Source organism: Mya arenaria, chromosome 3 (genome assembly GCF_026914265.1).
Source record: "Mya arenaria isolate MELC-2E11 chromosome 3, ASM2691426v1".
NCBI lineage: Eukaryota > Metazoa > Mollusca > Bivalvia > Myida > Myidae > Mya > Mya arenaria.
The window spans coordinates 24,495,989-24,618,983 of NC_069124.1; the positions used below are offsets into that span (position 1 = coordinate 24,495,989).

At 34.5% G+C, this 122,995-nt stretch overlaps 6 protein-coding genes and 3 long non-coding RNA genes across 10 annotated transcripts in view; all 9 read left to right on the forward strand.

The window, feature by feature from the left end:
• LOC128227524 (receptor-type tyrosine-protein phosphatase alpha-like) overlaps positions 1-7,461 on the forward strand; it is a 7,599-nt gene extending 138 nt beyond the window's left edge. Inside the window, exons 2-16 of the mRNA XM_052938156.1 lie at positions 868-955; positions 1,158-1,231; positions 1,360-1,396; positions 1,559-1,656; positions 1,984-2,118; positions 2,567-2,718; positions 2,901-3,036; positions 3,276-3,425; positions 3,583-3,664; positions 3,786-3,859; positions 4,280-4,417; positions 4,801-4,926; positions 5,237-5,397; positions 5,758-5,896; positions 6,561-7,461. Of these exons, the coding sequence (XP_052794116.1) occupies positions 868-955; positions 1,158-1,231; positions 1,360-1,396; positions 1,559-1,656; positions 1,984-2,118; positions 2,567-2,718; positions 2,901-3,036; positions 3,276-3,425; positions 3,583-3,664; positions 3,786-3,859; positions 4,280-4,417; positions 4,801-4,926; positions 5,237-5,397; positions 5,758-5,896; positions 6,561-6,632 (1,662 nt within the window). The 3' untranslated portion in view covers positions 6,633-7,461. The remainder of the gene's footprint in view (positions 1-867; positions 956-1,157; positions 1,232-1,359; positions 1,397-1,558; positions 1,657-1,983; positions 2,119-2,566; positions 2,719-2,900; positions 3,037-3,275; positions 3,426-3,582; positions 3,665-3,785; positions 3,860-4,279; positions 4,418-4,800; positions 4,927-5,236; positions 5,398-5,757; positions 5,897-6,560) is intronic.
• Positions 7,462-12,651: 5,190 nt separating this feature from the next.
• Positions 12,652-24,415, forward strand: LOC128225876 (uncharacterized). The gene is made up of 8 exons (XM_052935773.1): positions 12,652-12,683; positions 16,092-16,244; positions 17,195-17,355; positions 17,734-17,923; positions 19,542-19,711; positions 21,391-21,420; positions 23,581-23,709; positions 24,231-24,415. The coding sequence occupies exons 2-8, from the start codon at positions 16,099-16,101 to the stop codon at positions 24,413-24,415; spliced, it is 1,011 nt and encodes a 336-aa protein (XP_052791733.1). The 5' UTR covers positions 12,652-12,683; positions 16,092-16,098.
• Positions 24,416-31,738: 7,323 nt separating this feature from the next.
• Positions 31,739-34,362, forward strand: LOC128227527 (uncharacterized). Its single transcript, XR_008259824.1, has 4 exons — positions 31,739-31,868; positions 32,381-32,470; positions 33,545-33,744; positions 34,074-34,362. It is a non-coding gene; the product is annotated as an uncharacterized LOC128227527 (long non-coding RNA).
• A 6,396-nt stretch (positions 34,363-40,758) lies between these two features.
• LOC128227521 (mucosa-associated lymphoid tissue lymphoma translocation protein 1-like) lies at positions 40,759-57,242 on the forward strand. 2 transcript variants are annotated; one of them, XM_052938153.1, is made up of 14 exons: positions 40,759-41,274; positions 43,364-43,524; positions 43,740-43,929; positions 44,584-44,759; positions 45,502-45,531; positions 48,304-48,432; positions 48,674-48,853; positions 49,090-49,471; positions 49,889-49,969; positions 52,019-52,140; positions 53,560-53,712; positions 54,289-54,446; positions 55,388-55,477; positions 56,152-57,242. In XM_052938153.1, the coding sequence occupies exons 1-14, from the start codon at positions 41,105-41,107 to the stop codon at positions 56,335-56,337; spliced, it is 2,208 nt and encodes a 735-aa protein (XP_052794113.1). In that variant the 5' UTR covers positions 40,759-41,104; the 3' UTR covers positions 56,338-57,242. The 2 variants fall into 2 exon arrangements, with proteins under 2 accessions (XP_052794113.1, XP_052794114.1); XM_052938154.1 differs by lacking the exon at positions 40,759-41,274 and adding an exon at positions 42,379-42,452.
• Positions 57,243-62,826: 5,584 nt separating this feature from the next.
• On the forward strand, positions 62,827-64,184 carry LOC128227526 (uncharacterized). Its single transcript, XR_008259823.1, has 3 exons — positions 62,827-62,895; positions 63,654-63,887; positions 64,079-64,184. It is a non-coding gene; the product is annotated as an uncharacterized LOC128227526 (long non-coding RNA).
• Positions 64,185-65,207: 1,023 nt separating this feature from the next.
• Positions 65,208-79,830, forward strand: LOC128225877 (platelet endothelial aggregation receptor 1-like). Its single transcript, XM_052935774.1, has 8 exons — positions 65,208-65,320; positions 65,672-65,809; positions 66,008-66,145; positions 67,147-67,284; positions 71,004-71,141; positions 71,434-71,623; positions 72,060-72,088; positions 79,709-79,830. The coding sequence occupies exons 3-8, from the start codon at positions 66,106-66,108 to the stop codon at positions 79,828-79,830; spliced, it is 657 nt and encodes a 218-aa protein (XP_052791734.1). The 5' UTR covers positions 65,208-65,320; positions 65,672-65,809; positions 66,008-66,105.
• A 14,681-nt stretch (positions 79,831-94,511) lies between these two features.
• On the forward strand, positions 94,512-95,845 carry LOC128227528 (uncharacterized). The gene is made up of 3 exons (XR_008259825.1): positions 94,512-94,579; positions 94,808-94,871; positions 95,727-95,845. It is a non-coding gene; the product is annotated as an uncharacterized LOC128227528 (long non-coding RNA).
• Positions 95,846-96,256: 411 nt separating this feature from the next.
• LOC128225878 (multiple epidermal growth factor-like domains protein 10) lies at positions 96,257-103,547 on the forward strand. Its single transcript, XM_052935775.1, has 11 exons — positions 96,257-96,377; positions 97,281-97,418; positions 98,410-98,547; positions 98,728-98,865; positions 99,880-100,017; positions 100,578-100,715; positions 100,926-101,063; positions 101,639-101,776; positions 102,064-102,274; positions 102,695-102,723; positions 103,507-103,547. The coding sequence occupies exons 1-11, from the start codon at positions 96,278-96,280 to the stop codon at positions 103,545-103,547; spliced, it is 1,347 nt and encodes a 448-aa protein (XP_052791735.1). The 5' UTR covers positions 96,257-96,277.
• Positions 103,548-116,935: 13,388 nt separating this feature from the next.
• On the forward strand, positions 116,936-120,711 carry LOC128225880 (uncharacterized). Its single transcript, XM_052935779.1, has 5 exons — positions 116,936-117,034; positions 118,275-118,338; positions 118,872-119,105; positions 119,280-119,504; positions 120,530-120,711. Exons 1-5 carry the CDS (start codon positions 117,020-117,022, stop codon positions 120,709-120,711), a joined length of 720 nt encoding a protein of 239 aa, XP_052791739.1. The 5' UTR covers positions 116,936-117,019.
• The last annotated feature ends 2,284 nt before the right edge of the window (positions 120,712-122,995 follow it).

Here is a 122,995-nt window from a genome sequence, read left to right on the forward strand (position 1 = left end):
CATTTATTCATATAACTTCGCATTATTAACCATGTTTTCACAAAGTGAAACCTGGTAATAAGAATGACGAGCGTCTTTGTTTGGGCGGGCGGGCGGCCGGGTGGCGTAAAACTCACGTATGAAACTGAATAATTTCCGTAAGGGTTAACATAACTTGACCAAACTTGGTTTATAAGAAGAGTATATAGATACCTTTCATGAGATTGCGTTTGGGGTCCCTAGGGTCAAGGTCAAGGTCACTGTGACTTAAAATAGAAAAACGGTTGAAACTGAATAACTTTAGTTAGGGTTGAAATATTTTGACCAAACCTGGTCTATAGGAAGAGTATATGGATACCTTTCTTGGATTGCGTTTCGGGTCCCTAGAGTCAAGGCCAAGGTCACTTTACTAAAAATAGAAAAACGGTTGAACCTGAATAACTTTAGTTAGGGTTGACATAACTTGACCAAACTTGGTATACAGGAAGAGTTTATGGATACTTACATGTGATTGCGTTAAGGGTCCCTATGGTCAAGGTCACTGTTACTAAAATAGAATTACAGACACATGCTGAAGTTCTTCTGTCAATCATTGAAAACTTGGTTTCCTCGCATTGCGGCGTTTCTTGTTAATGAGTACACTTACACCAGTCACCAGTTGTCAACCACACAATCAGTTGACAAATGAGAGGATTCTATTTTGCCAGTACATAAAAGCACATGGTCGCACCACCAGATGTATAAACTGAACAACCTCGCCAAAGTATATCGATAAGTTGCAGAAATTTCTTTGATTTATCTACTTGTCCACCTCACGAATCTTGTGTATGATTGTGTTGTGATTGTGTTGTGCTGTGCAATAAATTATCGTGTTCCTAAATATGACAGACATTAGCGACAGGGCTGATCCATAAGCATGACGTGGCAGCTCAAGAGAGAAACAAGGGCAAGAACAGATACAAGGAAATGTATGCATGTAAGTCCTGCCATTATACCATTATAAACCTCTATTGGAAAATAAAAACAGTTGAGCAACAAGCCCAATGTTGTTGGGGTTTTATTTCTTTTAGCCACATTTTGCTACGAGCCGTACGTTTGAAAAAAAGCATATGCCAAGTATTATTTTACAATATGATTATGCTAATCAAATAGCTATAACTTAACATATAACATTGCAGACGACCATTCACGGGTGCCACTCAAAACAGATAAGCCAGACGATTCTGACTATATCAATGCTTGTTTCATCAATGTAAGTTATATAATCTTCTTTTGCTTTTGTTTTTATTCATTACAATATAGAACTTAACTAATTGCCTGTTCACGCCTTTAACTTTAATTAAGTTCGACTGACTCACCATAGTTTGTTCTTTTTTTTAGGGTTACGAAAAAGTAAACAAATTCATCGCATCACAAGGTTGGTATAAACTACTTGAAACTTGGATTTTCCTTTTACGTCTGAATCAAGATTCATACTTTATCATTTATATTGTTTAAACTCTTTAATATAATACTTCCTATTTCTTAGTCTATCATTTTCATCAACCACACATATGAGTTCCCAGTATTTCTGCTTAAGGTCCTACGAAGAACATGATTGATGACTTCTGGACAATGATTTGGCAGCAGAAAGCTGACAAAATTGTGATGCTGACAAACCTCATAGAAATGGCTTCGGTATGTGATCCGATTTGAAGTATTAAGATTACAATTATTCATATCATACCATTTGTAGCGTTTGGTTTCAACGTTTCTTAAAATACAAGAATTTGTTATGAACATTGGTGAATAAAGAGCAATGCACAACCCAAAAAGGAGTTAAATATATATATCCATTCTACTTGTACAATTGTATTGTTTCAATCATGTAAACTTCAGTTTAAGTGTAATTCTAAAATGGCTATTATATGAAATGTGAACATTGTTTTGAACGGTGAATTTTGAACAATAAATATAATGCATTGTTACTGTATAATCATGCATATTAAAATTTGTTATATTTAGATAAAGTGCAAACAGTACTGGCCAGAGAAAGGTGACACTTGTTCATATGGTGGCATAGATGTATCATACATCGACACAAGAGAATTCCAAGACTACAATGTACGGACATGGGAAGTTATAAAGGTGGCTATGACTGTTTAATTCATGTGCATTACACTTTGATATCTCATTGGCTGTTGTAATATAAAAAAAAGTCATACTAAATAGAGGTCATTGGGTTTTTTTGATTGTTCGAATTCAGTACTACATGATACACACTACTTACTGTGTAAAAGAACGATTCTTTTCGTTTTGAATGTATCAACTCAATTATTGTGTTCTTAACAAATGTATTAATTCCTTATGTCTACATATTTGAACCAGGGTTATAGGAAAAAGTGTTGCATCGTTTGAAAACGCTGTTTCAGACAATCGAAATGACTAAGAGGGGTTATTCTGGTGTATGTTTATTCCGTTTAAAATGTCTCTGGTTTTGAAATTTGTAAAATGTCTACACAGTTGATCATTTAAAAGCTTCCAATTAGTTTCACGTTGAATATCAATCATCAATGTTTCAAAACTGTGTCCAAATTTATTTTTAAAGACTGGCAGTAAACCACGTCGAATACGCCAGTTCCATTTCAAAACCTGGCCTGACAAGGACGTCCCAGACAGTGCTTGGTGCCTCGTCGACTTCTGGAAAGCTGTTGACACTAATAGCGCAACAAATGAATCACCGATTGTTGTACACTGCAGGTAAGATCGATTTGAATGTCTGCAATACAAGTTGCCAAACATATATATGATGGCCAAACAGTTGTTTGTGGTTAAGTTATATTCATAAGAAAGAAGTGATAATCATGCATGTGAAATATATCTGAACTATTTGTTTCTTTTACTGGGGAAAATGCTATTAAAAATGGTGTCAAACATTACAGTGCTGGAGTTGGTCGTACGGGAACATTCATCGCACTTGATAACCTTATATACCAGGCTAAAGCAGAAAAGTGCGTTCGGCTTCTACAAATGGTGCAGACACTGCGCAGACAGAGGGTGAATATGGTACAGACGAAGGTAAACGTCTTTTAAGGTTTACGTTTTGTCTTCAATTTCGATATTAAATGGCTCATAAGAAAACATAAAAACAATTTGTTAATTATTTAGATGTTGTAAGCACGGGACAACACCAACTCATTCACCAACATTAATTAGTTATACCTGTTATGTCCTTGAACCATTGGAAAAACAAAGTCATGTCTTGAATCATTTGAAATTCCTCAGCACACGTATTCGACAAACGTCATATGTTTTAGGAACAGTACGTGTATCTCCACGAAGCTGTAGCAGAGGCCTTGCTGATCGGGACACATCACGTGTACTCCAAGCAGTTTGATAGTTTTTACAAGCACATGGTCAACAAAGAGCTACGATCGCCGAGGACGAGGATTGAGGAACAGTTCGATGTAAGATACCAAACCTTTAGATTTACAATTTAGATGGAGATGGCATTTAAATTCTTAATGATAGGGAATCTTAATAGAATTTACCTCAATTTCGATTTTTGATTTGTCATGAATATGAGAATGATACCACACATGTTTCCAAAATATCGTTTAATAGTTGATTGGAAAGGGAGTCACAGAGGAGGCGGTGCAGGAGGTTGGTCCTGAATATGGAAACATAGAATCCATGCGATCGGAAAGTAAGAAATTTTCCTATTGATTATGTAAATACACGTGTATATGATAAAATTATTTTTGATATTTGAAATGTAACATCTGATAAAATGGGAAAAGTAATGATTTGTTTGTTTCTTCATTCAGTAGATGCATATCGCCCTACCCTGCACAAAAGAGGATCTAAATTTGTTCAAAATCTCGGAACTATTTTCTTACCGGTGTGTAACATACAATATCAAAATTAAGTTGGCATAACACTATAAAGTAGAACATGTCTTTGATTCCTATTTAATCAAATGCTAACTCGTTAATTAAATTGTAGTAAAATAGTTCATGATTCATGGCAACTGATGTTTTGAAATAATATCAAAATATAGTTACAAAGAGAGCACCATGTTTACACATCCGTGTATACAATTAATTGATAAACCACTAACTTGAAAAAAGACAAAAAGACATAATTATTCGTTATAAACTATTTAAGGACTTTTCACATTACTTCCATTTGTAGTAACTGAGATGAACCATTATAACATGTTTGCATTGGTAAAGTGACTTTATCTTGTTTTCTTTTCCACTATGCTACGCATAGGATTAGTTACCTTTGAAATGCAAGGTTATTGTCGTTTCCTCCATAGAACTACGCCAACAAGAACACTTTCCTGGTAGGAACGTCGCCGACAGAACAAACGCTGGAAGAATTCTGGTCCTTGATTGAGGAACAACACATCACCACCGTAATCATGCTGACGTCACAATCACATACCGCTTACAAGGTTGAGAAGGTTTTTCAGTAATCATCAGTTATTATTGGTACAGCACTTTGATCTATTGGATTGATTATTTAAGCGGATGAGTTCACGAAAATCTAAATACGACTATGAATATCGATTATGACTTCTCAGGTGAAAACTATTCTACATTGGACCCCATTTTTATGTTCTGGAACATGTTCATAATAATTTACGACTTTCTATACGATCATCGTAGCATTGTATATCAGTATGACTTATAGCAAAACGTCTATTGCGAGTTTTCCGTGATGATGTAACAGAACGTAATTCAAATTCAAACTGTAAACACACTAACATTTGTCATTTTTAGTTCGTTAGCAAACGTAGACAATATAAAACATGTAAAATACATTATTTTATTACAGGCATGCCTGTACTTAGGAAGCATGGACGGAAAACAGATCGGCAATTTTGTTGTCAACTGTATCCATGAAAAGAAGAACAAAGACTTCCAAGAAAAGTGTTTCTCATTCAAAGACGTAAACAACGAGGTACATTTGATGGAAGTTAAACGAAAAGTTTTAATATATATGTATATTACTTGTTCCAAAGTTATTCATACTTAACTATAGACTGGTATTCAAACCATAACTAAAAACTATTTGAAGAACAATAACTATTGTTATTAAGCTATTATTTCTATTTTAGCATTTCTTTAGATCACAATAAGAGGATTTAACACTAATTACCAGTTATTTTGATAGACTTAATAATGCAAAGAACAAGCACGTTCACATTGAAGCCTCGTAAAGTATGGACTCTAAGACTTTGTTACTATCTAAACCATTTTGAATATTTAAGGACGAGGATTACCTGACCACAATACGTCAGTTTGAGTTTTCGGCTTGGCGGGAAGGCGAGGACACACCAACATCGGTACAGCCCATGTTAGATATGATTGAGGCAGTCAACAAGTGGCAGCCTCATCTCCTCGAGAAAAGACCTATTCTCATACATTGCGAGTAAGATCAGCGAAATATGTGTTTTAAACAATTTCCACTGGTTTTTACAGTTTCACTTCGATGCATTTGGTTGTATTCGGACAAGCGTATAGTCCTTTTCTTTTAGTTTATTAATAGCGAACCAATTAAATATGGTCATTATTAAGGAAGATAAAACACACCTTTCTTGCACTTGTGTCGTAGTTCTTCGCTTGTCGATTAATGTTGGCCAAAGCTGACATGTTGACGGTTTAAATTAGATCTTAGTTTAAATCATTAAAATGTTTTTCACAAGCCTTGAATCCTATTTAGTCAGTACAGTTGGAAACCCTGCACATTGGAAGCCTTCCGTATTACGAATAAATTATTAACACTTTGCAGATCCGGATTTCATCGCAGTGGAGTGGTAGCTGTACTTCTAAATGAATTTCATCGGATTCAAGCAAACAAAGGTCAGATCAATATTGTTGAAAGGGTGAAAACAATGAAACAACGGAACAAAGATCTTGTACAGAGTCCGGTGAGTGTAACATTCGAAGTGTTCATTTCAATATAAATACACTCCCGAGCAATGGTGTCTAAAAGCTTTATTCAAATAGAATCAACAACACACTGACAACTATAACAACAAGTCAAGCAGTAATAAAAGGAAGTTTTATCCACCTATAAGAGGCAAAATGTAAGGGTTCAAAAGACACTGAACGATAGAAGAAAACGTACAAACAACACATATTTGACACACATTTATCAAAAAAGGCCTTATTAATACACGGTGAAATTGCCGCCTTGGTGTGGTCAGTGAAACACGAGTAAAAGGGAACACGAGTAAACAGGGGGAGGGGATTTAACGTAATAATATATGCATAGCCACACACTTGCCCAAACGTGTTTCCAAATACAACCTTTCTTATGCCGAGCGCCACTTGTTCGACCGCCTTCCTAACCACCATTATGTCCCAAATGAAAACGATAAGTAACAATTCTTTTTCGGAGTGACGTCATTTGGTTCATCATATAGTTATACCTTTCTATTAACCTGTATATTTATACAACGCATAAACTTAAGATGTAATTATTTTGTGTACTTATTTTATCTTAACTTTGACATGTATAGACACTCTTGAATCAGGTTTGCATACACTATTTTCAAAAATGAGAATTTATATCACTTTCTTGTTTTGCAGACCCAACTTCGATACATCTACGACGTCATACAAGAACATGTAAAACAGATGGATGTTTATCAAAATATGTAGGTCATGACAGAATAGTGAATTCCCATGTGTACAGACTTTTCACAATATAGTATCACATGACAATTTACTTTTGTATGGCATATTTTGAATGGCACATGAGAAACCAATGTTGTTATACGTTAACTATTATTACTCCTATTATACGGATGCTATTAGTATGATTAGCTTAGGGTTTTGAATGAGTTTTATGCAAGCACAGTGCTTATGATTCAATTCTGGACATAAGATGATCAAATGAAATGAGGAAGTTGTCTTCTGTAGATAAGCATTATACGTTTAATAAATGAATTTCACAACATATACTCATTGATCAAGGTTTAGTTACGTTCTTTCCTGCATAATTGACTATTACTATCAATAGTTTATCCGCATAGTCATTGATCTTAGATGCTTACAAATTATGCCTTATTTTGCATTTTTTTATGTTCGGACAAATTTATGTTCGTCTGATATTAATACTATTGTGTATTGTCATGTAATGGATACTGTAATAGTTATAGTAATCAAGTGCTTTGTTAAATTGTTTATTTTTGCATGTGTTATGGGAACATGCCACTTGTTACGATGTTAAGTCGTAGCTACAATAGCAGGTGAGAGTTATGTTGTATATGCATTTAAAAATACGACAGAAAAAAGGAGGTAGACAAAAAACGAAGAAAAGCTACTGAAAATTGGATAATTTGAGATTTGAATGTTTAGTTCAATTAAGAATCTATTCGTAACTGTTTCGTGATCATATTGATTTATAAAAACAAAATTTTAGTACAACTTGTAAACAATTGTCGCCAGCATGAGCTCTTTAATACATTCCCTAATAGAAGAAATATAATTTGAGACACGTTCTTCTTGAACCTATTTGTTCTGTTAATATTTTCTATAATAAAACTATTTGCTAGAACTTTCGTTATTCATAACTTCCTTTTTCCGAGGAGTCGGTTTTCTAAGTGGTCAAACATCATGAATATATCCATTTAGATATAAGGGTACTCAGTTTTATTTCGGTAGTAAGCTATATCCGAATGTCAAGAAATTTCAGAGCATCCGAGAGATTGAAGAGGATCTGGAATAGATAACCTCAAACCTGTATGGGCAAACATTACTGCATATAATCACCATTATCAATACTTTATTAGGTAAGACCTGACTTAAACATATTTCAATGTACCGTACATTGTTTCTACTACTATTTATATTCGATTAAATGGTGGTAAATTCTCCGTCTGTCCATCAGTTCATCTGACCATAAAGATACGTCCAAGTGATTGTTCTTGCTGTAATGCAAACCGAAAATGAAACTCTTTTAAAAGTGAAAGTAGACAAATATTTTCATAAAAAAACATTATACTTTTAAAGAAACCTGGCCAAACAAACTTTAGCATATGTCTTCAGAATCAAACGACATATTACGAATCCAAAAGTAATATAGAAAGAAACTAAAATACTATAATGAAAGAAACCTTTTAATCACTATAGAATCGTCGGCCTATTTCTAATAGTATGATAAACCTTCTCTCTAATGTATTTTTGGTTTACCATTCAGCACAATAACATTTAAGAGTCAATGAAGCTTTCCTGGATTTGATTCCCGACAAACCTATTGTCTGTGTAATTTAGCGCGACAGTCAATTGGAACATATTTGCTTCAAAATACATTCGTATACAGCTTTCAACAAATCCAATATCAATTCTTCATTAATGACAGTTTTACGATATATTTACAGTGTGTCTGATAAACAAACTTAAAGGGGCTGTACTCCGTATGATAAAATAGCGAAAAAAAGAAAACTGTCGAAAACTGACATAAACTTCGATGTGTACAATGCATTGAAACTTACTAACTAAGGTACCACATAGTTTACAATTAAATTATTTTTCTCAGTTTGTTTTCGTATTTTTCCATTAAAAAAGATTACTAGGTATGTCTACCTAGTAGAAGTCATTCCTTATGCGTGATTGGCTAGTCGATGTAATCACGTGATATTACTATGTTTAGTTTATTGCTTAAATATTCCAACAATTTCAATTTCGGGTAAGCCTTCGTAGCACAGTGAATACAACTTTGGACTGCAATTTTGGCGGCACCGGTTTGAACTCGGTCTCCGACTCGATTTTTTTATATTTTGGTATTTTCTTTACAATTATGATATTAAAGAGAAAAACATTGTTTTAAATAATTGTCCTGAGATACGTTACAGAAAAAAAAAACACTTTTTGGTGCCAATCTAGTGTACAGTCCCTTTAAATTCGAAGGAATAAAATTGGAAGAAAACTCTTTTTCCTCAAGAAAAAAATTAATTGGATGCCATCCTATATTGTTTTATATAAGGAATGTAACGGTGAACGTGTGTAAGATAAGACAACAAAATTGTTAAAAACACGCATTGTCTTTACCATGGTCACTAATGTCACATGATACTATCGTTGAAAATACAATAAACGTAGACATAGTGTTGTATACAGCACAAACAGATGCAGTTTATATTGTCCAATAGTTTATTCATGAACTACAAAAGGACATATAAGAAAGAAATGGTAGGACAGCATCTCAGCTGCGTAGCTTATTGTTCGAGTTCATTCAGTCCATGTCTACATTCAAATATAGACAGATATATGTATTATTTCCTATTTTGTCATCTTTTTTTATCTACAAGAGGTTTGTTTTGAAATTTGAGTATTGGTTTAGGGTTGATTTTGGCATTAATGGATACGCTTGATTTCACAATGTTCGTCTAGGTAATTGGAATAGCTTTTTTACCATTTTATTACTACAATCCAATTGTTTTTATTTTGAATATCAAGTATAAGTATTAAGCTAAAAGATTATTTGGTCTTATTAGTTCATAAGGGGCATCACATTGCTCCCAATATTTCGCTTCAATTATGATATGGTGTAACAAGTTTTTATCTTAGCTAAACAATGACAACATGACAACGCTGCATAATGCTTTACTATTTAAGTCTACTTTGCAATGTATAATTGTATTCAAACACGGTAATGGATCTACAAAATTTTACTTGAAGGGCTTTGAGAATGAGATTAATTACATTAGTTTAAACAATATTTATTTCCATATAACATTAACAATTAATTCAGTTCGACAAATTTCGAGGAAAATCAAAATTAAAAAAGACGAAATATGTTATGCATTAAAATAAAAACATGTACATTTTGCACAAAACAATAGTGTAGATATAATTGAGAAGACAGCCTAAAGGGTTATGCTATATCTCCCTTCTGTAAGACACTCATGCGACTAATGCTTTTGCGATGGTTTCAGTGATTCGAATGAATATAATCTTGTAGTTATAGGGTGTATACACTGGTATGTTAAATCAAGTTGTTTTATTCTGTTTTTATTTTTATCAATGTGTTAGAATGATAAAAGGATAGAGGAGGAAGATAAGGAGGGCAGAATGCGGGGAAGTATTATACAAGAATAATTTCCTACTTCAAAAAAAGGTATAATTCCCTTAACATATTGTTTTAACATGTATGAGTTATATCTGAAAGGCAGAATAAATTATTTCTTCAGCTCCTATTCTCTTATTTATTATAAATTACAGTATGCATATATTAGTACGTTATATAAAAATCAGTCAATAATTTCATTTGTTATGTTCAAGCTTGTATATATACCGGCGCAGTTTTCTAACAATTACCTTAAAAAATTCGTAACTTAAAAAACCGAGGAAATGGTAAAACGCAACAATTGCCGTGTCTGTTAAACAAATATTACTCAAGTATAAATTCAATAAAATCATTACCATCCATCTGCATCGCATCCGTATCCCTACCGTGTCCACCGGGTTAGCTCAATCGGTAGAGCGTTGGACTGTGAATCGGACAACACGGGCTCGATTCACGGGTGGACCAGGTCACTTCTGTTGTGATTGGTTATAAAATTCTTTCTACCAACATTCGCACTGTATCACTACCCCTGGCATGTACAGAAGTTGTCAGTTCCTTGCAGAGGTGAAAGCACCTAGTACTGATTAACCGCAAGCTACTCCAGGATAGGTGTGCGGTGGTTGAACTGTCACTCTAGGACTCTTCAATGTTCTCACGCCTGGACCCGTCTATGTGTTTGCAAATAAGAGATTCAACCTTGACTCATTTTCGTAGCCAATGATGGCTAGCGTTGTTATGATTACCTGAATCACAATAACATTTATTTGCCTGAACATATACCAAGCGCATTCATGTTTTAGAGTATCAAACCCATATATAATAGTTACAGTAATAGTTTAACTGCTATTATAAATGTTAGAATCTACCAATGTTTAGCCCGCAGCCTGGGAATATAAATACGGGTATTTTGACGGATACAACAATTACCTTGCCGATTAGTTTTATTTGATTGCTGGCACATTCCCAGTGTCATAGATTAAGGAAAACCTCCTGCCGCTCCTGGGACAAAGTTCAAACTGTTGAACTTGTTGAGAAAAATCAAATTGGCGTGATCGTTATGTGCTTCTTGAAATGCGGGCAAAACATTGATGATTGTGTAAACAAGCCTAATACCAATCATTTACAGCTAGTTGGGCTTGAAGATTCCATATATTGACTTGCTTACAGGCTGTATAAATAATAAGTTAACGGAATGTGTTTCTGTGTCTTATGTCTCCGAAATTTGTTTAATACACACTGTGTGCATTATTTATTAATCGATTGGAATACTTGTAATTTACAGTCATAATTTCATATTGTATTATGGTAAATCTTTAACGCTGGCATTCAACTTGTTGCAATGAAGATTGATTGTTTTATAGGGTCAGCCTTTGGAGATGTTTTTTTTAAAAAATCCTTTAAAAAGTGAATGATATGTGTGAACATCCCTTTATGAAGAATTAAATCACAAAAAAACCACAATTAAATCAATATTAATACAATATGAGATAAAACAAGCAATAAGAGTCCTTGAATTAATGTTTATTTCGTTTTTCTTTCCATACGGAAGCTGTGATCAAATTGATGTTAAAAGGCACCTATATAATGTGCATTTTTTGCTTCAAAAACCTTAATTATAAGGGAGTTAACTCTACTACCTCTAATACCTTTCATTCCTTTTCGGTTATTCTACGCTTGATAACCTGTATTTGGCGCTCATATTCATTGTTAGAATTTAAGTCGCGGGAACGGTCGTCTAATATTTTCATTCCCGACATATTTAGTTGTAGTCAAACGAATAGCATGTTAGCAAACAGTAGTGTATTGACTAATTCATTAAAATTTAATCAAGTGTCAACTGGAATACCGACATTGAAAAACGGAATTTATCATTCATGTTTTGTTCTGTTAACTGATATAAAACTATCATGTTATAGTACCGATTCAATGTGTGTGTAAATATTCATGATTTAGCCGTCTTGTGTATGTTATAATGAAGACTTACGCATTTGTGTACCCTATATAAAGGTTATCGTATTATGTCTACTTATCAATTTATGAAACAACACCTGTCTATTTTCTACAAAATAGACATTTTATAGAAATAATATTCCTTTAACATAACCGTCTCCGTTTCGACTATACACAAACAGCCCCATTGGTATAAATACAGCCTGTATTTTAGTTAAGCATCTGAGAACAACCGGCTGTGAAATACATGTTACACACATATAATAATCTTACGATTAAAGTGCATACTTTGTTGCATATAGAAAACATTGCAAACCTTGAACCAAAATGAAAGTTTGGAAATTAATGAACTTTCCTCATCGAGGTCCCAACCTTGAATCACTTTCGCGCGGAATTTACCGCCAAAATTCTACTACACGCACGAGTTACCCCGACACCTGTCGGTGACTCAACTACAAGGAAAATTAATTTTCCTCTAATCCGCTGACTTAAACTAGGAGAATGCTATCACGTTGAAAAGTACAAAAACCTATATGAATGTCAATTGAACAATGGATGGCGTCACAGGCAAGTTTACCGTGAGATAATAGTAAAATAATGTTAGTCATAAAGTGGTTACTTTAATTGATTAACCACGCACTTGTTTGTGAGGATATATTAATTGAATCCTAAATCATTGGATTAATACGCTGGTAAGCGATAAGATATCTTAGGTAAATATTTTGAAGATAAAAAGTTATCGTACACTTTACACATGTAGGGAACCTCAGTATGATAAATATATAATTCTTGTACATAAAGCAGCAAGATATTTCTTAATCATTGTAAGTACTCGAAAATACAAACTTTTAGCAGAAATATTATAATACTTCCTGGTTTATTTTCCTTAATTTTCAGTTATCTTAATCGCTATTCGAACATTTTGAAAATGATTTTAAGTAAGTTTATTTCAATTAAGCTAAACTTTCTTTTAAATAAACCCTTCTTTTGGTGAAAGAGCAGAAAGCGTTATAATGGCTCAATTAATATATTCAGAATAACGGGTACTTATGAGGAAATGCCGTTGATATCGATATTTGCATCGGTCACATTTTGCAATGGATATTACACTGGAAAAATATTGATTAAAGATTCTATAAATAGCATTGAAAAATATCATTTTTATGTCACTGATAAATCGTTATAAACCATCGGAAAGCATATAAAACTGAATGTTAATGTTACGAAAACTAACACCGAAATGACATCCTCGTCGGTCTACGGGACATACACTGCATGTACTGCATGTACTGCTACCTGAGGGAGTTTCACTAGGCATGACCTGAATGGCTCAAGCAACATCATTTATTTTTTGTTCCTTTGAATTTTTGACAAACAAAAATATCGCAAGCGAATATAAAAAAAATAAATAAAAAATACACATTTCGCAAACACCAGACATCGATTTTTCTTTAAATCAATATAAAGCAGAGAGATTGTCAAACATAATCGACTTAACCCCTTTTGATACAATCTTAAACTTATTCTCCATTGGAAGATGGAAAAATGTTCCAATTTGTAGTATTTTTCTTAAAGATTTGAATCAGTACATTAATAGATAAACAAATTTATAAGATAATAATAACATATTTTAAGTACGATTTCCGTTGTTTGTATCGGTAACTACCCTTTTCAAAACAATGCTATGAAATTGGCTCGAAGACTTAAAATAAAAAACGGGAAGCTTGCTAAAAACACTTATAAGCACAACAATGCAAGTTCCCTGTGAACAAATACGCTTGTAGCATCCAGGAAAAGAAACATCAATTTGATTTGGCTTCATAAGTGTTCATATGAAAGTAATAGTGAGTTACTGGTGTTTAACAGTTACTTGTGGGCATGTTGTGTTTTGTCGCTATATCCAGTGCTGTGTTTTTACTTATCTATTTGCCCTATATAGTTTAAAATTAAGTTTTGATTTGGAGTACAAGGGACTGTACACCAGATTGGCACAAAAAAAAAATATTTTCTGTAACGAATCTCAGGACAATTATCTAATAGAATGTGTTGCGCTTTGATATCATAATTGTAAAGAAAAAGTACGAAAATGTAAAAACAAAATTGGGTCGGAGACCGGGTTCGAACTCGTTTTGCCAATATTGCAGTCCAGCGTCGTATCCACTGAGCTACGACGGCTTACTCTAATTGGGTGACATAGTTAAGCTATATACCTACCTCGGTAATATCATGTGATAACACCGACTAGCCAATCACGCATAAGGAATGAATTCTACCTGGTAGACATACCCAGAAATATTTTTTAAAAATACGAAATAACTGCTGAACTTAAATAAATTGTAAACTATGTGGTACATCAGTTAGTAAGTTTCAATGCATTGTACACATCGATGCCAAGTTAATGTCAGTTTTCGACAATTTTCTTTTTTTTTTTTCGCTATTTTATCATACGGAGTACAGCCCCTTTAAACATGGAATGAGGATTTTGGTCTGACTTCATAAATTAAACCAAATTAAAGATATGACAATAGAGTTTACGATTTAAAAATACGTATGATATCATCCATACTAGTCGCTCCCATATTGAATCGGCAGTGCGACTGAATGATAAATATTGAATAATATCTTTTTCATTATGACAACTAGTTGAAATGCTCTTACTCTGTGAAGAAACAGAACGTGCAACGAAAACACAAATGCGAACGTTTTGTGCTAATTAACAAGGTCAATTTCTTTGCTATATGATTAGTGATTTCTGTTAACCTACTTTATTATTTTTAAATGCGTGATTGCCTGGCCATTCGAAAGGCTGTATCATATTTAAAAAATAAATGTTGTTAGAATAAAACACTTATAAATGCCTGAAATAGTACCATTTTACCTCGACACCAAGATGCAAACTACGCGAGCCGATATCTATTTACATTTTGAAATACTCATATATGACTCAAAACGGTTAAAATCCTGAATGTCATATAAATTGATCGAGAGCGTTCATTGTGGTACTTTCGGGGATTTAAAGTTAAAGGTAAACCGGGTTTTTAAGATACCTTCAATGCTGCTTACTTAAACATTTATTTTGGAATTTGATATAAATTAAAGAAGAATACACTCGAATGTATTTTCTCTAACACGTGTTCATGTAAACTATCTATACTATTCAATATTATAAAGCGTTAAATCAATACATGCGGTTTAAAAACAACCAACTATTGTTAGCTATAAGGATACTCCATTCAAATGACATTTACTTTTCTGATTCGTGTTCGTACCTTTTTCCTTTGTTTATTATCAAAACTCCTTTCAAAACCTGCTGGAAACACATTTTAATTAAATTCAGTTCAAACACATAATACATATTTTTATTATTTTATAAGGCTCACTACCTTCGCTAATTCTGTCCTTCTAAAACATCAAGATGTTTGATTAAGTGTTAAAATATTTATACATTTGAACTTTTGCTCAAGCCATATATTTTTTAGAAAAGATCTGAAACAAACGATATTTTTAAGACAGCATTATATTGACTACTTCTTGTTAATAAAACCTTAAGTAAGATCTCTTTTTGCATTTGATTTGACTCTGTGTACGTATGTTCCTTTAAGACATTATTTTGCCCAAAGATATGCCCAACATTCAGTTATTGATCAAAGTAAGCATTTTAGATTGAAATTCTATAGAAATAAAATTATTGTGATAATTGTGATGGATTATACGAGGTGAAAAACAAGGGTTTATTGAAACATGATAGGGAAATATTCATTGTAAATATTATACGGGCTATCCTTTTAAGCAACTTGGAATGAATTTATTATTGTGTTTTTTTCTTATATTAAGTAAGGTTTATAACACATTCATAAACATAAGGGATACCTTTTACCACCTAATATAGTCATTTTTTGAAAAATAAATGATATTTTGATTTAAAGAACTGAAACCAATATTTGCCATTGAATACTAAATGGAGTTCCCATGAACAAAAAAAAAACTGATGAATCAATAAACAAACTACATTAGAGTGACGATCAACATATATCTTATTATGCCATTTCAACCTTTGTTAGTTTATTTCATAGTTTAGCAATCATACTAGTGAATCACAGATTAAACATGGATGCGAATGCCATTGATCTTCCGGGAAGTGTTTGGATTAAAGTCAGAGAAGTGTTGGACACGAATCCTGCACCAAGGAACTGGAGAGCCTTAATTGGAACTTTGGAAACATCCAACATGATACATCAGAGATACAAAATCACGTAAGTTGATGCTATGGAATAATATATGATTAAACAACATGTTTCAGTGTTTCATTTTATTACTATTTTAATACATATATTTCTCACAATCTATAGTGTTGCCATTGCTTATACATTTCAAAAAGACACACACAAAACGCACGAAGAACTAACTGTAGTGCATGCTGTTCTGCCAGTAGTGGGAACTTCATTTTTAGTTACATGAATATCATCAATACAAGAGTTAAATAAAAAGTCAATCAAAGTTCAAACAGCTGATCTTGAGTATTATAATCAACTGATGCGATTGATTTATGATGAGCAATATTTACGAGGATCATTAAAGAAATATACGTAAGAATTTCTTATCATGATTTTGACGTATAATGTTTGGTTATTGTTTTAAAGAACAAATAGACGAAGTGTATTGAATCTTTAGTGTTTGGATAATAATGTTTAATAGTACAGTGTTAAGATGTTGAACACGGAATAAAATGACGATGTTCAAGTGATTAAACATATAAATGTATGCGTAGCAAGTTACCAAACTTGTATTATTGATAAAATGTAAGAACAATACACAAATCCGAACTAGACTGTAAAAACAAGCTGTACTATTGATATACCTTTGCTATATTGCGGTTACATTGTTAATAATACAATAATTATCCTGTTTAGAGGTACGAGGAAAAGACCCAAACGACAATGAAATACTGTTGCTCAATAGTCATGATTTTCACACCCGTTCAAACATATAACTACATCAAGCACAGTCAACGTGTCTAATAGAACCGACGCATTAAGAGAAGATTCAAGTGATATGAATGAAAATAATTATCACCTCTATTAAAAAGAGTATATACAGTGTCCAGGTAACTTTTAAATGACCTTCGTATATACATATACATGCGTGTTTATTTGACAGTTATACATAACCATAATTTATCAATCATATTACTTTAAAATTCTAGCCCTCAGCAAGTCGAGCTCTGGGCTCAAGGGATCGGAAAAGAGAGTGCAGCAGGGAATCTGATTACAGAGTTGGGCTCACAAGGCATGACCGTCGGGGATCTGACAGCTCTGCTGGAAGAGACAGGCATCGATACGTATCTGCTGGGCCTCTCTAGTTATGGTTACTGGTCAACATTATATTTTAACCAATGAGACAGCAATTTTCTGATACATGTATTTCAGTAAATCGTCGTCCGCATAAGTATCGTTCAAAATATTTAATCTTGGCCATAACTAAACATATTTTCAAGATATTCATGACTCTAATGATACATGTCTCTTTATATACCGAAGAAATATTCCAAAGTTGGAATCCGCTTTCGACACCCCTTGTTAAGTTCGTCCATGCAGTTTAAATGCTAAGTTTATAGGTCAATAAAGTCATATTTATTTATAGATTTTTCCTGTTTATATGTGCGCTTTTTAATGAACAGATATGGACCAGAATGTATGAAGAAGTCACCACACTGTTGATATTTTACATTATAACACGTTTCAGAGGAAATAAAAATCACACATAGCCCAGGGAGAAAAATGAATATCAATGAGGGAGATACCCTGGTGTTGGAGATAACGGCCACGGGAAAACCACACCCACGTTTTCAGTGGTTCTTTTGTCCAGATGGGCAAAAGGAGTTTAATAAATTGAAGGGATGTACCGATAAAACGCTCAAAATAATCAATCTCACGTAAGAATATGCACCATTCCTTTCATGTCAGTAAATTATAGCATGTTCAAATAGAAATTAAGGTAACTGGATACATAAACAAGTTGTTCTAAGGAGGAGAGGAAAATAAATGTTCATATAACGGTTTTGTAAAATAGATTTCGAGGATTTATTAACAAATCGCTTAATTAATCTTTAAGATTATTGCGTTTTGGGTGATACACAACCCATTAAAATGTCCGTTTTTTGTCGAGCCTGTGTGCGAAGTGCAAGACCTATTTATCACAATGGCGGTCCATGTTAATGCATGCGTACGTCCGTCTGTCCGTCCGGACTATACCTTGTCTTTGTAGCTTTTTGGCCATGCATTATAGGATTTTCAAGAACTTTCACCATGATGAGATGGTGTGTTGCGCATATGTCCCAGGTCTGTACCTCAAAGTTCAAGGTCACGCCAAGAGGTCAAAGGCTGAAATGATCCTTAATGTTTCTTTACCATACAGTATTGGATTTTCAAAGCATGGCCATGAATGTTCACACCTATGAGGGGTGTGTAGCTCAAAAGACACAGATCTGCATCAATGCTCCTTGTCCTGGCTGTATTTTGACAATGCATTAAAAAATCAAAACACTTTGCATAAAGGTTCTTAATGATTTAATGGTGTGTTACCCATATGTCACTATGAAGCTTAGGGGTAAAAGGTTGAAATTATCATTGTCCGGGCTGTATCTTGACTATACACTATAGGGTTTTCAAAACACTTGCCGTAAAGGTTTAACATGATATTGCGGTGTATGTATATCAACGATCAAGGTCACGATTAGAGGTAAAAGGTTAAAATTATTTCTGTTGACATGACTGTACACTCTCCTGGCCTGAACTTAACCGAACGTTGTAGTGTTTCCTATGAATCTAACATGGATGTTCATCAAGATAGTGTGGTGTGACGCACATATTACCCACATCTGTATCTCAACGTTTATGGTCACGCTTAGATGGCAAAGGTTGAAGTATTTTGCCGGTCTGTATATGGACCATACATTATAAGATTTGCAAAAACTTCCCACCGAGTTTCAACATGAGGAAGAGTGTCGCAGGTTCCAGGTATGTGCGTCAATGTGTCCTTCTGTTTGTTCGGACTGAACATTTCCGGGCCGTATCTTTACTACGCAATAATAATTATCTGTACATTGTTCAACTCTATGTCATTCTGTGTTGCAATTGCATTTAAGGGAATAGTGTCTGTGTCCAAGGCTTTTTCAACCGGCTCGACATCTTGATTGATTACTAAGTATCCAGATACCTTAATGTTTTAACATACACTCAATACAAGTATGCATGATAAATTGCCTTGAAGCAATGGTTTTATTCGGATATAAGTTTAACATTTATTTTTGCTAAACATAAATGTTAAGTACTACCTTGACTCTTACTAAACGAACTTTGGTTTGTACAATAAAAGTAGTTATAACTGGTACGAATGTAGCATTAATCCATTTTCATAAAAGATGGAAGAGGAAAGAACGTGTAGAATGCCTGTTAGTTCGGTATACCAGAATTAACTGATTAAGTGTAACTTTAAATTTGAGAAACCCCCATAAACATAACATTATTTGCTTCACTATTCCTGTTTAACAGTTCTGCTAATGCTGGTAGTTATTCATGCCAGATCCACAACTGTTCCGATCCCCAGGAGACAAAGATTACTGAAATATCCCACGTGTCTATCACGTCAAAACAGAACTCCGTCTCTGATCGGCTTAACCCGCCAGTTACTGAGAAACTTGCAAAAATGCCTCTAACACCAAGTAAGTCTTGTTTTATGTTTTGCCTTGTTTTATAATGATTCACGAAAGAAGTAGTATATGGGGTAGACCTTTATGTGGTATTTTAATCCGAGGGAATGCATCAATGTTTGTAATCATTTTGATAATAAAGTTCGTCAGTGGTAAATTGTTATCAATTAAAACGTGTTAACAAAGTAAATGCATTGTACATATGTACTGCCCTTCTTCACAAATGAATTTTGTTACTAGAATAATAGATAGCTGATAATCAAAGCAAGGTTCAGGTGTTCAGTTCTTTCTAATATTTAGCATTTTAAGCATTTTTAACTTTTATGCAATACAGTACTTATGTGAAAAACTACAGAACAAGCTCAGTAGCCAAACGATTAAACATAAACCCCGTTTAATTACACAGGGGTAACGCCAAAGACATAGAACATAAACAAAAAAAATCACAAACAAGAAACATGGAAAAACAGCACAAAACTCCCAAAACAACTCACTACATATGCAAAAATATGGTCTTTAAAGTGTAAATTTAATAGAGGTTTATATTGTTTGTGTGCACAACCTTACTCTTATCCAAACAATCCCGAATAAGTAAAATCGTAAATTGTTATTCTTATCAAGGGATGTATTAACTTGAGTAAACGTAAGAATAAAACGAATTGTAATAAGTCTTATAGATAAACCACAAATTCTTCTAAATTATACCAACACGATTAAACGGCCGCTGACTCGGCCTTAGTAAACTCAAAGTTATGCCCTATTTAACTAGTTAACAAAACACACAGCAATACTTAGTTAAATATATTTTGTAGACACTTACAGATGTAGTTATGAAACAAACATCAAGACTCTTCTTCATAGTGTATGCATTCTATCACGGTGTTTGATCGTGAAATAGTTCATCTAAGTAAAACTAGACAAATGCCCCTTTTGCCTTAAAGTACAGTTGACCAACATACTGTTAGGGTGAACTTAAATACAGTTGGCCCATATACTCTTAAGGTATAAAAATTAGACTGAGTTCTCGAATTCATACAACGTTTGACATTACGAAGAGTTGTGTCATATTCGGTATAACTTTAACGGGAGTTTAAATCAGGGCACACACCCAACTCTATGGAATTCTAGTAAATATTATTAGACATTACCCATAAAGTTATATATAGTGCTGTGTGTCATACGATCTGTAAACAACGATCCGTTAAATAATTATGTCCGCTCAGACCTATTCTAAATTATTTTGTTGAACTTTGAGGTTACAAAACTGGTGAGTGCGTCTTTGTGATTTACATAACGGGTCAAAGTTGTCGGAAGTAAACATTATTTACGTTGTTAAATAAAATACATCAAAAGTGCTTGTAAAATTGAATTGTAATATAAAATGGTTGGTATATTATATGAAATATAATGCATCACTTCGGGCTATATGACATTATAAGGATCAGTTAGCTAGCCATTGGAGGTGAATGGACCTCGACACATACCCGGTCCTAATTATGTCCCTCAGTGATGTGTACTATTCCCCTGTTAAAACTTATATAACCTTTAATTATAAAGAACTTAGCGAGGCTACCAGCTCACTTAGGTAAACGTTTTTCATCAGGATGGAGGTATATTATGAACATGTTTCTGTTAAATGCTACGTTAAATGCCTTTTTGATGTCAGGTCAACGCACGCGTTTTTGTTTTAGCGACTATTCGTCACACTGGGCAAGATCATGGTAAGATTATTTTTATGATTATTCTTAATGTTTTAAATGAAAAGAACTCCCGATTATGGGAACTTTTTTTCCTTGGTCACATAACATTCCAGTATAAAGCCACTATAGTCTTTGAATTATTGATAAACATTAAGGAAAACGCTTTCGCACTGGTTATTGGATTGCTTTGATAAATTATCTATTAACAAGTAATATGGGCATAGAAAAAACTATTTTTACGTAGATGTTTAACACCTAATATGATGATCTAGTAATGTTAAAATTACATATATGCTATATTTATATGAACTCCTACATAGATGCCATATTATCAAGCATTGGTCCAAGATTCTATAATTAACACTCATATGTAATATGTGATCAGGCAATACTCATAGATGATAAATTATCATGCAACAGTCCAAGATTCTAAAATTAACACTCATATGTGATATTTGATCATGCAATGCTCATAGATAATATATTCACATACAACGGTCCTAGATTATATAATCAACATTCATATGTGATATCTGATCTTGCAATACTTATAGATGATATACTAACATACAGCGGCCCTAGATTCTAAAATCAACATTCATGTGTGATATCTGATCTTGTAATACTCATAGATGATATATTAACATACAGCGGTCCTAGATTTTATAATCAATATTCATGTGTGACATCTGATCATGCAATACTTATAGATGATATACTATCGTGCAACGGTCCTAGAATCTATAATTTACACTCATATATGATAGCGGATCATGCAATACTCATAGATGATATATTACCATGCAACATTCCTAGAATCTATAATTTACACTCATATACGATAGCTGATCATGCAATACTCATAGATTATATATTACCATGCAACGGTCCTAGATTCTATAATTTACACTCATTTACGATAACTGATCATGCAATACTCATAGATGATATATAACCATGCAACGGTCCTAGATTCTATAATTTACACTCATATACGACAGCTGATCATGCAATACTCATAGATGATATATTACCATGCAACGGTCCTAGATTCTATAGTTTACACTGATATACGATAGATGATCATGCAATACTCATAGATGATATATTACCATGCAACGGTCCTAGATTCTGTAATTTACACTCATATACGATAGCTGATCATGCAATACTCATAGATGATGTATTACCATGCAACGGTCCTAGATTCTTTAGTTTACACTCATATACGATAGCTGATCATGCAATACTCATAGATGATATATTATCATGCAACGGTCCTAGATTATATAGTTTACACTCATATACGATAGCTGATCATGCAATACTCATAGATGATATATTATCATGCAACGGTCCTAGATCTATAATTTACACTCATATACGATAGCTGATCATGCAATACTCATAGATGATACATTACTATGCAACGGTCCTAGATTCTATAATTTACACTCATATACGATAGCTGATCATGCAATACTCATAGATGATACATTACTATGCAACGGTCCTAGATTTTATAATTTACACTCATATACGACAGCTGATCATGCAATACTCATAGATGATACATTACTATGCAACGGTCATAGATTCTATAATTTACACTCATATACGATAGCTGATCATGCAATACTCATAGATGATATATTACCATGCAACGGTCCTACATTCTATAATTTATACTCATATATAATAGCTGATTATGCAATACTCATAGATGATATACTAACATGCAACTGGTTTACTTGTTATGTTGTGTTTGGTAGTCTTAACAAATCATTAACACCACGTAGATGATGTTTTTAACATACATTTAATGTTATATTAACATGTAAAACTTACATTGTTGATCTATAAACATGTCAAACCTTAGCATATGATGTTTTGTTAGGTTCTTTGGATTTTAACCTTACTCCGTTATCAATCGGGTTTCAATTTCGCTGATCATATAGTTAAAATTAGAACGGAAATATTTTGATATTCCTAGCAAACTTCGTTCAATAACAAATGTCTTTAATTTCATTTAATTCTTTGCCTTTCATTCTGAATATTTAAATACTTATACCAATGTGTGTCCTTGTATGTTTCTTTTATGACTATGATGCTGTTTTTCTATAAATGTTTACACAAATTATGGTATAATGTTATTTGTAAATACGGATGTGCATGTTTCAGAAATAACGATAATTTCTCATCCAACATCAAAGGAGCTTGAGTTGGGTGACCGTGCCTTGTTTATGGTGGAGGCTCAATGTGGTTTGCCCCTCCGATACCAGTGGATCAAGGACGGGAAAGAAATTATAGGTCAAGCATAAATATATATAATATATAATTGTAATAAATTTCATATTTGTAATATATTTATACTGATAAACTGTCAAAGCTTGACATATCAGGGCTAGGCCCAAATTTCTCAAATCATCTTTAGCATGCAAGGATTTTAGCCAAAGTTCTTGCTCATATTTGATTTAACATACAAAAATAAATTTAACGTTCTTGTTCTTTTAGTATTTAAAGAGTCTCAAAATTCTTTCAAAAGAGAAATTTTGTGTAAGGTACATCGGTTTTATTGAATAATTTGCACTTAGTGAGCATTTGATGCCCATGCCTATTTGCTTTTTAAAAATATAGATATACAAAGATTATCGTAATGTTATAATGGTGCAGTGTTTAAAATAGAGAGTTAAAGGAAGGATATATAAATCATACATAAACATTAAAAATAATATTTCTCGAAAGGAACTGTAAGGAAAATCACAAAGTAAGACGTGTAAATAAATATTTATTATTGATATAACACTGTGTATTTGTATTCTTTACTACAGGTGCAAATGGCTTTAAGTACAAGATCGACAACATACAAGACGCGAGCTACAAAGGCGTTTACCAGTGTGAGGTCAAGGCCATGAGCATGACGGTAGACGGGCGGGAAATTCAGAGCAGTCGCGTGTTAACAAACCCAGCCTTGTTGGATCTTCATATACACTCTGCCAATCTATATAAACGTTAGTAGTTTGTGAATCTCCGCTGTATCTAAAATAAAACTAAATTCACTTATTGACCAATATTGACCGCATTCGGAACTCGTGGCTATTTTTATCAAAATCAACCTCGGATTCACTTGAACGGCTTACATACTCAGAAATCGGTATGTTTAAGTCCGCTTCAAGAAGATCGCGTAGTAATTTAATTTAGCAGTTAGGCTTAATGACTTAATGACTTAAACCTTAGGAATCTTAATAATGTTTGCAATAATACACTTCACTGGCAATCAATTTAAAACACTGCATTTAATTAATTGTATTATTAAAACATTTACGAACTACTTCAACTGAAGTACCGGCATAAATCTGAGGTTGTTTTCGATTCAAATGGCCGAGGAGCTCCGAATGTATTGACCATAAAGGGATATGTAACTTAACAAAGTTTATTATTCAATTAGATCATTGGTATGCATGTAAAGAAAGCTTTTGGAAACTTATTAAATAAATAGATGATATTCAAAGCTTGAAGGCAAACCGAACCTCAATTACTTTTGTATGATTTTTTCATTTTATTTTTTCCAGCACATGACAAAGTGGCTCTACTGATCGGAAACTCTGATTACCTTTCCGAAAATTCTTTAAAAGCCCCTCCGAACGACATTCGGGAAATGGCTGACAGCCTCGTTTCAATTAACTTCAAAGTCGTTATGTTACTGAACTTAACCAAGCCAGAGTTTGAAAATGCTGTCATAGAGTTTTGTAAATTGATCGACAAAAACGTGTATGTAGTCTTCTATTTTTGTGGACATGGTTTCGAGGAAAGAGGAGTTTCTTATTTAATACCAACCGATGCGCCGTCAATGTCATCGCCAGGGGAGTGTGTGAATACAAGTCTTATCTTACACAACTTCCAGAAAAAGAACCCGGCTCTGGTGTTTTTGGTGCTTGATACTTGCAGAATATCGTAAGTTTACACACGCTTGTAATTGTAATTGTAATTAGCTCAATTGTAATGAAAGCCACTTGTTTTTATATGAAAAAAATACAGAAACAAGCTTACTGCCCAAACGATCAAACATAAACCCCGTTTAATGGCACAGGGCACAGGGTAAACGCCAAAGACATAGAACAAAAAAACAAAAAGTCACAAACAAGAAACATGTAACAACAGCATAAAACTCCATAAACAACACAGTGCATATATACTATATCAAAAAATCTAGGTAAATTTATCAAATTTTGTTATGTAACGCCTTGGAACGGAAACCATAGTGATCTATGCAGTTACAACGTTAACACGGAACTAACTAGAGACACAAACGAACACACACGGCATACACAAAAACAAACACCACAAGCAGTCCACAGACACATGTAAATAGCTTTACCGATAAATGCTAGGATTTCCGCTTCAAAACAGTCAATAAAGCTCGAGTTGATTGGAACACGATACTACTGGAGGCTTAAACTAATTTATGTAGCTATAACCTAACACTTGCCATAATTCAAATTAGGGCCTGGTATATCTCATAAAAACTTGGCTTACAGCAAAATGTATTTAGATTTTCTTAATTATTTCTTTTCTATAGATATATATTGTTACTTTTATACTAAGGTGATGATTATCTTATGCGTATGTTTATCATTTTGTCATTTAGGGGCAAAGGCAAATCCTCAGAGCCACCAAGGAAGTTGTTATCATCGGCACAAAATGCAAACGTTTGCTACTGCTATGCAACGTAAGACATTTTAATTATGATTTGTTTCTTTTTGTTGTGTAAACATTTAATTCCTAGGTGCAAAAGATTGCAAAAGTGACAGAGCAGAATAGAATACGTTTTAACCAGAATATGCAAATGGCAAAAATTCTTACAAAATGGCGACAAGTACAAACTTTCAAACACGTATAACCATCATTTTTAAAATCAAATTTACAAACAAAATATGCAAAACTAATTAACATGTTTGTTACATGTAAGTGATGCTAATAGCTGTAAATAACTGACGTCATTTCCGATTTAACAGGTAAACCGATGTACAAATGATATTGTCATTTCAAGCTTGTCAATAACGCAATAACGTTAAATGTTGACGCCAAGTTACCATATGTTCATTTGACTTCATTTAAGGGGATTGCATACGGATAACTGATATGTAAAATAAGTTGCCGACAATACATAACAGATTAAAGTGCGGTTCTTTGCATTTTATTTCCTTATTTCAACTGCATACATATGTGAACTGTCAGATTGTTTAATCTTTGAAGATCAAAACAGCGTTATTGCAATATTGTCATCGGTATGACATTACTTAGTCTTCATCTAAACTTAAACCCTTGCTAGCATCATCACACGGCATGGAATCGCCAGTCATTAACAGTTCACGGTTGATACGTATTTTTTATATGTTTGCATTATACCAAAATCTATAACATATTATACTGAATTCTTCACCTTTTTCTAATGTAAACAACTTGACTGTGTCAAATATGCATTGTATAGGGTTTGTACGTTGTAAAATATATGGTTTATCAAGCTAAAATTATCATATAAGCACAATATAACAAACAATGGTGCATGTTTTATTAATATCGGATAAGAGAGATTACATTCTCTCAATCTGTACTTTATGCTTTTAGTCTGATGCTGTCTGATGTTTTTTCATTATGAACCTCTATGCGCGTTTTTAAACTTTTTATTTGCTAAGGCAGGCTGTGTTGGATGTTTCAAACGATAACTGCAACATATCTTTGAGAGGTTTTTGCATTAGGAACTCTGAATTGTATCCCTTCGTCTGCAGATAGAATCGCGATCTCTTATAATAGAAGTCCTTTGGTTTTACCTATCAGTTTATTATTATTAGTTTTATTTTAAAGTTTCCTTAAATTAAATAAATTATACTTTGATGAGATTTACCATTTACGAGTTTACTTTATTCGGAATTGTTGGGGTAAGAGTGGCGTTCTGCACACAAACTGGTTAAAACCCCCGGTAAATTTATATTTTGATGACCGCTCGATAGCGGTATTTAACAATCTTTCATAAACACATTTTTATGTAGTATTTTTATACAGTGTTAATTGTGGAGTTTTGTGCTGTTGTTCCATGTTTCTGGTTTTTGCTTGTTTGTTTTTTGTTCTATGTCTTTGGCGTTTACCCTGTGCGGGGTTTATGTTTAAACTTTCGGCTACTGGGCTTCTTTCTTTTTTTCAAATAATTAAGTATTTACATATAAGTACATGATTTTGTATATACGTAATTGCACTACTATCTGTATGCACACGAGAAGTATTTTCAATCGCTTAAATTGCAGAAAAAGCATTTATCTATGATTGATAAATAATTTAATCTTATAGAAATCAGTATCGGTTTTGTAAATAAAAGGATTGATATGTATTTGATATATTATATGAAACTATGCATGAATTGTTATGAAGTTAAATAACTAGTGAGGAAACGTTTATCGAGTACAATCGATAAATTGTGCATGACAATGATGCTATGTCGGCGGCAATCGATAGTGGTTCTATAAAATCGATGTCGCTAATAATATCTTCGGTAACTATATATTTTTTCTTATATAAAGTATATACACTCTTGCGCACAGTGGTCAGAAATTGGCTCAGTGTGAGCATTATTTGATAAGCATATAGAGAGCTGAATTTTCTACCTTCTGTACTCTGTGCGTAGGAGTGTATAGAGTAAATGTCATTTTTGCTTTCCGGTAAATTTTCGTTGAGTTCATTGTAACAAGGAAGGTCACTCTCTTAGACAAATGCGAAGAACATTTTTTCTTAAAAACTTACCAGCTCTCCCAAAATTACAAATTTTTGGTATCGTTTGTTATTAACAAATTTACTTTTTTGTGAAAGTCTTATGAAATTAAGATATTTTAATGAAATCTTCAATATGACAGGTTATTAAATGTTAAGCTGGTTTACAAATATTTTATGCGCTTTTACATGGATAAATGCTAAGATAACTTACTTGATGGGGTGTGTATCATATTGCAATTGATGTGCAATTATTTAGTATGTGTTTTATTCGCATGTGTTTTCGTTAAGTTATTAAAGTCAGAAAAAGTTTATGGATATTTACTTACTGTGTTGAAAAAAGCATGAATATATCATCACACGTACTTATTACAGGTTAAACCATTTAAATGAGCATGATTATATTATGTTTAAATAATGTATTCCTAAATGATATCATTAACTTTCGATTATTTCCCGATAGCTAATCGAAATACTTGGTCCGATTCTATTCGAGTATCAACAGCAAATGGAGTCCGATTTTAAAACACTATAAATAACATCATATGGTTTTTCACACATACGCATTGACAGGCATGTCGGACAAAGTGTCTTTTACGCTAAGAATTGATCTCTACATATTAGCTGGCCCCCCTCATCCCTCTTAACGGCGTTTTATCATGGAAAATTGATTACCGCTTAGCTGGTTGTAAAGGTCATTGACCTTGATGCTCTTATCTTCGGTCGAAATAAACAGTTTGACTCATTTTTTAAATCAAACTTAAACCTCATATTTCAACTGTTCTTCCGAAGCAAAATGAGAAGACTCTATATCAGCAGAAAGTAATGACATTTTGGTTTTCCTACATCAAGCATACTTGCTCCGTGAAACGTATATCACGAGCAGTTGGTTGTGGACACCTTGTAGTCAGAGGTCATATTAGTTGTTGAGTTTCTAACATAATTTTATTTTAGCTCTTGTAATTCATGAGGAAAGGTTCATGGTATTTTATAGCCCTGGCGTGGCAAAAACGTTTGGGAGCGAAAGCATTTTGTAGAATGCTTTAAACACGACCACCAATCAAAATCTGCGTGATATATTTTCACATGAAACGTAGTGCATACTCGCATGTGGGTGGGGAGTGGATGTGTTGGCGAGCCCGTGTGTATAAAAGTGTGTTCGTGCGTGTTTTCGTGCGTGCGTACGTGTGGTTTTTATAATTAAAGGATGGAAATATAACAATCATATAACGTTTGACATTACAGGAGTTTGGGATTGAGCGCGTTTGAACGCAATAGAGAACAGAGAGGTCTCCTGGTATGCTTTCTTGCACCTTTGTTAAAGAGACCCATCGGGATTGACAACCTTGTCATTGAACTTAAAGAAGGTAGTTGTATGATATGTATTGAAACCGTTTATATACATGTTTGAGGGTATTTAAAGATTGTTGCCCTTGGTAAATGTTTAAGGCTATGTTGCATGCTTCTTCATTTGACATCTGGGGACTATGCAACATGTTAGAGTTACAAGGATCGAAAACTAGAAAATTGACAGGACGTATAAGCATATTTCTCTTTCCATTTTGTCTTATCAAAATAGCATATATACTCAGTTTTAAAATACCGAATCTAGAGGCAATATATCAAACTATGTATCATCCATCTACATTACAGCAGGAATCAGATTTTCGAATATAATTATTGGAACTGATGGAAATCAACATTGTTATATAACTCTCATATATAAACGGTGGAGCCGTTAAGCTCGTCCAAGTATTTCCATATCTTTTAGTGTCGGTGGCATTTTCGGCAGCAGAGTCGTTGGCATCGTTGTGAAAAATTCCTTGGCCAAACTCTAAATCCGTTCCTGATTATTAGTGGATATTGATATAACGTGATGTGTAGGAACCATATTTAAAGACATACCTTTGGATTTATTTTGCCTCTTTTGGGTCAATGTCGCTATGACTTAAAACTGAAAATAATTTCTGCTCAATTCATTTTAATAGAAATGATAGCGATGCAACTTATGGCAGACGATTTGGGATTGTTTACTTGGTAGGTAGGTTGAAGGTCATGGTCGCTGGGGTTTTAAGATGGAAACATGCTTGCCCAGTTCAACAAATTGTATTCATGATTTTTGTTGCTTTCGAATAATGTAAATTAACTCAATTTCAATCTTATAAGCCACAGCCAAGTCTAACAGTAACTTACTTATGTGCTATTTACTTATATTATACATTTATAGATTCATTTGTTGTTAAAGTATACTCACTTCATAGTTAAATGTGTTGCTAAACAGATAGTTGTGTTTTGTTGTATATTTTAACTGACAGGTAAAACAATCAGACCTTGTTGCCTCAGATTTCTCAAGCATGTAACGTTGTGGAAACCTCAGATTCCTTTTACTGCTAAAAATATCTCAAGGTTTTAAATGTTAAATTTGAGAATGAGATTTTTTGGATGAAAATAAAACACAATTTAAATAAGAAAAGACACATAGTAGTAACAAAAAGAAGTTTTTACATGTTTCTGTCCATGTCATTAGCGTTTTTAGATGTATTTACATTGCCTTATTTGATTTTTAATGTAAATTACTTCCCTTGAAATCATTCGCTTTGTAATATATATGTTTAAAGTTGCTTGAATCAATATCGTTGTTGTAATCACACATTTGGTAATTTCAGTTATTTTATAACAACAAGATATATGGCTATTTAGTATTTTGTAGTTATATGCGCCCTATTAAGATTGCAAGTTATATTGGGACATTACTTTGAAAAAGCTCACAAACATTAATCATTTCAACATTTTATTTTATCATACAGAGTTCAGCCGTAGTCCTGAGTACCGTGATAAACAAATCCCGGAGATAAGGTCGAATGTTTGTGAAACGCGAAGGTCACTGACGGACAAAATCATTTACCTCGAACAGAAACAAGCAGACGATACTAAGAAAAAGTTGTGGAGTACCTATAGCAGTAAGTCCATGTTAACACGGTCGTCCGACGGTAAGTCAGACTTACGAAGTAACTATAACGGTAACTTAATCTAAATAGATGTCCCGTCAAATCTGTGTTATAGAGGGCAGTAACATTGAATAAAAACGTCAATGTTTGGGATTGATGCTTTAGTAAGTCAATGTTAAATAGTAGCTATATTGTGTAATGATTATGGTTATTGATATAGCTTTGTTGGTAAGTTAATTTATCAAATTACTGCATTATATTTTATATCAACGATATGGGGAAGCTATCACGTTTAGTCAATTTATTAGGAAGCTACAATGTTTAATGGACATAGTCAATGTTATCAAGTGCTAATGTTGGTAAGTCAATTTTTGAAGTAACTTCATGTATAACTTCTATAATGCAATGTTATACAACGCAGCTTTAATAATGTTGTGAAAGTAGCTGTACTGGTTAGTCATTGTTATTGACTGTACCTGCATCTATACCGATAGCAAATTGTATGGAACAGCTACCATATCTATTCAATGTTACAAACATTGGAGACTGTTAACTGGAAAACACATGAAATGAAACAGAACTTATTTCTATGTTTCCATAGACAAGCCGAACAATCGTGACCTGGCTTTCCCATTGCTAGGTATTGTTGTACAGATTGACTTCCAGTCATACTATAACAACCTACTAGATATCTTTTTGTTGGTTAAGGAACAAGGCGAGACCAACCAATGTGCTGCTTTCATCTCCAAAATCTCTCCGGTAGGAATACACATGCTGACTGTATCTGTACTTCATATAATTAGTGACTTTCCTTATCCTTATCTCTAGCATGTGCTATTATGCATGAAAATTGATAAATACCGAACGTCACTCTCGTCTACAACTACTTTCAAATGTATTAACTTACAGCTGAAACAGAATTTATCAAGATTTTATTTAGCCTTTATATATTTTATCCACTCTTTGTGCGACGGCGTTCTGTCTTCGAAGAAAGAAAGGAAGCATATTTACCTTAGCACTAAAGACATCATTGCATTGCAACGTTTTGAGCTTGTTTTTTTTACGAGGAACAAAAGTTTAATCTTCTAATGCCGTGTAACTTGCCTATATGCAACGACGCTTTTGAAATATTATAGAAGTAAAAAACTAAACACAATAAAAAAAAATTCTAAATAGGCAGTCAATTTAAAACAAATATATGTATTTCATATTATTGTTCATGTAAACTGTGATTGTTCGACAGTAAACTTTGCATTGAATGCCTTCCATAGATCATCTCCAAGCGCGGCAAGATTGATTCGTTTGAGAGGAACGGAAAAATTGGAACGAAGACAACCCTTCAAGATATTCAGAAACTGAAGGTATTGTCGCTGTGATGCCCAATTCGAAAAAGATTGGGTATATAAGTTTGTAAAAAAGGCCTGTCAGATGGTTAATCTGTTGGTTAGTCTTTGTGCCGGTAGGTAGACTATGTTTTGCACGTACAATAACTCCAGAACAGTTTCATATTGGACCATGAAACCCTTAACTATGAATCATATTGATGTTGTGGTCAGTAAATCAAAGGTCAAGATCACTATAAGTTCTTGTATAACATTATTTTTGAACAAAATCTGGAAAATTATTTTACTACTGTAGTACCAAGACACTTATCCAATATATTCCCCAAAAAAATCTAGGGCTCAGAAGGTAAAAGGTTAAGGTCAAAGCAAATGTCGTTTTAAAAAAAGTATTGGGTTATATGTCCCCTTCTTGGTGTCAAGTACGCCTCAACGGTTAAGGTAATATTCAACACGGTAACGCTGTTTTCACAGCATTTTAAGACCAGTTGCACCTAGGAGCAAGAAAAACTCGATGGTAGATTATACTTAACGAATAGATTTATCAATGTCAGTAGTTCAAAGGTGAAGGTCACAGTTAATATTGTCCGGACATGGACATCATTGTCTGAACAATCCTTGAAAACAATTTGACTTAGGACCATGCAATATATGTACTGGGTGGTCCTTGCAGGGAGCTCAAACTGGGGTTAATTTCTGTCTGCACACTTCGCCTAGTGCTATACATGACTCAGCAAGTATTTATCAATCTACATAGTACTGATGCACATGTATTACTGTTTTCTTGTTAGCACAGTCGCTTTTCACCAAATTGTCTTTTGTTTAGTTTCCAACCTGGAGCTTGGTAGTGTTGTCAATAGCATGGGCTCTGGTGTGATCGTCGGTAGATTTATCATCATAGTTAAATCACTTGTTGTACATATATTACTTTACACGCACATGTGTATCAATGCTCATAACTCTAATTTTGATAATCGTCGAGTACCGTCCCTTCATCAAATAAAAATATAAACAAACGAGCATTTGCATCTGCTTGAGACGCCCTTGTATCATTATTAGGTTAAAACTAAGCATCTTTCTTAAATCATCTTACAGGACAATCTGATAGTTGACATCAGTGTTGTTTTTGTGCACCAACGCGATGGACGACGGTACAGCAGCACTCAGAGAGTTGACCTGGGACTTCCGCTCGTGTCAAATCTGAAACTGTGGAAGCCCGCAATAGGCTTTGAGCCCACGTATCGGGAGCCCCTTGAACAAGACCAATAAGACAGTATCTGATTTTTTTACTCAACGTAAACACATTTAGTTTTTATTTTCTTTGCTACCGCTTTTAAATGCTTTAAAAAACTGATCTTGTGTTTTCAAAGACTTGAAAAGAAAACTTTGAATACAGTAAAATACAAACACCACGTATGTGCTATTTTTCAATATAAAAGAGTTTGTCTAACGTACTTTCTCTGAGGCCTGGTTGAAGACTTGAGTTTACAAATTTATCTCAATATGATGCATATTTGTTTTCTTGGTATAATTCTTAATGAAATATTACACAAGTATGTTACGTCGTTTACAAGTCATAGTTATTTACTTCATTTTAAAAATAATCAAGCTTTTTATTATTTAGTTCATGTGCTTTTTGGAAAAAGGAAAACATTCCGGATACTGCCAGAGCCTTAGTGACGTTTTTGTGCGCACCCTCGGCGGCCTGTCATGCAAACACATCAACCTTTATCGTACCTTAAAACAGTTCAAGATCATCCAAGTCCTAGATCGCATGTTGCTGGAGGTAATATGAACATGCATCGCAAAGCCAAAAATATATTGCTTAAATAAATGAATTGTTTAGAGCCTAGTTTATCATCACGGACAGTGTATTTCTATGTTGATTATTTGTTCAATTAACTCTTAATTCTTGCATGATGTTTGATATATGTTTGTTTTGAACCATCAAATGTTTTATTTGAATAAAAGTGCAGGCCACAAGTTAACACATTGTACTGATATTTCTTAATTATTATTAGAGAATTGCATTTTTCAATTTTCTCATTGTGTGGCCTTTGTAAATGCTACATTTAATAATGATGAAGTAGTGACTGAATTTATCTATTTTTTGTCAATTTGTTTTGTGTGTTATGCTCTCTAATTCACCAAATAAAGTGGTCATGGAGTTTGTATGTTTCAAATCTTCTTTGAAGGACCATGTATGGTTCAGGTACAAGATATCAATAGAACACGGCCAGATTCATAAAGGTTCTTGTTTCTGAAGAACATTGTCATAATAGAGACGAAGCTGCTGAACGAAGCCTTGTTATAAGAGACAGGCATGCTACTGAACGAATTTTTGTCATAATAGAGACGCATGCTTCTGAACGAATCATTGTCATAATAGAGACGCATGCTTCTGAACGAATCATTGTCATAATAGAGACGCATGCTTCTGAACGAATCATTGTCATAATAGAGACAGGCATGCTTCTGAACGAATCCTTGTCATAATAGAGACGCATGCTTCTGAACGAATCATTGTCATAATAGAGAATCATGCTTCTGAACGAAGCCTTTGTCCTAATAGAAACACATGATTGTGGCTGAACGAATCCTTGTTAAAAAAGAGACGCATGATACTGAAGCATTGTCCTAAAAGAAACGTATGCTTCTGATTGAAGCCTTGTAATAAGAGACACGCATGATATTGAACGAAGCCTTGTTATAATAGACAGGCATGTACTGAACGAAGCTTTTTTTAAAATAGACGCGCATTCTACAAAACGTTCGCATGTTGCTAATCGAATCATTTTTATAATAAGTACGCATGCTACTGATCGAAGCCTTGTTATAACAGACACGTTTGCTACTGCACGAAACCTAGTCCTAATAGACACGCATGCTGCTGAACGAATCCTTGTTATAATAGAGACGCATGCTGTTGAACGAAGCCTTGTTAAAATAAACACTCATGCTACTGAACGAGGCCTTTTCAAAACAGACATGCGTGCTGTTGTACGAATCTTTGTCTTAATAAACACGCATGAAACTGAACGAATCATTGTTATGCTAGAGACGCAGGCTACTGAACCAATCCGTGATTTAATAGACAGGCATGCTGCTGAACGAAGCCTTGTCATAATAGACACGCATGTCTCTGAACGAAGCCGTGTCCTGATAGACAGAAATTTTGTTGAACGAATCCTTGTTATAATTAACACGCATGCTTCTGAACGCAGCCTTGTCAAAATAGACACGCATGTTACTGAACGAAGCCTTATCCTAATAGACACACATGTTTCTGAACGAAGCCTTGTTATAGTAGACACGCATGCTTCTAAACGAAGCCAAGTTATAATAGACACGCATGTTACTGAACGAAGTCTTGTCATGATAGACACGCATGTTACTGAACTAAGCCTTGTCCTAATAGGGAGGCATGTTAATGAACGAAGCCATGTCCTAATAGGGACACATGTTACTGAACGAAACCTTGTCCTAATAGACACGCATGTGACTTAATGAATCTTGGTTCTAATAGACACGCATGTTTCTGAACGAAGTTTTGTCCTAATAGACACGCATGTTACTGAACGAAGCCTTGTTATAACAGACACGCATGTTACTGAACGAAGCCTTGTCATAAAAGACAGGCATGTGCCTTAACGAATCCTTGTTTTAATAAAAACGCATGTTTTTGAACTAAGTATTGTTCTAACTGACACGCATGGTCCTGAACGAAGTATTGTCATAATAGACAAGAATGTTTCTGGACGAAGTCTAGTCCCAATAGACACGCATGTTTCTGATTGAAGTCTTGTTCTTAAAGACACGCATGTTTCTAATCGAATTATTGTCATAATAAGAACGCATGCTTCTGAACGAATCCTTGTCATAATAGACGCGTCTGTGCCTGAACGAAGCCTTGCTTGAACAGATACATATGATGTATAATTAAGCTAACATACAACTGTTACATTTGCCATACATATGACTGAACAAAACCTTTCTATTAAAGACACCCATGTTACCTAATGAAGTCATGCTATATCAGATGTATATGTAGCTGAACACAGCCTTATGGTCAGGCATACATGTAACTTAACGAAGCCTTGTTATATTAGACATGCATGTCACTAAACGAAGCCTTGTTAAAGTTAACATACATGCAATTGAATCAAAGCCGTTTCATTATACTAGTGAAAGAAAAAGGTAATTTTAATTCTAGTGAACGAAAATATAACTTCAAAAAATATTTAAAAGTTTTGAATTTTGCGTGTGTTTCCAATGAATACTGATTTTACGTATTAGCTTGTGATATTGTGGCAAAAGTAACACTTAATATACAAAAGTTAATTTGTATTTGTTAAAAATAACTTTTCAAGTCGCACACACGTCCATGTACAACACACTCGACGTGTTGTATCATCGCTATTAACCGGGCAATCAGCAACACTTCGCACTTTGTTCACCAAATTGTCTCAATGATGGAAGATTCTAGATGGATAAATGCCACCGATCCTTACAAAGGGATTATGTGCGACCTTGGAGTTAACCATGTTTTGCAGTACTGTACATCAATTTCAGACGACTTTTGTCATCGGTTATGGCAGCATGTGAGATGGCAGTTTTTACTACCGGTTAAAGCATGTTAAGCAAATCTCTTAAACAAATAATTGATTTCATCAATTTTTCAACACAGCCTTTTTGCATTAAATATTGAGTGGGGTTGCTGTAAATATACAGTCATAATTTCTGATTGTTTTGTGGTAAATCTTAAATATTGCTATTTTACTTATTGTAAAAAGGTTTGGTTGTTGTTAAGTTCAGGTTCTATTATTTAAAAACATTAGTTTAAAAATTGAATGATTTTTGTTAAAATCCCTTTATGAAGTATTAAATAATACAATCACGCAATTAATTTCATATAATGAAAATGTGTAATACAAACATGAAATAAGAGTCCTTGAATTTATTTAGTATTTTTGTTTTTCTTTTCATACGAAAACTGTGATCAAATTGATGTTAAAAGGCATATATGAAATGGCGATCAAATGAATACCATATTTGCAAACAGAAGTTTTTTAACTAATAAATCTTGAAATTTAATCAAGTTTCAACTTTGTAATACTGACATTGTAAGACGGTATTTATTATTCAAGACCTTAGTGTGTTTTCTGTTATAAACTGAAATATATACTGATATAAAACTATTGTTATCCTAACGATTCAATGTATGTGTAAATATTCATAATTTAGCCGTGCTGTATATGTTATAATAGAAAAGAAAAGTTTTTTATAATGAAAAGACGCATGTGTGTACCCTGTGTAAAGGGTATCTTATTATGTAACTTTGTTTCTACTTTGATTGTCAATATTTTAAGCAACACAAACCAGTCTATTCTTACAAAATGGACATTTGATAGAAATATACTACGTTAGAAAGAACAAAAAACAAAAAAAAATAAAGAACAATGGATGACATCACAGGCAAGTTTACCCTACACAGATAGTAGTAATACAATGATAGTTTGATAGTGTTTATATTAATTGATAAACCACGCACTTGCTTGTATGAGGATATTTTAGTTAAATTCTAAATCAATGGATTAATTTGAAGGTAAGCGCTAAGATATCTAAGGTCAATATTTTGAAGATAAAAAAGTATCGTACACTTGGCACCTCGGTATGATAAATATATAATTATTGTACATAAAGCAGCAAGATATTCATAAATCACTGCAGGTTAACTGTAAAGTACCAACTGTAAGTCGAAATATCATATTACTTCTTTGTTTATTTTCATTAATTTTCAGATATCTTAATCGCTATGTATAAACATTTCGACAATGATTTTGTGTAAGTTTATTTCAATAGAGCTTAACTTTTAAATAAACTCTCTATTTTGCTGGACTAAATGGCTCTATTAGCATATTCAGAATATATCGTACTTATGAGAGAATGCCTTTGATATCGATATGTGTATTGGTCACGTTCTGCTGTTAAAATATTGATTGAAGATTCAACAAATATATAGAGGATATTTGTTTGGTTTACTGTAAGCTTGCAATATATTTTACCGAGTGAGCGCCGGATGTTTTATTTCACAAATGACGAAGGTGAAATATATTGCGAACTTACACTGAAAAAATTTATGAGGATATAAAATGGGATAAATATAAAATTATGTCTATGAACTGCGGTGACATTTGATTTTGAAGTGAGATCAGGCAATGAAAAATATCATTTTTATACCACGGATAAAATACTCTATAAACCCTATACAGTTGTGTGTAGAAGTTAAAAAACTAGAATCGAATTGACTACCTCATCGGCTACAACTAAAATTATCAGTCTTGCTGAACACACCATACATCGACTTTTTAATGGGTATAGATATTCATGACATGAATGGCTTAGGCAACGCCGTTTTTTTTGTTTCTGTGATTTTTGACCAAAAACATTTACGCGGGCGAGAATAATAATATGAATATTTTTATTTAAATTTTTCTGAAAAAACTAACAGAGCGAAGAGCGTTTTTTTTAAACCAATAAATATAATTAAAGAGTTTGTCAAACATAATTGCCCTTTAACCCTTTCACCCTTTTTTAACAATCGTGCACTTCCCTATTAGTTAATGAAAATATATGCAAGGTAAAATCAGGCAACGCAAAATTAATTTGATTTGGCCTCATGAGTGTTTATTTGATAACAATAATGAGCTTCTGGTTTTTCAAAAGTAACATGTGGTTTTATTTTATTATTGTCGCTATATCCCATACTACATTGTTTACTTATTGATTTGCCCTATACGCGCTGTTTAATCTGTTTTAAACTGATATCATATTACATACAAGTAATTAAATAGTGATTTGGAGTTAAAAATAGAATGGGGATTTTGGTCTGACTTCATCAATTAAACCAAATAAAAGATATGACATCAATTAAACCAAATAAAAGATATGACATCAATTAAACCAAATAAAAGATATGACATAAATTAATCCAATTAAAAGATATGATATAAATTAATCCAAATAAAAGATATGACATAAATTAATCCAAATAAAAGATATGACAATAGTGTTTACGATTTAAGAATACGTATGATATCATCCATACTAGTCGCTCCTATATTGAATCGGCAGTGCGCCGAATGATAAATATTGAATAATATCTTTTTCATTATGACAACTACTTGCAAAGCTCTTACACTGTGAATAAACAAGAAGTGCAACGAAAACACCAACGCGACCGTATATGCTAAATATCAAGGTGAATTAGTTCTCTCTGATAAAAAATTAGTGATATTTTTTCATATACTTTTTTTAATCTTAAATGCAAGATTGCCTTACCACTCGAAGGGCTGTATCACATTTCAAAAAATGAAGTTGTCAGTAAAAAGCACAGATATTTGACTGAAATATGACCATTTACCTCGACACCGAGCAGGACATGTTCGCATGTGTGACTACGATGTAATACTCGTTTCTCCAGAGTGCCCCACAGAACGTGGCACGATATCTATATACATTTTGAAATCTGTATTCAATACGTGAAACCAAATGTTTAAGACCCTGAGTGCCATATCAATTGATCGATAGCGTCCATTGTGTTTTTTCGCGGTTTCAAGTTAAAGGTAAACCAGTTGATTTAAGATACCCAAAATGATCGTTACATAGACGTTATATCGGAATGTAATATGTATTTAAGAAGACAAACACTCGAATATTTTTTAAACACGCGTTTATATCGGTTGTGTATATGATATTTCATTGATTAAATGTAAATAATAAATCTTTGCATGCAGTTTTAAAGAAATAAACTATTGTTAGCCATAATGATACCCCAGCCACATTACATCGACTTGTTCGTTCTTTTTTCTTTTCTTTTTAAATTAAACGTCTTACAACTCCTGCTGGAAACACATTTTAATGTAAGTCAGTTAGAACACATTATGCATATTATTATATTTGAGAAGGCACACAAGCTTCGCTCGTTCCGCCCTGCTTAAACATCAAGATGTTATGATAAAGTATCTACATATTACATTTGAATTTTTGCTTAAATGTTTAAGAAAAAAAATCTGAAACGAAAGAGCTTTGTTATTAAACATCAACGCTTGACTACGTCTTGTAATTACAACATATAGTAATATCTTCTTTTTGCAGTTTTTTTTTTACTATTTGTACGTGTGTTCCTTTAAAAAGTGAGTAAGCTTAAAGATATGCTCAACATTCAGTTATTGATCAAAGTACACCCTTTAGATTAGAAATCTTTAGAAATTAGATCATTGTAAAGGATTCAGGAAGTTAAAACAAGGTTTTATTGAAAAGTGAATCAGAAATATTCATTGTAAAAATTATACGGGCTTTCATTTTAAGCAACTTGGCACCACTTATATTAAGTTAGGTGATGATTCTTATTAGAACACAAAACAAATATTACGGATACTTATTACCACTTGTTATAGTCATATTTTGAATTATAAATCGTTACATGATATTTTTATTTAATGACTGAAACCAATATTTGCTAATGATTACTGGATTGAATTCCATGAACAATAAACTAATGTATCAATAACAAAATACATCAGAGTCATGATAGAATATAGATAATATTATGCAATTTTTCCGTGAGTAAGTTTATTTCAGAGTAAAATAATCATGTCAGTGAATAATAGATTAAACATGGATGCGAGTGTCAGTGATCTTCCGGGAAGTGTTTGGATTAAGGCCAGAGAAGTGTTGGACACGAATCCTGCACCAAGGAATTGGAGAGCCTTAATTGGAACTCTGGAAACATCTAACATGATTAAACAGAGATACAAAATCACGTAAGTTGATGCTACGGAATAATCTATGAATAAACATTATGCTTTCGTTTTTTTTATTTTATTACTATTCTAATATATATATTTCTCACAATTTATTGTGTTGCCAATGCTCATACATTTCAAAATGAAAAACAATTGCGCATAATGAAGTATTTGTAGTGCATGCTGTTTTGCCAATAGTGGCAACTTTATTAAATGAATATAATAAATACTAAACAAGAGTTTAATACAAAGTGAATCACAGTTCAAACATCTGATCTTCTTGATGATTATGATCAACTAATGCGATTGTCTTATGATAAGCAATACATACGAGGTGACTGAATGCATGACACAAATCTGAATCAGACTGTTAAAACAAACTGTACTATTGGCATACTTTTTCAACGGTTATATTGTTATTAATACAATTACAACCCTGTTTAGGGGTAAAGGCAAAGACCCAAACGACAATGAACTACTCTTACTAAATGGTCAAATTCCTGATTGAAAATAAAACCTAAAACTATATATAACAAAATTAACGCTGAATAATGGTAATTTTGTACACGTGAAAGCCACGTCATTTTACGCTATGGGGTTGAGCCGTTTCGATTAACCACATTCGTTTTAAAATATAACTACATCAAGCAAAATTAACGTGTCTAATGGAAGTTGAACATTAAAAGAAGATTTTCAACTTTGTATAACCTTAGTATTATAATGTTATTAATTGGGTGATTTCATATTGGCCTAGTTATTTGTCCGATGTTAACTGTATTTGCCTGAGCCCGAAAGGCCGAGATGCAGTGGCCCGTTATGTAAACGTTAACACCGGTATTCTTGTCGAGAGAAACAGTATACGTCAAAAATGCTTCAAAGTGCAAATTATCACAAGCGCTGGCCAGACATTGTTCTGTCAAAACGACATAGTACCCAGCTCGCCTTAATCGATTAGCGAAAGCGGCCGAAGGACGGGAACCATCGGAAAAGGGTTGAGTGTTCCGGTGGTTCCCGTCCTTCGGCCGCTTTCGCTAATCGATTAAGGCGAGCCGGGTACTACGTCATTTTGACAGAACAATGTCTGGCTAGAACTTGTGATAATTCGCATTTTTAAGCATTTTTGTCGTATGCTGTTTCTCTCGACAAAAATACCGGTTTAAACGTGTATATAACGGGCCACTGCATCTATGAGACAGGTATTTTGTTTGTAGCTTACGAAGAAGTTATAATTTTCAACGAGAATTGGTCTTTGTTTACATTTTCGCCAGGCGAACATTCTTCACTTGTTTCATATTACAGTATAGGGTATTTTTGAATTATGTAAAATCTGATTTTATGTGTATGGCAATGTATTATATTATTGAAACACATGTTCAAGTATGTGTAAAATATAATTTTGGCTAGTTGAAATTATTTATTGTGACTTTCATGAGCCTTTGTCATTAAGCCACTGTGATTTTGACATGCGTCCTTAAAGTGACATTGCACATACTTATGAATATAGAACTGTACATTGTAAGGAAGCATGTCTTTTCGTCTTAATTTCGTAAATCGTTTGCTAAAACGACAAATTTTTCACCTTCGTCGTCCATTTTGTCGATGTACAAAATCATAATAGTCGTAAAATCCACCAACGGTTTAAAAACAACTATAATATCACACCGTACAAAGTGGTTTAATCATTTAATAGGTTCAAGTATTCCGTATAGAGTTATACGAAGCACAAAATTTGCAAACCGGTCGGAAAAAGGAAAACAAAATGGCTACCTTTAAAAAAAAATCAAGCATATTTCTCATATTAGGCGAGTTTTGACAGCCAATGAAAATGGCCCATTTCTCAAATCCTATATTAGGCGAGTTTTGTAGCCAATCAAAGCGGAGAAAACTCATATTAGGCGAGTTTTGTCGATATTGGTCGAGTTTGGTCGATATAGAGCGAGTTCTGTCATATATTGTCTTCAATTGTCTGGTATTGGTACAGCAATTGTCTCTGTATCACGTCAAACACGTAATAGTTGATTAATAAATAAATATAGAGATTTTGGCGTGTTTATTAGATCGATACAGTTAGCAATAATTCATTAAACATATTGCACTAAACTTCTAGCCCTCAGCAAGTCGAGCTCTGGGCTCAAGGGATCGAAAGAGAAAGTGCAGCTGGGAAACTGCTTACAGAGTTGGGCTCGCAAGGCATGACCGTCGGGGATTTGTCAGCTCTGCTGGAAGAGACAGGCATCGATACGTATCTGCTGGGCCTCTCTAAATATGGTAAGTGGTCAACATTATATTTTGACCAATGAGAAAGCATTATCTTTCAAATATGCCGATACATTTTTTTCAGTAATTAGGCAGTCAGCCGTTAATACTTTTAATCAGGGGACGCAGTAAATATAAACACTGACTTGCCTAGTAGCTCGTAATTTCATCCATTGATATAGACCACTAGAAGTCACCTTTCAATTGTTGTTCTAACTTTTTTTCAGAGAAAATAAGAATAACACAAAGCCCAGCGAAAGAAGTGGACATAAATGAGGGAGAGACTCTAGTGTTGGAGATAGCGGCCATGGGGAAACCACACCCAAGATTTCAGTGGTTCTTTTGTCCAGATGGGAAAAATAAGTTTAATGAATTGAAGGGATGTACCGAGAGAACACTCACAATAGCCAATGTCACGTACGACTATGCACATCAATTCCTTTCATGTCAGTAAATCAAAATGTTCAAAATATAATAAAGGCACTGGATACATAACAGGCGTAGTTGAAAATAGGATGTTTATAAAACCTTTATTGAATAGTTTTGAAAATCTAAGGCTCAAGCCAGCATGCTAGGCCTTTTCAACTTTATAATAATCTACAACAGTGATTATTGTGAAAGTTTTATTATTAACCTGCTTTTCCATAAACCAAAGTGCCTATCCTGGTGGAACTTTGTTTGTCCCACTTTCATAGTAGAAAGTTACGTCCTACAATTAACAGTGCATGTAGATTAAAAACATGTTAGGTCATTAACATAACATTATTGATTTATGGTACTGTATATAAAATTAATTTCTTTACGTAAGTTAGTATATACACTTTCTCAGTAATAACGACAGGTATATATCTAGGTGCGTTATTACCTTTTTGTCTTTCTAAACAGAGCCTTTTTACCTTTCTTTGCCGTAGCTGGTACCCGGTTCCCAATCGACGAACATGGTTTTTCATGGCCTCTGAAATAAGTTTCATATTAAGAACAAAACTAATAGAACTAACAGATTAGGTGAAGTTTTAAATTTCTGAACGTTCCTAAACTATTGCAACAATTGAAACTACATCATCTTTACAGTTCTGCTAATGCTGGTGGTTATTCGTGCCAGATCCATAACTGTTCCGATCCTCAGAAGACAAGGCTTACGAACATATCCCTCGTGATTATCAAGCCCAAACCGATTTTCGTTTCTAAGAGGCTAAACCTGCCAGGTGCCAAAAACCTTTCAAAAATGCCTCACCATCCATCACCAAGTAAGTTTTGTCTTATGTAAGGTAAACCTTGTTCCATCATGTTCCAACAAATGTTTTATATGCGGTAGACCTTTTTGTGCGGATTTTTCCTGAAGGACTGTGTGTTTACAATCAGTTTGATAAATAAATTTATCAATGGTAGAAAGTTATCAGTTAAAGTACATGAACTTAAACTTTTAACTGCCCTTTTTACTAGAATTATCGATATTTGATTAACAAAGCAAGGTGCTGGTGTACAGTTCCTACCAATATTTAGAATTTTAAGCATTGTTTACAAGCGTGTTATACAGTTCCTTCGAAAATAATAAACCAACACACAAAATTCTTAAGATGTACAATTGAGGGAACTTTTCCATGTTCATTGTTTTTATATTATTTGAAAGGGCTTTATGTGATTAGAAAGCACATGTAAATATTATATTTTAAACAAATATCACAAACGAGTCCTTTGAACATTTGATTTCAGCTAAGATTATAACAACACTTCTAAGAGCGACAAACGTTTCCAATATGTACTTTCGGTTAATTAGTTTACGTACAAACGAACCGGGATGGTATAGTCAGTTGTTTTTAACGGCACCTGACTAACAAGGCCTCGACGACACATTTTTTATTCTTTTAAGGCATACAGACACATCTAAAAATGTTTACCAAGATGCAGGTATATTATTTTAATTGTTCTGTTTGATGTTGCATACTGAGCAACGCAAGTCAACGCATGTTTTTCTGTATTTTATTTTAGCTCCTGTTCGTCACATAGAGCAAAATCATGGTAAGAGTTGTTTATGATCACTCTAAATGGTTTCAGTCAAAATACATCTCCCTTTTGTGGGTACCTTTTACTTCTGTGATCACACAACCTTCCAGTAAAAAGCAACTTTAATAATTAAATAAATGAAAAACATTGGATAAAACTCTTTTCCTCTGATAATTCGACTGTTTTGATAATTTATCTTTTAACATGAAACAGGTTCATAAAAAACTAATACAACATAACACCTACATGGATGATATATTAGCATGCAACGGTCACAGACGATATATTGACATGCAACGGTCACAGCTGATATATTAACATGCAACACCTCCATTAAATGTAGATGGTGGATACACTTGTAACATGAAACACCTACGTAAATGATATATAAACATGCAACGATCAAAGATGATATACCAACATACAGCATCCATATTTAATGTAGTAGCGTGATGTAGAATGCCCATGCAACACTTGTATTATATTGATATGTAAAATTATGCAATACTAATAGATAATGAATCAACATAGAACACTAATATATAATAGAGTAGCGTGTCTAGTACATAGATGATCTATACAAATGTAACAGTCATAGATCTCCTAGTAACATGCAACAGTTAGATATATCTTATTGAGATTGTAACTCCTACAATGATGACCTTTTAATATATAACACTTACATAGAAAGTCTAGTACCATCCAACACCTATATAGCTGGTAAAGTAATATGTAGCACCTTTCCCCTAAAAAGATGATCTAGTAACAAGTTACACATAGTTCACGTTTCACACTTACAAAACTGATCAAGTAACGTGTACAACTCAAATATTATATATTTATTCTCATATCCTACATAGATGATAAAGTAACATGTTACAATTAGAAAGATGATCTATTAACATGTAACACTCATATATGATATATTTAAATGCAAGCTTATAAATGGTATACTAACATGTAACTATGTCTATTCATATGTGACACCTACATAGATTATTATTTTTTAAGAAGTTTAGGTAGTCAGTACTCTATAATTAGTGTTCAATTCTTTTCTACTATTATATGTTATACTCTTGTATCATCGGCATGGTGACCTAAATTCTTTTAAAATTAACTATTTATGTTTTCCCTGTTGCTTTTTAGCATGTTTTTCAAAGCTTGTTTAAAACGTTCTTGAATGCTCTGTTTATTTCCATGTATTTACGAATAAGTCTTTTAGATTTGTGTAAAAAGCTCACGAGAAATTGTGAAGTCCAATTGTTTTCAAGTATTCCATCATTTATAAAAGGGAGAACAATGTTATGAAATAAATGTTGTTGTTGGTAGTTTATTGCTGGTTTTTCTTGCTCTTTTGCGTTTAGTTTACACATATTTTATTCATCAGCGTATTAAAACAAATCATACAGACAAACAGAAAACACATGTAAAATCAAGAAAAGGATTAGAACGAAAGAATATAAGTATCTTCCATGGCCGAGAGTGTAAGATATGTTCATTCCGACCCGAGCGTAGGGTGTTTTGCGGAAACGAGGTTTACCGAGTTTCCGCAAAACACCCTGCGCGAGGGTCGGGATGAACCTATCCTTAGACTCTCGGCTATGGTAGATGTTTTTTCTCCCACCTCAGTTAAACAAAATTAAGTAAAAATGTATGTTTTGCTGGAACTCTTTTGTGAGTAGTGAGAATAATTGCGTATGGATATACGATAGCACGCGGTTGTCATGGATATGCGAGCAGTGATCCAGTTAATATTAATAGTCAAATCGGTATTTTTAAATAGTTCTAAGGAGAATAAAGCATTATTTCTTAAATGGTGCTTGAAAACTTTTTTATAGTCACATTTGAAGCGAGAAATAATTAATTAGAGTTCTAAATATTACCATAAGACAAGTCTACAAGTGCTACTGACGACAGTCTTCAACAAGGGAGGTAATTACAGTGTGGTGACCATTAAAAAAGAAGTTCCATACGGGCATTTTATCTTCGCCCGTGGTTAAGATAAGAATATCTAGCATGGTTAAATTATTGGATCTACTTATCTAAGGTGGGAGAAAAATATATCTTAAAAAGTTCTTTTCCAAACCTTAGCAAAAGTAAATATTTAATGACGGACAATTGTACAGCTTACAATGTAGATGACACAATGATATTGATATTGTTGAATCATATGGCAGTGTCTAACATGATTTGGCTTTGTTTAATATTATTTAATCTTTAAAGATTTAATTCTGTTTGAGAACATAATAAGAAGGTGAAATAGGTTAAGAGAGAAGAAAGAGGGTAGCGTGGTTTAAATAAATTACTTCCATTGCCTATTCTTCACCGAGCCCTGATTGGTAGTGCTGAATATCACATGTTTTGCGTTTGGTAGTCGTAACAAATTATTAACACTACATAGATGATCCATTTACATGTAACATCTTCATTTACGATATATTAACATGTAACATTTACATAGATGATCAATAAACATGTAAAACCTTATCATATAATGTAATATCGGGTCATTTGCATTTCAACATTACTCCGTTATCAATTTGAATTTCTTTAATCATACAGTCAAAACCAGAAAGCAAATATTTTGATAAATTCCTGCCAACTTTATTCAGTTACAAATGTATTTTATTGCATCTAATTAGTTGGCTTTCATTCCTAAAGAGTGTATACTGTTACCAATAAGTTTTACTGTTTGTTGACGTTTATGGCTATGATGCTGTTTTTCTACAAACGCTTACACAACTTATGTTATTAGGTTATTTATAAATACGAATGTACATATTTCAGAAATAAGGGTAATTTCTCATCCTACTTCTAAGGAGCTCGAGTTGGGTGAACGTGCCTTGTTTATGGTGGAGGCTCAATGTGGTTTGCCCCTCCGATACCAGTGGATCAAGGACGGGAAAGAAATTAAGGGTAAAACATGTGATGGTATAAAATATTAATATATATATTTATACTGATAGATTGTCAAAGAAAGACATATGAGGTCCAGCCCCAATATTCTCAAAAAAGCTTTAGCATGCAAAGATTTTAGCCAAATGTTTTGCTTACAAAAAAAGACTTACATAAACCTGTATGGATTATAACAAAGTAAGACTTGTTAATAAATATTTATTATAAATTTAATAATGCGTATTTGTATTCGTTATAACAGGTGCAAATAGCTTTAAGTACAAGATCTACAACATACAAGACGCGAGTTGCCAGGGCACTTACCAGTGTGAGGTCAAGGCCATGAAAATGACAGTAGACGGACGGGTAATTCAGAGCAGTCGCGTGTTAACAAACCCCGCATTGTTGCATCTTAAGATACCATTTGTTAATCTATATAACCGTAAGCAGTTTGTGTATCTTCCCTATATTTGAAATAAAACTAAATCCACTCATTAACCAATATTGACTTTAAAGGCATATGTTACTTAACAAAGTTTAGTATTACATTAGATTATTCGTTTGCATGTAAAGAAATCGGGATGGAAACTTATTGAATAAATAGATATGCTAATCAAAGTTTGTAGGAAAACCGTTATCCATTATTTTGGTTTGATTACTTCATTTTTATTTTTCCAGCTCATGACAAAGTGGCTTTACTGATCGGAAACTCTGATTACCTTTCGGCAATTTCGTTAAAGGCCCCTCCAAACGACATTCGGGAAATGGCTGAAAGCCTCGTTTCAATTAACTTCAAAGTCGTTATGTTACTGAACTTAACCAAGCCAGAAATTGAAAATGCTGTCATAGAGTTTTGTAAATTGATCGACAAAAACGTGTATGTTGTCTTCTATTTTTGTGGACATGGTTTCGAGGAAAGAGGAGTTTCTTATTTAATACCGACGGATGCCCCATCCATGCCCGCGTCAAATGAATGTGTGAATACAAGTCTTATCTTGCACAACTTCCAGAAAAAGAACCCGGCTCTGGTGTTCCTGGTACTGGATACTTGCAGAATGTCGTAAGAATACCCAAGTTTGTACTGTCTTTATTGGTTCAATTGTTATGAAATGCACTTGTATGCTAATGCAATGGAATCAATAGGGATGATATATCAATGTGAACACCGAACTAACTAGAGATACAAACGTACGAACATGGCATACAAACGTCACAAGCACACCGCAGACACATCAAAATAGTTCATCCGATGAATGCTGGGAGTTCCGTTTTAAAACAGTCCATGAAACTCGAGTTGATCGGAACCGGAAACTACTGGAGGCTTTATATGACGATAACCTAACACTATCATAATTCAAATAAGGGCCTGGAATATCTCATGAAAACTTGGTTACAGCAAAATGTATTTATATACACATATGTAATACTTAAGATAATGTGTCTTATGTGTAGTATGTATATTATTTTGTCATTTTAGGGGCAAAGGCAAATCCTCAGAGCCACCAAGAAGTTTTTTCACGTCGGCGCAGAATGCAAACGTTTGCTACTGCTATGCCACGTAAGACATTTTAATTATGATTTGTTCTTTTTGTTGTGTAAAAAAGTATTGCCTTGGTGAACAAGATTGCAAAAGTGACAGTGCAGAACAGATCATGTTTTACCAGAATATGCAAATGGCAGAATATTGTACAAAATGGCGACAAGTACAAACTTTCATACACGTAAAGCAATTGTTTTTTAAATCGAAATAACAAACAAAATATGCATTCAATAATATATTAGTTTGTAACATGTAAGTGATGCAAACCAAAAAAACAATAGCTGTATATAGTTGACGTCATTTCCGATTTAAGTTATTAACCGATGTACAAATGGTCTTGTCATTTCAAGCTTGTCAATAACGTTAAATGTTGTCGCCATGTTACTGCATGTTAATTTGATATCTTTTGGAAAGACATTGCTTACGGATAACTGATATGTAAAAAAATGGCCGACAATCTATTACAGATAAAAGTACGGTTATTTGTATGTTATTCATTTATTTCAACTCAATTCACATGTGAAATGTCAGATACAATGGTAATCTAAAATGCATACAAAACGTTTAAAACACGATTTATAGTTAACTTCATTTCTTTTTAATAAAAAAGGTTTCGATTTTATTGACATCCTGCTGGACTGCGATTAAAATGCATGTGAAAACATAGAGTAATAAAGACTATGAGAGCTTTATAGTAGTTTTTCAATTGATTTAATTGCAGAAGAAGAATTTATCTATGAATTATGAATATTTGAATGTTATAGAAATCAATATCTGTAATGTAAATTGAATAATTGATATGTATTTAATATACTATATCATACTATGCATGATATGTAATGACGATAAATAACATTTACCATCATAGGGTTTTCACACATATGCATTGATAGAGTTAAATAAAAGCTCGAGTAACTATATGACCCCTAATTGCATGAAATATATTTAAATATATCTAATATATATAAAAAAAATCGGATATTATTGTATTGTGTTCAGTTACATGTTCATATATATTAAATGTATTTCATTTTCATTTTTACTGCACGAAATACGAGGTTGTTGATAACTTTGTTGCCATTATCAGCAACGCCGTCAGCGTGAAACAACTTGGACAGTTACTCAAAACCCGTTCAAGATATTCAAATAAACCTGTGCATATGTTACAGAAGACAATTATGCATAGTAGTCGATGCCACTGAGGCCAGGCATGTCACCCATAGTTTCCTTCACACTAATTATTGATCTCTAAATATCAGCTGCCTCTCCCCTCCCCTGCAATGTCTGGTGCCGACTGTTTGCCTCATATGGTGCCTTCTTCAAAGCCAGCATCTCCTCAACATCACTCAAGCGACCTTCTCTGCCATCTCAGTCGAAGATGCATGCTGGGCTGCACATAGTTTGTGACAGCCCTTATGCCTGATAATAAAAGGTCCCTTCAAATGTGTAGTTCATGCAAGACACACCGTTCAAGCCTTTGCATCAGCTGCTGTTGTTGTACAATACTTATTATGCCTGGCAGTAAGTCGCATTATGGGATCATGTGCTAAGGAAGGTGTTTTCCCTTATGGGTTATCGCAGCAATTGCATCTCATAGAGCCAATCTTGAGAAAATAATCCTTATGCATTTGATTAAGCCAATTACAAGAATTGTCATAATGATCTAGGATGACATTTTTAGCAGATTGTATACAAATTATACTGGTATTTAGAAATCTGTGTCAGTTTACCTGTTCATCATTCTTTTGATCTCATGTGATCCATCTCACTTCTCTTACATCCAACAAAAACGCTGAGCAGGTAGATGTGATATTAACTTTACCAGTACGGTGATGTTGTCTCGGTATGTTTATCCACGCTGAGGGCCACGATATTGCCTAAATTGTTGTAACATGAACATATTGACAAAGCTTTGACTGAGAGTTGTCATTGTTTTTTCAGTAAAACAATATGGTTTAGTTGAAGTGTCGAGAATGTGTGTTTGTGTGAGTGCTAGTGCGTGTGAGTGTGTCTTTTATATAATAAAAGGCTTGAATTATACCAATCATATAACCCTTGACATTACAGGAGTTTGGGATTGAGTGCGCTCGAAAACACGAGTGAACAGAGAGGTCTCCTGATACGATATCTTGCCCCGTTGTTAACGAAACCCATCGGGATTGACAACCTCGTCATTGAACTTAAAGAAGGTAGATTTAAGCGGTTGAAATGGTTTATATATGTAGATGTATATATATGTACGAAAGTACTTTAAAAAAGTGTTCAATATCATACAATCACAAACGATACGCGATATAGCATTGCTGCAACCCGACCATCTATACTATATAGGATTTGTCTGATGCAATTGTTTAAGGTCCTGATGCACGCTTCTTCATTTGACATCTCTAGAATTATTTCTCCGGCCCGGACTATACAATATGTTAAAAGTACAAGGATTAAAAACTAGAAAAAAGATAGGACATTCAAGAATATTTCATAGTTGTCTTATAAGAACATCATCACCGGCAGGGAGTGTCATCTGACAGGAATATTCCTTTCTAACGCATATTTTCTTATCCACAATACTAATAAATAGTATATATATATGCAGTTTTAAAATACCATTTATAGAGGAAATACATCAAACTATTTATCACCAATCTCCATCACACATGCAACTTATAGCAAACGAATGGGGATTGTTTTATTGATTGTAGTGCTGAAGGTCGTGGTCACTGTTGTTTAAAATAGAATCATGCTTTCCCCACCTGAATTGTATTGATAAGTTTAGGTTACCTAGGAAAAATGTCAATATTTTTAAGGTGGTTAATGGAGCGAACTTCAACAATTTGAAAAAAAAAGAAATATTCTTAAACTCTTATCACCATGAAATGTACGACAGAATGATTCAATTGTAACGTTCCCTTTAAGTTGAGCATTAAAGTTACTTCAATAATTTTGATAAGAGTTTATTCGAATGGAAGTTTTTGGAGCAAAATATTTTAGAAGAATTATTTTGAAACTTTATACACACGCTCATCATGCCTTGCATCATAGCCAAACATATGTTTTATTTAGATTTACCTTTATAGTAAGTATATTTAGTATTATAGTATATTAAGTAAATTTGAGGAGTAAAATATTAGAGATTTTCTTTGAAATCTGAAACTATTTGTATTTCAAGTGGGAAGCACACCTTTATTAGCCACAACCTTTTCGTCTTACAGTTCCTTATTTATGTTCCATTGACTAAACTTAGTTTTTGTTTAAGTAAACTACATTCAAACTTTCGACTACTGTACTTGTTTATTTAGTTTTTCATTAAAATATTGTTTATATCTTCATAGTAACAGGTAAACAAACAGAAACTTTTGCCTCAGATTTTCAAGCACTTCGCGTTGAGCAATTCTCAGACCGCTTTTGGTGGTTTAATCAATATAATTTTCATTATCAAACCTTTGGTAACTCTAATTTCATGAAATGCTGTTTTGAAACAACAGGGTAAATTAAATGGTTATTTATTACTATGGGTTTTATCTGCGCATTATTAAGATCGCAAGTTTCATTGGGATATTTGATTACTTTGACAAAGCTCACAAAAATTGACATTTTAGTTTATCTTATAGAGTTTAGCCGTAGTCCTAAGCACTGTGATAAACAACTTCCTGAGATAAGGTCGAATGTTGGTGAAACGCGAAGATCACTGACGGACGAAATCACTTACCTCGGACAGCAACAAGCGTACAAGGCTAGGGAAAGATTATGGGGTAACTATAACAGTAAGTCAGTGTTAACGAGTAGCTCTCTAAACAAGTCAATTACGGAGTAACTATAAATGTAACATAATATTATTTAATATATATCCCGTCAAGTCTATTTTATAGAGGGCAATAACATTGTTTGTATAGCTAAGTCAATTTTGAATAATAGCTTTATTGTGTTATGATTATAGAAGTTGTTATGTAGTAGCTATCTTGGTAAGCTTATTTATCCAGTGGCTGGATTATATTATACGTATAATCAATGATATGGAGTAGCTATCACTTTAAGTCAATAAGGTAGCTACAATGTGTAATGATCAAAGTCAATGCTATCAAGTGATAATCATGATAAGTCAATGGTATCAGTTGCTTCATATATCGTTATAATTTAATTTAATGTTATAAAATCCAGCTTTTCCACTGGTATGACAGTAGCTGTACTGGTTATCATTGTTGTAAAATGTAGCTGTATTCCATACAGGATACCAAATGCTATGGAGCAGCTACTATGTATATAATTAATTTTACAAAATTGGACATTGTTAACTGGAAAACAAATTACAGGAAATACAACTTACTTTTATATTTCCATAGACAAGCCGAGGAATCGTGACCTGACTTTCCCATTGCTTGGAATTGTTCTACAGCTTGACTTCCAGTCATACTATAACAATCTTTTAGATGTCTTTGTGTTGGTGCAGGAGCAAGGAGAGACCCAACAATGTGTTGCTTTCATTTCCAACTTCTCTCCGGTAGGAATACAAGTGTTGATTGTACCTGCACTTCATATAATAAGTGTCTTCCCTTCACCTTATGTCTAGCATGTGCCATAATGCATGCACTAGGAATATATTATATTCAAAATTCATTTACTATCAGCTGAAACAGACTTAATCCTGATTTCATTCAGCCTTTTAGATTTATCCACTCTGTTCAACAGCTTTTCGAATGAAAAGGGAAGGAATAATTTCCGTAGCACTGAGGGCATCATTGCAGTGCATCGTTATTAGCTTGTCTGTTTAACGAGGAACAGTAGTTTAATCTGTTAATGCCGTGTAACTTGCCTATATTTTTACGAGGAATATCATGAAATGCCAACAACAGTTTTATTCCTTTTAATTGATGGACTTTCAGATACTAACAATTATAACTAAAACATGAAGAAAATGTATAATCGAGCAATTGTCTTAGCAATGATTTCATCTTAGGCAGCGTCGATATCGGCGGCGTCTTGCTATACCTTTGACCATGGTCAAAACTCAGAACCTATTCAAGATATTCAAATGAATCTTGGTATGTATGTTGCCATCTACAATATGCACATGTAAAGCATGGCGTTTAACTTGTTATTACCAATTATTGCATTTAAATTGCATATTCTTTCATAGCAGGTTATGCTCTTCAAATGAGTCGGCTGGGTTTTATCCATATGTCAATGTAGTTTAAATATGACAATTGTGAGTGACTATAGTTGGGTCTTATTCAAAACAGATTGTCAAATGTTAAAATCAGCATTTCACAATATCACCGACGCTTTTTTTGTTAAAGTAGAAAGCTGTACACAGTGTTTATATACCAAAAGGCATTATGTTTGCTCATTTCACATGAACACTACGATATATGAATTCCATGCTAATGTTCATGTTAACTGTGATTGTACAACAGTTACCTTTGCATTGATTGCCTTTCTTAGATCATCTCCCAGTATGGCAACAGGGATGCGTTTAAGAGGAACGGAAAACATGGAACGAGGACCACTCTTCAAGATATACAGAAGCTAAAGGTATTGTCATTGTGATGCCCAATTCGAAGAAATGTGGGGATATAAGTTTGCAAATAATGATAGGCCTGTCAGTTGGTTAGTCTTTTTGCCGGTATGTAGACTGTGTTTTGCTTGTACAAGAACTCCACAACAGTTTGATATTGGACCATTGAACTTCAGAGTATATTGCCATTGATCGGTAGATAAACCATATTGCTGTTGGGGTCAGTAAGTCAAAGGTCAAGGTCACTATTAGGTCTGGTATTATATTGTTTTGCACAATACCTTGAAAATGATATGACTACTGTAATTCCATGACACTTGCCCAGTAGATTCCCCAAATGTTTTGGAGCTCAGAATATAAAGATCAAAGTAAATGTCGTTTTAAAAACGCTTGTGAGTGTTGTCAATAATAAGGGCCCATGTGTGATCGGCGGCATGGTTATAATCGAACTTAATACACTTTAAACTTGGCAATAACTAAAAAATGTTTAAAATATTGACAGTCAAGTTTTATACATTTTACTAGTCACACGCATATGGTTATCAATATTCATAACTCTAATTTTGATAATGGTCCAGTTACGATCTTTCAACGAATGAAAATACTAACAGACGAGCATTTGCACCTGCTTGTGTCGCTCTTGTGTCATAACCAAGTTTTAACTGAGCATCTTTCCTAAATCTTCTTACAGGACAATCTGGTAGTTGACATCAGTGTTGTTTTTGTGCACCGACGGGATGGGCGACAGTACAGCAGTACTCAGAGAGTTGACCTGGGACTTCCGCTCGTGTCAAATTTGAAACTGTGGAAGCCCGCAATAGGCTTTGAGCCCACGTATCGGGAGCCTATTGAACAAGAAGAAACATACAGTATCTGAGATTAAGAAAGGTTACTGTGTTAAATGTATTAGATAAAAGAGTTTGTATTGACATACTAATCCAACGTTTGTTTTAATATATTCAATTTATAAGCTGATCATCTCTGAATGGCAACAACAGAAACAGTTTTTCTTTGACTCAACTTAAACTCATTTAGTTTCTATTTACTTTGCTATCGCTTTTGAATGCTTTGAGAAACAACTGATCTTGTTTTTTTAGAGATTTGTATCACAACCATTTTGTACCATTGTTATTAGTGTTTTTTCATATAAGACACGATATTTATGCATTTAAAGACTTGAGTTGATAAAAGAAAACTTAAAATATAGGAAAATACAAATACCACGTATGTAGGGCCTTTCAATATAAAAAAGATTTTCCAACGTTATTCCTCTGAGGCTAGGTTGAAAAAGACAAATGAATGCTTATTTATCCCACTATCATACTTAATATTTTTTGTTATACACGTTATATTAAAGGTTTTTATTATCTAGTTCATGCGGTTTTTGAAGAAAAACATTCAAGATTTTGTCAAAGCCTTGGTGGCGATTTTATCAGCACCATCGGCGGCGTGTCATGCAAATACATTAACCTTGATCGTGACTAAATTTCTGTTGAAGATAATCCAATTCCTGGTTCACATGCGGCCAGAAATTATATACGATGCATAGCAAAGCCAATATTCTATTTCTTCAATAAATGTATTGTTTAGTGCTTAGTTAACCATCAAGTACAGTGTGTATATATACGTTAATTTATGTTCAATTAAGATGATTGTGTAATTCTTGTATGATGTTCGATAAATATTTGTTATGAACCACCAAATGTTTTTATTTAAATGCAAGTGCTGGTCACAAGTAAATACATTGTACTGCTGTTTCTTTAATATGTTTTATTAAAGTATTGCATATTTTTATATTCCTGATTTGTTATGACTCTGTAAAAACAACATTCAATAATGATTCAGTTGCGACTGAGTTTATATTTATTTCAATATGCTCTGTGTGTTTTCCTTTCTAATTCACCAATTTAAATGAATGCAGTTCGTATGCTCCAACACTTCTTTGAAGTACCATTTATGAGCAAGGTACAAGTTACCAAGTATACAAGGGCAAGTTCCATAGAGCTTCATGGTGAATAGATTCTATGTTGTGAAACCTTTCATTTCTTAACAACGTATAACTTAATTACCCTATCAATTTGCATCAAATGTATTGACGTGCCTTCAATAGTGTAAAAATACAATGATAACGGTGTAATTCCTGATGAATCAATCAAAGAATCTTTATCTAGCGCCCATATGCTATTGAAAGTAGTATTGCAATAACAAAGTTATTGCGAAACTGCACATTGCAAAATCTAAATATGTATATTTATCGCCACTTAATTAGTATATCTTTCACCGAAACTCTTGTTCGAAATGAAACAGTTATCATCAAATACATCATACATTATATTCAAAAATCAGTAATTCATAAAAACACAAATAATAAAATAAAATTTCATTACAATTGAAAGTATGGAGCAGGACATGCCTTACAAAATATGTTCTACAGTACGACCTTGATAATATTGTATATTTGCTTTGAAGTTTAATAATATGCAATGCTAGTTTATGCAATTGATGTTAATTTCTGACATTGAGAAGTTGAATAAATTTAAACATACTACTAGGCCTTCAAATATTATAAGAAAAAATGTACTCTCCCCTTAAGTCAATTATATATTGCATACAACATAAAATGATATTCATCCTCTTACTTATTCTAATTGCAAGTTAACATATTATATCTCGTCTCGCTACACCTGAAAATCTACCTCTCTGAATGTTTGATTTTAAAGGTAACCGTATTCGATATTTCGACTTGCATTCTTATTTGCGATACGCTCAAATAACATTGACAGTTACATGTGTAATTTGACGTTTTAAGAGTTTCAATGACTATTATACGACCATGTCTTTCAAACTTTAACCAGGCTAGTCCTAATATTGAACACAATAGTTAAGAATTAAAATTTTAAATTTAAACCTTTTTAAGGTATTTTGTATCAATCCTTTTTTCTCATTTTAGCATACGCTTTTAAACTGCAACTGTTTGCGAAAATATATAATAGCACATTTTAGGTAGAGTTATACTTTAATTTGATTAACTCTGTACTTTAAGAACATTTTAAACAAATTGCCTTTAATTTATGTCGGTTGTATTGCACTGATAAACACAGAAAATACTTTTCTCAACCCTAAAATCTACAAAAAAGCAATTATTGAGTTTTCGTGTAATGCAATCTGCTTAACACTTTGCGGATCAAGCAATTAAAAGATTTCATTTGGTCTACTTTTCTTTCAACATTTTAATGCAATACAGCTTAAATTATCAGTTAAGTTTTATCTTACGGTTTGCTGAAAAAAGTACCTTGCCTTATTTCAAACGTTACATTTTGGCATTACAAAAAAGAAGAATGTTCAAAGGGTTATAAAATTGTTTTCTTATTCAATTATGATAAAATATATTCATGCCACCCACCTTCAATATTTCGAACAATAATAAAATGTAGCAATTTTTTTACACATTAACACTTATATGATCATCTTAATATGACAGCAAATCTCGAATGCACGTACTTTCAACCGATCACAAGTTTGCTTATACATATATGCAACAATGATGTTACTTGTCGTATGCTGAAGGAAAAATCAACGTGTTTGACATAGTTAAACTTCATAAAATTTTGATAAACATGAAACTAAATGACGCAATTTTTAAAATAAACATATCAATATCTGAACGAAACCTAAATATAATTAAGAAACACGTAATTGAAACAGCCTTGTTATAATATACATAAATGTAACTCACAAAGCCTTTAATAAATCATGTGAAGGAAAATATATTGACATCAAAATGTTATGACCACTAAACGCAACAGAGAAAGAGAAACCAGAAACAACAACTTTAAATCTAAACCAAGATTCTAGAGAGTTCTAGCATTTGTGAAACTTGTATTAAGACTTGTTAAGTTCCCTAAACTTAAGACCTAAAATATCATGGAATTATTCTTAATTCTAAAGCTTAAATATGTAGAGAAATCATTGACCATTCTTAACCTAAACAAATTTCTAAAACTACCAAGTCATTGAACAGCTTGAAGTATTATTAAACATTGATGTACTGAGATTTATAACATATACAAGCAACGTGTTATTGAATGAAGCCCTGCTGTAATAAAAGTGTACGTAGCTGGAAAAAGCTTTGATGTATTAAAATAGAGAGCAAACACGTAACTAAACGAAGCCTTGATATAATGGAGAGAAAAACTCGTAACTGAAATAAGCCTTGATATAATAGAGAGAAAACCACGTAACTGGACGAAGCCTTGATATAATGGAGAGAAAAACACGTAACTGAACAAAGCCTGGATATAATGGAGAGAAAAACACGTAACTGAACGAAGCCTTGATACAAAAGAGAGAAAAACACGTTACTGAACGAAGCCTTGATATAATGGAGAAAAAAACACGTAACTGAACGAAGCCTTGACATAGAACACATACATGGAAGTTAACAAAGCCTTGTTTAAAATCAATTGGCAAAACTAACCTATGTTTCTACTGACATACATGTTACTGAGCAAAGTCTTGCCATTAAAGAGACGCATGCAACTGAACGAAGCCTTGTCATAATGGTACACATGCTGCTGAACGAATACTTGTCATAAAAGACACGCTTGTTACTGAGCGAATGCTTGTCATAAAAGACACGCATGTTTCTGAACGAAGTCTTGTCATAACAGGCGCACCTGAGCCTGAACAAACCCTTGCTAATTCAAGTACACAAAATACAGAATAAAGCTGACATAGATGTTACAACTAGCATACATATATCTGTACGAAGTATTGTCATAATAGGGACGAATGCTGATTAACGAAGCCTTCCTAAAATAGAGACGCCTGTTACGGAACGAAGCCTTGTCATAATAGACACACATGCAACTGAACGAAACTATGTCATAGTTACTGAACGAAGCCTGGTCATAACAGAGACACATTTTACTGAACAAGCCTTGTCATAATAGGGACGTATGTAACTGTTCGAAGCTATTTAATATTAGGGAAGTATGTGACTGAACGAAGCCTTGTCATAATAGAGACGCCTGTTACGGAACGAAGCCTTGTCATAATAGATACGCATGCAACTGAACGAAGCCATGTCATAATAGGGACACATGTTACTGAACGAAGCCTTGTCATAAAAGAGATACATGTAACTGTACGAAGCGATATCATAATATGGACGTTTGTAACTGTACGAAGCCATGTCATATAAGGGACGTATGTGTCTGAACGAAGCCTTATTATAATAGACACGCAAGTGACGGAACGACGCATTGTTCTAATAGACACGCATGCTACTGAACAAAGCTATGTCGTCATAGAGATATATTCTGCCGAACGAAGCTTTTCTATAATAAACACGCATGTTACTGAACGAAGCCTTGTCATAATATACACGCATGGTACTGAACAAAGTCATGTCCTTATAAGAAGGCATTCTACTGAACGAAGCCTTGTTATAATAGAGACGCATGCTGCCGAACGAAGCCTTGTCGTTTTAGAAAAGCATGTTACAGAACGAAGCCTTGTCATAATAGATTCGCATGTAACAGAACGAAGTCTTGTCCTAATAGACACGCATGCTGCTGAACGAAGCCTTGTCGTTTTAGAAACGCATGTTACAGAACGAAGCCTTGTCATATTAGAAACGCATGTTACAGAACGAAGCCTTGTCATATTAGAAACGCATGTTACAGAACGAAGCCTTGTCATAATAGATTCGCATGTAACAGAACGAAGCCTTGTCCTAATAGACACGCATGCTGCTGAACGAAGCCTTTTCGTTTTAGAAACGCCTGTTACAGAACGAAGCCTTGTCATATTAGAAACGCATGTTACAGAACGAAGCCTTGTCTTTATAGACCTGCATGTTACGATATCTTGTTTAAATAGACACGCATGCTACTGAACGAAGCCTTGTCATAATAGACTCTCATGTTACAGAACGAAGCCTTGTCCTAATAGAAACCTATGCTACTGAACAAAGCCTTGTCCTATTAGACACGCATGTTACGATGCATTGTTTTAATAGACACGCATGCTACTTAACGAAGCCATGTCCTTATAGGGACGCATGCTACTGAACGAAACCTTGTTATGATAGAGACGCATGTTACTGAACGAAGCCTTGTTATTATAGACACGCATGTTACTGACCGAAGCCATGTCGTCATAGAGACATATGCTGCCGAACGAAGCCTTTCTATAATATATACGCATGTTACTGAACGAAGTCATGTTGTATCAGATATATATGCAACTGAAAGAAGCCTTGTTTAAATTCCTTTAGATTGATCTCAACAAAGACATGTTTGAATATACAAAACTGTCACTTAACGAAGCCATGTTATAATTAACATACATACAACTTAACTAAGCCCTGTAATTATACTTGCAAAAGAAAAGTTATTTCATAAACATATTTAAAAGTCTTATATTTGCCACGGATACTGATTTAACGTATTAAGCTGTTATATTATGCACCGTCTGCGTGGCCTAGTGGTTAAGCGTGCGTTTCACCGAGCACGTAAAAGAACCAAGGGGTCTCTTCGAAAAAGAGCTAGGGTATCGCGACCGGACTTCCTTGTATCCCACCACTGTCTCTTCAGCGTGCTGTACCTTCAGCAAAAAACAAAGGACCCCGTTGGAAATATGTGCTTGCACTTTCACGGGTTATCCTTGACCGCAAAGTCTATAGAAATATATACATTGCTGCGAAGGTAACACGTAAAGTACTAAACATTATTAAGTCGATTTGTATTTGTTATCATTCATTTTCCAAGTCGCACACACTTTCATGCACAACCAACTCGATTTCTTGTATCATCGCTATCAATTACGCAGGTTGCCCGATAGATAACACACACCAATGGAGAACATTTGAACTAATATCCACTATCAAAAATAGATACTATCAAATATTGTACTAAAATATCCGTTATATATACCAGAACATCCATTTAATTGCATCGTAAAGATACTGGATACAGTTTTACAAAATGAAAGCAGAACATGTAAGTACATGGAGGATATATGTTTATTTCAGTGTAAGATCGTATTTTCTTTCACGAGTGTTATAGAAAAACATATTTTCACGAGTGGCGAATTTTATTATTTTTGAAATAAGTAGATAAAACATTTAGCTACCCATTCAGACACTAAAACTTATTTTACACAATAATAAAGTTTCAAATAAAAAGACAAATCATTTTATCATTGAATATCATATTAATGGCGGTTTAAAAAAATCGAAATCAAGGTCACTTATGTTGAGCTATTCAGTGCATGTTCTTAAAAGAAATTTATAAAGAAAGGTTAAAGTTCATCCAATTGTTTAACTATAAGAATTTAATGGATAGGATTGTTGTTGCTTTTTCCAGTTTTCACTCCGGGACGTTTTTTTTCATTTGCGCTTGCCTTCTGTGGATAATAACCGTTTCATCGGGTAAGAATAATATTTTTCAAATAATGTCATAACTGTAAAAAGCCAAGATTAATATTTATTTGATGCAAAACAACATTCAATATATTTCTGCTCTGCCATTTTATAATGAACAAAATATCAATTTTTACTGTCAGGTATGACAAAATGCGCTCATTTTTAGTTGTATATAGACTGCAAATCTCAGTTGGGTAATAACATAAACCCTCTATGAAAAACTATTTATATATATATATATTATAACTTACATAAATGTGTCAATAGTTTGTATATTAAAAGTCGATCGGTCTTATATCACTGTATTTAAAAACAATCCAGTTTTATGACGTCAGCGGTCCATATCAAATTTGGCTGGTGTTAACCTCGCCAAAAATATTATATGGACCACTGACGTCGTAAAACTGTTGAGTGAGGTTTGCGATTCTCACTTCGGCGAAAAATTGTCGCAAGTAAACATTAATTGCTTCGTTCAGTAAAACACATTAAGCTCGCTTCAGAAATATAAAATTTTAATATAAACTGTTCAGTAAAATTTAAGACATATAACACATCACTTCGGGCTTTATGGCATTATAACAACCGTCAGTCCTGACGCCTCGGTATAGGTAAACTTTCGGGGGCTGACTGGCCGGTCCTTATACTGTGATATGACCATCAGTGGTGTGTATATTTTCCTTAAATATAACAATGTCGTTAACATACTTTACCCACGAAATCAAGTATACAATAATATCATGTTAACAGTCTTATGACTATCTTAGGGAAAGACATAATCGCCAAAAACGACACGATAGCAGTTTACCAATCAAGTACGTACGACACGTGTTATGCTTCCAATGTTTTTAACAATATGACACTTCATACTTTGGTCGTTCCGGACTCAACACTATGCCTAACATGTAGCGCAACAGTCGGGAACAAATCACCCTGGCTGCAGATTGACTTTGGCAGAAAAACGATGATGCGAAACTTACGTATTTTTGGACGTGATTATGGTATGTACTTCATTTGTTAATGCTTTATTTGTCGAAAGTATTGATACCAATAAATAGCTGTACAGATGACCTTATATGCTTTATAAATAAAAAAGTATTAAAACTGATAACCTTTTTTTACTACTTAATAATGTTAGTTCTAAACATGTGGATAAAATTGCATGCCTTTAGTGGTATTTCGTTAATTACAGATACACCCGGACAGAGTAGCAATCTTCTTGTGTCAATCAGCAACACTTCACACTTTCTTAACCAAAACTTCTCTACGTGGGAAGATTTTGGATGGATAAATGCCTCCGAACCATAGAGAGGGATCATGTGGGACCTTGGAGTAAACCGTGTTTTACAGTACCTCGTTTACAGACGACCTTGGCCATCGGTTATGACAATATGTGAGTTGGCAGTGTTTAATACCGGTAAAACATGTTAAGCAAATCTCAAATAACTTTAACACAGCTGTTTGTATTAAACGTTGTGTTTGTTTCAAGTCCTTCCGAGTCTAATACCTAAATTAAATAATTACAGTATTTAATCATATGAATGTCCGTCTTTCAAGATATGTTTTTCTAATCCCGTAGTGAACATGTACAAACCTTCTACTGCATTATATGTATGAATTCCTCTAATTGAAATCCCGTATACTATTGTTTTTGTTATTTCAAAAAATGCTTTACATGTATTAAACAAAAGAAAGACTACGTAAATCACTTGATATGTGGACTTATTTCACCGCGCTAAGATACAACGCACTCGACTTTTGGTCTCAAAAGATATCGAATCTACGCAAACAACTCGTTGTGATATTAACCGATTGACATTCTATTCCCTGTGCGTTTTTGCTTTATCCAATTGTATATATTCAAAATCATTGTACGTAAGTTTATAGCCATAATCTTAGACATTTCCATCTTTATTAATGTTACACACAATTTCGAGTTTGGGCGACCAAATATCGGTTTTAATTCTGAGTGAGTTCATTACAAATGTTGACTGACCATGGCAAGGCGGTCGCCCCAACATATATCAATAACGACAGTTTCATGCTTTTGCAATGCTTTGTAGCGTTTTGTCTCGTGTTTGCTTGTCGGGGACTTGGTACTTGCACCTTGAACAGGATATTTGTTAAATGTTAAAGTACTTGGGTTGTCCCCGTAAATTGAGTCTTATTTAATTAATAGTTTGTCATCCTTATAATTGACATCCATGTATATCAAGGAATATTTCCTGCTGCAATAAGAACGTAGAACACTCAGAGGATTCAATTTGAAGTGATAAGGGGTTATGTATTTATTTAGATTGTGTCAAGGGTTCCTTCGGGGATAAGTGCGCAAGCGTGTGTCATTGCAAGGATGAACAACCGTGTGACAGCGTTACTGGGAAGTGTTCTACACCTGGATGCTATGCTGGATGGAAAGGGTACTCATGCAGTACACGTAAATATATAAGATATCTGACGATCTCCTTAACTGTTATCAATTAAAGAAACGAACTGGGTTGTTTGAAAAGTTGCTTTCAACAATCTAAATTAAATCAAATTAAATAGAATATGTATTATATTTCATTTCTTGCAAACACGATATTTACAGACCGTGAACTATCGAAATACACTACAGTGAATCTATATCACCCTCATGCTCTTTTTGCCATGTATTATTTTGTGACATGATGGTAGATGAATAAACTTGTAAACTATGCAACTAGCTTTAAAAATATCAAACATGTAAATTATTTAAAATCAATCTTCTTGAATTGGTACCAAATGAATGTAGAATGCTTCACAACAGAATGCTCTGGTGACGAATTCGGGGTAGACTGTTCTTCGACATGCCATTGCTATGACAACGGAGTATGTGACTCGATCAATGGAACGTGTATTTTCGGAGAGTGTGCACTCGGATGGCAAGGAAATACATGCGACATAGGTACCTTTAATCTCTTTTTATCTTAAATAATCATTTTTCAAAATATAAAACAATAAATCGGATAAAAACAATTTCATTTTTTATTTCTTTGTTCTAAACATTTTGACATTTTTTTTTCTTTTGGTTTAGTTACAACGTGCAGAAAAATTATTGACAGATTTTTTTTATTATTTCTTTTTGTTTTCTTTGATCCACTAGAATGCACATCACCACATTTTGGACAAAACTGTGGCCAAACATGTCATTGCTACATATCTGGACCGTGCGAACCCATCAATGGACTTTGTACGCATGGAATGTGTGCGCCGGGCTGGTTGGGTGATAGCTGTAATAAAGGTAATTCAATGTTTACATTCATAATCAGCTTTGATTATGCACGATAAAATGATATTGAAGATTATTGTATTTTCTTTTATTACTGTTATTGTGTGACTTTATATAGGATTGATACCACTAAATTACCTACATTTCCTACAGCTTACTGACCGATTGACAGTCTAAAAAACACTGATTGCTAGTGTTTCACGACCCCAAACACCATATATGGAAAATAAATCCTAATATTATAAACATTAAACAACGCTAGAAAAAAGTTATTTTTCATATAACAATAAGATTAGTTGACCATAATCACACGGTTGAAATAAAAACAAACAAAATGACTTAATAGTCATCTTTAACTACCTAAATTTCAGCTTTATGTCTTTTTCATTACTTAAATCGACGTTGTCTGGTTAATCATGTGTTTGCAGTAAGGTATTTGTTTGCAACAAACCTGAGACATCACGTTCTTAAAACACCAATGGTGTATGTATTTGGCAGCGCTAGAGAAATTGCAAAACACTTATATAAGTTCCACTAGTGCATCCAGCTAAATTATCCCTTAAAACAAACATTGCGGTTGGATTATATGTGCTTGCGGGGTCATTTAATGATTTCCATGTGATTTTGTTTTTTATTATCGCTGTGACAAATGTATCGACGCTAACTTAATTTCACTCAATTCTGTGTGATGTAGATGAAATGTTGTTGATACGCCCTCCACGAGACACACTTTAAACCTGTTTCGTAAATTCCACACATTCGAGTATCTTTATAACACTAAACTCACAATGAAGTCATCGTGTACATGTACAAGTTACGTTTCACGACCTCTCCATTTTTGCAACGAGCATAACATTTAAGATCTTTTTTTTTTTTAAACCGCTGTAATATTCGTAATTTTAGTATCGATGAACTGTACGTGTATTAAGGATTGTTGAAGATAAAGATAGATACAGCTAGTAATTCACGTACATTTTAGTCTATTATAATTCTTCGATTGCTCCAAATTTCAGAATGTGACTATGGTAGATTTGGGCAAAACTGTAGTAATTCATGCCATTGCTACGACAGCGCATCTTGCAATCCCACAGATGGCATATGTTCCAATTACTTATGTGAAACAGGATGGCAGGGAAACAGTTGTAGTGAAGGTTGTGCTCTTACCATGCTGATAATGTGTTTTTGACTAGATAATGTAGGTTGTTGTGATAAAATAAGGATGCTAATAATCAACGGCATGTTTATATATTCTATGTTTCATTAAATGCATTCACCTTTGACTGATAATGTTTATCGTGACTATCCATACTACTGAAATGAAGAGAATGTTTTTTCACATAATGCAAAATGTCAAAGGGGGACGGTCTGCAGACACAGAAAATGCGTATGTATATACGAAAATAAGTGCAGACGCAACCTTATGATACCAACTAACTCCAACATATGATGTCTATACCCCACGCCTGGAACACGTTTTCTTTCTTAATCACGGTGTAGAACCCACGTGACTTATTTGGTAAAGTGCGCGGCAACAAATGTCAACAAGTCTCGATTCAGGTAAGGTTTTTAAAGATAACTTTCTTAATATTTAGAGAATTGTTGTGAAATAAAGACCATAAAACCCGCATTTAAGAGCTCTATCCACGGTAATAAAAAACTTTCTCTAATATTTTAAAGTTTTCATGAAAATCTTGACCAACTGATTTCTCAGAGTTGAAATCTAAGGCAAAGTACACGGCTTTTAACAAATCTATCGCTTTACTTCATGTTAGCCGTAAATAATTCATACACAAATCTTATTTAAGCAAATTTTATGTATTTTAAAGTTTTCATCGTGTATTATTGAACTTCTTATAGTTATTTCAAAGGCGAAAATGAACTAAAACCAAATTGATAAAGTACACGGACATTTTAGGTTTGATAAAGTACACGGTCGTTTACAACCTTCAGTGTATATACTCATTATTTCACTGACTGGTGCTAAAACGAGTTATTATAAATTTGAAAATGTTTGAAAAGACGCATTGTAATGGAGTGGCAATGGAAGAATGAACGCGTTTTAACAGTAAGACCGACGGAGTCGCCTAAATGATGGGCTCATTTTCATGAATCATGGAAACATGTGTTATCACACTAAAATTCAGTCCCGTATTTTAACAATATATTCGCAATTGACATATAAAGGGCTTGAAGTTTTTGTAAAGTGTGTTCCACTTCTTTTTCGTATTGTATATGTAAAACGTGTTTGTATTCATTATACATGGTAAACAGTAACACATAACTGCTTAATAACGCTTCATTTTGTCAATTTTGAGAAAGAAAAGTGTTCTTGTACTTTTAATGTCTTCGATTGCTAGCTGATTTGATAGACTTATGATTTTGATTATTTCATTTCGGAATATGAAGACTCCGACTTTATGCAAAGAATGTGGAATGGCATTTCAAAATAAAAAAACAACATCTAGTAGACCACGATAGAAGGCATTCTGGTCAATTGCCATCGTTTTTGCGGGAAAGTGTTTACACAGACACAGGTTAGTTTTTAGCTTTATTTTTTCGCAGAGTAATAAGAATATACTATCAGTTATAATTTTATTATGACTCCCCTCGTGTAGAGGTTAAGATTTGCCGTCGTCTGACTGTGTTTTCAACGTTTTTTAGGGGTTGCGTTTTTCACATAATAATGTGGACCGTGATTAAGTGGACAGGGTCGTTTAGTTTTATGATGCTGATTACACGATCAAACACTCATTGCGTGGCAGTAATATAGTGTGTTTTTTTAAATTATATTCAAGTACTGACATTGCCAGCATTTCTCGCTAACTTGTGACAGTACATGTCTTTTTTATAGGTGCAACAATCACGGTGAGACAAATTTGCACGTTTGCAAATATTGTGGCAAAACTGCTCTTGCAAGACTTGAAGATACACGAAAGACGCGAAAGCGGCCAATTGAAGCTAACCTGTGTATGTGTATGGGTTCATATTGGGTGACATGACCAATCTCAGTGACCAGATTTCTACTAGACACAGGGGAATGACACGTCACAAATGTCTACAGTGTCGCTCAGCATTCAAGTTCAAATCTGGACTCAGCAGGCACGTTAAGGTGAAACACACCTAATCAGGACATATTGAAAGATCACAATGGTCTAGTTGGAAGTGCATTCCAGTATGTTGCCGAGTTAAAATAACGTTTTGATGAGTTTAACATTTTATTAAGATGAATAGCAAAACGTACTGTTACCAAATGGTGCTCTTTCAAAATGTTCGTTTGTCTTACAGAACTGAAAAAATTGCTGTGTAAAATAAGTATGAAAACGGATTGAGCATAAAACATTTTCACAAGGTTTAGAGATGCATTTTTGTCATTTTCCCATTGATGTCATATAAAATCTTAACTGTATCTCATATAATCAGCAAGCTTTGAAACACAATTATTTTGTAATCACATTTCAGCCTTTAGTCTAGAACATTCTAATGTTCCATGCTCAGCTCTTATCTAGATGTTCAAGTCTTAGTCCTAGCCTGTAAGTTGGTAATATAGTGTGCTCTCATTCCTCCTTGCTTTTTCCGATCTAACTCCGAGCCTCCATCTTTACAATTAGTTCCTGTCTATATTGTTCGAACGACCGCAGTTTTACTGATGTAGATCAGATAATATTTGTTCAGACTGAACCAAATAAAAGATTCAGCGTTACCTGAAAGGTATACACAATATGCTTTAAATGTGGAAATATATATAAACTAATTGTGATGTGCCTATTTTTTTGTATTATATCACATCAAAATAGGAACATTCATGAAATTTATAATCACCACAAACGGGGCGCTAACTACAGAGATTTTTTATTCGCCGTCAGTCCAGATTATAATTTATAAGTAAAACTATCTGATTTTTGAAGAAATGTTTGTATGATTATGTATTGATTTGCATATTTAAAAGTAATCGAACTTATAATGGCAGACTTTCTCTTAAATTATCCCATAGACTATCTTTCAACTCCTCATTAAATATGATTGCTAAATATTTAGTTATTTAGGTGTGCGTTATAATGCAAAATTGATTGATACAACTTAAATAAAAACTAAACACTATACATTCTGACTTCACGAATGGATAATGCTTATATAACTATTAGTTTGTAAACCGCACTCTATTTTCAAACATAAACTAAAATGACCGTGTACTTTATCATCCTAAAATGTCCGTGTACTTTATCAATTTGGTTTTAGTTCATTTTTACCTTTGAAATAACTAGAAATTAAACAATACACGCTGAAAACTTTAAAATACATAAAATTTGCTTAAAATAAGATTTGTGTATGAATTATTTACGGTTAACATGAAGTAAAGCGATAGATTTGTCAAAAGCCGTGTACTTTGCCTTAGATTTCAACTCTGAGAAATCAGTTAGTCAAGATTTTCAGGAAAACTTTTGAATATTAGAGAAAGTTCTTTATTACCGTGGATAGAGCTCTTAAATGCGGGGTTTATGGTCTTTATTTCACAAAAATTCTCCAAATATTAAGAAAGTTATCTTTAAAATCCTTACATGAATCGAGACTTGTTGACATTTGTTGCCGTGCACTTTACCAAATAAGTCACGTGGGTTCTCCACCGTGTTAATATGGTCGGGAATCGTCCGGGCTTCAACAGTCCTTTGAAAATGAGTAGTCCTAAGTATTCTATAACACTCCATTGGTCGAGATAAATAACTGACAGGTACTGTTCACGTGTGCGTATTGAGTACACAGACCTTTCATTCGTATTAGTTGATATCAGTTGTATCATAGTCGGCTTTCATCTTCCAAACGTTAACAAAATGGTAACAATCGTTTGTCAATGTGTATATTATTCGTTGTTTAGTATGTGGGTTTGGACACTTTGGCCGAAACTGTAGTCAGATATGCCACTGCTATGACAATGCGTCCTGCGATCCATTTAGCGGTCTGTGTCCGAATTCAAAGTGTTCTAACGGCTGGCAAGGACCAAGTTGCAATATAGGTATCTTTTGGCTATACATATGACATATAGACGTCAATATCCTTCTTAATGATCTACTATATACAAAGTCATATATTAATCTTCGTTAAACAGTAGATTTTATTTAGTAATAATGTTTGAATATTTTCATTTTATTGGCGGTACTATTACGAAAGCAATATACTATGTTATTCCTTACATAAATCAAGGATAATTCACACTAGCAAATGATTAAGTATAACAAACGTGCATGCAATGTTTAATGCAAATGGGATGCTTTGCGATCAAACGTGTTCATTCGGTTCTATTGTAGAAACGGGCACATCAAATGCCTCAACGATTCTTACAACACAAACATCAACAGTCACGACGGGACAAAGTGTATATGAAGAACTTAAGAAATATAAAAGTCGATACATAGTATCTGTCTCTACAGCTGGCGTCTTGGCATTTGTTGTTGTTGTTGGTCTAATAGTGGTCTGTTCAAAATTTGCCAGAATGAGGTAACGACTGGTGGATATTTCCGCCAAAATGTATTTTCTATTTTTCATCTAAATCATGTACTAAAACAAATGACGATTTAGTTCGTTTTCATAAATATTCTTACTAATTTTCACATTTCTATAATTATTTGTTATATTTATTTATTAATGTAAATGCGTGTGACGGACGTCGTTTGCGAAAATGATTCCTGCATAAGTAAAGTGGCATGTGTACTCATAAGCAGGTCATCATTATATATTTAATCATTTCCATTTTTTATATAAAAAAAACAATTAATATTTTAAACATTATTGAAAGTTTTATATTTTCATACAATTATTGGTATAAATCAGATTATTATAAAAATGTAAATGTCCCACATGACTCATTATCGCAGACGATGTCACAATTTTATTTTGATATATCTACATGTAAAAATTCTTAATTACTTTTCAGTGTCAGTTCGTGCTGTTCGACTTTGCAAAGTTAGTAAATATTCCTTTGTAATAAGGCTTTATAGTTTGGGACAATACATGTAGTGTAATAACACTTTAAAAGGAATCTGACCCACAAATATGTAGATGCCTGATGACCTCCAAATTATTTTGTATCATTTGAAAGAGTTTTGTTTGAAATAGACGAACATGTAAAAAAGAGTTTTTATGAAAAAATGTCCTTTAAAGATTGCGAGAACTCCGTTATTTTGATATCCCTATGACAATTTTCTCTGGCCATATTTTGTTTTATCCCTGTTGTCGAATTTCACAAGTTCTTTTTATGTTTTATTTTTACTATATGTGTTAAATCGTAGGCAAATTGCACGATTTCGGTGATTACCTGGTGTTATTCGCATTTTTTCTTCTCTTTTATAAAACATAAGTAAATCAAAGCATTGATATACAATATCAGACCTTTATGCTAAATTTTATTTTTGGTGATTACGCAGCTGAATGGTTTGTGTGTTTACCAAAATACTGAACATGCTTGATCTACTTGATCTTCTTTTCTACTGTGTAAATTTGTACTGCATTGTTTAACTCCTACACTGGATTGTGTAACTTCACCTAATACGTAGTGGTTACGTTACACCAATTGTTTTATAAGAAACGAAATTTTTATAATGTTGTTGAATGTCCAGAACACTAATGAAAGTTTCGTCTTATATATGGTGTTAGGGGTCATGAAACACTAGAAATTGTGACCTAATGCCACAGAACTCTTCAGAACCCTCTAGAACTCTAAGTGTCAAACCAGCAGAACTGTAACTCATTAAACCAACAATTGTTCAAATGTTATTTCTTTATTTAAAATGTTCCTTCTTAATATAATAATATAATTCTAGATACAATATAACGTTCTCTATGGCTTTACCCAAACCTAACTCAAGTCCAAACCGGACTTTCCCGGACTCTTCGGACTTTCGACTCTCTCATACACAAAACGAGCGAGAAAAAAATACTCTGAATATAGGTCAAACTTGTCATAAACACAATTAATCATACTATATTTTTTGACAGACACTTTTACTAACCTACGCTTGTTAAAGCTTTATAGATATTAAACGACATATTCCGTATAAAAATAGCAATTCTTTATACAAAAGTTTACAAAAAAATGTCAAAAATCTTATACTCTAACCTGTTTATGTTCATACTTATCGTTTTGAATGGTCACATTTCATTAGACAACCACATGTTATTGACAATTATACGCCCAAGATATGCACTTATTAATATTTTAATACTCATTTGTTTTTAATTAACATCGGTACTGATGTGACCATTACCTGTTACATTGCATATATGTATTGTTAATTTTATGCTAGATTAATGAAATAGTCCAATTTTTATACTTTAAAAGAGACTCTGTTGCTTTAACCATTTATACTCAAAATTGATTCGCATTACGCGACAAAATCAGTGGTATTTGGCGCGCAAATCGATCAATCCACAAAAGAATAATTAGGAAATTTATTATTTAGTGGTTTGTAATTTTTCACGAAAGGTGTGATATTTTAAACCGCAATTTGTTTTGTGCTAATATGTATGCAAAATAACAAAAATAAATCATTCGATGTATTTTTACTAAAATTATAAGCAAAATTCAATAGTTATCAAACAGGTTCAATGGCGAAGTTGTTTCATAATCCCGTCGACTTCGACATAATTGGTTTCGACCGTTACAGTAGATAAATTTTACGTCAGATTTTGGACCAAAGAGCAAATATAAAAAAAAACTGTAATAACTTCATATACGTACGTTTGGTAATATATATTAATAAATGGTAATCACTTAGCAACTGCCTTTCAATTAATCTGAGAATTATTTGTTTGTAACTATATTACAATATCAAACATTAAGGTTAATGAAGCTATCAGAGATCTATTCAATTTGTTTGTTTATTTGAGTTTATCAAGGTCTGCCCGCGCCCATCGGCTGCAATATGGCTTGGCCCCGCCGTGACGCCATCACGACTTAAATTGTGTTTAAATGCCATAAGTAACATGAGATAGAAGTGTCAGCAATTCGCATTCAAATCCAGACATTGGAATACTTGAAGGAACAGATTAAGATACAAGATATCCGGGTTCGATACCTTAGCTCTTTGCGAAGAGACCTCCTGGTTCTTTAACGTGCTCGGTGTAAAGCACCGATACACGGTATACAACTTTCCTAGGTTGAACCAGTACTGAGTACACCTTTTTTCAAGCACTACCTTCTAAATGCCGAGCTCCAGGTAAGGGAGCTACTTGTACCAGCTTTTAATGTCTTTCGGTATGACGCGTCCCGGGATCGAACCCTTGACCTCCCGCTCCGTAGGCGGCCGCCTAAACCACAAGGCCACGGAGACGGTCTATTCTATTCTATTTGTGGGTCGGATTCCTCAATTCATATTAATTCTGATTTTGAAGAGGCTGAAATACTTTAAACAATATTTATTCAGTATCAAAACATGGTACATATAATGCACAATAAATAAATAAATCAGCATAAATAATGTTGTGGATCGGGAAACAAGTTGTACAGCGGCTTATGGAAATCCCTTTCCACAAATGGCTGAAACATATTATATAAGCATCCATTTAGTGTTATTGACTATAACTATAAAATGTAGTTTACAAACATAACTTTTGTATGCCATACATATATTAGTGTTATGTTTTAATTTTGCAGGGTATATGCCATTTTAAAAAGGGAAAGAGATGTTTATCATCAATATTAATATTAGAAAGGCTTTAAAGCACCAAGAAGTTTTACTGACGCTGACATTTAAACAAGTAATGAGTGCAGGTGTAATCATTATGCTATTCGGAACACTCAATGATAAAGCCATTAGTGACAAAGTTTCTTAAAGACAACAATTGCTATTTCTTCTTTTTATTATTATTATTTTCAATAATTGTTTTTAATCTCCAAATGCGTTCATTATGTTTAAATTAAATATGACAATTATGTGACTCATCATGTTGTTCATTTATTTATTTTTTTTCAATGAAGAGTACATAGGATATTTTCATACTATTTTGAGACATGTTGTACACTTGTTATGCTTCACTTAAACTTCGAATCACATATCATATTTGTAATTAGAATGCATATCTCATATAAGGAGGAAATAAAGGTATTGTATTGTATTGTACCGTGTTGTATCGTAATGTATCATAAAGTATCGTATCGTATCGCCATGTATTGTATTGCATTGTATCGCCATGTATTGTATTGTACTATATTATATTGAATATATGATTTCTTGTCTTGCACAGCGTATCACATGATATACTAATCTTGTTTTGAAGTTTTTAATATCATTCACTCATTGTGATATATTTGTTCATATCATGTCTATACTTATGTTAACTCCTGTGGACGCTTCATCAATATTGTACAAGTAGCTCTTATTACTTGTGGTAAATGGTAAATCAAAGTATGATAAATATAAACCACATCATTAGAGCATTTTTATTTACAGTGTTTTTAGCAAGATTTTAGAAAACAGGTTTGATATCCATTTGCTTCTGAGTATACATAGTGGAAGTAGACTGACATAAGTATGGTTGATTCGCTGTGGGTAGGGATTGGCCAAATTACTGTAACAACACACCTTTTATTCATTATTGCTTCCGCTAACACTTCAAAATAAATTTGATTACAAGCCATCAAACCGATTTTTAGATAAGTGTCAAAAGAGATCAAGAGTATTGCAATGTATTTCACCATGTACAAGTTTATATATTATAACATGATAATGAATTAAGTGTATTTGTTTGTATTTTCGTATTTATTGTAAATGATTGCTCCAAAATGTTAACATTTAATTCACTCTAGAGCGAAAATAAAACGTATATTCATATATAAGTGTACTGTTTTTAACATTTTAGGGTATGAATCCTCTTATTATTAGGTGAAAGAGCTGTTCATCGTAATAAGTCGCACTTTAAATCCGCATAGGACGGTTTTTCTGTTGCTTTTAGGGTTACCGGCAATGAACAGTTTCAATGATTACGAGATTTTTTTCATATGCACACATACGGATGCATGTTGTGTTCTACCAGAATGTAACGATATATCTAGTGCCGATATGACTAGTGGCGAGGTCAAAGTGGGTTTGCTTTCCTGTCAAATTTGCCTGTACAATTGAATTCATTTGGATAAAGATTTGGCAGTGAAAAGCGGAATTTGTTTATAGCAAAAGAGCGTAAGTCATTCTTCACTTGTATGCATCGATATTATCGGTGTTTATCATAATGAACATTTTGCATAAATATTTAACCAATTAATATCATATCTGTTTGGGATTTGTTTCCTTACTGTTCACATTGATTCCATAAATATTAATTATCCCTTCAGGAAAATTATTAGATGTTGCTAGATACATCAAAGCTGTATGAAAATGAAGAGATTCTACTTCTCTTAAATATGTATATTCCTTCGAAACCCGTTAGCTCGATATCGCCTGGCTTCATTTTCTCGCTGGCTCGAACGGGATGTAAAGGATCGATTTTTTTACTCTCGATATTCGCGAGGTTCAAAATATTTTGGCCGATCTCTAGGATATCGAGCCATTGAATTTCGACTGTAAGTTTTTTGTAGATTTTGATATTTTGTAAACCGTTGTTTTCAAACAAAGTTGGAAGATATACATAATATATAATTAGGAAGTATATATTTACATCACTGAATTTGATGAAAGAAGAGAGGTTCTAAAAAAACTAAAGGACTTCCTCCTTCAGTTAATGATATACTATGTATAAAAGATTTGAGTGAAATTCTTTAAATTTATTATTTCTAAACGATCTTGGTTTATATAATATATTAGGACTTTTAGTCCATGTTTTAATGAAGATAGTTCTGCCGGATGAATAAAATTGCCAGGGTTTAAGCCAGGTTAAAAGGGGGGGGGGGGGGGAAGTACACACCGTTTCGAGTCGCGAACAATCTGCACATTATGAATTTGACAGAAAATGTTCAAATTGTGTTCATTTGTATTCATACTGCAACTGCAAAAACTAAAAAGTGTATGGGTTCAAAAACAAACCATTGTGATGAAACTAGGGAGTAAAAAAGGTTAAGGCTTGCTTTAAAGTTTTGCCTAATTTGACTTGTTTTACAACGATTGCAAAATGAATTATTTCAACATTATATCAATCACTCTCGCTTGCACGATGTAACGCGAGAGTGTGGTCTTGTGTTGTGGGGGAAACCGGAGTTACCCGAGGAAACCTTCACTTGTCCGGCTTGGTAGCCACAATCCCAACTCCTATGCGCTCAGTCCGGAAATCGAGCCCGGGTCGCCTATGAGGCAGGTTCAATAAAGTATGTAGGTCTGTGGCATACAGCCTAAATATATGAGCCATATATAATGGGTACTTCAATTAACAACTACGTTTTAAACCACGAGTTACCAGCAAAACACTCGCCAACATATCGCTATTTTGTTATATCTTATTAAACAAACCATATTTTTTTTCGTTTTCATCATAAAAATCAAATGAGTTAAACATTATGATGCAGTTGTAAGTATTAGGTATTTTAAGTATTAACCTTTTTTGATCCCCTTTAATACAAATGCTCATGTCAAACTAACATGTTAAATCCAAATAAAATAGAATAGAATGGAATTTGGAGAAGTTATAATAATCCGAGAATAATGCATATTGTCCATATAGTCCCCTTCATGTCAACCCATAGACACAAGCTGCACTAAACTTCTGGCCCCGATTTCTCGAAACTTCTTAAACTGCTTAGATAAGCAACGACTTTAAACTCGTTATTCGATTTAACTAAACCGTTTTGTTAAATCGAATTTCACGAAAGCGTTTAACAACCGGTTTAACTAATCTGGTATAACGCGATTATCTTTTCGGTAGTTAGGGTTAAAAGCATGGATACTCTTCAAATAGAGGTAAGGCTCGACCTAGTCTAAAATAATAGACGTGTTATACGGGATTCTTCAAATCCCTTACGTCTAAACGGGTTTGTGCAATATCCGGGGAAAATTTTGAAATTGTGTTCAGAGAAGTATGTTATGTTTGAAATATATGATACATACTTATATTCATAATTGATTATGTAATTGCATAGATATTTTGCACAAAATAAGCTTTTAATGCATTAAAACACAGGATTTACCTTTCCAATAAAACGAAACTTGACTGACACAGACAACAATTGTGCCAATCGTAACATCTCGACCATCTCCGACAAACATCGAGATATACCTCCTAAATACAATCGTAACACCTCGGACATCTCTGAGGTGTTCCGATTGTTGTATAACTGTGTACAGTAGCCTTGCAGGTGCCCTTCATGTATATATAAGATTTGACAGTATGATATGAAAAAACACATCAAACTCATGATTATTCGTTGGGTATTTATTTGTTGAGTACGGAACTAATAAAAATTAACATTATCTGGTAATATTTCTTGTTTTTAGGATATTTTATTGAAGCAGTATGCTTTAACCCGGAATCCCGAGCGGAATAACTACTCACTTTTGATATAAAACATTTTGTATGTGAAGGATATGCCATATCAAAAATCGTAAAAAAGATACGTCAACGTACAATTATTTGGACTTGGCTCGACTAAACGTCCTATACCAGTCAAGGCGTCGACTGTCAACAACAGCAATGGCGTCTTGTAATAAAATAGCGAAAAAAGGTATGCGGACTGATCCGACAAGGAGAAGGCAATGGTTACTGGTTTGATTGTGGAAGAAGAAAAAATTCTACATCTTTCGGTCAAGTATAACCTGTGAATGTTCAAGGACTTAATTTCAACGGGGTCCTTTCTTTTTGCTGAAGAGACAGCACGCTAAGGAGACATTGGTGGGATACAAGGAAGACCAGGTGCGATACCCTTGTTCTTTTACGTGCTCGGTGTAAAGCCCCGATTAATTTTCCTGGGTTAAACCAGTACTGAGTACACCACTTTTCCAAGCACTACCCTTTAAATGCCGAGCGCCACGCAAGGGAGCTACTTGTACCAACTTTAAACGTATTTTGGTATGACGCGACCAGGGATCGAACCCATGACCTCCCACTCTGTAGGTGGACACTTAACCACTAGACCACTGGTGTAGATAACAATACTGTACTTGGTTCATTACTATTTGTACAACTGCCTTGTACTGTACAGCTAAGTATTCCCTATTAATATTTCAGACCAAAACTAGCTTACCATTTAGTCTAAGGGTTAAACACGTGAGCGATTTTATCAATCAGTTATTTAGTACGTCTTGCTTCACCAACAGATGGTCTCGAACTGCCCGAGATCTACGCACTGACCAGTGACGTCAGCACTTTCTGTGTGAACAGGTCAAATAGTGCAATCGCACTACACTCTCCCCCTGTTTCTTTTGTTGGGACGGCACCAGGGTTGGCTGAAGACCGATCAAGTCATCAAGAACTGACAAGATCGCTGCTATGACTGGTCCAACAAGGGAGTTGAACAAGCCAATGAATGCTACAAAATATATACACCAGTTAATTTTTATTTCTAGCACTTCTGGTTGAGGCTACTTGAAGTAACAAACTGCAACTAGGTGTTATGGGCTCAACTTTTTGTAAACCCATCTACTTCACCTTCCCCTTCCCACCTAGAAGAAAAGCCTGTCCTGTACTTCAGGATACTGCATACAGCCTCTGACTATCATCGTCGGCTGTCATCGATACTTCTTTCCACCCTGGATCCCATGTCCTGCTTTCTGCTGTTGTCGGAGTAGCCTGAGTATCAGTCTCAGTTGAAACGGCTACTTCAGAGACAGCTACTTGCCAAGAACCTCCTCGGTCAACCCGCTTGCCACTGTTGTCACAGACATGGTGTTGTTGCTCTGTAATGTATTGAGCACTCGCTTATCCCCTGTGCACGATCTTCCTCTGTATCATTGAGCCCTCCGGCCACGAGATACTATGTGCCCGTTGTGTACTACCCAATGCGGCTATAGTCTCCACTCCCTGACAGATGCTCCCGGATGCTGGGTTCTCGAACGCGCGACCTTCCCCAACCTCAGCCTTCTGCGCTGCAATCGGGACTACATCTACCCCCAGCAAAATGAACCACATTGGTTATCAGCCCTCACACAATAATTACAAACACCGCAAGGAAGCTCTCCAACTGCAACTCCAGCTACATATGAATTGCAGTGACCAGGATGTGACTTCTTTCCTGATCGGCACTCCAAAACCATGTTGAATGAGCCAATACCTCAATCCAACAAGCTAGCTGATCCTGCTGTTCTTTGTAATTCAACAACCAAGTCAAACTTGAGTGGTCGGTCCGGACTTTGAAAGGTCTACCGAGCAAATAATGTCTATACTGCTGAGTAAATCTGACAACTGCTAACAGCTCTTTTCTCGTATTGCAGTATTTCTGCTTTTCTTTCGTTAGGATGTAACTGCCATAGGCAATGACATGCTCTGTACCATTCTGAATTTGCAAGAGCTTCGTACTGACAACATTGTCTGACACGTCGCAATTCAGAACAATCTCGCATACCGGTTTTGCTAATGCTGACATGGATTTCAACAGACAAGCCTTGACAGGAGGTGCAATCTCGTCTAGTACTGTACCATTAGCTGGCAGAGAGCCTGGTGTCAAACAAGGAGAAGGTGTTTCGCCTTGTTCTTATGGATGTATGTCATTTGTGGTCTCATTAAATGAAACAATGACTACAGATGGGGCATCTGGTAGTGTATTGGATGGTACAGTCTCAATAGAAACAAGTTTGCTACTTACCTCGTTGTTTCGCTCTTCTTGTATTCTTGGGTCGAGGATTGGCTCCCTATTCTGACCCTTTTGCGTTAAAATCAAACGCCTTAAAGTCCTTCTTGTGGGGACATTCAGCGATCATGTGCGACTTGCTATCACAAATGTTACAGCTATACGTACCTCGCGGACGGTTAAAACACTGCTGTCTGCTTCGCTGTTGAGTGGGCCTAGCTTCTCCAAGCCGCTTCACCTCGTTTGGCAGACTCTGTATTTCTCCCTTGAGAACGCTCATGTCTGACACAGGTACCCATAGCACTCTTGGAATGCTGAAACAACCTAATGTTATTCATGGCCTCTTCGATGGTTGTATACTTACGCATGAAGGTACCAGTTTCACGATCTTGCCAATCTTGACAGAAGGGTCTATCGCCTTCTGGATTGTCAAGGTCTCAGGAAGTGACCGGAAAGCTTCGACAGCTAGTTCCTGTACCCTATCTGCACAGTCTTCCATACACTCACCCTTTTCCTGAGAAGAGTCAGCAAACTTGGCTTGCGCGGAGGCGGGAAACTCTGAGCCGAACCGCTCCTTAAGTTTGCTCAATAAAGAACGGTAGGTAATTTGTGGACTGCATTGAAGCAACCGAGCACATTTGTCGAGTGCCTTCCCTGACAAACAATGTAATAAGCAAAGTTCACAATCATCTGTACTCCAGCCAAACGATTGTGCACACTGCTGAAACTTAGGTAGATTCACCACCATATACCAGAGATTTAGGTATATCCTTCAATGCATGAGTCCCCTGCGCACAGAGTGGCCATGAGGGGACGCCTGTACTACCTGTTGGGGATATTCCTAATGTTTTTGCGAAATATGGTCCTTATTAGGTAAGGGGGAGCGCAACTTATCTTGCTTGAACCCTTTATCTTTGGGGCATGTCTAGAGTCGGACTCATCAGATGATAAATCATGACGTTGAAGGGACAAGAGTTTGGAGTGAGGTAACCGACTGCTTTTATGCATACGTACCTTTTTCTGTCGGTTACTGTATGAGCGAGGGATACCAGATGCTGACTGGACATCCTCATCACTGTTGCTTTCTCGCAGTCTACCCAGGTTGTAAACACTGGGGCTTGGCAATAAATGTTCAGATTTATAGCGCTGTGGGACAATACGTAGCAATGATGTTAGTTGATCAATGCGGCCATTCAACTGCTTTTGTGCAGAGGCAACCAAGTTCTCAACACCGTCTACATCAGTCTCTATTTTTGAAACAAGAGGGGTGGTCGGGGTTGTTTGAACACCTTGAGGAGGGGGCCGGCGTTGCCTACCAAGTCTCTGTGTGGGGTGAACTCCAACTCTTGCATGACAGAGTCCGGCAGTTAATGCCGAAGCATTGTTTGCAAACTTTCTATTATGTGATTGCAATAATGCTCACGCAAATCTATAATAGTTGATGCTAACCTTGGGCCAATATTTGGAACTGTCTGCAAGTCTTCAACAGACAAGAAGTTAACAAGCACTATACTACTGGCCATGCTTACAAATGCTCCTAAGTAGAAAAATAATTTGATTGTACAATCACCAACCTTGTTTATCTTCTGTGCGGCTACTCTTCCCGTTCAAAAAGTGGCTAAGGACGCTGAAAAGGCCTCAAAAAACAAACAAAAGTAAAAGAAGGGGCCGGGTTAGTGGCAGTCCATGAAGACTACGACGTAGAATCAAATAATCAACTGGTGAGACCAGAAGAAAATTAACAATGACCAAATATTGACGACAAAATGTGGCTTCAAACGCGGGAAAATTCTCGAGGAAAATTTGCCAACAAAAGTTGCAGAATTTCAGCAACAATTGCACTGGAACGGCTTTATCAAACACCGCTGCCACCATAAAAGTATTCCCTATTAATTATACAGACCAAACCTAGCTTACCATTTAGTCTAAGGGATATACACGTGAGGTCTTTTATTAAGCAGTTATTCAGTACGTCTTGCTTCACTAGCAGCTGGTCTCGAACTCCCCGAGATCTACGCACAGACCAGTGACGTCAGCACTTCATGTGTGAACAGGTCAAATAGTGCACTTGCACTACAATAGTACAGTATGAGTAAAGTATGCGGAAATATCATAAAATATAACAAATAATGAATCGTAGAACATATTCATACATAAACCCCCCTTTAACAAAAATGTCATTGACGCAAAATGTAGCAAACCTGCTTTGGACACAGGGTACAGAAACCAATTATATTTTCTAGCCTAGAGTACTCTATTTTTATATACTGTATACATATAGTCTAGAACAAATAAAAGTAATTTGTTTCCGTCCCATGTGGCATTGGATAGTTTTCAGGCTACAATGTATCCCACAGTATAGTCTGGTTCTCTGCTTACTGATACAGTACGTCAGGCAAAGGCCAATAATGTCGGCGCCCAGTGGACGCTATAAGGTTACCATTTATTTTACTTTTGTTGATCAAGTTAATATAACAACGGCATTTGAACACTATTTATATGTAGAATATAACTGTACACTCGAGTTTTGGTGATCACTTGTCTGTAAAGAAATATTATGACTTGAGTAAAGTTTACGTAATTCGGACGTTGTGTATTTTCGGATGATTGTCAAGTGGAAATGAATGCCTTATATGACTTCACCTTTTGTTATTACGACTGATGATTAAAATGAGAATTTTAAATGAATAGTGGAACAAGTAAATATAATTTTAACACTGTATTTATTGCATGATTTGTTTGGTTGCATAAAGATTAAATGTTTTATGTTTCAGATTTCCCAGTTCTGATGTTGGAAGAAGTTTGCTGTTCAATAGCTTACATCACCTGATTTAAACATTCTTATTGACAAGTGTGTCAGTTTATTTCCATTTGTCGTAAGAGTTTTCTTTCTGGGTGTGTAAGCTTTCACCATAGATACAGAATATAAAGTTCGCCATACATGTTTGAACTTTCAACCTACATAAAGTGGAAAATGGATGTCACAGTACTGAAAGTATTAAAAAGACGAAATTGTGACTAGTTATCCCCCCCCCCAGGTCAGGAATAGCGGGGACTTTGACTTTCGGTCCAGCCAACCCCAGGTAAAAGCCTGCCCTGGGGGGACAAACTGATGGTAAAATCCCCGTGGTTACAATTGACTGGTGCATAAGTTTTCAGCTCAATTAAACTAGAAGCTCTTTTTCCAATTTTAAGGCCTATATATAAAAATACATTTGCTTTGGGTTAGCCGACCCTACCTACAGAATAGGCGCCGACACTACTGTTTTATAGTCAGTTTGAAAAAAAAATGAAAAACCAAAAAGGTTTAATCGCTTTTGACTTTGTATTTAAAACCTCAATGCTTATACAGGAAAGATAACTTTAACACTATTAATTAATGATGAAAATGACATTAATAAAGCCTAATAAAAAGAAAACCTACCCTACCTATTTCGGAAAAGGATGTAACCCTAACCAAACAAATTTATTTAGGTCTTATCTACAAGTTAGGTCAAAATGTGTTTGCCATTGTATCTTGGACAAGTTCATTTAACCATCCATATCCATTTATTGTATCAGACTATCACTCTAAGAGATATGACCATTGAAATGGCAAACTATTTATTCATAGCGTCTGCTCTCTAAATTTTGCTTAACACACAACCACTTATCACCAAACCTGATGTCATAAAATTAGGACACGAGTGTTTTGTGACAGTGACAGTTAGCATCTATTTATTGTGATAGTTCTGCCCCACTTTGAACAAGTGGGTGTGCATTACTTTGCATATGCTGGTCATTCTGTCAGTAGACCAATGGTTGTGAGGTTGAAACTAGAAATGCTCAAGACTAGCTTGGTCGAGAGATTGGTGAAGGACACAAGATGACTCCTTATTTGAGATCTTGAGGTCAAAGGAAGAATAAGGTAACCTGAACACAAAGCTTGACAAACACAAAATGCTTTGGCTTACTATATTGTAAGGATGTATGTATTAAATTTTTCTTTTGACTTTTCGGTCAAGGATAACCCGTGAACGTGCAAGCACTTATTTCCAACGGGGTCCTTTGTTTTTGCTGAAGGGACAGCATGCTGAAGAGAAAGTTTTTTTTCAAAGAGACCCCTTGGTTATTTTACGTGTAAAGCACAGATACACGGGGTACCACTTTCCTGGGTTAAACCAGTATTGAGTACACCACTTTTCCAAGCACTACCCTTAAATGCCGTGCGCCAGGCAAGAAGGCTACTGGTACCAACTTTTAAGTCTTTTGGTATGATGCGGCCAGGGATCGAACCCACTATCCCCCGCTCCGCAGGTGGATTGTTTACCACTAGGCCATACAGACGGGAGATGACTGAAGATATGACTACCTTCACCAAACAACAAGACTAAACAAGGATTAAGGCTTGTAATTGACAACAATTTTTACATTGTAAGATAAATAGATTGAATCTGTGTCTTTGTGCCTGCTCGGCCACATCAGTTGCCCCTTGGTTCTTCTGGATGGGATGTGAAGGTCGTCTAACATAACTGACTGAGCTCTCTGAACTTGACAAGAGTAAACTGAAACCAAAATAGCTTCAAAACTTAAACATATATTTAATATTAATTCATCCTCATAACAATCTGAACTGTAAAAACATAGTTTTTCACATAATTACCTTTACTGATAAATCATCATAATATGATTTGCTGAGCAGGTGGGTGTAGCATAAAAGTTTTCTGTTGCCAATAAAACCTCAAGTGAAAATATTTCCGCAAACACCAAACATGTTAATAAATCGAGAAAGGAAAGTTATTGTATTATCTGTAATGCTTTTAATTCTTTGAAAATCTGGTTCATAGGGAGGTAAAATTCACTAAATGTAGCAGATTTTTTTTAAGTATCCTAAAAATAAAACAAGAAAAGTACACTAAATCATCCTGTGGTATCTAATCTCAAAAATATGGTAAAAGGTGCATTACGACACTAGACAGTTCTATATCAATGATTTCTTCTGTATCTAGATGAACTCACAGTCGCAAGACATACAGATTTATGTATGTCACGATGATCAGAAATGTGTAACAGCATTACCGGTAAGCTATGTAAGAGCCTTTGAAGCATAGTTACCTCATATTTGGATTTGGCCGGACGAGCTATCCCAACTATCCAATTTCAGCGATTTGGTCCCTAGGGTGATCTCTTGGTCTGATAATTATAAAAGACATGTGTTAAGATTTTAATGATGCACAATATAAACAAGTATTTTGTTCCTATGTATTACATTTTTTTTTATATTTCATACAATCCTTATGATTGCAATTGCTCAAATCAGATTGTTTGGATAGCTTAAATGGTCAAAACTGTATACTAGGTTTTTAGCAATAAACTGATGTGTAGTTTAAAAATCTGATTTGAGTATGTAATAAAGAACCATTTACTGATTATAACCAGAACTATTTTCATCAAAACTTCAGGTAGGGATCGAACTCCGGACACTCTGAATCAGTGTCTGATAAGCTGACCTCTCGGCCATTGCAACCAATACACTTAACAAATAAATGTTTTGTATTGACATTGCTTCAGACAAGACATAAACCCAAACCAGGTCAATGAAATAATAGTAGTGAAAACTGATTACAGGTGTGTTGTAATGCCATACCCCTATGGTCCTCCTTCACAATTAACAAAAAGTTAAAATTATCCCAAGGCTGATATATTAGGATTGGGGAATTGTTACTTGTCCTAGATAATAGGAATTGTAGCTTTTATGCCTCAAGTTTCTGTCTAGTCAAGAAATAACTGAAATCAATTTTGTAATTATTTACTTCAGATAAAAAGTGTTCAAATACCGTTATTTCATTAATGGAATCAATAAAAGTAAAATAAACGGCAACCTTTAATGGCCATTGGGCATAGCTATTTTTGGCCTGATGTTTGTCGGTGAGCAGCAAACGTCTTCCGACATCAGAACTAGAAACTTGGAAAATCTAAAACATAAAACATCTCCATTTAATTTTAAGCAAACAGTCAAATCATGCAATAAATACAGTGTAATAGTTATATTTACTTCTTCCACTATTCATTTGAATTTCCCATTTTAACCATCAGTCTTAATAAGACAGGGTGAAGTCAAATAAGGCATTCATTTCCAACTGACAAACATCCGAAAATACACAACGTCCGAATTACGTTAACTTCACTCAAGTCATAATATTTCTTTCCAGACAAGTGATCACCGAAATTCGAGTGTACCATTATATTCTACATATAAATAGTGTTCAAATGCCGTTGTTATAATAACTTGATCAACAAAAGTAAATAAATGGTAACCTTATAGCGTCCACTGGGCGCCGCCATTATTGGCCTTTGCCTGACCCGATACGATAGTGTTAGGGGAAGGAACTCTAGACTACCCACAGTATTGACAAAATGAATAATTCATATGTTATCAATATATAATCGACTTCTTCCGGGGCTATATCCGCTTGCATTTACCCATCCGATTTAACAGCAAGAAAATACATTGGCCGTCTCTAAGGTGACATACTACCTAGATTATTGAAAAGTATGAAAATATAATTTTCAAATGAATTCATGCCTTCTATTCGATAAAATGCTGCTTTGCATGTTGCCACATCCGATCTCAATTCTATCGTCCTGCTAACGATCTGGGCGAACACCTTAATGACACCCTTTACCGCCCGGCATACTGTATTGAAGAAGGTTAAATCCCATGGACAGCACCCACTACTATACTGACTTTACAACTTTTAATTAACTCCAAGATTCTAGACAGTTCTAGCACTTGTGAAACTTTTATAAACACTTGTTAATTTCCTTAAGACCTGAAATGTTATAAGATTATTCTTAAACATCGACCATTCTCCAACAAACCTTAACTAAAAATTCAAAACTAGCATTTGGGAAACATGTTTTTTTTAATGTTTTGAGTAATTCCAGATCGTGAAATAGCTGAAAGTGTCATATTAAACGAAGCCTTGATATAATAGAAAGAGAAAACACGTTACTAAACGAAGCTCTGATATAGTACACATACACGGAACTCAACAAAACTGTGTTATAAAATGACGCACATGTAAGTAACGAATGAATCCTTGCTTAAACAGATAAACATGATGCAGAACCAAGCTATGTTTCAACTGACATACATGTTTCTAGGCGAAGCCTTTTTATAAAAGAGACGCAGGCTGCAGAACGTATAAAAAGACGGGTCCCGCGTACATTTAGCAACATGAGTTCGCAGGAATGTTTTTGGAGTACCAAGTCTTAAAAGTAAACAAAAAGGAACACGTTATGTCCAAAGATTTATTTAATTTAATTTTGAAAGATGGCATTAAACTTGCACAGCTAATGTTAATGGCGGGACACACGGTGGTTGAAAACATGTCGTACCTATCAAGTCCAAGGGTCACCATTATAGACCCTTTCAAGCGTCACCATAAACACGCACCGTATTGTACACTAAACACCATCGGCTGAAAGACACTGGTAACAGCGGTACTGAACGGCATAGGCGTATTTAATATTTTAAGTATTGACTAAATGAAAATCGCCACCGCGTCAATTGAATCTACCTGAAGCAAGGTTCACCGCCAAAAAACAACAACACGAAACGACAAGAACTCATACCCCAATAATGAACTCCTTATTTATTAATATTAGTGGGGTTTTTTGGAGGGCGATTTACAAAAAGTCCCATGTATGCCATGAATTAATAAAGAAGAGTTCGCCCAGCTGCGAACACCATTTGATTTTTTCCAGAATCCACATTCTTGTAGCGACCTGAGGCTTACTCCAAATGTAACACCATATTAAGTATGTATACATCCTGGGGCCATACCAAACAGGCCCTGGACTGGGCTAGAAATTTGTTATTTTGAGTATACAGTTCGGCCACATGTAGTAAAACAACCAAGTCCAGTCGAGATGTTATTAAGGAAAAAGACTGTTACCTAATTCGGAAATGTTTCATATCAGAAAACAGACGATGAGCGCCTCGCTTTATGTCACTATACTTGTTGTACCTGCCCCCCAGGTTCAAAACTAGTCGTGCTGCATAGCTATTTATTCATTTCCTTGCCTTGTCCATGACAGATAAATTTGTACTATGGCGCCATGACATTCTTAGCAATAGCTAAGACCAAATAATGATAGTACCGGGCATGTTCAGATGGACATATTTAACTATATCCTGATCAAGTTGCCTATTTGAACGGATTTTTATTCGCCGATATCGTTAGCTCCACAGGGGAGACCCTATCTTTAACAAAGATCAAACATCCAAACTGAAATGAATTAAAAACATAATTACATTCATGAGTGACCCTTGTATACAGCGGCAAACCAGCATGTTTATAGTATTTTAGGAACGGAAACCATATAAGGGCGTGTGAAGGTGCGGACAGAGTCAGAGCGCCACCTACCGGCGAGCTTAATTTCATCCAAAGGATTCCCTTTTATGTCTGCAGAAGTTTCAGCCCCCATTCGGAAGCTATGAGAGCTAAAGCAGGCGTAATTAAGGCCAAAGTGCAAGAGATATTTTTAAGCACTGCCGAGAATTAGAACCTGGTAACTTGGGAGCCATTGAAATTACATAATAGGGGGCCCTCGAATACTCAAATACTTACATATTTGGTTATTGCTGTAACGGGGTATATTGGACCACTAGAAGCCTGTAGTTCGATTCACTGTGATTTTGCCTTGTGAATTTCCATTTTCCCAACCCGCAAAAAACAGAATAGTCGACGATATAGCCAGTGGAGAAAAGTTTGTTCATATGCATTTCTGCAAATAACTGGACGTACACCTAACACGGAACATATAATCTTAGGCGTTAAAGGTAAGCGAGAGTCCTTGCGGATGCACTGCCTTTTTATCCCGTGTAGTAACTTTAATTCTATTTAACTTGACGATGGGTCGATAACACCGAAGAGTTTGCATTGGTAACTAATGGAAGCTGTGTATAAGCGGGTCGTGCTGTAGGAACGGCTCTGTAATGATAAAAAGGAAATGAATAGAACTATGTAATCTAAGGGAGGGGACCAGTGTTCCATAAGCTTATGCGCACCGGAGCTGTGAGAATGCACTTATGCCTTGCGTGTATGACAATTTTGTGTTGATAACTGGAGACATTTAACAATCTATCAGATTCGTCGAGTAAATCACTGACAAGAACGCCTGGGGGATTGGATCTGGGGACTGGTTCGCCTCTGACGCATTTCGCAGGACTTTGTCCAAGCACTTACGAGAAATAAAATCACATATTACATTAGGTTTGGTGGATATGTGGCGAGCTTTGAACGTGATGTTGTTTGTATACACAATATAAAAGGGCTGAGGTGGTGCATTACTGGTTTCGATTTAGCAGTTTGCTTATTACGAATATGCACTAGGCCATGATTGTCTGACCACATGACAAGTTTTTTATTTGTTTTTTATTTCTCCATAAATAAACAGCCAATAAGACCGGGACTAGCTCTAGGAAAGCCGAATCTTTTAACAAATGTGTGTATTTCCATGATGCGGGCCATTGACCTCGCAAGAAACAGGCTGCGCCTAAGCCTGCTGCCCCTACTCTATCAGTCCACCATTGTAAAGATTCACTCAAATGCCTAATTTATTCTGAGATTCTGACCTTACCATTAAAATTTGAGTGGAAATGGTAGGAATTCGCAGGTTCAGCGAAAATTAAGTCCTCCAAATATTGATCAATTGTGTTTAAACCAGAAGCATCAGATACTGCCCAATGTAAGAATGTTGATTTTTTGAAGGGGCGTAGCTGCAGCCGAAACGTAAACATTTGTTGTTATAAAAGTTTTCCCCGAGTTTCAAACCAATCAAGTGAAAGTCGCTTGGATAAATTATTAATAATCTAAATGCTAATTTAAGGTCACGCTTTACCAATAATGCACCTTTTCCAAGATTTAATATCTGCTACGGTGTCAAACGAAGTATATTTAACCGAACAAAGACTATGGCCACTCCCATCGTTTACGCTTTTACCCTCGGGGTAAGACAAGACAAGTGCGTAATTAAGCGAACCCCCCCCCCCCACTAGACTTGGCAACAACGCCTATTGGGGAAGTACGAAAACTAGCTAAAGGCGGTTCCGTGAAAGTACCGGCCATACGAGTTAATGAAATGTCTTTGTTTATTGTGCTAAGAGTTTACGAAAAATGAGTTTTAGCCGTCAATAAGCTTTTGCATTCCATTTCTAATCTTGGCCCGGTATAATTCAATCTAAATCCTTCTGCAACCCGTCTAGAAGCATTTTAGCAACAGACTTAATTGGATACCGATCCAAGAGTTTCTCAAATTCTAAAAGGACCATTGGGGAACTTCCCATGTCCCATAGGGGACAGCAGGAACACGGACCATCCACCGAAGCGGCGACCTGACGCGGATGAGGTCGGGTGACGGACGGACAGAGCCTTTAATTGAAGTATTTGAGACACACATGGGCAAATCTGCATCTAGGTCGGAATCAAGTTGCTGTGTTAAAGTCATAACATTACCCCACTAGATTGTTGGGGGCACCGAAATTGGGAGATGACGAGATAAAATGAAGCCACAATTATTGGTCTACTTCCTCCCAGGAGCGGGTGGGATTCATGGCTTGACGATACCGATACTGTTCGTCATATTTCAATCAACAATATTTTCTTCTTTTCGATGATGTTCTTAATAAACTTGCGTTTTTTAGAAGATTCTGAGTTTTTCAGGATGGCCAACCAAATAAACACTAGAGTAAACAAAGAATACGTCAATCCAGACCTCGATAAAGTTTATTTTGCGCCTAGAGGTAGGCTTAAATGGAAATTCGCCAGAAGGGGTCAATGTGATTGTTGGGTGAATCATTCCGTTCAGGAGTTACAAGCTGACCAAGGTAAACAAACTGAATGGCAACAATTTTGAACTTCCTATTTGCATGTACCGACATAACAAGTGATTCCGATAACATAGGCACAGGATTACCGGTTTGTGGCTGACTAAGTCCATTCAACCCTAACCATATTGACGATTCTACTTGGCCGGGTGCCGCGAGTAGGAGCGGCTCCGCTGCCGGTGCTGATACTACTTGACCGGGTGCCGCGAGTAGTGGCGGCTCCTCTGTTGGTACTGAACTTTAATGGCGTGTAGTGCCGTAGACCACAAGATGGGTTGCATACGCTGGTACTGGCGGTTGTGCTTGGGCTCGATACTTCCTCGATGCTGCCACACATGGGACTGCCGCTGGGCACTGGCGTGTGCTGCTGGACACATGCTTTCAAGGAGGGGCCCATTTCTGCAAATTCACACGATGCATTGAAAATATATGAAAGGAAACGAGGAATAATTAATCTTCAACCCAATTTAGCAGAAACTGGTATGTGACAAAAAATAAACAGAGCCAAGCAATCATTTAAAAATTGACTATGATGGCCATGGCGAGGCACGATACGAAAAAAGGACCTATCCAGATCCGTTGAAATCGCCGAAAAAAATAAAAATTACGCTCAATCAGCTCTAATTAAGGTGTTGGAACAAGTGATGAGACAATTATTTTTGAAAAAAAAACAGAGGCGATGAAGACCTTATAAAATTAAAAACAAATTTGAGGAAACAAATGTATGGGCTACCTTCTCGAAAGTCGTAGAATAAAAAGGGAAGTAACAAGGTAAACGCTGACGTCATCGGATAGATTCTAGAGTGGTTCCGTAGTTTTGACAGGTATTGTAAAAACGACTGTGTGCCGCGATAACGCTGGTTACATTAAGCTGTAACCAGAATTATAACAGACACGCATGCTGCTGAACAAATCATTGATGTAATAGACACGCATGTTCCTTAACGATTCCTTGTTGTAATAGACACGCATGCTCCTGAACGATTCCTTGTCATAATAGACATGCATGCTCCTGAACGATTTCTCATTAAAATAAACACGCATGCTGCTAAACAATTCCTTGTTGTAATAGACATGCAAGCTGCTAAGCAATTCCTTGTTGTAATAAACATGCATGCTGATGAACGATTTCTCGTTAAAAAAGACACGCACGCTGCTTAACAATTCCTTGTTGTAATAGACATGCATGCTGCTGAACGATTCCTTGTTGTAATAGACACACATGCTGCTAAACGATTCCTCTTCATAATAGAAACGCATGCTGCTGAACGATTCCTCGTTATAATAGACACGCATGCTGCAAAACGATTCATCGCTATAACAGACACGCGTGCTGCTGAACGATTTATCGTTATAATAGACACGCATGCTCCAGAACGATTCCTTGTTATAATAGATACACATTCTGCTAAACGATTCCTCGTTATAATAGACACGCATGATGCTGAACGAGTCCTTGTTATAATAGACACGCATGCTGCTAAACGATTCCTCGTTATAATAGACACGCATGCTGCAAAATAATTCCTCGTTATAATTGACACGCATGCTGCTAAACGATTCCTCGTTATAATAGACACGCATGCTGCTGAACGATTCCTCGTTATAATAGACATGCATGCGTCTTAACGATTCCTTTTTATAATAGACACGCATGCTGCTAAACAATTCCTCGTTAAAATAGACATGCATGCTCCTGGACGATTCCTCGTTATAATAGACACACATGCTGCTAAACGATTCCTCGTTGTAATAGACACACATTGTGCTAATCGATTCCTCGTTGTAATAGACACACATTGTGCTAAACGAGTCCGCGTTATAATAGACATGCATGCTCCTGAACGATTCCTTGTTATAATAGACACGCATGCTGCTAAACGATTCCTCGTTGTAATAGACACACATTGTGCTAAACGAGTCCGCGTTATAATAGACATGCATGCTCCTGGACGATTCCTCGTTATAATAGACACACATGCTGCTAAACGATTCCTCGTTGTAATAGACACACATTGTGCTAAACGAGTCCGCGTTATAATAGACATGCATGCTCCTGAACGATTCCTTGTTATAATAGACACGCATGCTGCTAAACGATTACTCGTTAAAATAGACACGCATGCTGCTGGACGATTCCTCGTTATAATAGACACACATGCTGCTAAGCGATTCCTCGTTATAATAGACACGCTGCTGAACGAGTCCTTGTTGTAATAGACACGCATGCTTCTGAACGATTCCTTTTTATAATAGACACGCATGCTACTGAACATCACCTTGTTTTAATAGACTCGCATGCTGCTTAACGATTCCTTTTTATAAAAGACACGCGTGCTACTGAACGATTCTTTAAACAAAGCCTTGTTTAAATTCCATTAATCTCAACAAAGACATGTTATTTTAAACATACATGTCACTAATCGAAGCATTTAAAAAAGAAGCATACATGCATCATAACAACACCTTGCTATCATACTTGTGAAACAAAACGTTAATTTCAAAAACATTCAAACATTTAAAAGTTTGAAATTTGCCGTGGATCTCAAATGGATACTTATTTCACATATTAAGATGTGGTGTTGTTGCAAAGGTAACACTAAATGTACTAGACCTTGTTAAGTTGATTTGTATTTGTTAACATTAATTTTCCAAGCCGCACACACAGTCATGCTTAACCAAACCGACGTGTTGTATTATCGCTATCAATCAGACAGGTTAACCAATAGATAACAACAAAACTTGAGAAACTTTTAAGTAATCCGCTATCAAAAGAAAGATACTATCTTACTAAATTATCCGTCATATACATCAGAACATCCATCTTATTGCTTCGTAAAGATACTGGATAAAGTTTTAAAAAATGAAAGCAGAACATGTAAGTACAATATTTATTTTTAAATAAGTAGATAAAACATTAAAATACCCATTCAGACACTTTAACATACACAATAATAAAGTTTCAAATAAATAGAGTAATATAATGATCACTGAATATCATATTGATGGTGGTTTAAGAAAAATGAAACCAAGGTCATTTATGTTGAGCTATTCAAAACACGAACAAGTGAATATAAAGGTTTGTTGTTGTTGTTGTTTTTTTTAGTTTTCACTGGGGAACGTTTTTTTCATTTGCACTTGCCTTCTGTGGATAATAACCGTTTCTTCAGGTAAGAAGAATATTTTTAGAAAAATGTCATACATCTAAAACAGCCAAGATTGGTATATATATTTAATGCATATCAATATTCAATAAACTTCTACTCTGCAATTATTCAAAAAAACATCAATCTACACTGTCATGTATGACAAAATGCGCTCATTTTTAGTCTATATATCCTCCCACCTCAGATAAGTAGATCCAATAATTTAACCATGCTAGATGTTCTTGTCTTGCCCACGGGCGAAGATAAAATGCCCGTATGGAACCCCTTTTTATGGTCACCACATTGTAAATACCTCCCTTGTTGAAGACTGTCGTCTGTAGCATCATGGAAACCTTGTTATACATAATATAAATTACATAGTTGTGTCAATAATTTCTATATTAAAAGTCGATCGGTCCGTATATAAATGTATTTAAAAAACATCCAGTATTATGACGTCAGCGGTCTATATCAAATTTGGCTGGTCTCGACCTCGCCAAAAATATTATATGGACCACTGACGTCAAAAAGCTGTTAAGTGAGGCAGGCGATTCTCACTACGGCGAAAATAACGTCCTAAGTAAATAATATTTTCTTTGTTCAGTAAAACACATCAAGCGCGCTAAATAAAAATAAAATGGTAATATAGACTGTTTGGTAAAATTTTAGAAATATAATACATCACTTCGGACATAATGGCATTATAAGAACCAACTTGTCAGCCCTCGATCCTGACGGCTCGGTCCATGTTCACTTTCGGAGGCTGACTGGCTGGTCCTTATAATGACCCTGAGTGGTGTGTATTTTTTCTCAAATATAACAATGTATTTAACAAACCTTACACACGAAATCAAGTATACAATATTATCATGTTAACAGCCTTAGAAAAAGACATAATCGCCAAAAACGACAAGATAGCAGTTTACCAATCAAGTACGTACGAAACGTGTTATGCTTCCAATGTTATTAACAATATGACACTTCATGCTACGGTTGTTCCGGACTCAACACTATGCCTAGCATGTAGCGCAACAGTCGGGATCGAATCACCCTGGCTCCAGATTGACTTCGGCACAAAAGCGATGATGCGAACCTTACGTATTTTTGGACGTGATTATGGTATGTACTTCATTTTTAATATTATATTTGTCAAAAGTATCAATGCTTAAAATATCTGTACACATGACTCATATGCTTAATAAATAGCAAAATGTTAAAACAGATAACCAACTTTACTACCTAACGAAATTAGTTCTAAACGCTTGGACAAAAATGCATGCCTATTGGGTATTTCGTTAATTACAGATACACCCGGACAGAGTAGCAATCTTCTTGTGTCAATCAGCAACACTTCACACTTTGTTAACCAAAACTTCTCTACGTGGGAAGATTTTGGATTGATAAATGCCTCTGATCCATACAACGGTGTTATGTGGGACCTTGGAGTAAACCGTGTTTTACAGTACCTCGTTTTCAGACGACCTTTGCCATCGGTTATGGCAATATGTGAGGTGGCAGTGTTTAATACCGGTAAAAGCATGTTAAGCAACTCTTACATAAGTGTTGTCATCATAACTTAAACACAACTTTATGTATTAATATATTGTGTTTGTTTCAGGTCATTCCGAGTCTATACCTAAGTTAAATTATTGCAGTATTTAATCGTATGGATAAATGTCTGTCTTTCACGATATTTTTGCTAATCACATAATGAACATGTGCACATCAACTACTGCATGGTATGTATGAATTCTTATAAATAAAATGTATTATACTTTTGTTTTTGTAATTTCAAAAATGCTTTATATTTATTATTTTATTAAACATAAGAATGACTACGTAAATTAGTTGATATTTGGACTAATGTCACCGCGCTAAGATACAACGCACTTGACTCTTGGTTTCGAAAGATATCGAATCAACGCAAACAACTCGAAGTAATATTAACCGATTGACATTAAATTCCCTTTACTTTATCCAAATGTTGATATTTAAAAATCATTTTATTTAAGTTAATAGCTCTATTCTTAGACAGTACAATCTTTATTAATGTTACACACATCGATAAAGTCTTGACAATTTCGAGTTTCGGTTTTAATTCCCAGTGAGTTCATTACAAATGTTTACTGACCGTGGCGAGGCGGTCGCCCCAACATTTATTACGATGGTTACATGCTTTTGCAATATTTTGTAGCGATGTGTCACGTGTTTGCTTTTCGGGGACTTGATACTTGCACCTTGAAACAGGATATTTGTTAAATGTTAAAGTACTTGGTCTGTCCCCGTAAATTGGAAAGACTTACTTAAATAATAGTTTGTCATCCTTATAATTGACATCCATCTATATCAAGGAATATTTCCTGTTGCAATAAGAACATAGAACACTCTGAGGGTTTCAATTTGAAATGATAAGGGGTTATGTATTTTATTTAGATTGTGAGAAGGGTTTCTTCGGGGATAAGTGCGCAAGCATGTGTCAATGCAAGGATGAACAACCGTGTGACAGCGTTACTGGGAAGTGTGCTACACCTGGATGCTTTGCTGGATGGAAAGGGGACTCGTGCAGTACAGGTAAATATATAAGATACCTGACTATCTTCTCTACAAACTAACAACTTCGATAATATAGTTGCTACCCGTCTGACCCGCGACGGGTATCACAAAGCGTTCACATTTATCAGTTTAATGACTTATATATAAATGCAAATGTGTGCAATATGCTCAACAGCTTATAAAAACAGATAACGAATTCGGTCGTTTGAAAAGTTGCTTTCAACAATCTAAATTAAATCAAATTAGATATAGTATGTATGTTATTTTATTTCATCCAAACAAGGTATTTACAGACAGTGAACTATCGCGATACACTACAGTGAATCTTTATCACCCTCATGCTCTTTTTATCATGTATTTGGGACATGAGTGTAGATGAATATTTACACCTCAAATTCCATTCCTTAAATGAACTGCCTTTCAGCAATTGCTTTTATCAATCGATGAACGCAACATCTTCGGATATGTTCGGATCGCAATTCATCGCATAACAATATACATGAAAATTGTTGATCTTGTTATTGTTTGTATTGTGTCAGCAGGTCCCGTAAAATATAAACCAACATTTGAAAAAGTGTTGATTTATTATATTTTAAAAGTATTGTTGCCATAAGTGTTTCAATTTTACGTTTAAAAGTGATGTCAAGTGGTTGATCTTTTCCCGCGTTAATGTGGCGTCATTTGAAAAAAATGTTTCCGATTTTAGTATGGTCGTTGTATTTACAGTAAGAAAGTATGACTGAAAGTTTTTCTTAAATGAAATGAAGGATTTTTCAAACAATTATTGAATAAAATAATGAACTATTGGTGAAGATATACACCTTCGGACTCCACAAACTTTGACAAGCCCAATTGCGCGCATACCCCGATAATGACATCAACCCCTCAATTCACTCCTTAAATGAACTTGCATAATCCGTAACTTTGTTTTGAAGAATCATACATGTAAATAATTGTATATTAATCTTGTTGAATTGGTACCAACTGAACGTACAATGATTCACAACAGAATGTTCTGGTGACGAATTCGGGGTAGACTGTGCTTCGACATGCAATTGCTATGACAACGGAGTATGTGACTCGATCGATGGCAAGTGTATAGCTGGAGAGTGTGCCCCCGGATGGCAAGGAAATACATGCGACATAGGTACTTTTAATCTCTTTTATCTTAAATAATCATTTACCAAAAAATAACACAAGAAATCGGATAACTTTTTTCAATTATTTTTTATTTCTTTATTCTCAACTTTTTTATAGACTTTTTCCTTTTTTGGTAAAGTCAAAAGGTACCGAGAAATTATTTAGTGATTTCTTTTTAACCCACTAGAATGCAAATCACCACATTTTGGACAAAACTGTAGCCAAACATGTCATTGCTACCTATCTGGACCGTGCGACCCCATCAATGGACTTTGTACGCATGGAATGTGTGCGCCGGGCTGGTTGGGTGATAGCTGTGATAAAGGTAATTTCAACGTTTACATTCATAATCAGCTTTGGTTCTGCACGATTAATTGATATTGAAGATTATTGTCTTTTCTTTAATTGCTGTTTTTGTGTGTTTCATATAGGTTAGATACCACTAAATTACCTACATTTCCTACAGATTACTGACCGATTTGCAGTCTAAATAATACTGATTTCTAGGTTTACACGACCCAAACACCATATATTGAACAAAAATCCTAATGTATTTTACATTAAACAACGCTAGAAAAAAAGTCATTTTTCATATAACAATAAGATTGGTTGGCCGTAATCACAAGATGGAAATAAAAACAAACACAATGACTTTATTGTCATCTATAACTATCAAAATTTCAGTTTTATGTCTTTTTCATTACTTAACTTGACGTTGTCTGGTTAATTATGTGTTTGCAGTTAGAAATTTGTTTGCAACAAACGTTAGACATCACGTTCTTAGAACAACAAAGATCGTGTATGTATTTGGCAACGCTAGAGAAATTGAAACACGCTTATATTATTTCCATTAGTGTATCCAGCTAAAATATCCCTAAAAACAAACATTGCTGTTGGATAATATGTACTTGTAGGGTAATTAAAATATTTCCACAAGATTATGTTCTTTTTCATTAACGCTGTTACAACGTGTATTTACGCTAACTTAATTTTACTCAATTCTGTGTCATGTAGATGAAAAGTTGTTGATGCGCCCTCCACGAGACACACTTTAACCCTGTTTTATAAATTCCTCACATTCGAGTATCTTTCTAACACAAAACTCACAATGAAGTCATCGCGTACACGTACAAGTAACGTTAAACGACCTCTCCATTTTAGCAACGGAAATAAAGTTTAAAATCAAACAAAGAATATTGTAAAAACCGCTGGAATATTCGCACTTATAGAACGGGTGAACTTTACGTGTATAGAGGATTGTTGAAGCTAAAGATAGATACAACTAGTAATTTACATATATTTTAATCTAAAATAAGTCTTCTATTACCTCAAATTTTAGAATGTGACGATGGTAGATTTGGGCAAAGCTGCAGTAATTCATGCCATTGCTACGACAGCGCATCGTGCAATCACACAAATGGCATATGTTCCAATCACTTATGTGAAACGGGATGGCAGGGAGACAGTTGTAGTGAAGGTTGTGCTCTTACCTTGCTGATAATGTTTGTTCACTAGAAAATGTATGTTGTTGTGATAAAATAAGGATGCTTTATATAAACGGCATGTTTATACATTCTATGTCCCATTATATACATTCACCTTTTACTGAAAATGATCATCGTGACTACCCATACTACTGAAAAAACAAGATTTTTTTTTCAAATAGGCACAAGGTGGCGCTGTGCAGACACAGAATATGCGTATGTATGCACGAAAAGAAGTGCATTAACAACATTGATTCAAAATAACTCCAGAACATGATATCTATACACCACGCCTGAGAAAGGGATTATTTCTTAATCTGGTCGGGAATCGTCCGGGCTTCAACAATTCTTTGAAAAGAGTGACCCTTAGTGTTCTTACACTCGACTGGTCGAGATAAATAACTGGCATAGATTGTTCACTTGTGCGGATTGAGTACACATACCTTTCATTCGTATTAGTTGATATCAGTTGTAACAAATTCAGGTTTTCCCTTCAAAACTTAAACAAATTGGTAACAATCGTTTGTTTAGATGTGTATTCTTCGTTGTTTAGTATGTGGTTTTGGACACTTTGGACAAAATTGTAGCCAGATATGCCACTGCTATGACAATGCGTCCTGTGTTCCATTCAGCGGTCTGTGTCCGAATTCGAAGTGTTCTTACGGCTGGCAAGGACCAAGTTGCAATATAGGTATCTTTTGGCTACTCATATGACATATAAACGCCAATATTTTTCTTATTGGTCTGCTAAAGTCAAGGTTGTTAGATTTCATATTTCAACAGTGAAAATATTAAATTATTTGAATTGTTTTATCAATTAAACCTGTTTGAATATTTTCATTTTATTGGCGGTACTATTACGATAGCAATATACTATGTCTTCCTTTACACCAAATTTCAGAATGTGCCGATGGTACATTTGGGCAAAGCTGCAGTAATTTATGCCATTGCTACGACAGCGCATCGTGCAATTACACAGATGGCATATGTTCCAATCACTTATGTGAAACGGGATGGCAGGGAGACAGCTGTAGTGAAGGTTGTGCTCTTACCATGCTGATAATGTTTTTTGACTAGATAATGTATGTTGTTGTGATTATCTAAGGATGCTTTATATAAACGGCATGTTTATACATTCTATCTTTCATTATATACATTCCTTTTTTACTGATAATGTTCATCGTGACTATCCATACTACTGAAATAAACAGGATGTTGTTGTTTTTTCACATAATGCAAACTGTCTAAGGGGCGGTTGGCAGACAAAACATATGCGTATGTATGCACGAAAAGAAGTGCATTCGCAACATATTGATTTAAAAGAACTCCAGAATATGATATCTATACACCACGCCCGAAAAAGGGATTACTTTTCTTAATCTGGTGGGGAATTGACCAGACTTCAACAATCCTTTGAAAAAGAGTGGCGCTTAGTGTTCTTACACTCCACTGGTCGAGATAAATAACTGGCGTATATTGTTTCTTTGTGCGTATTGAGTACACATACCTTTCATTCGTATTATTTGATATCAGTTGTAAAAATGGGGTTTCATCTTCCAAACGTAAACAAAATGGTAACAATCGTTATTAAGGTGTGTATTCTTCGTTGTTTAGTGTGTGGTTTTGGACACTTTGGACAAAACTGTAGTCAGATATGCCACTGCTATGACAATGTGTCCTGTGATCCATTCAGCGGTTTGTGTCCGAACTCAAAGTGTTCTTACGGCTGGCAAGGACCAAGTTGCAATATAGGTATCTTTTGACTACTCATATGACATATAAACGTCAATATTCTTCTTAATCTTCTTGATCTGCTGTATTCAAAGTCATTTATTTATCTTCATTTCTATTAAGGAAATATGTCTGAATATTTTCATTTTATTGACGGTACTATTACTTAAGCAATATACTATTCAATTCCTTACATAAATCAAGAATAATTTACAATTGCTAAATATTAAATATAACAAACGTGTTTTTAATGTTTAATGCAAATGTGATGCTTTGCGATCAAACATGTTCATTCGGTTCTATTGTAGAAACGGGCACATCAAATGACTCAACGATTATTACAACTCAAACATCAACAAACACTCCCTACACAGAAGTCACGAATGGACAAAGTGTATATGAAGAACTTAAGAAATATAAAAGTCGATACATAGTATCTGTCACTACGGTTGGCGTCTTGGCATTTGGTTTTGTTGTTGTTGGTCTAATAGTGGTCAGTTTAAAGTTTGCCAAACAGAGGTAACGACTGGTTGATATTTCCGCTAAAACCTATTTTTCATCTAAATCATGTACTAAAACAAATGAAATTAGTTTTCATAAATGTTGTTACTAATTTTCACATTTCACTTATTTTTTGTTATATTTATTTAATAATGTAAAAGTGTGTGACGGACATGGTTTGCGAAAAAGATTCCTGCACAAGTAAAGTGGCATGTGTACTCATAAGCATGTCATTAGTGCTATATTTAAGCATTTCCAATTCTAAAATGAAAAGCCAGTTCATATTTTTATTATTAAAAGTGTTCTATCGTTATCCAATCATTGGTATTAAAACAGATTATGATGCAAATGTAAATGCCCCACAGGACACATTTTCGCCGATGATGCCACAATTATATTTTGATATATCTAGATGTTTAAGTTCTTAATTGTTTTCAGTGTCAGTACGTGCTGTATTAAAGCAAAAGGTAAGTAAATATTCCCTTGTAATAAGGTTGTTTTTTTTTAATTTGGACAATACATGTCGTGTTATTACACTTTAAAAGAAATCTGACCCACAAATTTTTAGATGTCAGATGACCCCCAAATTATTTTGTATCATTTGAAAGAGTTTGTTTTTTAAATAGACGAAAATGTTAAAAAGAGTTTTTATGAAGAAATTGGACTTTAAAGATTGCAAGAACCCCGTTATTTCGATGACGATTTTCACTACCCATATTTTGTTTTATTTTGTTATATAAAAATAATTCCGGTTAATATATCGATATATATATTTTAATATTTAAAATTCTCTATAATGAAATGATAATTCAGTCCCTGTGGTCGAATTTCACAAGTTCTTTTGCACGATTTCGGTGACTTCCTGGTGTTACTTGTATTTTTTTTCTCTTTTATAAAACATGTAAGTGAATCAAAGCATTGATATACAATATCAGACCTTAATGCTAAATTTCATCTTTGGTGATAACGCAGCTGAATGGTTTGTGTGTTTACCAAAATATTGAACATGATTGATCTACCTGATGTTCTTTTCTATTGTGTAAATTGTTACTGCATTGTATAACTCTTACACAGGATTGTGTAACTTCACCTTATAAGTAGTGGTTACGTTAAACCAATTGTTTTATAAGAAACGAAATTTTTATAATGTTGTTGAATGTCTAGTACACTAATGAAAATTTCGTCCTATATATACTGTAAGGGGTCATTAAAGCTTAGAAATTGTTACTTAATGTCACATAACTCTTCAGAAGCCTCTAGAACTCTTAGTGTCAAACCAGCAGAGCTCTAACTCATTAAACCAACAATTGTTCAAGTGTTAAAACTTTACATCAAATGTTCCTTCTTAATATAATAATATCATTCTAGATACAATATAACGTCCTCTATGGCTTTACCCAAACCTAAAGTCCAAAACGGATTCTCCCGGACTCTTCGGACTCTCGACTCTCTTATACACAAAACGAACGAGAATAGATACTCTGAATATAGGTCATAACTGTCATAAACACAATTAATCATGGTATATATTTTGACAAACACTTTAACTAACATCAGTGTGTGTATACCACGTGATAAAATGTGTCATTAATGCTACGTCGGAAGGCAATATTTTGGTTTGAAAAAAAATACTTTAAACAAAGATAACTTCACTATTTCTTCACCATTTTAAATGAAAACTAGCGCAGTCTGCACCGCTTATGGAGCACTGCCTTCGGTCTTTTACCAGAGTTTGATTGAGATTTTAGTTTCTTTAAACACTTCGTCAAACCTTTTCCCAATACGGCCGTCTGACGGAGCACTGTCAAAACATGACTTTGGAAACATGTTTGTCGAAGTGTTTGATGTAAATAATGCCTTTATCAAATTTCGATGATCAAACAAATGTGGGTCTCTTTAAGAGGCATAGACTGCCATTTGTTTGATTTAAAAATGTGTTTTTCAAGAAAAGTTATCTTTGATTTAAATCTTCATTATATGGAAAATGATGCCTTCCGACGTAGCATATATGACGTAATTTATCACGTGGTATATACACACTGTAACCTACGCTTGTTAAATCTTTAAAGCTATTAAACAACATATTCCGTATTAAAATAGCAATTATTTAAACAAAAGTTTACAATAAACTGTCAAAAATCTTATACTTTAACTTTTTATGTTCATACTAGTTTTAAATGGTCACATTTCATTAGACAACCACATGTTATTGACAATTATATGCCCAAGATGTGCGCATAATTAATATTGTATTACCCGTTTGTTCTGAATTAACATCGGTACTAATGTTACCATTACATGTTACATTTCATTTATGTATTGTTAAATATATGCTAGTTTAATGAAATAAATCATTTTTTATACTTTAAAAGAGACTATGTTGCTTTGACCATTTATACTCAAAATTGATTCGCATTACGCTATAAAATCAGTGGTATTTGGCGTGCAAATCGATCAATTCACTAACGAATAGTAAGAACATTTATTTAGTGGTTTGTAATTTTTCACGGAAGGTGTGCTATTTCAAACCTTGATTTTTTTTTGTGCTAATATTTATGTAAAATAACAAAACAAATCATTTAATTGTTTCATAAACACGTCGACATAATTGGTTTCGACTGTTACAGTAAATACATTTTAAGTCAGATTAAGCCAAATTAAGAGCAAATATAAAAAACGGCAATTACTTCATATATACCTACTTTTGTTAATATATATTAATAAATGGAAATCACTCAGCAACTGCCTTTCAAATAAAATGAGAATTATTTGGTTGTTACTATATTACAATATCAAACATTGAGGTTAATGAAGCTATCAGAGAACTATTATATTTGTTTGTTTATTTGAATTTATCAGGGTATGCCCTGGCCCATTGGCTGCATTATGGTTTGACCACGCCGTGACGCCATCACGACTTAAATTGTGTTTAAATGCCATAAGTGACATAAGGTAGAAGTGACAGCATTTCGCAGTGAAATCCAGACATTGGAAGACTTGAAGATACAAAAAGAGATACAAGAGATCCGGGTGCGATACCCTAGCTCTTTGCGAAGAGACCTCCTGGTTCTTTAAGGTGCTCGGTGTAAAGCACCGATGCACTGGATACAACTTTCCTAGGTTGAACCAGTACTAAGTACACCACTTATCAAGCACTACCCTCTTAATGCCGAGCGCCAGGCAAGGGAGCTACTTGTACCAGCTTTTAACATCTTTCGGTATGACGCGTCCCGGGGATCGAACCCACAACCTCCCGCTCCGTAGGCGGACGCCTTAACCACAAGGCCACGGAGACGGTCAATTCTATTTTGTTTGTTGGTCCGATTCCTTAATGTATATTAAAGCTGATTTTGAAGAGGCTGAAATACTTTAAACATTATTTATTCGGTATCATAACATGGTACATACAACGCACAAATATAAATAATGTTGTCGATCGGGAAACAGGTTGTACAGCGGCTTATGTAAATCCCTTTCCACAAATGGCTGAAACATATTGTATTAGTATTCATTTAGCGTTCTTAACTATAACTATAAAATGTAGTTACAAACATAACTTTTGTATGCCATACATATAATAGTGTTATGTTTTAATTTTTCAGGTTGTAACATATGTTAAAAAGTGAAAGAGATGTCTATCATTATTATTAATATTAGAAAGGCTTTAAAGCACTCAGAAGTGTTACTGACGCTGACATTTAAAAAGAGAAGAGTGCAGGTGTAATCATTATGCTATTCGGAACACTCAATTATAAAGTCATTAGTGACAAAGTTTCTTAAAGACAACAATTGCTCTTCTTTTTTTCTTCTTATTATTATTAGTGTCAATAATTGTGTTTTGTCTCACAATGCGTTCCTTATGTTTAAATTGAATGTGCCAGTTATGTGACTCATCATGCTGCTCATTTCTTAATTGTTTTCAATGAAGAGAACATAGGGTATTATCACTCTATTTGGAGACATGTTGTACATATTTGTTATGCTTTACTTAAACTTTGAATCACATATCATATTTGTAATTAGAATGCATATCTCCTATAAGGAGGAAATAAAGGCATTGTATTATATTGTCATGTTTTGTATTGTATTGTATTGCATTGCATTGTATTCTGTATTGTATTGTATTGTATTGTATTGTATTGTATTGTATTGTATTGTATTGTATTGCATTGTTTTGTATTGTATTGTATTGCATTGTATTGTATTCTGCATTGTATTGTATTGTATTGTATTGTATTGTATTGAATTGTATTGTATTGTATTGTATTGCATTGCGTTGCATTGCATTGTATGTTGTATTGTATTGTATTGAATTGTATTGCATATATTGTATTGTTTATTGTATTGTATTGTATTGTTTATTGTATTGTATTGTATTGTATTGTATTGTATTGTATTGTATTGTATTGTATTGTATTGTATTGTATTGTATTGTATTGTATTGTATTGTATTCTGTATTGTATTGTATTGTATTGTATTGTATTGTATTGTATTGTATTGTATTGTATTGTATTGTATTGTATTGTATTGTATGAATTGTATTCTGTATTGTTTTGTATTGTATTGTATTGGATTGTATTGTATTGTATTGCATTGTATGCATTGTATGAATTGTATGAATTGTATTCTGTATTGTATTGTATTGTATTGTATTGTATTGTATTGTATTGTATTGTATTGTATTGTATTGTATTGTATTGTATTGTATTGTATTGTATTGTATTGTATTGTTGTATTGTATATCTGATTACTAGTCATGCACAACGTATCACATGATAACAAACTTTACTATTCTTGTTTTGAAGTTTTTAATATCATTCACTCATTGTTATATATTTGTTGATATCATGTCTATACTTATGTTAACTCCTGTGGACGCTTCATCAATATTGTACAAGTAGCTCTTATTACTTGTGGTAAATGGTAAATGGTTTGATATCGAATTGCTTCTGCGTGTACATAGTGGAAGTTCATTCGCTGTGGGTAGGTATTGGCCCCATTACTGTAACAACACACTTTTATTCTTTATTGCTTCCGCTGACACAAGTTAATTTGATCACAAGTCATCAAACCGATTTGTAGATAAGTGTCAAAAAGGTTTTCAAGTGTATTGCATAGTAGTTCACCATATACAAGTTTATGAATTATAACATGATAATGAATTAAGTGTTTATGTTTGTATTGTCGTATTTATTGTAAATCATTTCTTCAAAATGTTTACATTTAATTCACTCTAGAGCGAAAATAAAACATATATACATATATCAGTGTACTGTTTTTAACGTTTTAGGGTATGATTCATCATATAAAAAAGGTGAAAGAGCTGTTCATCAAAATAAGTCGCACTTTAATACCGCCTGAGACGGGGTTTTCTGTTGACTTAAGCGTTACTGTGAATGAATATTTCAATGAAAAAAATCCATATGCAAACATTTGATGCACGTTCATTCGGAATTCCTTGGCCATTTTTTGCGAAAACTACCTCGGGTGTGTTTAGAATCACTGGCAATCAATTTAAACTTAGACCAATTAATACAAGCTAAACACTACATTTAATTAATGATATAATTATAAAAAAATACGAACAACTTCTTTTGATGTACCGGCATACATACGAGGTTGTTTTCGATAAAAATGGCCGAGGAGATCCGAATGGATCCATGTTGTGTTCTTCCATTTAACGACATGTCTAGTGCCGATATGACTAGTGCTGATATGTCTAGTGCTGATATGACTAGTGCCGATATGACTAATGCTGATATGTCTAGTGCTGATATGTCTAGTGCCGATATGACTAGTGCTGATATGTCTAGTGCTGATATGACTAGTGCTGATATGACTAGTGCCGGTATGACTAGCGCCGGTATGCTTTCCTGTCAAATGCACTGTAAAATTGAATTCGTTTGGATAATGGTCTGGGAGTGAAAGGCAGAATTTATTTTATAGCAAAAGTGCATAAGACATTCTTAACTAGTATGCATCGACATTTGAGTTGTTTATCATAATGCATATTTTGCATAACTTTTTAACCAATTTATATCAAATCTGTTTAAAATTGGTTTCCTGACTTTTCACATTGATTCAATAAGTTTCATTACCCCACCAGGAAAATTATTAAAAGTTGCTAGATACATCAAAGCTGTATGAAAGTTAAGAGATATATAATTTTCTTAGTTTGAATGAAATGAATAAGAAGAAAATTAATTTCCCTTTATTGAAAATAATGTCCGATAGGTTGCGTTCATAGTTTCAAGTTGCACGAGGAGTTTTAGCGCTAAAAGTCATTCAGCTTTGGACATTTGACCGAGTAACAGCAGTTTGTTTTGTTTGCTAGGATAAGAGTTGTATGCCTAGTGGGTGAATTCTTTTGTTCACGTTTTATTATAGAAGAAACTTACAATGACAATTAAATTTGCAGTTTCGATTGAACACGATTTTGCCGGAATTGAGTTATTTAAAACATGAGGTGTCAGGTAACAGTTTAAATGTATCAGTCGAAGTTAAAAAGTCGGAGAAGGACTTAGTATTGGGGTTTCAAGGAAACAAGTGCCAGTTCGATTTTAATGGTGATCTCACTGACATTGTAAAACAGTGCATTTTGGGACTAGAACATGAAAAACATCATTATTGCAAAGTACAATTGAGCGAGGTTCTAGATAAGCTCCATAAGAGTAATAAACTCATACGTATCTCGGGCACGTCTTTATGGGGTTGGGAGACGGTACGCCAATATGAGGCAAACCTCATCGCTAGTGACAGCGACGACGAGTCAAAAAATGATAAAGCGCAGAACAGGGCTGTCAAACGGAAGATGACATCATCTCGCGACAGGGATGGAGCTCGTGCTAGCTACGGTCAGCCCTGTAATACTGTGTCTTCCGCTTGGGGTACTCCAGCAATGCACAGAGCTTACGGTCCACCGCCCTTGGGCCTTGGTCGACTTTTTCGAGGCCAATACGGTGCAGCCTCGATCTTCAGCAACGGTAACGTCTCGACCTTTGGAGCTGCCATCGCTCCCAGGCCCTGTTTTGACTGTGGCGAGTACTCGCATTTCCGACGAGACTGTCAACACACCAGAACAGCCGGGAACCAGCCTACAGCAGCCACGGTCAGAAAGTGATTCTGTATCTGATTTTGAGCGTTTTACGCAAGCCTTTAATGAATACGAACAAGGCCAAAAAAACATTATTGTTAGGAGTAGGTTAAGAAAACATTTGGAATTTTGGCGTGCTATTGGTGCAAATGATTTTTTTAAAGTTGTGATTCGGAATGGTTATAAGTTACCACTTTATTCTCATCCATATAGGACTTTTATCAAAAATAACAAGTCATCATTATCTGAATCAGAGTTCGTTACAGATGCTATACAAGATCTTTTGGATGGGGCTTTGATTGAAAAGTGTATTAAGCCCCCTTTTTGTGTAAATCCTTTAACTGTTTCAATTCGAAAATTCTGGCAAGAAAAAGTTGATACTTGATGTGCCTGAAGTTAACAAACATTTGTGGAAGCAACCTGTTAAATATGAAGATATCAAAGTTGCTTTTGCATTTCTAGAGAAGGCCTTTTATCAAATAAATTTCGATTTGACTAGCGCCTATCATTTTGCAGACATATATGGCCCCATACTGATTATTTAGGATTTTCATGGGTTGACCAGAACGGAAATATTGTATTTTACAAATTCGTAGTATTACCTTTTGGGATTTCTGGTGCATGTAGTCTATTTACAAAACTAACTCACCCTCTAGTTAATAAATGGCGTGGTGAAGGGAAACTTATACCATGTTTTTGGATGAAGGGTTTGGTTGTGCTAAAACCCAAGATGTTACAATGGACCTTAGTCGCCAAGGTAAAGCAGACTTGCTTAGTTCAGGTTTTGTACCAAATGTTACAAAATGTCTATGGTCCCCGGTGCAGATTCTCAAATTTTTAGGGGTCGTATTGGATTCGTTTAAAGGCAAGATTTACATTCCTGATATGAGGATAATTAATGTTCTAGGTACCATTTCTGACATGTTTGCAGGTATTATAGTACACATGAGTGTTCATGTTAAACAGGTTGCTAGCATAATCGGGCAGGTCATTTTAATGAGAGTGGTTATTGGCAATATTTCACAGATCATGACGATATATTTAAGTGCTGACGTACTTAACGCTTACCACTGGGAACAGTATGTTCAGCTTTCGGAAGAAAGTATTCAACAGCTGAATTTTGAAAGTCGATCCTAAAAAAACTAGGTTCAAAAGATATTTTTAAATCGCACAAATGTACTAAAATTGTTTTTTGGATGCAAGTTGTACGGGTTATGCTGGATATGAAGTAAATACGATTAATGGTATTTCTCATGGTATGTGGTCACCGGACGAAGCTGTAAAATCGTCCACTTGGAGAGAGATAGTTGCTGTTTATAGAATCCTTCAGTCTTTGACGAATATTCTAGCCAATCAAAAAGTGAAGTGGTTCACCGATAACCAAGGGGTCAAGGCTATCATTGTTAAAGGTTCATTGAAAAAAGTTTTACAGGACATAGCTTTTGGTATATTTAGATTGTGTATGTGAAAGTCCATTTCCCTAGAAATGGAATGGGTACCCAGAACAGAAAATGATAAAGCTGATTATGCTTCCAGAATTGTGGATATCGATGATTGGGGTATTTTTGCTAGTATTTTGAACATGATTCAGACTAGGTTTGGCCCACCGCAAGTTGATTGGTTTGCCTCTGAGCACAATTTTAAATTACCCAAGTTTTTTCAAGATTTTGGAATCCTTCTTGTGCTGGTGTAGACGCGTTTTCTGAATTTTGGGGTGAAGACTTTGGGTTATTTGTACCCCAATATATGTACTACATCAAGTCATCAAGAAACTGGCTGTTGATAGAGCATGCGATGTGGTAGTCATTCCGTGTTGGAAATCCGCTGTGTTTTGGCCTTTTATATGTCCCAATAATTCTTTTGTTACAGAAGTTATTGATTGGTTTGATTTACCAACACGAAAAGTACACTATGTAAGATGTAAAAACGGCAAAGAAATATTTCGCAATGCTGATTTGCATTTCAGAATGTTAGCTCTGTAAATAAATTTCCGACGTCCAGATACATAGTTGAAACTGTAACTCTGTAGATCAAAGTGTAAACGTCAGGAGTTGATTGTCTCCCTTTGATAAGATGAAAGCGTTACTGGCTGTTGTATTTGAATAAAAAGTATTTTCATGTATTTAGTTTTGTCAGTTGAGCAATTGAGACATTTGTTTTAATAAATAATTAAGAGTTAACAGGTTGTTGGCAGTATTGCCAGTCGATAACGAATAGGCAGGATTGCCTTGTTATACAAATGGTAGCTTGTCAAAGGCAGTATTACAAGACATGTTTTAAACGGCATCATTTTACAGGTTACCTGATATTAAAATCTTTATTTAAAGTCGGGTATATGTTAACAAGAAACATTAGCTCAATGAGCTATTTTCCGACATGAATAACAGGCATACATAACATATCAAATAAACATAACAATGAGCTTGTGACCTGAAAATAAAAGTATATATGTTAAAATGAACACACATTGTAGCATGCATACAAAAACAAATAGGAAAATAGTATTAGAGCATCAAGAACAGTGATAACACCAACGAGTTTTCCCGGCTGTAAGGCCAGTCCACACGCGTACCGTTCCACTAGTTGATATACCACTGTAAAATGGTTAGTTGTTTCAAAAGTATAACTTAAAGGGCAATCATATACATTGAAGTAGCAAAATTGTAAGTAGCGAAATATAAAAGAGAATAATTACTTTGTACGTCGATGTGTAGTTTGTAAAAAAACAAAATCTTATAAGTAATCTAGCATGATAGGAAACATCCTTTGAAAGTATTGCTTAGAGGAGGTATGATATGTAGCATGTTTTTTATATTACACCTATCACTGTTAAGGAATGTTAATTGAGAAAGTAAAGTCGTAGCACCTAAAAAAAATACTTGCCGAAAGAAAAACACAAGTAGTTTTACGAGGGGTGATCGCGAAGTTCGTGTAAAGTGTTCATAACATTTTTATTTTTATTTAAATACATCTAAAACTGTATTAGCTACAAGATGAATTTATTTAAAGATAAAATATGAGGCGAAAAAATATTCGGACAACAATAGCAACAATAAATGAAATCCTTGGCAACGCAACAGGTCCTAGTCGGCGCACGCCGAAAGGTGTATACTTGCTATCATTCATTCGCCTTAAGTAATGCAATTTGTACATTAGTTCTTATCTTCAAAAATCCGCGCAAATACTGCACGTTTAATGTCAATGTCATAACGTAATCTCCTTTAAATTCATCGTTGTATACTGCATCTGGTTTAAAAATAGCAGCTTGTTTGTTTGAACAGTCAAGGAAACCAAACCTGCGTCATGACGTCAACTGGAGAGGTTGAATTACGGAGCGTAATTAAATGTTGTGCCGGAATGGGAATGAAACCAGCTGAAACGATTTCAATGATGAAAAGGTGAGTTACTTTAAGGAGTTTGGCCCGGCATTCGTCTACAAATCGCACAAAAGAATTAAGAACGGCAAAAAATCGGGAAGGGATGCCTTCGATCGTGATTCCTAGAATTCGAGAAAATGTAAAGGGGACCATCCGGGAAGATAGACGAAAACACTGAGACAGATTGTCAGTGAACTCGACATATCTCCTTCAACTGTGCATGGCATTCTTGCGAAAGTGCAAGGTATGTCGAGAGTCAGTGCGCGCTGGGTCTCTAAGGTGCTGTCGGACGAAGACAAGCAGACGCGTGCAATGTGTTCAGCTTCATTCTTGCGTCGGTACGTAGCAGACGAATCCTTGATAGGATAGTAACCACAGACGAAACTAGGCTTCATCACTTTGATCCGGAGACGAAGGCCAAACCGTCGGTTTGGTAACCACCAAGAACACCGCCACCAAACAAACTGCAAAAAAGCTGCGGAAAAGTGATTCAACTTCTTCAATGACAGCTACGGGTTGAATCCTTCAGCACAGAGTCAAAGAGGAAAGAACGGTGAATGCTGACTATTACTCAACGGTAAATATATATACAACCCACGGATGTAACTAATACATGTATCAATAATATAAGATTAAAATATTTATATTATAGAAATTGATTAATTTTATATAACAATACTTTCTTGCATTAAAACACCACCTGCATTGCTAACTGAAACACGGTGATCTTCAGGTATTGAAAAGGGATCTCGTAAATGCTCGTAAAAGACGAAACGGCCTTCTTTGGACGTGATCGGATTATCCTGCACCAGGATAATGCTCCAGCAAACAGGGCCAACTATACACGGTTAGAGATTACATTACTGGGTGTTGAAATCGTAGAACACCTTCTTTACAGCCATGACTTAGCCCCTATGGATTTCAGGACCTTTCCCGAGATAAAGACTTCCCTCCGTGGACAACGCTTCCAGGACGTTGATGATTTGACATTACCTGTCAAAAAGTTCAACAAGACCTGTACTTAGTGGATAGCAATACATCAGAAATGTGTAGCCTTGCGCGGTGAACACGAAGGAAAAATGCGCCGTTCATTGAACATGGATGACATGTGACGTTAATTGACGTCGTTTACGTTTTTGGCGAGCGGCAAGTAACTCATAGTAACTGTGTTGTAATTGATGTTTCTATCAAACGTGTTAATGGATTCGTTTAATAATTATCATGGAGTATTGTAATTCATTAAACATTATTGTGGTATTTTTTTTCGTTTATTTATTTGCAATAGAACACAAATTACAGTACATTTATATGAACTTTGCGATTTGTCAAGGCTAGCCTGCTTTTGATTTGAAGTAAACCAGTTTATCAAAATGTTACATTTTCTTCAAGAGTGGTCTAAATAACATCAGGATTTTTATCACACACAGAAAGGGTATTGTATTCTGCATAATTATACAAAGCTTCATTATTGATAAAGTAAAAGATGTCGTTTAGGAAACGTTGAAAACTAAAGGCCCTAATATTGATCCTTGTGGTACGCCTTTCATGATGGAGTCCCACTCACTGGTAATTTGACCAAGTTTGACACGTTGCTTTCTGTTTGTTAGATAGCTATGCATAAGTGTACATGCTTGGGCTGAGAAACCGTATGCATTATGCTTATCTAAGATGTGATCATTATGTTTAAATTTTTTGAACTCATACAACCTATTGTAAACAGCAGAAATAATTTTTGCAGTGATTGACTACTTCTTCACAGAGGGTTTTGCTAAAGTACGTTTCGCCGCCTCCAGAGTATTAGAAACATGTTTTGAATTTGTTGCAGACTCTAAACCATAAATATCATGGTACCACTTAATCGCATAGAAAGCAGCTATGACTGGACTTGGATAATTTACAGTCTGAATTAAAGATGCTAAATGTAGTGTAACCGGAAAAGCCCTAGCAGGCAAAGTGTACCTACTCCCCAACCCATTACACAAAGCCCACTTATGAAACCTAAGAAATGCACTTTCATAGTTCTTGCTTGTACTGTGCGCTCTGGAACATTGTAGCAGCTCCGGGAGTTGGTGCACTCTGCCCGCAAACACTGCCGGTAGATCTCAAATATAAGACAACAATCGTTGTAAAACAAATAAGTTTATTCAAACTTTAACTTAACTAACTTAACTTAATCTTTTTACGCTTTAGTATCATCAAATGTGTTTGGTTTTTGAACCTATTGTTTTTGCTATTGACACCTAAACGACTAAAACGGCTTCAAATAAAACACAATTTTAACATATTCTGTAAAATTCGCAATGTGCAATTGCTCGCGGCCCAAAACGGTGTGCCCTTCCCCTTTAAAACCTGGCTTAAATCCTATCTCTTATCAAATTAGCTATGTTTTCAAATAAGTCAAAATGCTTTTGATTCAGCCAGGTTTTCCTATATTATTATATCAGTAAATTGTGTGATTGTTCTGTTTGTTTAGAAATATCACTCATAACATTTCATAGAAAAGAAGACATGACCAGCATGTGCAAACAAAATGTTTAATTGTTTCCTGTGTTAGGAAAGAGGAGTGTTAACTCAATAATAAAATAAAAACTTCAGGGAGAAGTCCATGAGAAAACCATAAAAAAAGAGAGTTTTAATGGGCATAACGCAAGGGACCAAACGACTATGAACTAGAGACACCAAGCTATTTAAACAATACGCACAAATAAAAACACCAGACACAGACCACACACTCATCAAAAGTACTTGACTGATAAATTATGAGATAACCGTATGGAACGGTCAGTAAAACAAACGTTCGCTGACACCCGAGTCTACTGGCGGCTTAAACTAGGTCATAACCTTACATTTGTCCCAACGTGTATCAATAGTTACTAAAAAAATATATATAAGCCTCATCAAAGCACATATCAATTTGGTGAATTGGTTTAAACCCCCAGGAAATTTACATTTTACTGACTTTTCCAAGGCGGTACCTAACAATCCTTGATAAATATACATATTTATAGTATAGGTGCACTTTGTTGTTTGTGGATTTGTGTGCTGTTGTTCCCATGTTTCTTGTTTGTTTTTGTGTTCTATGTCTTTGGTGTTCACCCTGTGTCGGTAAACGGAGTTATGTTTAAATTTTTGGCTACTGAGTTTGTTTCTGTAGTTTTTAACATAAATATTGAAAAATATGAAGAATTAAGTAAACAATACTTATTTACTGATAGTGAATTTCAAATTCTTAACGACCGCATACCAACATCACATGTTAACGAAGGAATCAATTCGGAAGGCTGTTTAAGAGGTACGATAAAGACATTCAAAGACAATTATCAGGTATAGCTCGCCTTAACAAGGTTTAACAGTATGTTTTCAATAAGATTAATAATGAAAGTATCCTTGTAAAGATTATGGAGTAAATCGCAATGAAAATATAATGAAACCATACAAAATATATGAATGTTGTTTAATATTGTTCGAGATATAACAACGAAATGGATCGAAAAATCACGAAGCCATGTTTTACGAGAAAGTCTTGAGCAAAATGTAAAAATCCTCTATGGCAACCGTCCGTTTTATCCCCTCGATGAGAACATGCATTTTAAGCAGTCATTATTAGTCGCCTAGTTTCAGATGTATGTTCATAAAAGGAATTTGGATCTTCCGCATTAAAGTATGCTTTTAAATCTAAAGACTTACTGAGTGGTTTCAGTTGCTTTGTCAGATATTGTGTGGGTTTATTTAAAAACCGCATGCAGTTTTACTCCTTCATTTTCCTTGTGAAATAATGATAACAATTCTTTATTTGTATTGAATGTATCTAATTTGTTACTCGATGGCATTGTGACCTCAAAAGTATAATATATATGATCTCGTAACTATACGGAACGGTACCTAATGCCGTGGATGGAATATATATTTTGAGGAGCAAAAATGTATATCCATTGGTCTATGTTTACTTGTAATGGCGCTTTTTCAACCGATATACATATATCCTTTTATACGTTTATCCATATTCTACAAATTTGCTTGGATAATTTATGAATTTCGTTTTGATAATTAATTATATATGTGTAAATGCCTTTCACAATCAATTTAAGTTTCAGTAAGTAGTGACTTCACCAAAAATAATAATTGAGAAAATATTTTATCTGAACGCACCCTTATACCCACGTTTAACAAGTCGTATCAACGCTATCAAGGAGGGAAGTTATCAAACAAAAGATACAATTACTGACCTTCATAATCAGATATCAGCCATTTCATTGCATAGCGTCGTATAGTTATGGGATAATGTTTACAAAATGAAATCAGCAAATGTAAGTACATATATGTTTATACATTCGGGTATTATAACATATTTTCCATTGTTTGTAATGTTATAAACATTAGGTGGCGATTTGTGCACATAAATTTGAAAGCTTTGGCGATATTTAATAGATCGTTATATTTTACTATGTCAAATTATCATATTTCATTTGGACACGTTACATGTGACTTTAAATAATGTTTAACGATTATAATATACACATGTACGAGTGTGTTAAAGTTAACAGGTTATCGATCTTTTAAGATAATTCTGCTTATTGTCCTAATAAACCAACGTGACTATACATATATGTTTTCGCCTCTCTTCAAAGAAGCTGAGTTATATTGCTTTGCACATGTCGGTCCGTCGATCGGTCAGTCAGTTGGTAGATAAAATATTGTTCTAAGGATTTCAAACCTGCTAAGGAGGTTTCGATGACCAGCACATATATGACACTCATAATTGGTAGGAAGAGATCATGAAGAGGTCATAAACTGCAGATGGTTTCCATTGATTTTAGTCCAGTACGTCAGAGCTCACTGTCGCAGTGACATTAAACACGATAAGATGGTCCGATTGGTAAGTAGATAATGCTTGGGTCTGCGGTGCTCAAACATGGTAGAGGGGTTGATCATAAAATGCAGATGAATCCTATTGATATGAAAGTCAAACTTTATGGTTGCGGTGACATTGTACACAACCTGTCCGATTGTAAACTAAACAATACATGAGCCTAATATCCTCAAACTTAGCAATGTGGTTTTTCATGACAGGTTTAAGACCCCTATTGATTTTGAGGTCATCCGATCAACAGTAAAGGTGGCAGTGGCCTTGATTTCAAATACAAAATTCTTAACCGCTCAATTTAAAGAGAACATTTGGACCTACGATCCTCAAACGTGGTTGGTAGGTCATGATCTGTTAATCTGTCAATCCATTTTTTTTAAAAAAAATTTATTTCTAGATCGACATATCAAAGGTCAAAGTTACAAGATAAACCACAGTCATGTTTCAGAGGAGGACGTATTCTGGAAACTTAAACTGATCATCTCTTTTAACAATATTTTTAATTGATCAATAATTGCCTACTATCCTCAAACTTGAAGGATGTTTGTCATAATTTTGAATTATCCCACTGGCATTGAATGCGTCATGATTATTTGCTGCCATAAGGAGGGAAAATATGTTCAACAAACATCTCTTGTTTAATATTGACAAAAATAACGGAGAAATGTTATTTTTATTTTCAGTTATTACTACATAGGACTGTTTGCATGTGTGTGTGCTTATGCCGAATAATCACATATTCGTCAGGTATGAATATTATTTAACAAAATGGCCACGTTGCATAAGAGCCTCGGTTGATATTTTCCTGTTTTTTGTTGGTATATTATTCGCGAAACTCATGTGTCATATGGCTACATGTGTTCATAATTAAGACCATGCTAGTTTTGGTAACAGCATATCTCAATATCGGAATAAGAGCCTTTTTATTTAATTCCATTCTTATTTGAGCAGCATACATTACGGATCAAATATATAGGATTAATTTTTCAGTGTAAAATCGCTCTATTTTTGACTGAGTCCGCGTATAAAACTATATTTCACGTGTGGCGTAGAACTTTTTAAAATATTCAACTTTGATATTTACGATAGGCGCGCCACTTTGTATGCGGATGTCACGTCATTTCATAAATAGCGTCTTTGAAATCATGTTACAGCCCTGTGCGCGCCAACGTTTAATTTGGAAATAACAGCGGACTAAAATGTTAAGACAGTTAAAACATCAAATTGTTCGTTCACTGTTCAATCGCTATAAATCACCGCAAAGCAAATTTTCTTAACAGGAAATGACATCATCGCAAACAATAAGAACGTAGCTGTCTACCAATCAACCACGTTCGACACGTGCCTTGCCTCTAATGTTAAGAACAACTTGACTCTCCGTAAACTGGACGTTGATGACGCCTTACTATGCCAGACATGTAGCGCAACAGCTGGAAACGAATCTCCCTGGCTCCAGATCGACTTTAGCAAGAAAACGCTGATGAGATACATGCGTATATATGGCCGGGATCTCGGTATGTTTTACATAAGTATACATTTGTTTTCCAAATTATTTATAATAGATAACTGATTTTAAACAGAGCAAGCCTTTTTTTCAAAAACAGTAACCAGTGTTTTAATGACGCAGGCTACTAGACTTTCGGTCGAAAAAACTGATCACATGCAGTTTACTTATTTGATAATTTCAGATAGTTCCGGTCAAAGTAACAACATTCTTTTGTCAATAAGCAATACTTCACACTTTGTTAACCAAAACTTTTCCATGTGGGAAGATGTTGACTGGATAAATGCCTCCGATCCATTCAAGGGGATCTTGCTGGACTTCGGAGATACGCGTGTTTTACAGTACCTCGTTTTCAGACGACCTTGGCCATCGGTTATGGCAATATGTGAGGTGGAAGTGTTAAATACCGGTAAAAGCATATTAAGCATATGCCTAGCATTGATTGCATTGGTTGGAACATTTTCTAAGCTGTGTTTGTTATTATTTACTATTAAAGCAAATATATTTAACATTTTTTTTTGTTATCCTCCTTTGAACATAAATATTTTCATTTTTTTAGTATATACCCATTTATCAGCACCCAATCTCTATCGTAAAAAACATAGTTACAACAATCCGTTTTCATCTCCAGTGCAATACGGCTGTAATTTGTTGACGTCACTTAAAACAAGAATCATTAAAGTGCGTGAAACTACGCGAAAAGAATAACGAATTTGATATTATTGTTATCAGTGATTAGTTCTGATCCATGTCGTATTCGATTTTTATCGATTATTGCAGATTTTAATTCCACACGGCTTGCGCTTCTTAAAATCCGAATCTGCGAAACTCGCATAAAATATACAGGAACGAAACTATTTCTGTTTATTTTTTTGTATCTGGTTGTTAAGGACATAATATTCATCATATAGCAGCTGTAGTCGGGAAATTCACGTCATAATTAACTGAGACTAAAACAAGAATGACGTCACCAACATTGTAATATGATGTTGTTCTTTTAACGTAGTTTGCGCTTTTTCTTTGGTTTTAATGATGTTTGATAAAATGTCAAAAGCCGATAAATCAAATGTTTACATCAAGACCCTTTCAATTTTTCTCCGTGTTAAGTAGTCTTAAAATAATAGTTTACCATCTGTTTTTTCGTTCAGACAAATTTGAATTGTGAGTCCAAACTTATTGCTTGCTACAGTAAAGGCATAGACACTCTAGACTGAAACGGTGTTGAGATGTTTTATTTAGACTTTCCTTTGATAACTTATATGTATGATTAGACCCATTCACTTAGTAAGTCTTCGTTTTGATTAGAGTGAATATCTTTTCCATTCTTATTGAACTGTATTTGCTTTTGAGAGTACATGAATAATGGCTGCTGCAGTAAGAGCATATACTAGTGAGATGGTTTTAATAAATAATGGGGTGTGATTTTTAATTCAGATTGTGGAAATGGTTTCTTCGGAGATAAGTGCGCAAATGTATGTCGGTGCAAGGACAAACAACCCTGCGACAGCGTTACTGGAAAGTGTTCAACACCCGGATGTTTTGCGGGATGGCAGGGGGACTCGTGTAGTAAAGGTAAATCATATTTAAAATATCATGTTGGACAATTTTGCTTTTAAACTTCTTGTTAGCCAAATAATTATTATGATTTTTAAGTAACCAAACACTTTTGTTGTAGCCTTTAACCTTCGACTTTTTCCAAAAATAGAACAGATTAACCTGTTTTAATCACCGTCAGATGAATGACCTTATGTGCAAAATGTACACAGTATTAAAAACGAATACATTACGATGTGTCTTGTGCCGTTGTAACGTTGTTGTCAACATTTAAATATAAAAGCAATCAAGCATGTGTTTGTTTATCATTAACTAAATGCACATCTTATGTGTTCGATTTTTTAAATACAGAATCATTTATCTTAAACATCTTCATTTAAAATACTAAACATTATACTCTTCACGTTGCTATGATCAAACTGGCACAAACTTTAGGTGGATTTCTTCTAAATTATGTGTTCTGGTGACGAAATCGGTTGAAGAATGATCTCCGATAAGTCATTGCTGTGACGACGGTGTCTTTGACTCCATCAATGATACATGTATCAGTGAAATGTGTATTCCCGGGTGGCATGAACAAACCTGTTGTTATACATTTCTGCCCATTTGTTTAGTGTGCAAATGTAATTGAAGTAAATAATTTTCCAAACACTGTTTGCAAACGCGCACCCTGGTCAAGTCGAATAACTGGCTTTTGGTGTCCATGTGAACATAACTTTCCTTCAATTCTTATTTCCATGTAAATTATTCTAACGATTTGCAAGCACCCAGTTGTCTTTAAGGGTTATACTTATATAACTATCCTTTTACTGCATTTTAAGTGTTTTAACGACTTGCAAGGACCACGTTGTCATTGAGGTATTAAGTATATACTTATATAACTCCCTGTTACTGCTTTAAAGTGTTCGAACGATTAGCAAAGACCCAGTTGTCATATATGTATTAGGTATATACTTATATAGCTCCCTTTGAATGCATTCAAAGTGTTTTAACGACTTGCATGAACCCAGTTGTCATAAAGGTAAGTGCATGATTTTCCTCCCATTAAGTTATCTGATGATCTCTAGTGTCACATATTAACGGTACTACTTTTTCATATACTAATATATTCAAGATGTCAACCTCATTTGATATTACCATGATCAATCACGGGAAATTAACTATCGCACAAAAGAAGGTTAACGTACCCAAGAAATAGCAAGCATGAGGTAATGTATGATGATACTTTGCTGCTTGTTGCTCAACTGTGTGTTTGTTTTTTTTTAAATTATAGCGGTCAACGGGGAACACAGTGCCTATGAAAAACTTCAGGAATATGAAAGACGATACAAAGGATATGTTGCGGCAGTTGGCGTCCTGTCATTTGTAGTCGTTATACTTATTGCGGTCATTGTAATAAAAACGCAAAAATGGTAACTATTTGTTTAAACCTTCCATCGAACCATATATATATATATATATATATATATATATATATATATATATATATATATATATATATATATATATATATATATATATATATATATATATATATATATATAACATTGTTATTTTTAATCGTTATTTATTAGATCAATTGAATATTAAGTTGTTATTGTGTGTAATAGTTATTGAATTGTCATTTTTAATCGTTATTCACTAAATCCATTGACGATTTAGTTTTAATTGTGTGTAATAGTTCTTGCAATAAAACTAAGAATATGACATTGCCTTTTAATGCAGTTTTAAGACTCCTGTCAGCTATGGTGGGGCGAACAGATATACACCAGAATTCAGAGATACTGATACAGAGGTAAGCAGATTTCCCCTATTCGTAGTAGGGATCCATAATTTTATGAGAAAACATGACTCTATTTTATGCACAAAATGGAATGAATGAGGGCTGTTCACGAAGGTCATAGACTTCTTTAAAAAAAACTTATTTTTTAAAGTATTGAACTATTTTTTTTTCAAAATCAACACCAGAATATTCTTTCTCAGTGAACAAAATAATACTACTAAAATTGCACCGATCTATGTACGGATTTCGCGTATTAATCCGCGTCTGCGACAAATAACGTGTACGTGTACTCGTTCATGTTAAGATGAAGTTAAGTTTTTAAGTAGTTCGCGACCTCTTTCTAACTTGTACTTGTAGGCTCATTATCTATTCGTATCCATTCTTATCCTCGTGCTATAGTTTAAACTTTATTCATTCAACAAATAGCATACAAACATACAAACGTTGTATGTATGAACATGAAAAACATCACAATGTGTTCGTGCCATCGCACTTGTCATATTAAATATGGACAATTTGCACACACCTATAAGTATGACGCACGGCGCAGACTGTAGCCCACG

Bases quoted from the DNA above. Each gene is read 5' to 3' on its own strand.
- LOC128227521 (XM_052938153.1), top strand. From the start codon at position 41,105: ATGTCAGTGAATAATAGATTAAACATGGATGCGAGTGTCAGTGATCTT. The intron at 41,275-43,363 runs GTAAGTTGATGC...CTAAACTTCTAG, and splicing joins AAACAGAGATACAAAATCAC to CCCTCAGCAAGTCGAGCTCT. The intron at 45,532-48,303 runs GTAAGAGTTGTT...TACATATTTCAG, and splicing joins TCACATAGAGCAAAATCATG to AAATAAGGGTAATTTCTCAT.
- LOC128225878 (XM_052935775.1), top strand. From the start codon at position 96,278: ATGTGGGACCTTGGAGTAAACCGTGTTTTACAGTACCTCGTTTTCAGA. The intron at 97,419-98,409 runs GTAAATATATAA...GATTCACAACAG, and splicing joins AGGGGACTCGTGCAGTACAG to AATGTTCTGGTGACGAATTC. The intron at 101,064-101,638 runs GTTGTGCTCTTA...TTCGTTGTTTAG, and splicing joins GGGAGACAGCTGTAGTGAAG to TGTGTGGTTTTGGACACTTT.
- LOC128225877 (XM_052935774.1), top strand. From the start codon at position 66,106: ATGTGTGCGCCGGGCTGGTTGGGTGATAGCTGTAATAAAG. The intron at 71,624-72,059 runs GTAACGACTGGT...ATTACTTTTCAG, and splicing joins TCAAAATTTGCCAGAATGAG to TGTCAGTTCGTGCTGTTCGA. The intron at 72,089-79,708 runs GTTAGTAAATAT...CTTCCCACCTAG, and splicing joins GTGCTGTTCGACTTTGCAAA to AAGAAAAGCCTGTCCTGTAC.
- LOC128225876 (XM_052935773.1), top strand. From the start codon at position 16,099: ATGGATGCGAATGCCATTGATCTTCCGGGAAGTGTTTGGATTAAAGTC. The intron at 16,245-17,194 runs GTAAGTTGATGC...TTAAAATTCTAG, and splicing joins CATCAGAGATACAAAATCAC to CCCTCAGCAAGTCGAGCTCT. The intron at 23,710-24,230 runs GTCAAGCATAAA...TCTTTACTACAG, and splicing joins GGACGGGAAAGAAATTATAG to GTGCAAATGGCTTTAAGTAC.
- LOC128225880 (XM_052935779.1), top strand. The intron at 118,339-118,871 runs GTATGAATATTA...TTTTCTTAACAG, and splicing joins AATAATCACATATTCGTCAG to GAAATGACATCATCGCAAAC. The intron at 119,106-119,279 runs GTATGTTTTACA...TGATAATTTCAG, and splicing joins TATATATGGCCGGGATCTCG to ATAGTTCCGGTCAAAGTAAC.